General features: G+C 37.8%; 2 protein-coding genes across 2 annotated transcripts; one reads left to right on the forward strand and one right to left on the reverse strand.

Annotated features, from left to right (window-relative positions):
* Window positions 1–40,859: 40,859 nt before the first annotated feature.
* On the reverse strand, window positions 40,860–114,802 carry LOC140238540 (uncharacterized). The gene is made up of 29 exons (XM_072318443.1): window positions 114,583–114,802; window positions 113,648–113,828; window positions 112,502–112,608; window positions 111,659–111,865; window positions 110,571–110,674; window positions 108,381–108,485; window positions 107,483–107,587; window positions 106,614–106,740; window positions 106,036–106,199; window positions 104,318–104,472; window positions 102,483–102,639; window positions 101,612–101,763; window positions 100,302–100,428; window positions 94,745–94,954; window positions 94,379–94,557; window positions 92,668–92,747; window positions 92,070–92,253; window positions 91,112–91,244; window positions 90,318–90,431; window positions 89,249–89,643; window positions 88,292–88,353; window positions 83,296–83,397; window positions 82,680–82,832; window positions 49,024–49,638; window positions 47,193–47,428; window positions 46,667–46,783; window positions 42,700–42,852; window positions 41,967–41,991; window positions 40,860–41,176 (listed from the first exon to the last, which is right to left on the reverse strand). The coding sequence occupies exons 1-29, from the start codon at window positions 114,800–114,802 to the stop codon at window positions 40,860–40,862; spliced, it is 4,986 nt and encodes a 1,661-aa protein (XP_072174544.1).
* Window positions 114,803–137,358: 22,556 nt separating this feature from the next.
* LOC140238541 (serine/threonine-protein kinase dst4-like) lies at window positions 137,359–140,918 on the forward strand. The gene is made up of 3 exons (XM_072318444.1): window positions 137,359–137,463; window positions 137,931–138,044; window positions 140,472–140,918. Exons 1-3 carry the CDS (start codon window positions 137,359–137,361, stop codon window positions 140,916–140,918), a joined length of 666 nt encoding a protein of 221 aa, XP_072174545.1.
* Window positions 140,919–144,179: the final 3,261 nt, after the last annotated feature.

The raw sequence follows: 144,179 nt of genomic DNA on the forward strand, positions 1-144,179 counted from the left end.
TATGGGAGGTGATTTTTTTTCAAACCATGCATTGACTTGACAACGTTTAAGCACCTTTACCTCATCTGATTTTGCTCCATTTCCTCTGAAACATAAATATGTTGTAGCTGAGACAATAAGCTGCAGTCATCATGCATTTTATATTTTCAAATCTCCTCATCAGGTCGACAATTTTGTAGTTAAAAACTGAAAATGAGAATGCAATCTGTACGGAATGATTCCCGATTGTTCTTTGCAACTGTATATTGGTCGAATCCACGCGGCCACTTGTGGGAAGTTGAATAGCGCCATCTCAGTCAGCACTGTCACGACAGTATTATCATACATTTAAGTTTCGCATAGAATCTCCAGGACAGCCATATGGCGTAATCGCTTAGCGCGCTGGGTGTTCATAACGCCATACCGGAAGGCGAGAAGTTCGACTCCCGCGGAAGTTTTCTCTTTTTTTTTTTTTTTTTCCGGCAATTCAGCTTTACTCCGATGTCATTTATCGTATTATTTTACCAAGTATACGTAACCCGTGAACACGGCTGCTCTATTTCCCTCGTTTTGTATTGGAGTTTGGAGATTGGGTTTGCTTCATTAATTTTGTCACACTTAATGTTGTAAATTGCCCCTTGTTACAGTGTCCCGCTTGCCACCTTTCGTTTGCTCTTTCCTTTTCTCTTCATTGGTTCTTGTAATATTGTAACAGGATAGGTAGGAACATGTACGTTTAGATAACTGTCAGGAATGGGAGCTGAATTGATTAACTCTAGTCCAGGTGTATGGCGTCTCGCTCATCTCTTTGAAATTCCAGGTTGTTATTGTTTGACCCAATAACGGAGTTGTAGACAGGTTTTATGTTGCTATAGAGGTATCTTGTGCCACATGAATGGAAGGCATCACTGTTTAGTAGTAGTAATGAACTTTTTCATGTTGTAAATGATATAAAGATATGAATTTCACATCCAATCTTCGGGACAGCCGTGTGGCTTTATAGTCGCTTAGCGCGCTGCATGGTCATTATGCACTACCTTAGGACGAGATGTTCGGGACCCGCAGGACGCTATTATTTTTTTTTTCTCTCTCTCTCTTTCTTTGTTTTTCTTTTGGCAGTTCAGCCTCATTCCGATGTCATTACCCCACGACACACAGTCACTCAAGTTCCCTTTTTTTTTTTTTGTCGGAGGCTGGAGGTTGGATTTGCTTCATTTATCATACGTAATGTTGTAAATTGCCCTTGATATACAGTGCCCCGCTTGCCACCTTTCGTTTTCTCTTTCCTTTTCTCTACGTTTGTTCCTGTTACACTGCACAAGACAGGTCGGAAAATAATTTACATAACTCAACTGGAGCAGGAATGGCAACTGAATAAATTAACTCTAGGACAGGTGTATGGCGTCTCGCTCGTCTCTTTGAAATTCCAGGTTGCTATTGTTTGACCCAATAACGGAATTGTAGACAGGTTTTATGCTGCTATAGAGGTATCTTGTGCCACATGAGTAGAAGGCATCACTGTTTAGTAGTAGTAATGAACTTTTTCATGTCCCTCCATGTCAATTATAGTGTGTTCAAAGGGGTTGTGTGTCTATCTGCCAAAGAAAAGGAAAACCTTATTTTCGCCATGGCTATTTCTCTATACGTAACCGTAGGTGATGAGTGTTGTTGGTATCTGAGCAGTGAATAACACAACATCAGGCTAAAATCCCCCTTTTATACGCGCTAAGCGTTCAATTTGATATATCTTTATTTATGTAGTCAATCACTGCTAATGGCGTTACAGAATTATGTTATAACACCTTTCACTGAAAGTTTATAAAGCAAAGTTTATGGACAAGGCAAGCAATTGTACATGAATAATACCAATGATTTCAGAGGGAAATTATGGTATACCTAAATGTAAGGGTATCATTGCTTTGGAATTGCTGAAACAATATCTTGGCACGAGGTCTTCCACCTCTAATAACTGATCCCTTTAAAGATGTGTCGGTCACGGGTGATCGTCATGATTCATCTTTCACGTAGAAGCTTCCGTTCCACACTCTTAGTTCGAGAAGACTTACCATCATACTTCAAATTGTGATTAAAGGTAAAGACTCAAAATCAGACAAGTTGACGTGTTATGTCTAAGGGAGGTGATTTTTTTTTTAAACCATGCATTGACTTGACAACGTTTCACCACCTTTATTTCAGCTGATTTTGATCCATTTCCTCTGAAACTTAAGTATGTGGTAGCTCAGACAATAAGCTGCAGTAATCATGCATTTTATTTTTTCAAATCTCCTCATCAGGTTGATAATTTTGCAGCTAAAAACTGAAAATGCGAATGGAATGTGGACGAAACGATTCCTGATTCATCTTTCACATACATAAGTTTACATTCCTCATATTTTCTCGTCGAGACGTATGGCCGAGAGGATAAAGGCGACGTCACAAGATACGTGAGGTTGCACACGTACGGGTTCGAACCCCATAAGAACACGAAACAAAATACTTACATCTTTTGCTTTTTTTCTTTTATGGAGTATTCACCTTCGTCCATGTAGAAATCACGTTTTCATGTAAACGTACACACACACACACACACACACACACAATATCCCTTTGTTTTGTGTTGGAGACCACATTGCTTTGACTGGCAACTTGGACTTGAAATTACAAATGTTAAAGTGAAGATGGCTCTTAAAAGACCGCATGGCCATGTTTGATTTTTTTTTTTTACAATATAAAGACCTATTGGTAAATATTCATTCACATATCCTTTCCAATCAACTTACTTGGACACGCCGACACCACACGAAATTTTCAATTGGTTGCATGACAGAAACAATTTCATCTGAATTATGTAGGACTGCATAAAGAATTGGACTTCACGAATATTTCTCAATATTATATTATACTTCAAGTCGCTACTTAACATTATTTTCGTTGTCGATCACTGAAAATGAGAATGGAATCTGGTCGAAACGATTCCCGATTTATCTTTGTAACTGTATATTGATCGAATCCACGCGGCCACTCGTGGGAAGTTGAACAGCGCTATCAGTCACTTGACGTATATCGCCAAAAAACTGAATATCAATGTAAATTTGTGTTGTGTATAGCATACATAGATAGATTTAAGTTTCGCACAGGATCTTCGGATCTTCCGTGTGGCAGAATCGCTTAGCACGCTGCGTGTTTATAATGCCCGACCGGAAGGAGAGAAGTTAATCGAGTCCCGCAGGACTTTTTCCTTTTATTTCTTTTTTCTTTTCTTTTTTTCAGCAGTTCAGCTTCACTCTGATGTCATGAACACAGCTACTCTATTTCCCTTGTTTTGTATTGGAGTTTGGAGGTTGGGTTTGCTTCATTAATTTTGTCACGCGTAATGTTGTAAATTGCCCCTTGAAACAGTGCCACGCTTGCTACCATTCTTTTTCTCTTTCCTTTTCTCTTCATTTAGATTTTGTTCTTGTTATACTGTAGCAGGATATTTAGGAACGTGTACGTTTACATAACTAACAGGAATGGGAACTGAATTAATTAACTCTAGTCCAGGTGTATGGCGTCTCGCTTATCTGTTTAGAATTCCAGGTTGTTATTGTTTGACAAAAACGGAGTTAAAGACAGGCAGGGAAGGAAGTGACTTGATATTGCTTCATATTATATGAGGAATTTCGGGCAATACCTTTCCAATTAGTGTAGTGATTTTGACAGGGTTCTCTGTCGTTTATTTTCGTCATGGCTGTTTCACTAGTTTAGCCATAGGTGATATGTGTTGTTGGCATCTGGGAGAATAGAACAGATCAGTACCAAACTGGAATAGCCCTATAAGCATTCAATTTGTTGCATTATCTTTCTTCTTTAAAGTCAATCACTACTGATCGAATTACACCATATAATATGGCACGTTTCACTGGTAGTTTAGGAAAAGGGAGCTAATTCAATGCAAGATACAATGATATGTGCTACCATTGATTTTAGAGACGTCATTGTGGTGTGGTGCTGGTGGTGGTAAGGGAATCATTGCTTTTAAATTAATGAGACAATCCTTGGAACTTTGCATCAAGAATATAATGCATGTTCGTGCGGCGTTTTTTTTTTTTTAATCCTGACGTGGACATTATTTTTCTTTATCTTGTTTTTAATTCAAGAATGTTATATCTGAATATGTTCGATTTAGTTACGGTTTCAATGCATCTTGTTTACCATCTTCTCTGACATTAAATTGATGGTTTTTAAATTTGACATTGTCTGTCTATTTGTCTGTTTATGCTCATAAAACACTGCTATAACAACTAAAACATTTGTTTCACTTGTCACACGCAATGCTATGGATTGCAGTTGTGCATGCAGTTTTCCTTTTGCCACCTCTCGTTTTTCTCTCCCCTTTTCCCTCACTTTGGTTTTGTTATACTGCAGATGGGAATGATTACAATAACATAACCCAACTTGAAGTAGGAATGAGAACTGAATAAATTAACTCTAGGCCAGGTGTATATAGCGTCTCGCTCATCTCTTTGAAATTTCAGGTTGTCATTGTTCTATCAACGGAGTTGAAGACAGGCTTTATGTTGCTATAGAGGTATCTAGCTCCACATGAATGGAATGCATACGCTGTTTAGTATTAGTAATGAACTTTTTCATGTCCATCCCTGCCAAGAAAAGTGTGTTTGACGGGGTTCTGTGTCATTGTGCCTATGAGAAAGCAAAGTTTTATTTTCGCCATGGCTGTTTCTCTATGCGTAGCCGTGAGTGATGGGTGTAGTTGGCATCTAGCTGGGCAGTAAAGAACCGAGTATCATGCTATAATACCCCCCCCCCCCGTTAGGTTCTAAGCGTTCAATGTGATATATCTTTCTTCTTCATTATGTCAATCACTGCTGATGGAATTACAGAATTATGCTATGACACGTTTCACTCAAAGCTTAAAAAGTAATGGTGCATGAGTCCTATAGACCATTTATTTTAGACGAGAAATTATGATATACCTATAGTAAGGTGTCATTGATTAGGAATTAATGACACGATTAAGCATTTTCATAATCCTTATCCTTCACTCTAACCTCCGTGAAAATATCATATTTGAATTCAACCAATAAGATGGTAAAAAATGCATGCATTCATGTTTTATCAATATACAATGTATGGACTTTCCAAACATTCAACAGCGATTATCTCAAAATGAACATTGTGTGGGTTAGCACTATATTGCATCGACCCCTTCAATTGTCTATCAAGTTCATGTCGATGTTTTCTAATTTGATGACGTCATCATACTAGAAGTTGTGATTAAAGGCAAGATATCAAAATCAGCGAAGATTACTAATCGCTGCCTCATGTTCCTGTGTTTGATCGTCCAGTCAATACCAAACTGACGACATACGTTGAATATGTTATACTTTGAACAATTGTCTATCAAGTCCATGTCGATGTTTTCTAATTTGATGACGTCATCATACTAGAAGTTGTGATTAAAGGCAAGATATCAAAATCAGCGAAGATTATGTGTTATGTCTATGGGGGGATTTTTTTTTTTTAACCATGCATAGACGATAACGCTCAAGCACTTTTACCTCACTTGATTTTGCTTCATTTCCTCTGAAACTTAAGTATGTTGTAGCTGAGACAATAAGCTGCAGTAATCATACATTTTATTTTTTTTTCAAATCTTCTCATCAGGTTGACAATTTTGCAGCTTAAAACTGAAAATGAGAATGGAAGGTGGACGAAACGATTCCTGATTCATCTTTCACATACATAAGTTTACGTTCCTCATATTTTCTCGTCGAGACGTATGGCCGAGTGGTTAAAGGCGACGTCTCAGAGACGTGAGGTTGCACACATTCATTCATTCATTCATTTTCATTTTCATTTCATTTATTTCATTCCTTCTTTCTTTTTCGTCAAACATAACACGAAATGTATCAGAAGATATAACATAGGCATGTATTCGACTTTACATGGTAGATAATGGTTAACAAATACGAAATTATACATGCATACCGGCAAAATACAAAGTTATGTTTGGAGGATAAAAAAAAAAGAAAGAACTGAGAGGTTCACTGAAAAGCATGCTTGTAAATTGTGAACCACTCAAAAGGATTCTTGTGAATACATTAAACTTTTTTTTTTTTTTTTTTTTTTTTTTTTACAAAGACAGGAGAGAACAAGACAGTAGAAACACAACGACATTACATGACTTTACAGTAGGGTATACCATGACACATGCGGGTTCGAACCCCACAAGATCACGAAACAAAATACTTAGCCATTTTACTTTTTTTTTTTCTTCAGTGGTGCATTACATATTCGTCCATGTAGAAATCACGTTCGTATAGAAACGCACCTATACACACACACACACAATATCCCTCTTTCTTGTGTTGGAGACCACATTGCTTCGATTGCTGCAAAATTTTGCAGGCTGACTTTATCAAACCGATTATAGTATAAGTAATGACGACTACGGAGGTGTTGTACTTACCACAATTGTCTTTCAAGACCATGTCATTGTTTTGTACTTTGATGACGTCATCACACTGAAAATTGTGATTAGAGGTAAAGACGCAAAATCGGACAAGTTTACGTGTTATGTCTATGGGAGGTGATTTTTCTTTTAAACCATGCATTGACTTGACAACGTTTAAGCACCTTTATCTCAGCTGATTTTGCTTCGTTTCCTCTGAAACTAAAGTATGTTGTAGCTGAGACAATAAGCTGCAGTAATCATGCATTTTATTCTTTGAAATCTCCTCATCAGGTTGACAATTTTGCAGTTTAAAACTGAAAATGAGAATGGAATGTGGACGAAACGATTCCTGATTCATCTTTCACACACATAAGTTTACGTTCGTCATATTTTCTCGTCGAGACGTATGGCCGAGTGATTAAAGGCGACGTCTCAGAGAAGTGAGGTTGCATACGTGCGGGTTCGAACCCCACAAGATCACGAAACAAAATACTTTGCTATTTTACTTTTTTTTCTTCAATGGTGTATTACATATTCGTCCATGTAGAAGTCAAGTTCGTATATAAACGCACCTATACACACACACACACACACACACACACACACACAATATCCCTCTTTTTTGTGTTGGAGACCACATTGCTTCGACTGCTGCAAACTTTTGCAGGCTGACTTTGTCAAACCGATCATAGTATGTAATGACGACGACGGAGGTGTTGTACTTTGAAAAATTGTCTTTCAAGACCATGTCAATAAGCCAGTTCGGGGTTAGCTCATGGGCACATGGGTACAAATGACCTTTCTTCTTTCTCAGTTGATTAGGCACTCCACTAGTTTCAAGCGACAGAAGGCATGAGCTTGCCCAACGTAACAATTTATGGAATTCATCAGTCATGTTCAAACAAAGGATGAACTTGCATAGACCAGGTGACCAGAATGATCCTTCCATTGACATTTTGGAAAGCATCCATTTCATTATTTTGCATTGAATGTATTAACAATCTCTTTCTATTGATATTGTCAGACATCGCTTTTGCTGTCATGTGGATGTGCTGGCAAGCACCACTTATAGGGATCAGTTGAATAATCATTACATTACAGATGCTTATCTCAGTGAATTTAAAAACCACCATGCTCTGCTGGTACAGATGACCTTTTTCTGCTCATGCTCAAAGTGGAACCCCGAACTGGCTTATTGTTTCGTACTTTGATGACGTCATCACACTGAAAATTGTGATTAAAGGCAAGGTATCAAAACCAGCCGATTATAGGTTTTATGTCTACGGCACGTATTTTTCCCAAGTCGCCAGAAATGGCATAGCGACATCAGTCGTTACAAGGCCGCATTTCCGTCTAGCAATGCAATACATGTTCACGCGGCCCCGTTTGTTGAGTGGGCATTGACTTTTTCCCCCTGTAATATCTATACATTTTTTTTGCCTAACCATTTCCGTGGATGTCCCGTGGCCGAGTGGTTAGAGAAACGGATTTGCATGCACGCTGAATAATTTCAAGGTGCCTATATCACATTCTTTTCTTTGTCGATCACGGATGACCGACATCTGATGACCCCAAGCGTATCACCTAACTCGTCCTTAGTGTGACGAGTTTCATATCTCGTTTTTTATTCTTCTTTCTTTCTGCCACATTTTGTGTCGTCAATATCTCAACAATGACATCACGGAATGACATGACATTTTCAGTCAACATGTCTCATAACAATATCTAGCCACAATAAGGTTTTCATGACAGTAACATATCTATGACGTCATCTAGGCGCCATTTTGTGATTTTCGGACCTTGTCACATGATCAATCATAACTTCATAACTAGATGTCATTTCTGTATCATTTTCGCTGGACATAAAGTTCAGGTCACGCTCTATCTTACTTTCTAACGCTAGTTACCCAGGTCATCATTAGGCGCGCGAAAGCGCGCGTCAAAATTTTAAAAGGCTCAAAACGACTTCCCAATGGGAAATCTCGAAGTTTCAGACAATTATAAGCGTTTCAAACATTTTCTCGCGTGCGCGTCCGTCCGCGCAATTTCGCGCGCAGAGCGCTTAAGAAACATGGAAATGCAATTTTTTTGACTGATTTGGATTCCTGATACTTTGAGTAACAGTATCCATTGATTTCCGATCGATTTCGACCCATAACAAAGGAATGCACAGGCGTCAAAGTTGAAATTCCGCACGCGCGTCTTTCTGCAAATATAGTGAAAAAACATGTCTTTGTTTATTTCGTCATAGCTCTTTAAATCGTCCGTTGACCCTATATTTCTATTGCATATTACAAAAGCATATGAATTGTAAATAACATTCCAAGTATCAATATTGCCAGAGAAACGCGATGACGTCATCAAATCGTCATTTTATATAACAAAAGTGGAATTGATTTTTTTGAGGTACTGTTTCTGACATTCATTTGCTCGTATCTCTGTTGTTTAAGCTCAATATTATCCCAAATTCAGATATGTTGTACTTTGAACATTTGCCTCTCAAGTCCATGTGATGGTTTTGATATATGATGACGTCATCATACTAGAAATTGTGATTAAAGGTAAAGACTCAAAATCAGACAAGTTTACGTGTTATGTCTATGGGAGGTGATTTTTTTTCAAACCATGCATTGACTTGACAACGTTTAAGCACCTTTACCTCATCTGATTTTGCTCCATTTCCTCTGAAACATAAATATGTTGTAGCTGAGACAATAAGCTGCAGTCATCATGCATTTTATATTTTCAAATCTCCTCATCAGGTCGACAATTTTGTAGTTAAAAACTGAAAATGAGAATGCAATCTGTACGGAATGATTCCCGATTGTTCTTTGCAACTGTATATTGGTCGAATCCACGCGGCCACTTGTGGGAAGTTGAATAGCGCCATCTCAGTCAGCACTGTCACGACAGTATTATCATACATTTAAGTTTCGCATAGAATCTCCAGGACAGCCATATGGCGTAATCGCTTAGCGCGCTGGGTGTTCATAACGCCATACCGGAAGGGGAGAAGTTCGACTCCCGCGGAAGTTTTCTCTTTTTTTTTTTTTTTTTTTTTTCCGGCAATTCAGCTTTACTCCGATGTCATTTATCGTATTATTTTACCAAGTATACGTAACCCGTGAACACGGCTGCTCTATTTCCCTCGTTTTGTATTGGAGTTTGGAGATTGGGTTTGCTTCATTAATTTTGTCACACTTAATGTTGTAAATTGCCCCTTGTTACAGTGTCCCGCTTGCCACCTTTCGTTTGCTCTTTCCTTTTCTCTTCATTGGTTCTTGTAATATTGTAACAGGATAGGTAGGAACATGTACGTTTAGATAACTGGCAGGAATGGGAGCTGAATTGATTAACTCTAGTCCAGGTGTATGGCGTCTCGCTCATCTCTTTGAAATTCCAGGTTGTTATTGTTTGACCCAATAACGGAGTTGTAGACAGGTTTTATGTTGCTATAGAGGTATCTTGTGCCACATGAATGGAAGGCATCACTGTTTAGTAGTAGTAATGAACTTTTTCATGTTGTAAATGATATAAAGATATGAATTTCACATCCAATCTTCGGGACAGCCGTGTGGCTTTATAGTCGCTTAGCGCGCTGCATGGTCATTATGCACTACCTTAGGACGAGATGTTCGGGACCCGCAGGACGCTATTATTTTTTTTTCTCTCTCTCTCTTTCTTTGTTTTTCTTTTGGCAGTTCAGCCTCATTCCGATGTCATTACCCCACGACACACAGTCACTCAAGTTCCCCCCCTTTTTTTTTTGTCGGAGGCTGGAGGTTGGATTTGCTTCATTTATCATACGTAATGTTGTAAATTGCCCTTGATATACAGTGCCCCGCTTGCCACCTTTCGTTTTCTCTTTCCTTTTCTCTACGTTTGTTCCTGTTACACTGCACAAGACAGGTCGGAAAATAATTTACATAACTCAACTGGAGCAGGAATGGCAACTGAATAAATTAACTCTAGGACAGGTGTATGGCGTCTCACTCGTCTCTTTGAAATTCCAGGTTGCTATTGTTTGACCCAATAACGGAATTGTAGACAGGTTTTATGCTGCTATAGAGGTATCTTGTGCCACATGAGTAGAAGGCATCACTGTTTAGTAGTAGTAATGAACTTTTTCATGTCCCTCCATGTCAATTATAGTGTGTTCAAAGGGGTTGTGTGTCTATCTGCCAAAGAAAAGGAAAACCTTATTTTCGCCATGGCTATTTCTCTATACGTAACCGTAGGTGATGAGTGTTGTTGGTATCTGAGCAGTGAATAACACAACATCAGGCTAAAATCCCCCTTTTATACGCGCTAAGCGTTCAATTTGATATATCTTTATTTATGTAGTCAATCACTGCTAATGGCGTTACAGAATTATGTTATAACACCTTTCACTGAAAGTTTATAAAGCAAAGTTTATGGACAAGGCAAGCAATTGTACATGAATAATACCAATGATTTCAGAGGGAAATTATGGTATACCTAAATGTAAGGGTATCATTGCTTTGGAATTGCTGAAACAATATCTTGGCACGAGGTCTTCCACCTCTAATAACTGATCCCTTTAAAGATGTGTCGGTCACGGGTGATCGTCATGATTCATCTTTCACGTAGAAGCTTCCGTCCCACACTCTTAGTTCGAGAAGACTTACCATCATACTTCAAATTGTGATTAAAGGTAAAGACTCAAAATCAGACAAGTTGACGTGTTATGTCTAAGGGAGGTGATTTTTTTTTTTAAACCATGCATTGACTTGACAACGTTTCACCACCTTTATTTCAGCTGATTTTGCTCCATTTCCTCTGAAACTTAAGTATGTGGTAGCTCAGACAATAAGCTGCAGTAATCATGCATTTTATTTTTTCAAATCTCCTCATCAGGTTGATAATTTTGCAGCTAAAAACTGAAAATGCGAATGGAATGTGGACGAAACGATTCCTGATTCATCTTTCACATACATAAGTTTACATTCCTCATATTTTCTCGTCGAGACGTATGGCCGTGAGGATAAAGGCGACGTCACAAGATACGTGAGGTTGCACACGTACGGGTTCGAACCCCATAAGAACACGAAACAAAATACTTACATCTTTTGCTTTTTTTTCTTTTATGGAGTATTCACCTTCGTCCATGTAGAAATCACGTTTTCATGTAAACGTACACACACACACACACACACACACACACACACACACACAATATCCCTTTGTTTTGTGTTGGAGACCACATTGCTTTGACTGGCAACTTGGACTTGAAATTACAAATGTTAAAGTGAAGATGGCTCTTAAAAGACCGCATGGCCATGTTTGATTTTTTTTTTTTACAATATAAAGACCTATTGGTAAATATTCATTCACATATCCTTTCCAATCAACTTACTTGGACACGCCGACACCACACGAAATTTTCAATTGGTTGCATGACAGAAACAATTTCATCTGAATTATGTAGGACTGCATAAAGAATTGGACTTCACGAATATTTCTCAATATTATATTATACTTCAAGTCGCTACTTAACATTATTTTCGTTGTCGATCACTGAAAATGAGAATGGAATCTGGTCGAAACGATTCCCGATTTATCTTTGTAACTGTATATTGATCGAATCCACGCGGCCACTCGTGGGAAGTTGAACAGCGCTATCAGTCACTTGACGTATATCGCCAAAAAACTGAATATCAATGTAAATTTGTGTTGTGTATAGCATACATAGATAGATTTAAGTTTCGCACAGGATCTTCGGATCTTCCGTGTGGCAGAATCGCTTAGCACGCTGCGTGTTTATAATGCCCGACCGGAAGGAGAGAAGTTAATCGAGTCCCGCAGGACTTTTTCCTTTTATTTCTTTTTTCTTTTCTTTTTTTCAGCAGTTCAGCTTCACTCTGATGTCATGAACACAGCTACTCTATTTCCCTTGTTTTGTATTGGAGTTTGGAGGTTGGGTTTGCTTCATTAATTTTGTCACGGGTAATGTTGTAAATTGCCCCTTGAAACAGTGCCACGCTTGCTACCATTCTTTTTCTCTTTCCTTTTCTCTTCATTTAGATTTTGTTCTTGTTATACTGTAGCAGGATATTTAGGAACGTGTACGTTTACATAACTAACAGGAATGGGAACTGAATTAATTAACTCTAGTCCAGGTGTATGGCGTCTCGCTTATCTGTTTAGAATTCCAGGTTGTTATTGTTTGACAAAAACGGAGTTAAAGACAGGCAGGGAAGGAAGTGACTTGATATTGCTTCATATTATATGAGGAATTTCGGGCAATACCTTTCCAATTAGTGTAGTGATTTTGACAGGGTTCTCTGTCGTTTATTTTCGTCATGGCTGTTTCACTAGTTTAACCATAGGTGATATGTGTTGTTGGCATCTGGGAGAATAGAACAGATCAGTACCAAACTGGAATAGCCCTATAAGCAATGTGGTAAGCATTCAATTTGTTGCATTATCTTTCTTCTTTAAAGTCAATCACTACTGATCGAATTACACCATATAATATGGCACGTTTCACTGGTAGTTTAGGAAAAGGGAGCTAATTCAATGCAAGATACAATGATATGTGCTACCATTGATTTTAGAGACGTCATTGTGGTGTGGTGCTGGTGGTGGTAAGGGAATCATTGCTTTTAAATTAATGAGACAATCCTTGGAACTTTGCATCAAGAATATAATGCATGTTCGTGCGGCGTTTTTTTTTTTTAATCCTGACGTGGACATTATTTTTCTTTATCTTGTTTTTAATTCAAGAATGTTATATCTGAATATGTTCGATTTAGTTACAGTTTCAATGCATCTTGTTTACCATCTTCTCTGACATTAAATTGATGGTTTTTAAATTTGACATTGTCTGTCTATTTGTCTGTTTATGCTCATAAAACACTGCTATAACAACTAAAACATTTGTTTCACTTGTCACACGCAATGCTATGGATTGCAGTTGTGCATGCAGTTTTCCTTTTGCCACCTCTCGTTTTTCTCTCCCCTTTTCCCTCACTTTGGTTTTGTTATACTGCAGATGGGAATGATTACAATAACATAACCCAACTTGAAGTAGGAATGAGAACTGAATAAATTAACTCTAGGCCAGGTGTATATAGCGTCTCGCTCATCTCTTTGAAATTTCAGGTTGTCATTGTTCTATCAACGGAGTTGAAGACAGGCTTTATGTTGCTATAGAGGTATCTAGCTCCACATGAATGGAATGCATACGCTGTTTAGTATTAGTAATGAACTTTTTCATGTCCATCCCTGCCAAGAAAAGTGTGTTTGACGGGGTTCTGTGTCATTGTGCCTATGAGAAAGCAAAGTTTTATTTTCGCCATGGCTGTTTCTCTATGCGTAGCCGTGAGTGATGGATGTTGTTGGCATCTAGCTGGGCAGTAAAAAACCGAGTATCATGCTATAATACCCCCCCCCCCCCCCCGTTAGGTTCTAAGCGTTCAATGTGATATATATTTCTTCTTCATTATGTCAATCACTGCTGATGGAATTACAGAATTATGCTATGACACGTTTCACTCAAAGCTTAAAAAGCAAAGTTTATGCACTATACAAGTAATGGTGCATTAATCCTATAGACCATTGATTTTAGATGAGAAATTATGATATGCCTATAGTAGGGATGTCATTGATTGGGAATTAATGACACGATTAAGCATTTTCATAATCCTTATCCTTCACTCTAACCTCCGTGAAAATATCATATTTGAATTCAACCAATAAGATGGTAAAAAATGCGTGCATTCATGTTTTATCAATATACAATGTATGGACTTTCCAAACATTCAACAGCGATTATCTCAAAATGAACATTGTGTGGGTTAGCACTATATTGCATCGACCCCTTCAATTGTCTACAGTATCAAGTTCATGTCGATGTTTTCTAATTTGATGACGTCATCATACTAGAAGTTGTGATTAAAGGCAAGATATCAAAATCAGCGAAGATTACTAATCGCTGCCTCATGTTCCTGTGTTTGATCGTCCAGTCAATACCAAACTGACGACATACGTTGAATATGTTATACTTTGAACAATTGTCTGTCAAGTCCATGTCGATGTTTTCTAATTTGATGACGTCATCATACTAGAAGTTGTGATTAAAGGCAAGATATCAAAATCAGCGAAGATTATGTGTTATGTCTATGGGGGGATTTTTTTTTTAACCATGCATAGACGATAACGCTCAAGCACTTTTACCTCACTTGATTTTGCTTCATTTCCTCTGAAACTTAAGTATGTTGTAGCTGAGACAATAAGCTGCAGTAATCATACATTTTATTTTTTTTTCAAATCTTCTCATCAGGTTGACAATTTTGCAGCTTAAAACTGAAAATGAGAATGGAAGGTGGACGAAACGATTCCTGATTCATCTTTCACATACATAAGTTTACGTTCCTCATATTTTCTCGTCGAGACGTATGGCCGAGTGGTTAAAGGCGACGTCTCAGAGACGTGAGGTTGCACACATTCATTCATTCATTCATTTTCATTTTCATTTCATTTATTTCATTCCTTCTTTCTTTTTCGTCAAACATAACACGAAATGCATCAGAAGATATAACATAGGCATGTATTCGACTTTACATGGTAGATAATGGTTAACAAATACGAAATTATACATGCATACCGGCAAAATACAAAGTTATGTTTGGAGGATAAAAAAAAAAGAAAGAACTGAGAGGTTCACTGAAAAGCATGCTTGTAAATTGTGAACCACTCAAAGGATTCTTGTGAATACATTAAACTTTTTTTTTTTTTTTTTTTTTTTTTTTTTTTTTTTTACAAAGACAGGAGAGAACAAGACAGTAGAAACACAACGACATTACATGACTTTACAGTAGGGTATACCATGACACATGCGGGTTCGAACCCCACAAGATCACGAAACAAAATACTTAGCCATTTTACTTTTTTTTTTCTTCAGTGGTGTATTACATATTCGTCCATGTAGAAATCACGTTCGTATAGAAACGCACCTATACACACACACACACAATATCCCTCTTTCTTGTGTTGGAGACCACATTGCTTCGATTGCTGCAAAATTTTGCAGGCTGACTTTATCAAACCGATTATAGTATAAGTAATGACGACTACGGAGGTGTTGTACTTTGAACAATTGTCTTTCAAGACCATGTCGTTGTTTTGTACTTTGATGACGTCATCACACTGAAAATTGTGATTAGAGGTAAAGACGCAAAATCGGACAAGTTTACGTGTTATGTCTATGGGAGGTGATTTTTCTTTTAAACCATGCATTGACTTGACAACGTTTAAGCACCTTTATCTCAGCTGATTTTGCTTCGTTTCCTCTGAAACTAAAGTATGTTGTAGCTGAGACAATAAGCTGCAGTAATCATGCATTTTATTCTTTGAAATCTCCTCATCAGGTTGACAATTTTGCAGTTTAAAACTGAAAATGAGAATGGAATGTGGACGAAACGATTCCTGATTCATCTTTCACACACATAAGTTTACGTTCGTCATATTTTCTCGTCGAGACGTATGGCCGAGTGATTAAAGGCGACGTCTCAGAGAAGTGAGGTTGCATACGTGCGGGTTCGAACCCCACAAGATCACGAAACAAAATACTTTGCTATTTTACTTTTTTTTCTTCAATGGTGTATTACATATTCGTCCATGTAGAAGTCAAGTTCGTATATAAACGCACCTATACACACACACACACACACACACACACACACTATCCCTCTTTTTTGTGTTGGAGACCACATTGCTTCGACTGCTGCAAACTTTTGCAGGCTGACTTTGTCAAACCGATCATAGTATGTAATGACGACGACGGAGGTGTTGTACTTTGAAAAATTGTCTTTCAAGACCATGTCAATAAGCCAGTTCGGGGTTAGCTCATGGGCACATGGGTACAAATGACCTTTCTTCTTTCTCAGTTGATTAGGCACTCCACTAGTTTCAAGCGACAGAAGGCATGAGCTTGCCCAATTTATGGAATTCATCAGTCATGTTCAAACAAAGGATGAACTTGCATAGACCAGGTGACCAGAATGATCCTTCCATTGACATTTTGGAAAGCATCCATTTCATTATTTTGCATTGAATGTATTAACAATCTCTTTCTATTGATATTGTCAGACACCGCTTTTGCTGTCATGTGGATGTGCTGGCAAGCACCACTTATAGGGATCAGTTGAATAATCATTACATTACAGATGCTTATCTCAGTGAATTTAAAAACCACCATGCTCTGCTGGTACAGATGACCTTTTTCTGCTCATGCTCAAAGTGGAACCCCGAACTGGCTTATTGTTTCGTACTTTGATGACGTCATCACACTGAAAATTGTGATTAAAGGCAAGGTATCAAAACCAGCCGATTATAGGTTTTATGTCTACGGCACGTATTTTTCCCAAGTCGCCAGAAATGGCATAGCGACATCAGTCGTTACAAGGCCGCATTTCCGTCTAGCAATGCAATACATGTTCACGCGGCCCCGTTTGTTGAGTGGGCATTGACTTTTTCCCCCTGTAATATCTATACATTTTTTTTTTGCCTAACCATTTCCGTGGATGTCCCGTGGCCGAGTGGTTAGAGAAACGGATTTGCATGCACGCTGAATAATTTCAAGGTGCCTATATCACATTCTTTTCTTTGTCGATCACGGATGACCGACATCTGATGACCCCAAGCGTATCACCTAACTCGTCCTTAGTGTGACGAGTTTCATATCTCGTTTCTTATTCTTCTTTCTTTCTGGCCTATTTTGTGTCGTCAATATCTCAAGAATGACATTACGGAGTAACATGACATTTTCAGTCAACATGTCTCATGACAATATCTAGCCACAATAAGGTTTTCATGACAGTAACGTATCTATGACGTCATCTAGGCGCCATTTTGTGATTTTCGGACCATGTTACATGATCGATCATAACTTCATAACTAAAGGTCCTTTCTGTATCAGTTTTTGTGGACATAAAGTTCAGGTCACGCTCTATCTTTCTTTCTCAGATGCTAATTACCTAGGACGTCATCTAGGACGCGTAAGCGCGCGTCAAACATTTAAAAGGCTCAAAACAACTTTCCAATGGGAAATCTCGAAGTTTCAGACAATTTTAAGCGTTTCAAACAATTTTGCGCGTGCGCGTCCGTCCGCGCATTTTCGCGCGCACAGCGCGTCAGTAACATGAAAATGCACATTTTTTGACTGATCTGGATTCCTGATACTTTGAGTAACAATATCCATTGATTTCTGATAGATTTTGACAAATAACAAAGCAATGCACTGGCGTCAAAGTTGAAATTTCGCGTGCGCATCTATGTGCAAATATAGTGAAAAAACATGTCTTTGTTTATTTCGCCATAGCTCTTTAAAACGTCAGGTGACCCTATGTTTTTATTGCATATTACAAAAGCATATGAATTGAAAATAACGTTTCAAGTATCATTATTTCCATAATTAAAATATGACGTCATCATATCGTCATCTGAAATCAAAAAAGTGGAATTAATTTTTTTAAGGTACTGTTTCTGACATTCATTTGCTCGTATCTCTGTTGTTTAAGCTCAATATTATCCCAAATTCAGATATGTTGTACTTTGAACATTTGCCTTTTAAGTCCATGTCATGCTTTTGATATTTGATGACGTCATCATACCTTAAATTGTGATTAAAGGTAAAGACGCAAAATCGGACAAGTTTACGTGTATTGTCTATGGGAGGTGATTTTTTTTAAAAGCATCAATTGACTTAACAACGTTTAAGCACCTTTATCTCAGCTGATTTTGCTTCATTTCCTCTGAAACTTTAATATGTTGTAGCTGAGACAATAAGCTGCAGTAATCATGCATTTTATTCTTTGAAATCTCCTCATCAGATTGACAATTTTGCAGTTTAAAACTGAAAATGAAAATGGAATGTGGACAAAACGATTCCCCATGTATCTTTCACATACATAAGTTTACGTTCGTCATATCTTCTCGTCGAGACGTATGGCCGAGTGGTTAAAGGCGCCGTCTCAGAGACGTGAGATTGCGGGTTCGAACCCCACAAGATCACGAAACATTTTTTTTTTTATTTTACTTTTTTTCTTCAATTTTGTATTTCATATTCGTCCATGTAGAAATCACGTTCGTATATAAACGCACCTATACACACACACAGACACACACACACGCCATATCCCTCTTTTTTGTGTGTTGGAGACCACATTGCTTCGACTGCAGCAACATTTTGCAGGTTGACTTTGTCAAACCGATCATAGTATGTAATGACGACGACTGAGGTGTTGTACTTTGAACAATTGTCTTTCAAGACGATGTCATTGTTTTGTAATTTGATGACGTCATTACACTGAAAATTGTGATTAAAGGCAAGGTATCAAAACCAGCCGATTATAGGTTTTATGTCTGCGGGACGTATTTTTCCCAAGTTGCCAGAAATGGCATAGTGACCTCAGTCGTTACAGGGCCGCTTCTCCGTCTAGCAATGCAATAGATGTTCACCAGGCCACGTTAGTTGAGTGGGCATTGACTTTCCCCCTGTTATATCTATACATTGTTTTTTTTTTTTGTCTTACCATTTCCGTGGATGACCCGTGGCCGAGTGGTTACAGAAACGGTTTCGCATGCACGCTCAATATAAGTTCAAGGTGCCTATATCACATTCTTTTCTTTGTCGATCACAGATGACCGTCATCTGATGACCACAAGCGTATCACCTAACTCGTCCTCAATGTGACGAGTTTTCATGTCTCGTTTTTTTTTATTCTTCTTTCTTTCTGGACAATTTTGTGTCGTCAATATCTCAAGAATGACATTACGAAATAACATGACATTTTCAGTCAACATGTCTCATGACAAAATCTAGCCACAATAAGGTTTTCATTACAGTAACATATCTATGACGTCATCTAGGCGCCATTTTGTGATTTTCGGACCTTGTCACAGGATCGATCATAACTTCATAACTAGATGTCATTTCTGTATCATTTTCGGTGGACATGAAGTTCAGGTCACGCTCTATCTTACTTTTTAACGCTAGTTACACAGGTCATCATTACGCGCGCGTAAGCGCGCGTCAAAATTTTAAAAGGCTCAAAACGACTTCCCAATGGGAAATCTCGAAGTTTCAGACAATTTTAAGCGTTTCAAACATTTTCTCGCGTGCGCGTCCGTCCGCGCAATTTCGCGCGCAGAGCCGGTAAGCAACATGAAAATGCATTTTTTTTTGACTGATTTGGATTCCTGATACTTTGAGTAACAATATCCATTGATTTCCGATCGATTTCGACCTATAACAAAGGAATGCACTGGCGTCAAAGTTGAATTTCCGCGTGCGCGTCTTTCTGCAAATATAGTGAAAAAATATGTCTTTGTTTATTTCGCCATAGCTCTTTAAATCGTCCGTCGACCCTATATTTCTATTGCATATTACAAAAGTATATGAATTGTAAATAACATTCCAAGTATCAATATTGCCAGGAAAACGCGATGACGTCATCATATCGTCATTTTAAATAAAAAAAGTGGAATTGATTTTTTTGAGGTACTGTTTCTGACATTCATTTGCTCGTATCTCTGTTGTTTAAGCTCAATATTATCCCAAATTCAGATATGTTGTACTTTGAACATTTGCCTCTCAAGTCCACGTGATGGTTTTGAAATATGATGACGTCATCATACTAGAAATTGTGATTAAAGGTAAAGACTCAAAATTGGACAGGTTTACGTGTTATGTCTATGGGAGGTGATTTTTTTTAGAACCATGCATTCACTTGACAACGTTTAAGCACCTTTACCTCAGCTGATTTTGCTTCATTTCCTCTGAAACTTAAGTATGTTGTAGCTCAGACAATAAGCTGCAGTCATCATGCATTTTATATTTTCAAATCTCCTCATCAGGTCGACAATTTTGTAGTTAAAGACTGAAAATGAGAACGGAATCTGTACGGAACGATTCCCGATTGTTCTTTGCAACTGTATATTGGTCGAATCCACGCGGCCACTTGTGGGAAGTTGAATAGCGCCATCTCAATCAGCAGTGTCACGATAGTATTATCATATATTTAAGTTTCTCATGGGATCTTCAGGATAGCCGTGTGGCGTAATCGCTTAGCGCGCTGGGTGTTAATAACTCCATACCCGGACGGCGAGAAGTTCGACTCCCGCAGGAGTTTTCTCTTTCTTTCTTTTTTTTTTTTTCGGCAGTTCAGCTTTACTCCGATGTCATTTATCGTATTATTTTATCAAGTATACGTAACCCGTGAGCACGGCTGCTCTATTTCCCTTGTTTTGTATTGGAGATTTGGAGATTGGGTTTGCTTCATTAATTTTGTCACACTTAATGTTGTAAATTGCCCCTTGTTACAGTGTCCCGCTTGCCACCTTTCGTTTGCTCGTTCCTTTTCTCTTCATTGGTTCTTGTTATATTGTAACAGGATAGGTAGGAACATGTACGTTTAGATAACTGGCAGGAATGGGAGCTGATATGATTAACTCTAGTCCAGGTGTATGGCGTCTCGCTCATCTCTTTGAAATTCCAGGTTGTTATTGTTTGACCCAATATCGGAGTTGTATACAGGTATTATGTTGCTATAGAGGTATCTTGTGCCACATGAATGGAAGGCATCACTGTTTAGTAGTAGTAATGAACTTTTTCATGTTGTAAATGATATAAAGATATGAATTTCACATCCAATCTTCGGGACAGCCGTGTGGCCTTATAGTCGCTTAGCGCGCTGCATGGTCATTATGTACTACCTTAGGACGAGATGTTCGGGACCAGCAGGACGCTATTATTTTTTTTTCTCTCTCTTTCTTTGTTTTTCTTTTGGCAGTTCAGCTTCATTCCGATGTCATTACCCCACGACACACAGTCACTCAAGTTCCTTTTTTTTTGTCGGAGGCTGGAGGTTGGATTTGCTTCATTTATCATACGTAATGTTGTAAATTGCCCTTGGTATACAGTGCCCCGCTTGCCACCTTTCGTTTTCTCTTTCCTTTTCTCTACGTTTGTTCCTGTTATACACTGCACAAGACAGGTCGGAAAATAATTTACATAACTCAACTGGAGCAGGAATGGCAACTGAATAAATCAACTCTAGGCCAGGTGTATGGCGTCTCGCTCGTCTCTTTGAAATTCCAGGTTGTTATTGTTTGACCCAATAAAGGAATTGTAGACAGGTTTTATGTTGCTATAGAGGTATTTTGTGCCACATGAGTAGAAGGCATCACTGTTTAGTAGTAGTAATGAACTTTTTCATGTCCCTCCATGTCAATTATAGTGTGTTCAAAGGGGTTGTGTGTCTATCTGCCGAACAAAAGGAAAACCTTATTTTCGTCATTGCTATTTCTCTATACGTAACCGTAGGTGATGAGTGTTGTTGGTATCTGAGCAGTGAATAACACAGCATCAGGCTAAAATCCCCCCTAGTTATACGCGCTAAGCGTTCAATTTGATATATCTTTATTTATGTAGTCAATCCCTGCTAATGGAGTTACAGAATTATGTTATGACACCTTTCACTGAAAGTTTGTAAAGCAAAGTTTATGGACAAGGCAAGCAATTGTACATGAATAATACCAATGATTTCAGAGGGAAATTATGGTATACCTAAATATAAGGGTATCATTGCCTTGGAATTGCTGAGACAATAATTATCTTGGCACGAGGGCTTCCACTTCTGATAACTGATCCCTTTGAAGATGTGTCGGTCACGGGTGATCATCGTGATTCATCTTTCACGTAGAAGCTTCCGTTCCACACTCTTAGTTCGAGAAGACTTACCATCATACTTCAAATTATGATTAAAGGTAAAGACTCAAAATCAGACAAGTTGACGTGTTATGTCTATGGGAGGTGATTTTTTTTTAAAACCATGCATTGACTTGACAACGTTTAAGCACCTTTATTTCAGCTGATTTTGCTCCATTTCCTCTGAAACTTAAGTATGTGGTAGCTCAGACAATAAGCTGCAGTAATCATGCATTTTATTTTTTTCAAATCTCCTCATCAGGTTGATAATTTTGCAGCTAAAAACTGAAAATGAGAATGGAATGTGGACCAAACGATTCCTGAATCATCTTTCACATAGTAAGCTTACGTTCCTCACATTTTCTCGTCAAGACGTACATGGCCGAGAGGATAAAGGCGACGTCACAAGAGACGTGAGGTTGCATACGTACGGGTTCGAACCCCATAAGAGCACGAAACAATTAAAATGCTTACATCTTTTGCTTTTTTTCTTTTATGGAGTATTCACCTTCGTCCATGTAGAAATCACGTTTTCATGTAAACGTACACACACACACAGGTACACACACACACACACACACACATACAATATCCCTTTGTTTTGTGCTGGAGACCACATTGCTTTGACTGTCAACTTGGACTTGAAATTACAAATGTTAAAGTGAAGATGACTCTTAAAAGACCGCATGGCCATGTTTGATTTTCTTTTACAATATAAAGACCTATTGGTAAATACTCATTCACATATCCTTTCCAATCAACTTACTTGGACACGCCGACACCACACGAAATTTTCAATTGGTTGCATGACAGAAACAATTCCATCTGAATTATGTAGGACTGTATAAAGAATTGGACTTCACGAATATTTCTCAATATTACTTCAAGTCGCTACATAACATTATTTTCGTTGTCGATCACTGAAAATGAGAATGGAATCTGGTCGAAACGATTCCCGATTTATCTTTGCAACTGTATAATGATCGAATCTACGCGGCCACTCGTGGGAAGTTGAATAGCGCTATCAGTCACTTGACGTATATCGCCAAAAAACTGAATATCAATGTAAATTTGTGTTGTGTATAGCATCCATAGATAGATTTAAGTTTCGCAGAAGATCTTCGGATCTTCCTTGAGGCAGAATCGCTTAGCACGCTGCGTGTTTATAATGCCCGACCGGAAGGAGAGAAGTTAATCGAGTCCCGCAGGACTTTTTCCTTTTATTTCTTTTTTCTTTTTTTTCTGCAGTTCAGCTTCACTCTGATGTCATGAACACAGCTACTCTATTTCCCTTGTTTTGTATTGGAGTTTGGAGGTTGGGTTTGCTTCTTTAATTTTGTCACACGTTATGTTGTAAATTGCCCCTTGAAACAGTACCCCGCTGGCCACCATTCGTTTTCTCTTTCCTTTTCTCTTCATTTGTTCTTGTTATACTGTAGTAGGATATTTAGGAATGTGTACGTTTACATAACTAACAGGAATGGGAACTGAATTAATTAACTCTAGTCCAGGACAGGTGCATGGCGTCTCGCTTTGTATCTCTTTGGAATTCCAGGTTGTCGGTTATTGTTTGACCAAATAACGGAGTTAAAGACAGGCAGGGAAGGAAGTGACTTGATATTGCTTCATAATGAGGAATTTCGGGCAACACCTTTCCAAGTGTAGTGATTATGACGGGGTTCTCTGTCGTTTATTTTCGTCATGGCTGTTTCACTAGTTTAGCCATAGGTGATATTATGTTGTTGGCATCTGGGAGAATAGAACAGATGAGTACCAAACTGGAATAGCCCTATAAGCAATGTGGTAAGCGTTCAATTTTTTGCATTATCTTTCTTCTTTAAAGTCAATCACTACTGATCGAAATACACAATATAATATGACACGTTCCATTGGTAGTTAAGGAAAAGGGAGTTAATGCACGATGCAATGATAAATGTGCTACCATTGATTTTAGAGACGTCATTGTGGTGTGGTACTGGTGATGGTAAGGGAACCATAGATTGCTTTTAAAGTAATGAGACAATCATTGGACCTTTGCATCAAGACCGTATTCCCATCTAGAATATAATGCATGTTCGTGCGGCGTTTTTTTTTTTTTTTTAATCCTGACGTGGACATTTTCTTTTTCTTGTTTTTAATTTAAGAATGTTATATCTAAATTTGTTTCTTTCCCCTAACATGTTTTTTGGTTGAATATAAAGTTGGACGTTCCGTGACCGAGCAGCGATTTAGTTACAGTTTCAATGCATCTTGTTTACCATCTTCTCTGACATTAAATTGATGGTTTTTATATTTGACATTGTCTGTCTATTTGCCTGTTTATGCTCATAAAACACTGCTATAACAACTAATACATTTGCTTCACATGTCACACGCAATGATATGGATTGCAGTTGTGCATGCAGTTTTACTTCCGCCACCTTTCGTTTTTCTCTCCCCTTTTCCCTCACTTTGGTTTTGTTATACTGCAGATGGGAATGATTACAATAACATAACCCAACTTGAAGTAGGAATGAGAACTGAATATAGATTAACTCTAGGCCAGGTGTATATAGCGTCTCGCTCATCTCTTTGAAATTTCAGGTTGTCATTGTTCGATCAACGGAGTTGAAGACAGGCTTTATGTTGCTATAGAGGTATCTCGCGCCACATGAATGGAATGCATACGCTGTTTAGTATTAGTAATGAATTTTTTCATGTCCATCCCTGCCAATAAAAGTGAAGTGTGTTTGACGGGGTTCTGTGTCATTCTGCCTATGAGAAAGCAAAGTTTTATTTTCGCCATGGCTGTTTCTCTATGCGTGGCCGTGGGTGATGGGTGTTGTTGGCATCTGGGCAGAAAAGAACCGAGTATCATGCTATAATACCCCCCCCCCCCCGTTAGGTTCTAAGCGTTCAATACGGTGATATATCTCTCTTCTTTATTATGTCAATCACTGCTGATGGAATTACAGAATTATGTTATGACACGTTTCACTCAAAGCTTAAAAAACAAAGTTTATGCACGATACAAGTAATGGTGCATGAGTCCTATAGGCCATTGATTTTAGATGAGAAATTATGATATGCCTATAGTAGTGGTGTCATTGATTAGGAATTAATGACACGATTAAGCACTCCTTCCACTTCTAACTGTCCCCTTTGAATGTGTGTCGATCACGTGAGATCGTCATAAATTATCATTCACGTAATAAGCTTACGTTCAAAGTGTACTCTTAGTTGGAGGAGACCTATAGTTACATGGTTAAAGGCGATGTCTCTTTCGCTGGAGCCGTACGTTTGGCCCGTTTTTCTTTTGCCCTTTTCTCTTTAATTGAGGCATCACTTTCGTCCAGGATAAATCACATTCTCATGTAAACAGACTCACTTGCTCAATATCCCTTGTTTTGTATCGGAGGCTTCATTGGTTTTACTGCTGGTAAATCTCACAGGCTTGTATATAGCTGTAAGAGCTCTCTGAAAGAATCATTATGATAGCAAGATTAGAGGGAGTCATAATGGTCAAAGGTCATGTTTTAAAAGGCCACTGTTAAAGCCAAGATGGTTATAAACACTTAATTGTCATGTTTTAGTTGTACGTGTCGAGGATCACTTGGACCCCGTTTACAGTGCGAGGCTCGTCCGCGGCTCGGCCGCGCCGAGCCCACCTTCATTTCGGTGTAAATGCGCAAAAGGCCCAATGCGGGGCCAAAATTGGCCTCGCATTAGGCCACGCTCTGGAGGTGGTCTCGGCCGCGGCCGAGCCGCGGTCGCGCCCGGCCTTTTTCTCAGTGTATTAAACGCAAACTGGGCTAAATGCGCGGCCAATTTTAGTCTGGTTTCCAAACCCTAGCCTGTACTATTTCGCTATTCAGGATATTAACCACTTCAACGTCGAAAACTAGTATAGTTTAAGGTAGTTTTGTCCTGCAAAGGATTTTCTCCTTCGGCAAAGGCCTTTGCCCGAACGGCGACTTTGTCGCCACGGAATTCAGTTGGCAAAGGATCTGAAAACCAGACAATACCAAATTGCGTTTGTTTACAAGTAGAGCGCCACTACGACAAAATATTGAAAGGTTTGAATCAAAAGCGCGGCCGAGCCCGGCAGTGTAAACGGACTAACTTGCGGGGTTCGGCCTCGCAATTGAGGTTGGCCGCGGCCGCGGCAAATGTGATCTGAATAATGTAGGCCTAAAAAAGTTCAACTAAGTATCTCATTATAACTTCAAGGTGCTATATTACATTCTTTTCTTTGTCGATCACGGATGACCGACATCTGATGACCCCCAGCGTATCACCTAACTCGTCTTCAGTGTGACGAGTTTCATATCTCGTTTTTCTTTCTTTCTACTACATTCTGTGCAATAGATGAAGAACAACAATGGTTATCAATCCCATATTTTGCACATGTTTAGTTCATGTCACGTACATTATTTCATAAAATAACAACTTCTTGATCGGACACCATCTTGGGTATGTAAATTAGGGTCAAAGGTCATAAATGTTTCATCCTGTATCTTGGTGAATACATGTCCTATCTTTACCATATTTTGCACACGTAAAGACCATGTTACAAGGATCATTTCACAAAATAACCACTTTTTGCTCAGATGCCATCTTGGCTGTGCAAAGTGGGGTCAAAGGTCATATGTACTTCTTCCTGTATCTTCGTTATGACGTGTTATCTGTATGGGAGGGAATTTTTCTAGATGTGAAAATTGACATGATTGTCTTTATCGACGACTAGCTCACTTACCCTTCGGTGAATTTCTTCCAGATTTTAGTATGTTGTAGCCAATTTAATACTCTTTAAGTTTTGTTCATCAAAATTTTAATCGGATGATGTCTTCACCTCGTGAAAATGGATATAATGTAACCTTGTCAAATTTAACCAGTTTACGTGTTATCTCTATGGGAGGGAATTTTTCTGGAAATGAAAATTGACATGACGGTCTTTATCGAGCACTAGCTCACTTACTCCTCGGTGAATTTCTCCCAGATTTTAATATGTTGTAGCTGAGACTTTGGGCTATCGTCGGTATTCGCTCCATCTTTTCATACGACGCCGAGATCACGTCAAAAAACTTGGTTGAAATCAAACTTATCTTCGATGTATTGAGATATTTCTTTCTTTCTGCAACTTTCTTTGCAATAACTCTAGAAAAACAGCCCCTATCACCCCCATATTTTGCACATGTTTAGTTTATGTCACGTACATTATTTCATAAAATAACAACTACTTGATCAGACACCATCTTGGGTATGTAAATTAGGGTCAAAGGTCATAAATGTTTCAACCTGTATCTTGGTGAATACATGTCCTATCTTTCCAATATTTTGCACACGCAAAGACCATGTTACAAGAATCATTTCACAAAATAACCACTTTTTGCTCAGATGCCATCTTGGCTGTGCAAAGTTGGGTCAATGGTGAAATGTACTTCATTCTGTATCTTCGTTATAGTTTATACCAGGGAGGTACCTCCCTGGTTTATACCGAATTTGGTACCAAAGATGGTAGACCTGACTCTCTTTTGTAAATGAGAATCCAAATATCACACGGCCAATGTCTCTAAACACAGATGAAACCTATATGATCATGCCTATTGCGATCAGGACTCGAATCATTGATTAAAAAAAAAAAAATCGGATCACCTAATTTGTCAGTCTTGACAAATTCCGAGTCTAGTTCATTTTCTTATTGTTTTCTTAAAGAAAAAAAAATCACCAAAAGTGTGCACCAGGGGGGCATTTCATGAAGCATTTTGCTCTTAGCCAATCAGATGCAAGGATTTCGATAACTTGTAACAGTTTGTCAGAAAAATATCCGACCAAAACGCTTCATGAAATGCCCCCCAGATCGCTGAATTTCAGGTCTGAAAATGCAAAATCTTCCTCGTGTGGGAGAGGGATACACCCCCCGCCCCCCCCCCCACACACCCTCCCCCCGTTCGGTCGCTCCGCTCCCTCTCACAGATATTTCAAAAACAAAAAAAATGTAAATATTTTTAAGGTCTGATTTTCCGCCGAAAGTCATCTGACAAGCAAAAAAAAAAGCAACAACAACAACAAAAATTCTTCATATTTTGCTGCCACTTTCCTCCCACTTTATATTTCACGCAAAAGCGTGGAACATCCGATCCTTGTAAAGTGTGTGTGTGTGTGGGGGGGGGGGGGGACCAAGCTCCCCCCCCCCCCCCTGCGCCGGTCCGGTTAATGGCTTGTAATCGTGGTGACGGTGACTATCGCCGATCACCCCCCCCCCCCACTCCTCAGTACGGATTTACGCCGTTGTTGAAGGCTCATGGATAATTCAAAGGGTGCACCTTCGCATTCTGTGTGTGCGGGCAGCGTGCACTCTCAGCTGTAGAATGATTTTAGTAGACTTTTGGCCAAAAAGCTTTCCTTATGTTCCTCCATTATTTTTAGCCTTCATTGGTCCGTTAGGCTTTAAAGATATCATAGAGATCGAAGGTTTGTTTTTGCAACTTAATTCATGTATCTTTTTGTGTGAAATTTGTTGTTTGTTCTTATTGTTCTATGGAAGAGCACATACGCATGAATGACAACTTGTTCAGTTTTGCAATTTTTACTTTTGTGCCCTGGAAGAGAAAAACAATGGTGTTCACTCATGCGTTAAGTTTTTTTTTTTTGTTGTTGTTGACCTACCAGGTTGATAGCCAATTAAATTACCTTCAACATGGTATATAATACATTGGCTTTCAGCCAAATATTCTATGAGAAATCTAAACTTGAAAAGGCGTTTACTTTCTTTTTTTGCTGAGTGTATATTGAAGAGTTCAATATATATATATATATATATATATACACACTCAGCAAAAAAAAGTAAGTCCCCCCCCCCTAACATTTTTGGATATATCTCAAAAAGCATTTTACGGATTTTCATAATTCAAACGGGAATGGATAGGGAATTTTACTACTCATAACATGAATGGCATATCATTGCCACCAGATATTATTGGTATAAAAAAAAAAATGTCAAAATGCATGGGAAAAAAGTTGCACTTCAGGCTAAATGAAGCATATTGTATACATTTCCTATGTGGGTTAGCAAATGACCTTTTTAAATTGTGTAATTCTCAGGAATTTCTTCAGGTGCAATGTGCTTCCCTATTAAACAGATGTTATGCATATTTTTCAAACAATAGGCCTTTTCAATATTAAAATGTTGGTAGAAGCCATGTGATTTGTAATTCTAATGGGGTTGATCACATTAATGTATGTGTCTATGGCCATTTTGCATCATGCACTCAAGTTGTAGATCAGTTTGTTGAGGAAAATGACATCCAACGTATGGAGTAGCCTGCAAGATCCCCTGACTGTAATCCAGTAGAGAATGATGTGGGATATTATTAAGAGGAAAGCGAGCAAGAAGGTGAAAGATGACACTTCACTGCAAGAATTTCAGCGCATCTTGCAGACAGCATGGGCCAACATTGAGCAGCGCCAAGTACAAACTTTAGATAACAGTGTGAGGAAGAGACCGGCTGTTCATTGAAGCGGATGGTGGACATATCAAATATGAAATACTTCATTGTATGCTCACGAAAAGAAAGAGATAGAGAAATATACAATAAGCCATGCTTAAATGTTCAGAATCATGAGTGATTGTTTGATTACCTGTATAAAAGTCATTGCAAATCACTAAAGTGCAGTTTTGTTTCCATGCATTTTGACATAAAATGCATTTTTTTTCACACGAAAAATGATATCTTGTGGCAATGATTTTCCACTCATTTTATGAGTAATAACATTCCTTATCCATTTTCGTTTGAATTATAAAAATCGGTTAAATACTTTTTGAGATATATCCAAAATGCTAGGGGGAACTTACTTTTTTTGTTGAGTGTATATATATATATATATATATATATATATATATATATATATTATACAACACCTCAGAATGATGTCGAATTGTGATTGGCCAAGAACATGTCACATGACATTCAATAGAAAATACCTATCAAACTCATTGAGAGTGACAGCCATACAATAGGCCCCTGGCATGGGCCTATTGCACGGCTCGAAGGTACTATAGCACGGCTTCGCGGGGGGCTACTAATGCATGGCCGCTCACAGAGTTCTGTGGCTCACAGCAGCAAAGCGCCAGCAAACTACATTGTACGTGCTGGCCGGCTGCGCTGCGCTGCCGGGAGACCAGACCAGTACTGCAACGTTAACGTGTACGCGCAGCTACTTTACCTAGCTAGTAAGTGTATGCATGTATTGCGGCCTTTATACCTACTGCTGTGTTTTTACTTTTGACTCTGATCTGTTACGTGGACCACAGTAATCCAAAAATCAAGACTTCATTTCAAGTTGAGAAACCGTAATTTGATTATTTTTCTGTGTTTTTATACAAAATCATTTTCGGAAATAGACAAAGTCTAGACCTACTAGCACTACTAGATCTACCGACATCTCAGATCGGCCTAACAGTCAGGCCTAACTCGATCTAACGTTAGCGTAGAATGGGTATAGACCCTGCGGAGTTTGTGATTCCTGTGACTGTGTGGTCGAATCATGACGAGTGTTTAAAAGCAGTACACAGGGTGGTACAATTCTCGGCCTAATTGTTACATTTATTTTTGGGCCTTCCTGAGTTGGCGGTCACTAATTTAGTACTGTGATTGTGGACAAGGTGTTGTATAAAACGAATATGATTTTGTTCGTGCATTGGGGCACGTAATACCGCACTCGGCGCGAGATTCGCCACTGGTCTAACGCGGCGCTACGCGCCTTGTTGAATAGACCAGTGGCTTATCTCGCGCCTCGTGCGATATTCGTGCCCTATGCACTCACAACTCATAAATTATTCGTATAATATTGAACTCAATATATAGACTTCGTTCAATATATATTATATTGAACCTCATATTGAATCGCATAAAGATCCTCAGTAAAATTCTCCTAACGAGTTTGAATAGATTTTCTGCGGACATTCTATTTTCATTCCACACAATAAGATCATCATCACAACTTACTTCTTGCATACAAGGAGGGGTTGATTAAGGAATTCCGTAAAAAAAAAAAGGGGGGGGGGGGCTTTATGAAATTAAAGGAGGGGGGGCGCACGCGCCCACTCCATTTTTTCATATTTCTTTTGTTTTAACGGAAATATGGGGGATCGGTGCGCCCCGCCTGGATCCGCCACTGGCATTTACTTGTTCGGTCACAATATTGTCACTGAGGTCAGTATATATCTTGAACTATATATATACTGAGTTCAATATTAAATACATATTGTCAATATAATTATATACCATATTGAGTTCTCTGTATTGCCACTGAGTTCACTTTTATTCATAAAATAATGTTGTATAAATTATGTTGTATAAGGATCCTTACAGAGCAGACTGGAAACTTGGAATGATAATGTTTATTGACGTAAGTGCTGTCGGTCAGCTACAAACAATGGTATTTTGACAAATCATAATTATGTGTGCAAACCTCCGTTCCATGAATTCGAGTAGGCTCTGCAAATTGCAAGTCGCCAATCATAACTCTATGCAAATGTAGGAATAAGCGTAACCCTAGCAGCGCCTAGGTTTTGAGTGTATTCAATCCGTTTTAATAGTAAATTCTGGTTATCTATTTCCTTTTATTAAGACGAGTACTTGGCTTTAGGCAAAGTCAAACATTGGGAATAGGCGGGAACACCAGGCCGGAGAGTGGGGGCTGATGCCTTTGTTCAAAATATCGGGAATAGACATACATGCCTTCTTCTTCCCGATGAAAAATGAAATTTCCAGAAACCGTGTTCATTGTTCCATTCATTCTGAATACGATAAAAAGGAGCACATACCAAACATGGCAATGAAAACTAGAACTATCACTCAACGTGATTAATACCCCCACTAGCACTGAGGGAGTTAGCTCAACCAGCAATAACTTTGTATGCTTTTTATTGAAAAAAATTGAAACCATGGCAATGTATTATTCAACATTGAACAAATATCTATCTTGCTCACTGATAGTCACATGTGCCATACTCAAGTCAAGTGCTCAAAACCTGATGGAGTAAGATAAGTAAAGTGGTAATTTCTATGATTTACATTTAAAAGTGTTGTTACCATGGCAACACAGTGTTTGACATAACAACGAGTGAAAGTTTGCACAACTACATATCACAGCTGTCACACGTGCCTAATTTCAAGTCAAATGCTCAAAAGCTGAGGGAGTTAGCTGAATTCATATCATTGCATAATTTTCCTTTAAAATACGCAGTTACTATGGCAACACATTTTTCAACAATAACGAAAGATAAACTTTCGACATCTAGGTTATACCAAGATTACATGTGCATAATTTGAAGCCAAATACTAAAAAACTGAAAGAGTTAGCTGAACCACAATGTTTGTATGATTTTCATACGAAATGTACCATTACCATGGCAACACATTGGTCAACAATGACGAAAGATGAAGTTTGCACATCTTCGTGCTATAACGGTCATATGTGCCAAAGTTCAAGCCAAGTGCTCAAAGACTGAGGGAATTAACTGAATCCAAAGTATTTTTGTATGATTTTCAATCAAACTATGCTGTTACCATGGCAACACATTGTTCAACAATGACGAAAGATGAAGTTTGCCCATCTACGTACCATAGCCGTTACATGTGCCAAATTTCAAGCCATATGCTCAAAGACTGAGGGGGTTAACTGAATCCAAAATATTGTTGTCTTCTTCTTAGTGAAAAAAATGCTGTTACCATGACAACACATAATTCAACAAATTTCAAGTAAAGTGCTCAAAGAGCAACATTTTGTAAGATTTCTTATAAATTTGCCGTTGCCATGGCAATGCATTATGCAATACTAACGAAAAATGTGTCATGCACATCTTTATTTGATAGTGTTCCCACATGCCAAATTTGATGTCAATTGCTCAAAAAATAAGAGAGTAGTTCGATCCACAAGTTTTTTAATGAAAATATGCCGTTGCCATGGCAACACATTATGCGATACTAACAAAAAAGGTGTTTTGCCCATCTACCTTTGATATTGGTCACATATGCCAAATTTCGGGTCAATTGCTCAGTAAGTGAGACAGTGGTTCGATGCACAACATTTTACAAGATTTTTTTAATTTGCTGTTGCCATGGCAACGCATTATACAATACTAACGAAAAAGGTTGTATTGCACATCTTCCTTTGATAGTGGGCACACATGCCAAATTTAGGGTTAATTGCTCAAAAAATGAGTGAGTAGTTGGATCCATAATTTTTTGTGAAAATACGCTGTTACCATGGCAACGTATTATGCGATACCAACAAAAAAGGTGTCTTGGACATCTACCTTTGATAGCAGTCACGCCTGCCAAATTTGGGGTCAATTGCTCAAAAAAATGAGAGAGTAGTTCGATCCACAACATTTTACAAGATTTGTTAAAAATATGCCGTTAACATGGCAACGTATTATACGATACTAACAAAAAACGTGTCTTGCACATCTACCTTAGTGGTCACACATGCCAAATTTGGGGTCAATTGCTCGAAAAATGAGTGAGGTGTTCCATCCACAAGATTTTGCAACGGACCGACTGACCGACCGACCGACCACCCGACCTCAGAGTGATTCCTGTATACCCCCCCCCCCCACACACACACACACACGTGCGGGAGGGGGTATAATAACGGCAAGAGCGAGTAACACTGATATATATAATGTATACGACATACTTTTCGTAAAAGCACAGTTAAAGTGTGCAAACCAAACATGATTGTGTACACGAGAAGATGACAACAAAATCCAGTGTTGGGTAGAGTTTTCTGGTGGTAAACCTCCTGCCACCATTTGAAGTTGCGTTGATGTTCTTTATTCAACCGTCATTTGACTGCTTATTTACCTCATGTTTGCTTCATGTTTTGCCAATGAGAAAATACCATTTTTTGAAAATGAAAAACTAAATATTTACAAGCAAACGTTACTTCTAAACATAATGTGGCAAAAGACACGAAAAGTACTATATTCTGTACATGTTTCAGCAGTGATTTCTGATGGAGACTATTCCATAAACACGTAATGGATTATATTGCATGCACATACCGATTTCACAGTTGTTCTCTCATCTTCCCTGTATAATCACATTTGAAAATCGCATTCTAGTAATATAAGAAAAACTGTAAATAGTGATTGACGTGCCTTTATGAGCAATACATTGAAGATATAAACCACAAGATGTAAGATGCATACTAAACACATACATATCCCTTCCGTCTTAATATCAAGAAACTTATTAAACAAACCTTGAATATTGTTCTCATTGAAATTGACTATGGTTTCACTTCAATTTTTTCTTCCTGCCAATCACATTGCTGTAAACCAGTATTCTTTACTCACGACAAAAACGTCCACAAATTGCATGCCCGCCTTGGATTATTTGTTGAAAATACAACTGTTACACTTCATCTAGAACTTTTGTAAACGTATGCCATCGATTTCTTCATTGCTTACATTTCGTATTCATTGACTAAAATAACACATTACAAAGAAACATGACATGACACTTGATTATATGAAATAAAATATGAAAATAAATTCTACAATTCTAGTTTTATTCGTCATATTTCTCTTATACCTGTATCACCTTCATGAAATATGACACGACAGGGAAGTTTGATTAATCATCTATAACATGACACCTCGCTTGCTATAATTTGGTGTTCCTGGAACGAGTCAAACATGCAGATGCGTAAGGGGACAGATCAAAAGTGAAAAGTCGCAACAATCCTGCTATTATTATGTACTCTTTCGGTGAAAAATGACCACTCGAATAAGCGATGTTTAAATATGAACACTTTCAAAATCTACCATTTTCTAAACATTGGATGATTGTTGAGCAACCTTTATGCTTAAATTCAATTTGGGGTGCTACTGCAGTTTAAAATTTATGGATGAAGCCTAGAACCTTTAATGATAACCTTCCAATGCATTCTTTTCAAGCACATACATTTTCACTGAAGACAAAACTAAAAGGGATTACAGTGTAGGGCCTATAACATTTGACAGAGCACGTTGCTCCATTCCACATTTGACCTTTCCTCATACTCAGTCATAGTTTGTATTCCAGGAATGCAAACTGTAAACAAGTGAAATGTGTTACGGGAAAGAAAATTAGTCAGGCTTTCTCATGATGACGCATTTGAACGAAATGATGTAGTTTTAATTATGTGATACACCCAACTGGAATTGCAGCACTTTATTGAGGAGTTAAAAAGAAAAGTTATCGGCGTCTATGTTGGCATACCCTTCATTTCATTTTCAATTCGTTTCATTTCATTTATTTCATTCTCGTTTTTCTTTCAACAAAACATAACACAAAGTAAGTAAAAAATTCAATCATGAGCATATATACATTACAAAGTGTAACAATCAATGGTAATCACCAAACTGATAAAGATAATTATGTACACATACTGGAATTACAAAGTTATGTTGTATACTATACAATATAATTTTGTTATATTACAAAGTTATGCCCTCGATACAAAATTATCGTATCATGTATTTTCCAAGATTCATGTGATATCTACTTTGTAATTGAAAGGATAATTGAAAGGATTCTGTAGGGCCTACCAGTGTACATGCAAAAAGCCACCACATATATTTCGATAGTTTTGTCATTATAGATAAGAAAGCATTTATGAATTTCAATGGATAATTACCTAGGTACTATCTAAATTTATCTCCACTCTCCCTTGCGATGGTAATGACACCAAAAAAAAAAAGCAGCAAGCCCACATGAATAACACAATAGAAGAACGAGTACAAAAGACAAATAAAAGTTCATGCATTTATAAGATGGAGAATAGAACGTATACCAGGGCCCCGTTTAATAAAACTTGTTATCAGTGACAAGTTGTCATAGTTGTTGCAAGCTACTGAAATCCTTGCATCTGATTGGTTAACAGCAAATTCGTCACGAGGAATGTGGCAGTTGTCACTGATAACAAGTTTTATGAAACGGGTCCCAGAATGCATGGAAACCATAATATTATGGAAACTCTATCTCAGAGGGATAGTTCTCAGCTTGCAAAATGTCTTCACAGTGTGAGAATACTTTAAACATTTAGCAATGGTTGTGTCAAAAGTTTGCAATGTTCTTCTAAGGAGGTTACGCTACCCTACCATTTGGATCACATTGTATCTCCACACAGCTATAGAACAGATATCAAACGAATATAGAAGAGTCACACAAAGACATGGATCAGAAATAATGTACCGCGGAGAAAGAAAAATGAGTGAATAAACAAAAATAAATTGACAAAATAGAATACGTTGGCAATGCTTTTCCCGCATGACACTTTTGCGTACAGCATGCACTGTAATACTCTTGACTTTATTTTAAGTTGAAGCAAAGATCCGAAGAAAGTCAAATTTGAAATTTAGTTGAATGAGAAAGTCGCTATGGGACTTGCCTGCCTCCACTATAGCGCATTTTCTCCATATACACTGTATTGTAGTACACGTCTACAGAATATCTTGTCGATGTGAGGAAGTGGTTTCACACCATTGGCAAATAATTACTATGTGGCAATACACCAGTTTTCATGCCATTACTTTGAGTCATTTTGAAAATTATTATTATAATAGTTAATATTGTGAAAAAAAGTTAACGTGCAACATTTTCTCTTGGCCTTCCTTGCTGGAAAGAACAGTGTCCCACAATGTGAAACAGAATGTGAACACACTGCAAACACAGTATGAAATCTCTTGACACTGTTAAATTCGAGCATTTAGACATTTAAACACATTTTTAATCATTACTGGCACAGGTTGAATCATTAATTCACTGTGTCGAACTGAACATTACTATTTGTGAACCTACCCTGTGAAAATCACACCAGAGGGTGGAATTTATACTTCACAAGTGCTGTTAAATTCGAGCGTTTTTACAGGTTCGACTATGTGAACATTGTGTGAATACACTGGGACATTCTCCGGCAGGGATTCTAATGCATTATACCAAATTTGATTGAGCGTATACACACTCATTATCAAAGATACATTAAGCTGTATAGAAAATACGGCATTCGTATGGCGTAGCATTCTAACCTGACCATTACAATTTTGACCCTTGACCTTTGACCTAATGACGTAAGACTTCCTACAAGAATCATTGTCAGGCACTACATACTATTATACATGTACTGAGTTCCACGAATATACCCTGAGCCATTTGCGAGATATGAAGAAAACAGTTAAATTTATAATTAGATCTCGACTATGGGTGAGCGCCCAACAAGGTTCCTCCCCTCAGACACGCATAGGGTAAGTTTCATTGGATACAGTTCGACCTCCATTATCCGGCCATGTGGGGACCGGCATTCATACCGGATAAGCGAATTGGCCGGATATGGGAGACACAATGTATATAGCTGCCGTCCAAGCTGTCGTCGCAGTGCACTGGCAGCTAGCGTACCCCGCAACGGTGGTGTAATCTATGCTAGCCTGCACAAAATTGTAGTCGTGACAGATCATGACTGCTTACTGTTACTATAATAATGTGGTGTGAATTTATGTTAGTTCTGTCGGGAATATTGTAGGTAAATCGTGTGAGTTTTGTAGAAATTTTGATTGAGTTTAAAGTCACTGTTTTTTTGCGTGAACGCGTCCGGATAATAGAGATTTCCGGATAAAAGGAGGCCGGATAATCGAGGTCGAACTGTACTTCAAAAGGTGCTTCAGGTTCATCCGCTCTCAGCAAAGTCAATTACGGACAGAATGATGGAAAGACAGAAAGACGGACGGACAGAAGGACAACCCGAATACATAACGCCTCGGGCGACACCTAAGACAGAGACATTATAGAAGAATTCTTTACGGCATTTAACTTCTTTGTCCTGAATTGTATTTGAAGGCCTATCTATAATATTAGCAACAAAAAAAAAGTAAGCCTTTGAAAAAACACAGACACAAACACATTAACGACATACGATTATCGTTACTGATTTAAAAAAAAAATATGAATATCCAAGAGTGGCCGTTTGTCATTTTTCGACACCAGTGTTAAAAGAACCAAAAATAGTAATAATAAATAAATCCCGGCAACGGTTCAATTCAATGCACTTATTTCCATTCTTCTTTTTCCAAAAAAAAAAAAGCACATAGCACATACTAAATCTTGAATTACATCATAAACATAGAAATTCGACTTTGGAAAAGAAAAATGATACACATAAAAAAAGAATGGATACTGGCAAAAAAGTACAAAGTTATGCTTCAATTGACAAAAAAAAAAAAAGAACTGAGAGGTCCACTAAAAAGCAAGCTTGTGTGTTGTGAACCACTCAAAGAAAAAACAAATTTATGAATTACTTCTTTGCAAACACTTACCACAGATATAATTTACGACAGAACGGAACAAAACAGGAGCAACACAAAAACATGACACGTTGACTTGCATGATGGTGTTAATTTATAGAAATTTGTATAGTGATACTATTTTGTACGCTTACTGTACGTGCATGATTCTTCACGACAACCACGCTCTTTTCAGTATGAAGTGTTACTTCATATTGTAAATAAAGGACCACAGGGGAAAGAGCTTATTTTGTGAATATCGTTGAAAGGATGATCCTCTGTTTCTTCATATGTTATAATAATATTCTAATATCTTGTATAATTTCATCTGAAAAAGGAAATGAAATAAGCAAAATCCCTTGCAAAACGTTTCAGTCTCAGTGGCATCTTCATTGCAGAGCTTTCACTATTTCGATATGCGATGGTATTACACCTGTTTAGTGTATCATATTTACTCATAACAGTATCCATATAGATAAGTTATTTACCAATAACACCTTTCTCTTTCGCTGTTAAGAGCATAGAAACTACTAAGTTAAGTTTTCCTGTGTCGAAACGAATGACACTACTTAATGTTCCCCCCCAAAAAAAAAAATCAACTTAAATCTAAAGGAAAATATATATAAGACATAATGCAATCACACTTCCAGACTGATTGTACTTATAGGGGTTAAATGTCACAACAAATAAAATGCAAACATTCATTTTCCAGAAAATTGTCGCCCGCTGATAATACAATTGTATAGAGAAAATTACTCTGATTACTTTTGTTTACAAAAGTAAAATACGATAAAAATGCAAGGTGAATAAAACTCGTAGCCTCTCAGCAAAGAGGATAATTGCAGTTTTACGCTAAAGGAAGAAAAATCGCATACCTCCATCACATTTGGCAGTTCACAAGGAAAGTCTACAGTGAAAAAAAAAACAAAAAAACAAATAGAAAATATATTCAAATTTTCTAAAACTACCCGCATTAAGCATGTTCTCGTGCATACGTATATTATTTACGCACATACTTTTTAAATGTGGTCAAATAATTTTTGTACCAAACAGTATGTCCCCCCCCAAAAAAAAATTACAGCGGGGCCCTCCGCAATGATATCTTTAAAAATAGTGAATCAATCTAAATACAAATTCAGGGTATGAAACTACAACTCATTGCCCACATCTTACAGAAAACCCCATTCGATTTGCTTCAGTGGTCAAAGAGAAATGACGAATTTTGTAGAGGATGTCGGGAATCTCTTCTGTCCAAATTCTGTCTATTATTCATACACAAGAGCGTGGAATTGCTAAAATTGGAAGAATCAGACTCATGACATGCTTTACAACAATCCACATTTCTCTGTGACCGATTAATCAAATTGAATGGGGTTTTCTGCAAAATAGAGCTGAGGTGTTATATTTCAAGACCCTGAAGTAGCACTATGACAGGTCGATCATATTGGGTGTTATCAATTCGAAAATCTAATTGTAATTTTTGGGGCGACTTACTGCAGTATGTCCCAAAAAAATTACAATCAGATTTTCGCATTGATAACACCCAATATGATTAATTCTTTTAAATGCTACTTCAGAGTCTTAAAATGTAACATTTTAGCTCTATTTTGCAGAAAACCCCATTCAATTTGGTTAAGCGGTCACAGAGAAATGTAGATTGTTGTAAAGCATGTCATGAGTCTGATTCTTCCAATTTTAGCAATTCAATGCTCTTGTGTGTGAATGATAGACAGAATTTGGAAGGAAGAGATTCCCGACATCCTCTACAAAATTCCGTATTTCTCTTTGACCACTGAAGCAAATCGAATGTTTTTTTTTTTTTTTTTTTTTTTTTTTTTTTTTGGTAAGATGTGGGCAATGAGTTACAGTTTCATACCCAGAATTTGTATTCAGATTGATGCAATATTTTTAAAGATATCATTGCGGAGGGCCCCGTTGTAATTTTCTTTGGGACATACTGTATAAGCATGTCAGTCGTCCATAATACAGTGTCATGTTATTTACTACAGTAAGAATTTCAAACAACCGCTGGACTTGAAAAAAAGAAAACAAGAAAGAAAAAATAACAAGTCGACATTAACAAGAAGTTTAAAATGAAATGTACCTATTGACTTGGAAATATCATGCATCGTAGACTAGAATCACTGCCATTCGGTTTCTGTGAGGTAGGGGTTAAATGATTAGACTTGTTAATACAGTTATTCTCTTCACAATGGAATATTAACACTATTAAGTGCCTATATAAAATGTCCTTGACGCTGCTCATTAAAGTCACACCTTACAGTAAAACTGTGGTTGAGGCGTTATGATTTACAAGTCACTGTCTGCCGCGCACGAGCTAAGAAGCCCATCAAATAAGGCTGGGATTAATCAGGACAATACTATTTTTGCTCTAATAGGTCAACACAGTCTTTTCTTTCCATCCGATTCAAAATGTCTTTCAATTGTGCCAGTGATGTCAGCTTCCCTTCTTTCTCGGCAGCGTCAATCAGTTGGATGACGCGTTCTGAACTGCTAGAGAGGCATGTAATTTTGTGGTCCATTCCCAGATAGGCTGCTAAATTTCGCCAATCAGAACACGCCGTAAGCTCCTGGGCCAAAAGCTCGTTGAGCCTCTTGCGGAGATTGAAACCAACGACTTGGTTATTGTGTTCCCGTGGTGGCGCTTTCTGACAATGGGTTTGTTGAAAACCTTTTTCTGCTGTGGAAAGAAATAAACCTATGTTGGGGTTTGTAATTATTTCAAAAGCAATAGCAATTTCCTGGTAAAATACTCTAGACACTCTAAAATACCACGTTTCATCTACTATGGCTACATGTGAATGTCTCATTCACATAAATATTATGATTAGAAAAATAAAAGGTGATGGCTGACGTTATTAAAGATTTTACTTGTCATTAGCAAACACCAAACACTACTTAAAGCTGACTCGTGGCAACTTTCAGTAAGAACTGTGAGAGAGAAAAGGTAAGAGATAAGTATCGACAATATCACACACAAAATGCAATAGGAATGATTGCTCTTAACAATTCCTACCGGCTACAGGTCTCAATGATGTTATGATATACTGGTTGTAAAAACATGAACACTGGGTTAATTCCACTCTGTAAATCAAAGAATCAACAAATGTTTGGAAATATCGCGGGACCATTAAAAACTATGATCAAAAAGAAATTTGGCATTTCACTTGTGACATCGACAACTCTTCTTCAGTCTGGCATTGTTTAACCACATAGTTCACTCTGTCAGCAGGTTCGCTTGAAGTGGAACTGCACTTAACTCGTAAGAAAAATTTTGCTTGACAGCAAGTGATGATTTTGTCCTCACTCAAAAAAAAAAATATCGATCTACACGGAACAAAAAAACAAATTGAAGACAGAAAAAAAAGTATTCCATGTGATTTTAACAAAATAAAGATGTCAACATCCATAGATACAGTGTGTCTTTCAAAATAATGAGTATACATGTATAACACCGCAATACATACCTGAATCTCGTTTCTCCATGTTGAGCTGTGAAAATAAATCGGAGTGAAAAAAAAAAGAGAGAATACCTGCCGACTGTTCGTGCACACTTCAACCATTTCATATCTTTGTTAACCTTAAGTTTAGCACATTTTTCCATGCACACTTCATTTGTCCTGAGCAAGTTTATAAATAGTTTATAGTGTTCGACATGCATTTCGCGTTCTCCAGTCAACTTGCATATATATACATGGTACCTATACTATCGGTTTGTCATTGTTGGTACCATTCATATCGCATATGTCTCAGCATGTGTTACATACAAACGTGTAGTCAACAATTATCCTGCAGTTAGTAAGGTTGAAATCGTAAATGTGGGGGGGGGGGGACGCTGTGGCATAGAGGATAAGACTCCCGACTCCTGATCGGAAGACCCGAGCTCACATCCCGCCCAGTGCCTACGTCCTTGGACAAGATGTTTTCACCCACTATGTCCCTCTCGACCCAGATGTATAAATGGGTACCTGGCAATGCTAGGGTAATAATGATAGCAGGGCCTTCTGGTAGAGCAGTGACAACACTGAAGAGGCTACCCTGGGTAAACAAGACTTTATTATTATCATTATAAATGTCAAGTTTGTTACAATTTATCGTGAGTATTTCATATACATCTTGTATAACTTTTACCAGTCTGGAAAAAAACATGTAAACTAAAATCATCCGTAAGATAGTTAAGTTTACAAAACAAACTCTCACCCATACGTAACCAGGATCGAGTATAACCTCAACTTTCTCCTCACTGTTTTGCTGACCAGCCTTCATTTGAAAATGTTGTTGTTTAATGACGTCATATAGGATGAAATCACACGGATATTTGGACCTTCGCATCAGTGTGCCGATGGAAATTGTCTACAGGATAAGAATGGAGAAACACCCAAAACATTATTACATACACTTAGTTTTCTTTTTGCACGTTGAGTAAATTTGATGCAAATGTAATACAATCATATATATATATATATATATATATATATATACACAATCTATATTTATGTTGTAACTACAGCTTGGAGTTATTTTATTTAATTCATGTTATTCATTAGTCATAGTTTTATGTCGCCGTTGTAGGTACTCATTCTGTTTTATTTTCTTTCATATCATTTTGTATGTTAATTTTATATCACTTTGCAAAATCATATAATTGCATTTTTTTTAATCTGTGCATGGACATGCTGAAGAATACACCTGATTGAAACTTTTATTGTACAAAATAGAATACAAGTGTTGAAATGAAACAAAACGGAACTTACATTCTTTTAAGCATCATTAGCTGTTGATCAGATGTTTCAGTTAATTAATCCTAAAAGTACACAGAAAATCCATTTCACATATAGTCAGCATTTTCCCCAACCATACACTTTCAACCTTCATCCCAACTGTGACACACTCAATATATACATAAAGAGAGAAAAAGAGATAGGGAGGAGGTCTCGAATAGAAATAAACACTAAGAAGCGCAAAACAGGATAAAGTCATTTAATTAACTAGAAATGTCACTACGGCGACTGGTATGCCTCCGCCATAATGCATGGTTTTCCTATAGGTCTATAGTACAATGTCTTGACAATGTGTGATGACAGATTCACATAACTGGCAAAATATTAAAATGACAGGTTTGTCACAAATGTGTTGAAAGTAACAAACGCAAACAGAAGAAAACTGACCAGAAATGAATATGATATATTAGTGGAAAAAAATGAGCACAAAAAACGGGATTTCATCAGGATTCGAACCCGAGACCTACGGATTTCTAGCCCGGTGCTATACCGACTGAGCTACAGAAAACCCTAGTTCAGTGTTCGTCCCAGATAGAGCACCGGGCTAGCGATCCGGAGGTCTCGGCTTCGAATCCCGACGGAATCCCATTTTCTTTGCTCATTTTTCCACTAATGAATTATATCTATTTTTAGTCAGCTTTCTTATGTATACGTTTGTTACTTACTCAAAAACCTGCATCACTTCGGTAATCCCTCGCATTTATCCCCAAGTTGTATTATCCTTCGGGTTTGATGTCAAGTTTAAAGGGGATGTACAGTACTGGTTGAAGTGGGGATTCATGGTTTTAACATTCCTAAGTGAGATAATGAAAAACCTCTTATGAAATATGAAAGGGCATGTAATTTTAAGAAGGATTCAACGTTTATTTGATGAAAATTGGTTTTCAAATGGCTGAGATATCCAAAAAAGTGAAAATAATAAAATACTACATGCCCCAACTTTATTAAAGGACAAGTTCACCTTCATAAACATAAGGATTGAGAGAATGTAGCAATATTAGTAGAACAAATCATTGAAAGTTTGAGGAAAATCGGACAATCCGTTCAAAAGTTATGCATTTTTGAAGTTTTTGTGCAGTAACCGCTGGATGAGAAGACTACTGCAATGTGTGAATAACTTAGATGTCACATGCGTACAACAAAATACGGAAAATATAAAGAGAATTTCACAAAATTTCATCTTTTGAAAAAAGTACACATTCCCCCGACTCGTTATCGACAAATGTTATGGGTAATATTATTCCCCCTGCCTTTAGAAAGAGGCAAGTCAAGTGCTCTTTTATTATGCGAAAAAAGTGAAAATATGTTGAATTTTCTTTACATTTTCTTTATACTGTTGTACGCATATGACTCACAAGCTGTAGTAGTCTCCTCATCCAGCGGTTCCAACACAAAAATTTTAAAAATTCATAACTTTTGCATCGATTGTCCAATTTTCCTCAAACTTTCACTGATGTGTTCTACTAATATTGTTGCATTCTCTCAATCCTTATGTTTATGGAGGTGAACTTGTCCTTTAAGATCTCTTTGTTTCACCTTGTTTTTGGATATCTCGGCCACTTTAAAACCGATTTTCATCAAATAAACTTTTGATACCCCTTAGAATTGCATGCTCTGTGACATCTCATAGAGTGGTTTCTGAATATCTCGCAAAAAGTTAAAGGCTAAATCCTCACCTCGACCAGAATTGTACACACCCTTTAAGTGTGTACATGTGTGTCACGCACTAACAAACTGCTATGGCTTCTGACCATCCAAGCATTGAGAATTTAGGGTTTCTCGGACAAACACTGGTGAGCGAAAGGGCCGGGTTCGGCCGCACCCGGCCTTCATTTCACTGCAAACAAGCAAAAGGCCAAATGCGGTACCAAAATCGGCCGCGCATTTGGCCAAGCTCTGGAGGTAGTCTCGGTCGCGGCTCGGCACGGGCTCGGCCCGGCTTTTTCTCATTGTTAACGAAAACTGGGCCAAATACGGTACCAAACTGCGACCGGCGCACTCCCAGTAATAGTCGTTTGTTTACAAGAAGGGCACCACTACGAAAAAATATCAAAAAAAGAAAAGAAAAAAGGATTGAATTAAAAGCCCGGGCCGAGCCCTTCACCGTAAACGGGGTCTAAAGCTCAGTCGGTAAAGCATCAAGCTAGCAATCCGTAGGTCTCGGGTTCGAATCCCGATGGAATCCCATTTTCTTTGCTCATTTCTCCACTAATAAACATGTTGAATGTTCATTTTCTTTAAACTAGATTTAATTAAATGAATGGCTATATCTATTGTCTAAGAGTGCTGGTATTTGGGAGTTTGAGGGTTTCTACTTGACTTTTGACTGCTGTATATGTTAACGCATTGAGTAATTTTCAAGGTATGGATAAGAAGTATAAGTTCAGTTTTGAATGCTTTTGACTGCTGTATATGTTAACGCATTGAGTAATTTTTAAGGTATGGATAACAAGTGTGAGTTCAGTTTTGAATGCTTGATTTTAGCATTTTAATCCAGCCTTTGACCCTTGACCTTTGACCCTATGACTCTATTCTCAAGAGAATCACTGTCAAGGTAGAACATGCATAAATAGGCCCTATGTACTAAGTTTCATAATACATTGAGTCACTTTTGAGATAATGGAGGAAGAAGCGAAATTTAGCCCTTTCACATTACTTTTGACCTTTGGGCACTAATCTTCCCAGAAAATCTTTAGCGGGTATTAAATGTATATATTAGATTTCAAGAAAAAAATCTGTATGAATTGCATAAATATGAGGGGAAAAGTGAAATTTTGAGGAGTTGAAGTTGACCTTTGTCCCATGACCCCAAAATTCCCTAGATAATCACTGCCAGTCAGTAAATGCATAGTTATGTACATGTACTACGTTCCATGAAGACACCTTCAACCATTTGCAAGATATGGTGAAAGAAAGTGAAATTGTGATATTTTCACTTGACTTTTGAACTTTGACCTCATGACCCCAACCTCTCACCGGAGAATCTTTATTGTTCATGTATACACTAAGTTTCAAGAAAATACTTTCAGGTATTGCACAGATATGCGAAAAACTAGTGGAAATTTTGAGCATTTGACTTTGACCTTTTGTCCTTTGACCTGCAGCATATGCACCGAAAAATTGATAGCCACGGCTTCGCCCACTCACACATCAAGTTTCATTAGGACACCTCAGACGTTTTTTTTAGTTGTGCTGTCCACAAAATTGATTATGGACAGAAGGACGGACAGACTGACGGACAGCAACCCAAAAACATAATGCCTCCGGCGACACTTCATGGCGCAGTCATAAAAATTAAAATCGGGTAAAATGTTGATGTCCCTACGTTGCAAGTGTTCATGAAAATGGAAAAAAGAAAGAGAAAAAAAAAACATGATTCCCCTTACTTTGTCTTCCGCTCCGCTCCACTCAACTTTCATGTCAAGGTTTTGCTTTTGCAACCAGTAGTCCCGTTTTGTATGGGCTCTTGTGTTTCCGAGTGTGCTCTCGTCATTTTCTATTTCCTACAAAAAAAAAAAAAAAAAAAACCACAACAACATAATTTCAGTATCAAACAACTGCCTGTATTTTGTGTCAGTAGAAACGTTTCTACCCATGTATGGGACACGAAGGAAATACTTCATGTTACAAACGATAATTCATGCCCAAAGGAAAAAAAAAGTAATATGAGAAAGAGAGTTATATCCTGACACATTAATAGAGTTTAAGTCACACACACACACACACACACACTCACACACACACATACACACACATATACACACACCACTATAAAATTTATAACACAAGCAAATATTAGGGCAAACAGACAGACAATCAAAAAGAACCGGACATACGAAAAAAAAATCACAAGAATTATTTGCGATTAGAATGTTTTGCTTCATAATGCACAGAGTTTGTAAATGACAGTACCAGTGCAACACAGCGCAAGTTGTTATAGAGATACGACGTAATCTTCGCGTCGGGGCTGTTAGCGACTGGTCTTGATTGTGGTAGGTATGATGTAATGCCGATTTCCTTCCCTTCCACGCCCTCACCGGTTACAGTGACCTTGTACCGTGTGAAGTGACCAAGATGGAGAACGAAGACATTGTCGCGTACGACACATCGTGGCAATCCGTTGGCAGCACACGGCTTTTTGCTGAATTCTACAAATCAAAGACAGGAGAGTGTTAATTTCTTATCATAATTATCTACACCTTCCACTTTGATAAAGAGAAGTTTCATTCTAAGAACAACAACAAACATATGCAATTTGTACGTTTCTTAAGTGTTTCTTGCAGTCATCTTACTGCAAACAAATGCCATATAATTTCTATACATTGTTCACCAAAAACCAAAGAAAGAATTTAAGACACATCTATTAGGAAGATTTGAAATGACGAAAGAGTTAATGCTGTTGCTTCATCTGCTCCCTCTTGTCCAAGACAAATTCCAGGACCTGGAGTTGTGTTTAGGAATGGAAGAATCAAGCGTACTCTTTTCCTCATGAACAACTTGAAGAAAACTGATACTGAATTGCATTATTTGTCTATCATGGTGACCCGATACAACAAAAGGATCCTAAGTCGCTGCCGGCTGAGCCGAGAAAATCGAGGTTGAATTTGCATCATCAAAATTGGTCACAACAAGCGGAATTCTGTTTTTGGCACAATTTTGTAGTCTAATGTTTTGTCTATCATCAGCCAAAATTTCAAAGCTAAATGATCAAAGAAAATGCAAGAAATCGTTGTTTTTCTGGGCCATGATTTTCCGACTTTCAACGGAACAGAAAACGTGTCCGAAGATTTGGATTTAGCGCCGCAGCTAGAGTCCGCCCCTAGCAACGAGGGGGTGATCTTATTGGTCAGTGAGTGGCATCCTGATTACTGATTGGTCGTGCGTAGACCGCTGGCGCTAAGCTTGAATGAACATCGTGGAGGTCGCTAGGAGCATGCCTTCTATTGTCAAGCGGTGAAAACTGTCTCGCCTCCCCTTGATCATGATAGCGTCGGAAGGAGATTTGAAGGCGTTTTTCTCGAGACTCTGATTTCCTTAACCACTTGACATGCATTAATACAATCATCGATATCTCCGCGACCGAGTACTTTCATAAGTTGTGCTATATAGTAAATTAAAGTAGAAGAGTTAGGGAATAATGTCATGCCATTTTCAGAAAATGTCCTCCCCCGACTTTCGGATCCTTTTGTTGTAGCGAAAACTGTAGAGAACTGTTCTCTCGATGGTTACCGAACGTCGTAAACCAATCGGCGATCAATCGCTGGTACATGGTGTCATTCTATCATCGAGGAACTGCTGATTATTATGGCTGATCATTTTATGATTCGTCATCAGTTTTTGGCAACGGGTTTGTGACGGAGAGAAACATTTTCTCCAATCATTACTGTGTCAATATTTGCGGTTTTATTGCTGCCGGGGATCGGCACGTGGTTTTCGCTTACAATGTATAAGATTTCCATTTAAGACTAAAGAATGTGTTGGTTTTTTTTTTACTTTTGGATAAAAAAGAGAAAGTAAATAAATAAAATAAAACAAAAAAGCAAAGAAAGGAACACAACCTTTTGCACGTTTTTAGTAGGTAATTGCCATATCAAATTATAATATACGGACATCATAATAACTTTAACAGACGAAAAAATTCCAGAATTAAAAGAGCAGACCTATATTGCTTAGTTTTAGGCTATATCAGGCTACCACATTGTATATATGACGGAACGTCTGAATTAAGCGACAGATACAGTACCTTTTGACTGCTTTTCATCTTCACAAACGTAGAGATGACCTTGCGCTTTCCCAATGTCGCTGATGATAGCGCAATGTGGGATAGTCAGTGTCACCTGCTTCTGAAACTCCAGACCTGACGGTAGACACTCCACGAGCGGTCCAGCGTCAAGTTCATCCTCTCCCAGCGGCAGAACCTCATCGTCTCCAAAGACCAAAGACACCGTAATTTTCTCCGTTTTCTGGCGCGGCAGTGCTCCCTCCGGAATCTCAAGGACGACGTCCAAACCTTCAAGCTCGATAGTCCCGCCCGAGTATCCGATGACCTCAGTGCGAGTAGACTGTAATGTACTCTGCGGATGGAAGTTAGACTCCTTGGACGGCGTCTCAGCAGGTTCAGTTCGATCGACATTTTTCGTAGGTGATTTCGAAGATTCGTTGCCGTCTTTGGTATCGGAGGGTGCAGTAGGGTTGATGTTCTCCACACCTTGCGACGGGTTCACACTCTGCTGGTCATTTTTATTCTTCCCTTGAGTACGACCGTCAGACGAACTACGCTTCTGTGGTGTTTTGTCTGCTGCTGTCTCATGAGGATCTTGATTCGATTTGTTAGAGGTCTTCTCTGAAGTCTTTTCGCCTGTCAAACGAATATAAATTTTATTTTTATAGGATATTACCTTTATTATACACATTATATGTAAGATCTAAATAGATCCTTGCCATTTTGATTGGTTGTTTGATATCGATTAATTGTCCCATTTAACTACATGTATTAAGTCATTATTCGCGCAGTCGTGCCTCCCCTTAAGCGGGGTTCCCACTATCAAGATTGGCGCCACGATTGAAATCGTGGTCTTAATCGTGAAGCAATCGTGGTAATCTTATTTGATCGTATCAGATTGTAGCAGATCTCGAGGTCAATCGTGGCAAGCGCATTAATCGTAGAAAATTTTGGACGATTTAAAAATTAACACGATTAATTTTTAATCTTGATCATCGCATCAGATTGTCTTGGATCGTATCAAAACGCATGCAAATCTTATCTGATTGTGCTCCGTAAGCGTGTTGATCGGGATAGACGTTTTCACTTTCCTTCTGCTTATTTTTTTTTTATATTTGTCCTTATTTTACTCTCAAATCGTATATATTTTGTATTCCGCGAGGTTGAATAAGGGAAGGGTAGCACAATGAACTATAACATAACAACACCACTGAAACATCAACCAGAAGCAGAATGTTTCACATACCCCACAAATTAACTTTTGTGACTTTTGAAGAGTGACCATTGTCGTGGATGTAAGGTCACTCGTGCATGACTATAAAGATCATTGTTTTTATTTCTCTTCTTTCTCTAAAACAACAACATAAATATCACTGTCATTATTTTTCATTAAAAAAGTTAGTCGAGAAGTGTAGCAATACCCCTGCGAAATACTTTTGCTTGAGACCTTTTTGGTTACAAATTGACATTATTTTAAGGAAGCTACCTGTCTGTTGTGTGTGTATGTCGGTTTTGTTAAACACTGTGAAATAAAACAATGAATCAAGCCCAGCCAACCAAACTTTCAATACCCCATGAGATAATGATATTTTGAAATAAAAGCATTATGATTATGCGAATATGTAATCAAACACACAAGCCATGTTTTCAGTTTGGCCAACTTTCTGAAATTGAGCGCATATAGCACATATAATTTATTATGTTAGCATTCAAAAAGATCCCATCCTATTTTTTTTTTAGCTTCAATTTCATATTTTCTTCACGTGTTTCAAAGGAAGGTGAAAATATTTATTTTGTCTTGATCTTTTTTATTTTCTTTTTTTTTGTGAGCATGTAAATTCAATAATCTATTAATTTCTTTAGGTTAAATTAGAGGATGGACTATCTTAGGTTGTGTCTGGCCCATGTGATGCTTTCTCTTTGATGACAATGTAATCGTTATTCACAATACTGCAAAGGTCACGTTGTCAACATCCTCAATCTGTCAACCCTTGCCATCATAGGTGGTTGTGGATAGTAAGCCTAATCACTCTGCAGAAGTTAAGGAAACAATGAAATCCATTGTTAGTCGGACTATCTATTCCCATACGGGTCCAATCGCACCTTAAATGGGGGTCGCTTTTGATCCCGATCGTGGAAGATATCGTGTCTATCTCAGCAGCCCGCATTGGTTCGAGGAATTCATATTGGAACGTATCAGAACGTACAGTTGTAGCTGCACCCACCAAATCGGGGATCCCGATTGTAATGATTGTGGTAGATCGGAACCAATCATGGACTCAATCAGGACAATCCTATCGGATCGTATGTAAACGGCAGACTAGTCGTGACAGATCGTATTGCTTGAAATAGACCAATCGCGACCATTCGTATTCAAGCGAACCAAGACGTACACTGTATTGCCTCGCATAACCTCGTATCCAAACGTGAAATTTTAGACGAGTTCATCGAAATTTCCACTATCAGTTACGAATGCCAGATCGTACGATAGTGGGAACCCCGCTTATCGTGCAATCTTGGATCTATGGGATTTAATGTTCCATTGCACGCACGCCGAGAGCCAACCACACGACTACATAAAACGCTTGCGTTTGCAGTCTGCATGCGATCACGCATATATTGACGGACAGCGTGCGTGCTAGCGTCTAGTCCTCAGCACTCTCATGATCTCAGACCTCAAGACATTCTCTCTTGTTTCTATAATCATCAAACATCACATGACGAAGAACTATTTTTAGGAGTTATGATATATTATGATGAAGAATAATGAATTTCATTCGTGCAACAGAAGAAATATTTCATCACAGTGAAATTATAATTTTTTTTTTATTTCCACATCTCAATAAAAAAAAAATAAAAAAATAAAAAAAATAAACATTTCACTGTGATGAAATATTTCTTCTGTTGCACGAATGAAATTCATTAAACGAGGTGCAGCGGATTTTAATTCATTTTTTACCTCATTGATTATGCTGTTCATTGAACTCATTAACATTTATTAATTTCTTCGCATTGCGCTCGAGTAGAACAGACGTGTTTTTTTTTTCCGAGAGCACGCTGTAGCACGCTGTAGATTGGACAATTTTGAACAATGCCGTATGAGCTGAGAAGCGGGAACATGACACAAGAGACCCGGCCAGCGTCCCACAAGTTAAGGTTTATGGAGACCCAGACTGAGCAAGCAGCCTCGGAGTTCGAAAGTTTTGTCAGGAAGGGCATTTCAGATATTCGTGAAATGCTTACGGGTTTTGAGGAGGCTCTAGAATTTCAGAGTAGACGCACTACTGTATTAGAACAGAAAGTTGAGCCACTGGAGAAGAAAAGTGAGCAATTTGGACAGTCGCATGCAGTGGCGTACCGTGGGTCAAGACATTTGGGGGGGGGGGCACCTCATGGCAGCAACATCAGAATTGCATAACGGTACAATTAAAAGCGAGCGAGCGGAGCGAGCGAGCTTGAAAATTTGGACATTTTACAGTCCCCAAACTGCCGTTTGTAGCTATATTATATATATATATTTTTTTTTTCTTTTTTCTTTGGAAATTAAGGTAGTTGCACCGGGCGCAACTGCTGGCAATTACTGACAGCAACATCAGGAGAATGGCATAACGATTAAATGCGAGCGAGCGAAGCGAGCGAGCTTGAAAATTTTGACATTTTACAGTCCCCAAAATCCTTCCTTAATTGCCGTTTGTAGCTATATTTTTTCGCTTTGGAAATTAAGGGGAGGGGGTGCACCAGGCGCAACTGCTGGCAATTACTGACAGCAACATCAGGAGAATGGCATAACGATTAAATGCGAGCGAGCTTGAAAATTTTGACATTTTACAGTCCCAAAACTGCCGTTTGTAGCTATATTTTTTCGCTTTGGAAATTCAGGGGGGGGGGGGCGCACCGGGCGCAACTGCTGGCAATTACTGGCAGTAACATCAGGAGAATGGCACACAACGGTTAAAATGCGAGCGAGCGAAGCGAGCGAGCTTGAAAATTTTGACATTTTACAGTCCCAAAACTGCCGTTTGTAGCTATATTTTTTCGCTTTGAAATTAAGGGGAGGGGGCGCACCGGGCGCAACTGCTGGCAATTACTGACAGCACCATCAGGAGAATGGCATAACGATTAAATGCGAGCGACCGAAGCGAGCGAGCTTGAAAATTTTGACATTTTACAGTCCCCAAATTGCCGTTTGTAGCTCTGTTTTTTCGCTTTGGAAATATGGGGAGGGGGCGCACCAAGCGCAACTGCTGGCAATTACTGACAGCAACATCAGGAGAATGGCATAACGATTGAATGCGAGCGAGCTTGAAAATTTTGACATTTTACAGTCCCAAAACTGCCGTTTGTAGCTACATTTTTTCGCTTTGGAAATTCAGGGGGGGGGGGGGCGCACCGGGCGCAACTGCTGGCAATTACTGGCAGTAACATGAGGAGAATGGCATATAACGCTTAAATGCGAGCGAGCGAAGCGAGCGAGCTTGAAAATGTTGACATTTTACAGTCCAAAAATTGTCGTTTGTAGCTACATTGTCGCTTTGGAGGGAGGGGGCGCCCAGTGCACCCCCTGGATCCGCCAGTGGTAGTCAAGGGTGTCGGTTTATGTTCATGATTGGGGAGGTATGACCAGCGAGGGGGCGTCGAAGTGACCAAGCGGGAGAAGGATGTCCAAAATCTGCACTTTATATAGAGCATCCCCTAATTGTTTGTGTTTGTGAGTGTGTGTGTTTCATATATATGGAAAAGTTAGGAAGTAGCCAAGGTCAAGTCTTATTATTGGCAATGCAAGGCATTTTGATATAGACTAGTATGTAAAGCAACACTGCAAAATCAATGATCTAGCTTTGATAGCAAATGTGTACAACCTACATCACATTGCGCAACATTGCAGCGACTCTTTTTGCCGTTCCGATGTTCTGACTACACTGCGCACATCCTGCTTATATTCAAAATGCCAACCACAAATCAAGCTGAATCACAATCTTTTGTCGTCTCCGGGCTTTTTGAACAATGTTTCACTATATATACCTCTTTAATTATGGTTAAAAGAAATCTTAGAAAAATATCTTTTTTCTTGATCAACCTTTCATGTCGATTTCAAAAGCAGCGTACTAACCCTTGAATTACCATTTTGGTAGTGTTTTTTTTTTCTTTTTTCCCCTTTCTTTTTTCTTTTTTTTTTACCAGCGGATTGGGGGGTGGGGGGCAACGGCGTAAATCCGTACTGAGGAGTGGGGGGGTTGACTGGCGATAGTCACCATCACCACGATTACAAGCCCATAACCGGACAGGCGCAGCCCTGGGGGGGGGGGGGGGGGGAAGCTTGCCCCCCCCCCCCCCACACACACACACACTTTACAGGGATCAAATGTCCCACTCTTTTCCATGCAAAGTGGGAGGGAAGTGGCAGCAAAAATATGACGACTTTTTGTTCTTGTTTATGTTTTTTTGTTTTTCCTTGTCAGTCAGACCTTAAAAGTATGAAGACTTTTTTATTGTTGTTTCTCTTGTCTTTTGATGTTCTTTCTTCTTGACTGACAGGCGATTTTGCCCCCCCCCCCCCCTTTCAAAAACGTAGCGCAGCCCTGAATAATACCCAAATAAATTCAATAAAATGCTAATAAGGATATCCATTTCTTGAATAACGTAGTAGATAGTTTCCTGTAGCTATTAATAAATTGTATTCTTCAATTTTCTTGATTTAAGTCAGTAAAGCAATCATCACAGAGGCATCGTTCCGTTTTAATGATGGGGGTAGGGGAAGGACTTTGAGTTTGAATATCTGTGTGAGGGAGCGGAGCGGCCTAGCGGGGGGAGGGTGTGGGAGGGGGGTATCCCCCTCCCACACGAAGAAAATTTGGCATTTTCAGACCTCAAATTCAGCGATCTGGTGCACACTTTTGGTGAAATTTTGGATTTTTTCCTATAAAAAACAAGTAAGAAAAAGAAATATTCATAGATAATTGAATGACTACATCGTGGTATTTCAGCTCTTGCTCCGCCTGTGCGACATCACTGTGAAGGCCTAAATAGTGGGGCCTATCACCGGCGTAGCCAGGATTTGATCTTAGGGGGAGCGATAAGATGCGAAGGAGCGATGCGAGGAGGGGGGAGGGTGTGGGAGGGGGGTTTCCCCCTCCCACAGTGAGAACTTTTTGCATAATGATGTTGTAAATGATACAATTTGATTCATTTTCTTTTTTTTGCGTGTTCTATCGACTTGAAACAGTCCAACATGTTTAAGGTAGCAGTACATTTTATGAAGATTATTATTGAACAATTTTGCCTGTAAAATGGTATCATTTAGAGAAACTTCTTGTCGTAATTCTTACACTGAAGACCATGAACGCGATCATGAATTTTGACATTGTACAGTCCAAAAGCGGCCGTTTGTAGCTATTTTTTTTTTTTTTTTTTTTCGCTTTGGAAATTAAGGGGGCGCACCGGGCGCATTTGCTGGCAATTTAATACTGGCAGCAACATCAGGAGAATGACATAACGATTAAATGCGAGCGAGCGAAGCGAGCGAGCTTGAAAATTGTGACACTTTACAGTCCCAAAACTGCCGTTTGTAGCTACATTTTTTCGCTTTGAAAATTAAGGGGGGGGGGCACCGGGCGCAACTCCTGGCAATTACCCGGCAGCAACATCAGGAGAATAGCATAGCGATTAAATGCGAGCGAGCGAAGCAAGCGAGCTTGAAAATTTTTACATTGTACAGTCCCAAAACGGCAGTTTGTAGCTATATTTTTTCGCCTAAAGGAAATTAAGGGGGGGGGGGGGTGGGGGCGCACCGGGCGCAACTGCTGACAATTACTTGCAGCAACATCAGGAGAATGACCTAACGATTAAATGCGAGCGAGCTTGAAAATTTTGACATTTCACAGTCCAAAAACTGCCTTTTGTAGCTATATCTTTTTCGCTTTGAAAAATAAGGGGGGGGGCGCACCGAGTGCAACTGCTGGTAATTACCCGGCAGCAACATCAGGAGAATGGCATGACGATTAAGTGCGAGCGAGCGAAGCGAGTGAGCCTGAAAATTTTGACATTTTACAATCCAAAAACTGCCGTTTGTAGCTGTACTTTTTTCGCTTAGGAAATTAAGGGGGTGGGGGCGCACCGGGCGCAACTGCTGGCAATTACTGGTAGCAACATCAGGAGAATGACTTAACGATTAAATGCGAGCAGGGAGGTGTTTCTCTTCCCACCTCCCTGATGCGAGCGAGCTTGAAAATTTTGACATCTTACAGTCCCCAAACTGCCGTTTGTAGCTATATTTTTTTTCGCTTTGAAAAAATAAGGGGGGGGGGGGGCGCACCGGGCGCAACTGCTGGCAATTACCCGGCAGCAACATCAGGAGAATGGCATGACGATTCAATGCGAGCGTGCGAAGCGAGCGAGCTTGAAAATTTTGACATTTTACAGTCCAAAAAACTGCCGTTTGGTTAATAGGTCTGAACCATTAATCTAAAGCAATGTTCATTAGATTAAAGGAGGTACTTGCATAAATTATGGCAAAATATGGGAATCGACATCCGTTCCTTTTGTTTTTTTCTGGAGGCAAACGAGGTGTACTAACTGAGCAAATATGAGCCAATATGGAGAGGGTAAATGCGTTGCAATTCCTACGACTGAAACTCGTACAAGGATGTTAACGAACTCGTTTGTTATCTAGATCTTAATTGGGTATCTTATGCGGAGCTCGACGTGAGTCGTATCGCGCTCGGCATGGTGCACTCGTTCACGCCTACGTCCATGGCCCTACAGACTGTGTTGCATCAAGGAGGTGGGAAGAGCACCTCCCTGGTTGAATGCAGCTGGTTGCCTGTAGTGTGGCTACGATAGTAGTTCAACGACATCCGAAGCATGCATTACGGTCGATATTGCTTTACATGCATTCAGTGGCGTATCTAGGGAAAACGGCGCCCGGGGCAAGCGAGAAAATTGCGCCCTTAATTTCTGAAAAAGTGTTTAACCCCAAACCCATCCCGGTAGGGACTTTAAAGAAAGTCCATATGATATGCTTTTTCAAGAACTTAAAAGGGGTCATTTTGAAGGTGATTTAAATGTAATGAATTTTGATAAATTTTGGCGAGCGAGCGCAGCGAGCGAGCCGAAAATTTTTGTATTTCAGCTTACAAAAATGGAATTCTTGTCATTTTTTGCTTATTAAATCTTACAATTCTAATCAAGATATAGTGACGGCCTTATAGATAACGATTTATACCAACAAGCTGAGGACTTTAAAAAATACCCTAAATTAGTACGCGCGAGTGAGCCGAAATTTGTATAGGCCTATTTCCGCATTATCATCACGTTTTGTTCTTATCTCTTTTTTTTTTTCTTTGATAAATTTTGGCGAGCGAGCGCAGCGAGCGAGCCGAAAATTTTCGTATTTCATCTTACAAAACATGGAACTCTTGTCATTTTTTGCTTATTACATCTTACAATTTTAATCAAGATATAGTGACGGCCTTATAGATAACGATTTATACCAACAAACCGAGGACTTGGAAAAAATATTCCAAGTTAGTACGAGCGAGTGAGCCGAAATTTGTATATTTTCCGCGTCATCATTACGTTTTGTTCTTATCTTGTTTAATTTGGGTTTTTTTGCGCCCCCCCCTATGTTCGAAACCAATTGGCGATCGCTTCAGAACGAAAGAAATTGCAGCCGCTTCTTCGTGACATATTTTGCCTGCTAAATATAAAATGACAGGTGTGAACACAATAGACATTGTCATTTTGTCCGCGTCATCATCACGTTTTGTTCTTACCTTCTTTTTTTATATAAATTTTGGCGAGCGAGCGCAGCGAGCGAGCCGAAAATTTTTGTATTTCAGTTTACAGAACATGGAATTCTTGTGTGAACGCAATGAAAATTGTCATTTTGTCCGCGTCATCATCATGTTTTGTTTTTATCTTCTTTGATTTGGTTTTCTGTCCACCCCCCCCCCCCCCACCATTCCCCCCCCCCCCCCTTTCCGGGCGAGTTTGTTCTTCTTCTTCTGTTATTTTTTTTTTCTTCTTCTTCGTTTTTTTTTTTTTTTTTTTTTTGCGCCCCCAAGGAGTGGCGCCCGGGGCACGTGCCCCCCTTGCCCCCCCTCCCCCCAGATACGCCACTGCATGCATTGGTATGCGAGAGAAGTACACGAGCGCTGCTAGCCCTGTCCAGCAGTATATGCTCTCGTCACGAGGCGGGCGTGCGAACGTCATGGCTCATGCATTACAGATGTAGCCTATAACCTAGGTGGGGATGCAGCTGGTCTGATGCGACGAGACTACGAACAGTGGATGCGCGCGAATACACCGCCTATGAGCCAGTTGTTTGTCGTTGTTTTATTATTTTTTTTTAATCGGTGGCAGTCTTCTTATACGAAAAAAAAAACAACAAAAAACTGCCACCGATCGTGGCGCCTAGCGGACGCGGTAGATGCGTCCACTGTTCGTAGTCTCGCCGCATCAGATGTATCGCTTGGCAAAGACAATTATCTCGCTGCATCATACGTTTAGCTTAACAGCAAATTACAAAAACAATAACTGCATTCTCCGCCTAGATTATAGGCTATGCAATAATCCATCATGCTGAAATCAATATCACCACATTTCTTTTTGTTTGTTTGTTTTTTTTTTTTGTTCCTACATCTTTTTCTTGGGAGAATTTCAGGGGGGGATATTTGTACAGGCCATCCCCCCCTCCTTCAAAAGTGGGGGGGATATATCCCCCCCATCCCCCCCGGGATTTACGCCCATGGTGGGGGGGGGGGGGCATGTGCCCCCCCCCCATGCCCCCCCGTAGTTACGCCACTGGTCGCATGCAATCTTTTGAACAGCGTGTTCGAATTCGCAGAGAACAAACTGGAACGTTTTTCCCGCCGCAACAAATTTCGAATTGTCGGAGTACCACAGCTGCCGAATGAAAACCCCATGCAAGTAACTACAAATTTGCTCAAAGATTTTTTTTTTTTTTTTGGACTGGTCGACCCGAAAATTGAGCGTGCCCACCGAGATGGACCTCAGCTGAAGAACCTCCCACGTCATCTTCTTGTGAAGATGCTCTCAAGACAAGCGGTACATCGTTTCCCAACAGAGAGGTAAGTTAGAGAAGGAGAAATTCTACATAATAGACGACTTAACGAAGAAAGACCGAGAAGAGAAGAGAAAGTGGAAGAAAGAGGTACAGCAAGCCTTTCAGGCGGGAATACGCTATCACTTTTCCGCTGGGAGACGGCGGGATGGCCGTGGCATTCCTGCCGCTTTTTACGCAGCCGCTACTGGCCCGGGCAATACAACCAGCCACCCGCTAGACACTCGGGATGACACTCCCCATCGCTCTGACGCGCTTCTCCTCGGCCAGTAGCTCCGGGTACAGAGTCAGCGAAGGCCGTTCACCGCATATTGATCTTGCACACAGCCCTACAGTGACCTACCCACACAGCGATGACACCCCTCCGCCCCTCACCCGTATTGTCACTGCCATGGTTCATACCCACCCTGAGTAGTTGTAATGTCCACAGGAACTACTACCGCTAGCTGGGTATCATTCGTCTATGCATCGTTAATGTGCCCGGTCGCTCGGTGGTAAGAACGCCGTTACATCAGTCTTCGGAGACGCAGCTACGGCGAAAGGAGCGGTAAATCGTATCGTGACCACTGTTTATTTCATCCGCAGCCACTGTAGCTGGGTATCATTCGTTTTTGGATCCTTTTGCCCGGTCGCTCGGTGTAAAAAACGTCGCTATATCAGTCTTTGGACACTCAACTACGCGGACCGGCATATCGCACTGTGACTATCGTTCACTTCATTTGCAGCCGCTAGCTGGGTATTTTGTCTGTGAATCCTCACACCGGTGGCTCGGGGTTACGTTCGTTACTATTTCAGTCCTAGACACGCAGCTACGGCCAAGATCGGCTTACCGCACTGTGAGTTTGTACTCGTGCATTTACATCCTTATGTTCTGCCATATTCTAAGCACCTAAACAGCAGCTCCATATTCACGCGAGTCAATATGTGATACTGTTTCAGTTTTTATGCCGAAATTGTTTTTGCTCTAAACGTCTTTTTCTATGTTTTCTTGTAGGAGTCGTGCTTAGCAGTGTCTCTTTAGGAATCGGAGTCTGATTCGTGTTTCTTATAGCAGCCATGTTCTGGAAATGTTTTTTGTTTTTTCTAAAAGCAAGCCTGATTTTATATTTTCATGTTAAAAGGGATGGAGGAAAGAACAAATACATATGTCGTATTATCTCTACATTTTCAATGCAAGTTGATGTGTGCGGTACTGAGCTCTCATATATTGTATTAGATGTGTTTCGGGATCAGTTTAAACGTACAAAGTCTGTTTTTAATGCGGTCGTGTTTTTTGAGGAAAAGAACCTACTGTTATCTATGAATTCATTTGGTATATATTAGGGAGCTTTAGATTTTAGACGCGCAGACGTTCAAAGGAAAAAAAAAAAAACATGTTCTGAGCGTGCGCAGTAGCGCGCGTAAAGTCAATCTATTTTCGAAAGCTTGCGTCGCCTGAGTTTTTCACTACGCGTACTGGGCTATTTTCACGTCCGCACAGTTTGCGACGTAGAGAGCTTCTCCATGTAGTAGGCCAGCCAAGACGATTTTTTTTTTTACTTTGGACGGCAAAATTTGTTAATGCTAAGTTTTCCAGCTGAAAGTCTTGCAAAAATACTCAAGTTTAGCGTACGGCCGGATGTCAAGCGCGTTTTTGCCGAAAAATGCCTTTTTTAGCACAAAATTTGAAAGAATGTCAAAAATCACGATTTTTATTTTTTTACCGAAATAAGTAATGGTTGATAAGTACCTTTCAAACTAGAAATGTGTTATCTTCCATTTCAAGTTTAGAACCTGACTAATATGCATTTGAATGTAGAATTTTTACACGCACATATATGGCGCAATGAAACATAAAAACTTGATTTACTCCAAATTGTACTTTGTAAAATCTACCAATATTTCAAAGTTTCTTTAAACTACCTAAATCAAGTTATTCAAAAGTTTTTATTTTTCCGAAATATGATATATATTCTGATATCTTATGCAGCCAAGAAATTACAAGATAAAGCGAAAGATTAACTCGTTTTATGTTATCCTAAATGGGACGATGTATTTTTACCGGACGCGCATTTTGAATGAAAAATCGAATGTATAGCGTAAACCCATATATATTGTACATGGTATAGTGCGTGTAGGTATTTGTCTTACCTAATTGGTGAAGTCAATGGATAGGTTGGATAGCTGACTGCAAAACCATTTGTGGCACCTTGATATGACTGAAATGTGCTTCTCTCCCCCCCCCCAAAAAAAAAAAAAAATAAAATAAAATCAGTAGTGTTGTTACCATGGCAACTGATCATCATTAGGTCACTCCCTGAAAATTTCAAATATTCATAATTGTAAAACATACGAAAGTGTTGAAACATTTTGTGTTTGTGTGAAAAATGTATCAATCTAACTAATCTATGTTTAACAATGAAACCTAAGAGTTATATATAAATTGTTTACTATGTTCGGAAATGGTTGTCATGGAAACCGTGATAACAAATCACGTGTTACTGGGAAAAATTACGATACCAAATCTCCCATCCTGCATACTCACTCCTTCCCCCGAGAATGCTTTGGAATTCATAATGCTATATAGTTTGCATTCTCAGGCCCTGAAACGGAGCCCTGCAAGGGATAGGCACAAAATCACTTTTACTTTTGTAATGTTCTAAGGCGAGGTGTTTGCATTTTATTTTGATTTATTCTCCCGCAGAAGACTTATACTGAATGTTTCTTTTATGATGGTTGATTGTTTACATGAACGTTGTTTGGAACGCACACTTAGTCGGCGACATAAAAATGTTATGTATCCCGGATTTGTGTGAAAAAGTAAGGCAAATATCACCCTCAAAAGAGAAAACAAGAAGTAAAAAGGAAGTAGACGTGAAATGCGTACAATGCAATAACAGCCTCATTTCCCCTTCCCATCATTAAGTCGGTTATATCATCGAGTCTATATTGCAAATTATATTAATCCTTGGCCAAGTTCTATGTCCTTGGAGCAGACATGTAACAACTTGTTTGTTTGCAATTCGATTTTTTTTCTATATTATCACAAATTTGTGGAAAAAAAAAATCATTTCAGTTATCACCAACACTCTAAATTCCCAGTCAACCAACAAAACGTACTACACAATGTGCACACGCCCGCAACCGTCTCAAACAGCGTTCACGAATGAAATACAGTAAACAGTAAACGAGGCAATTTCTTTTTTTTAAAGCAATGATTTGCCATTAGCGTACATTTACTAGAATAGCAGCACTTGACATCTATGTTGCTGGTTACCAAAATGCTGATTAGAATACCATACACAGTAAGAACATGCTTGAATCCTGCAAAATATATATAATTATTTCTCTTCTACAGTATTTCGTTTTGAAAGGTAAAGAACCTCAGTCTCCATTTGTGGACATCTAAAAACAAACAAAAAATTTATCTGAAAGCAATCTTCTTAAATGATTAAAAACATTAGAAAAGAATGAGTCCTCAGTGAAAATGTCTTTCATGAACAAATCTCTGTGACATACATCCAAAGAGTTTGAAAAACGATACAAACAGCGCTGACTACATTAACTGCATTGATAGCCTCAATTTTTTTTTTTTTTGTGACATATACTATAATGTGTCCAGCATCACAAACGTTACACCAGTTAGAAAAACAAAATGTTCTCTTTAAGCAATATTTCAATTTCTCTATCTTTTTAACAATTTGTGGTTACATATCCTAGCTAATTATGACTGTAAGCTGTTGCATTGAACTTTCGTCAATGTACAACTAAATTAGAATGGTGACTCCCACATTTTTAAAAATCTACTTTTAGTCTGATATTATTTTTGTGTTCTGCAGACCAGTGTGATAAGATATCTGTACTGAATACTCGTCTCTCAGTGTAAAAAAAAAAAAAAAAAAAAAAAAAAAAAATCACCTCTCCAAAATGCATGGGTGTTTCCCTCTAATACTTTCCCTTACTCCAAGTACCAGAATACATTGCTGGGGCCCTGGATAGCTAACATATATTACAGTATTACCAACATCATGACAATTATGGCACATGTGAAAGAAACCGTGACCTGGCAAAACATACATCTTGACCAGTACATTTTCTTTTCACTACTTCTTGTAGTTGGCGTTTGGATTGAAACATTTTACTTATGTTCGTTCCTTTAAGCTACATGCTATTCTTTTGTATCTTAAACTTGAAAAGAAAAAAACATGCTCTATGCTATTTCCCTTCAGATTCACCAACTGTTACTTTGTGAAATTTTCTCATTTTAAGCACTTCAACGTGCAGTTTTCTTTTTTTTTTTCTGACTAACATGTCACATATTTTCCTCCATCTGATGAAGAAAGGCAAAGTTCACTTCCCTTTTGTTGCCCCCCCCCCATAAAAACAAAACAAAAAAGACATTCCAATCCGACAGGATTAAAATGTTGGCGTTTGGGCTTCAAAGGAAATAACAGGATCAATTTCCATGAACTACTAGTATGCGGCTTGTAACTCTGAGTCTCAACACACAAAGGCATGGTATAGTTTTGGTTGAGATGGAGATTCAGACTTTAACTTTTTGCAAGGAAATAAAAACAACTTATGAAATATGAAAGAGCATCAAATTCTTAGAGTAATTTGAAGTTTGTTTGATTAAAGTTCTTGGTTTTGAAACGGCCGAGAAATTTTTTTAAAAAGTGACACAGAATGATAATAATTAGAAGTGGGTGCCACCTTTATTAGGACCTCTTTGTTTTTGTACATCTCAGCCTTTTCAAAACCAATTTTTAACAAATAGATTTGGAATTCCTCTTGGTATTGTTTACTCTTTAATATTTCATAACAGGGTTCTCATTACTTTACAAAATCTCCATCTCAGCCCCCATCTCAACCAAAAGTAGACCATCCCTCATCCCTTTAATGCTGCCATCAAAATTGGAAGTAGATCTACATCAAATCATATTGTAAATGCTCTTTGCCAAGTAGCGTTGTGCACATTTTGATATCAGGCCTTGTTTTACTTCATCACTAAGGAAAAAAAGAAAGAAAAAGAGATTAGATAAGAAGCATTTAATCTGGATTAGTAGAAATTTCTAATATATACACCTGTCTTTTATATATTCAACTTCTATAATAGTCCTGAAAGCACATTGTGATTATATTTAAGAAGTTTAGATGGATGCATTCCACATGTAAGTTCAGGTTCTGATGACATCCTTCATACGGAATCTGGATGCGGACCGGATAGCCTGGCAGGGTTGTTTCTGGAGAGAGACAGAGAGAGAGAGAGAGAGAAAGAATGGTATATCTGTCTTTACTTGATGAGGAAAGTGACATGGGCATTTTAATCTTTGGTGAAGACACAGTGACATATACGCTAATACAGTGAAACCCCTTTATAACGAGGTCCGTGGGACCGGCGATATTACCTCGTTATAACCGGTACCTCGTTATAACCGTACGCATCAAAAACAAAGAAAAACATAAGCACGGAATCATACCCGTCAATCAAATTTATAAGAACATCCTTTGCGTTGTTATTACACAATTACGGATGGTTATTATTGAGACAATAAAGGGAAATTATTTGTAAATTGATACATAAAAAAGACGGAAAAGTGGGGGTTGAAATGCGTTAATTCTTTATTTTTCTTCCAAAAATCTCTTCTCATAATAGTTCACATTAAGTTTTTGAGAAGTAGGCCTACTCGGCAAGATCATATTATTCGTGATTCTTTCTACACCTATCTCTTCCTCTTGTATCGAACCATTCTGAAAGAATGTTTGTTTTTTTTTTCGTTTGTGAAATACAGTGAACATCGTAAAATGACAATGAACAAAATCATATTGTATAGAATACGTTTGTTAAGTTTTTCTAAACACCAGCGCAAGATGAGTAACATACATGCGTTGTTTATCGTAACTTACGAGGTATGTTACGCTGTTGGTGCCCAACGGGAATGCGATGATTTCATGAATCATTTCCGCTGTAATCCTATACAATGTATGATCGTTGCGTCCGAAGGGATTTAAAAAAATTCGTCCTTTATTTTCTTCCAAAAATCTTTTCGCGTTTTGTACACCCGTTCTTGAAAAATACGCGACAAGGTTGAATTTGGAATGTTGTGATCATTTTGCGCAAATCTGTACCTCATAGACCATTCTGAAAGAAAGAAATTCTTCATTGTGAAATGCAGTTTTAAATGATAATGAACAAACGCAGATCCATTCAAACTGTTAAATGCGTTTGTTTCTTTTTCTGAACACCAACTCAATTAAGTAGATGAACATGCGCTATTCAACTATTTTTACGCTACTGTCACTCGGCGGGATTGCGATGATTTCATTAATTATTTCGGTTTTAATCATATACACTCATATCTATGTAACATTAATATTCAACTATTTTTACGCTACTATCACTCGGCGGGATTGCGATGATTTCATTAATTATTTCGGTTTTAATCATACACACTCATATCTATATAATCATTTGTTACATGATAATGAACAATCCCAGATCTATTCAAACTGTTAAATGTGTTTGTTTCTTATTCCAAACAAGGACTCAAGTAGATTAACATGCGCTGTTCAATTATCAGTACGTGATTTTTTTACACTATACTGTCACTCGGCGGGATTGCGATTTCGGCTTTAATCATACACACTCATTTTTATATAATCATTTGTTACATGATAATGAACAAACGCAGATCTATTCAAACTGTTAAATGCGTTTGTTTCTTTTTCTGAACACCAACTCAATTAAGTAGATTAACATGCGATATTCAACTATTTTTACGCTACTGTCGCCCGGCGGGATCGCTATGATTTCATTAATTATTTCGGCTTTAATCATTATACATTCATAATAGTTACTTGCCAGCAAAACAACTGGAAGTCGGAACTAAAAATGGAAAGGGTATAATGATGAGTTGCACACGCATTTCAATATTATTGTCCATTTTGGCCACGAGCGTCGCTACATGAACATGATGAAAAGTTTTTGAATGCGTTATATTTTTTTTTTCTCTCGTTGCGCTGTGGTCTGACCTATCACGCACGCGTATCTCGCGAAAAACAAAATCGAATGATTTTATTCAATAACTTAGTAGGAACATCGGAAGGTATTTCTGTGTCTTATCGCGTGGTTAAGAAGAAAACATGAGCTACTCTGCAAAACGGGAAAGAGACATGGACAGCGTGAATTTGGTTTTCAATGTTCCGTTTGTCGCGTGTTTGAAAGCGGCAAGTCAGGAAATGGAACCTCGCAAAAAAGAAAATGGAATGATTATGATATGTTATGTGGTTTAACATGGAAATAACGGTAGGCCCTACTCGGTTATTCGTCACTGATAATGGATGGTAAAGAAGGATAACGGTGGGACTGAAACATGTTTGTTTCCGAGTCTTCATGCTTCAGATAGTACATGTAGATATCGAGACGGGACGGGCACTTGTGCAGTGCGTTACTGCGTTCTACACATACGTAAAACGAAGATCGTAAAAGTGAAATCGCTTTTCAATGTATCGTTCGTGGCAGGTCAAGAAATGGAACCTCGTTATATCCGATCAAATTGCTTATGTTTTTCTTTATCATGATGCACCGAAAATGTCCTCGTTATAACCGGAATCTCGTTATAACCGAACTCGTTATAACCGGTTCGTTCTGCCATAGGTTTACACGCAAAGGAAAACGGGACCGACGCGATCACCTCGTTATAAGCGGTTCCTCGTTATAACCGAACACGTTATAACGGGGTTTCACTGTAAAGACATACGGTTACTTGATTTCCTCTATATGTAGTGTTTCCTTGAAACTGTAAAGTATATTATTTTATACAGTAGATCCTAATTGTAGCAGTTTAACCATGAGTACACGATGAAATATAAAATGTAGGAAACTTTCATGATCCAAATATCCAACTCTTTCCATTAAGTTTTTTATTCCATTCAGAAGAATTTCAAGGTAGTGCTTGCCTGATTCTGCAACTGGATACATTCAACACTTTCGTGCATATAATGTTCCCGTGACCTTTCACATCAATACCCTCATAACTAATCTAAGTCAAATTGCTGACAGGTTATGGTAACTTTGCCATCCGAAGGTAAATATAATGTCATGGTAGCAATGCTCTACAGTCAATAAAAATCAGGGTTTCCCTGTAGTTCACAATCAGCAGCAAAATCACAACAATAACTAAAATGCTACTTGTACAAGGCTCAGCAGGTAATCATCTCTTCTGTATAAAACCAAAGTTGAAGATGATCTGCTGAGTAAATGTTAAGTTATTGCAAGATGAGAATAGGACAGATGTGCGTGTGAATGGATGACTGCAACAACATAAAAACTCCTGCAACCATCTTTGATAGAGGCTAAAAAAAAATAATAATCAGCGTTAATTCATGTAAATCTTCGTTGTTGGAGTGATTGACTACAAGCATATGCAGTACTGCATTCATTTAGCAAAACATGCGTTAATTTTCTGCCCAACGAACGATCGACAGTCAAAAATTTGGTCAAGATGTCAAAGGCTTGACAAAATATTCCAACATATTTGGGGTTTACATTTTACATGTATTATTGCTTACCTCCCATATTTCCTTTCGAAATAGAGTACAGGATGCACAGATTAGAAGTTGGTAGTCAGGACATCTGTCTCTTTCTTGTTTTTCTCTCTCTCTTGTCCTTAGTTGGCTGTGGTTTGCAGGGTCCATTTTTTTCCACTTTGTGCTAATTCTGGTCGAAAATATAATTAACAAAAACTTAAATAAGTTATCATTTTTATGAGTGAAACAGGATAATCATACTGCAACAAAAAACAAACACATTCATCATGAATTAGAATTAATCATCACGATCTCATGAATCCCTTAGTATGAGATTTTGGATCTTCAGGTCACTGTCAACATTAATTTGTCTTACATGTAATACATTAATCATGTCATTGTTATTATCATCTTTGATGCTCTAAAGCCATCTTACTGAAAATGAATTATGTAGGATGGAAGTCATCTTGACACCTGTAATTCCTGTACACAAATATTTGATTGTATCATGCTCTCATTTGTATGTGGATTAGGATATGATTTCCTTGCATAAATCGGTTTGTATTCATGAGATGATATTCCTAATTTCAAATCGTTGACACTTACTTCTGAGCTTGAAAGGGCATTCACATCGCAGTCAAGACATCTTTCTATCTCCCCCTCACTCTAGTGGATGTGATCTCAAACTCAGCATGTCCATTTGTTGCTGACACCTTGATAAAAATAAAGAACAATAAATCACAGTATATCACCCTTACGTCATACTTAACGCAACATAATAACAATGGAAAGTTAATTGATCTGTGACTACAGACGTATTTTCATCTGTGCACACATTAAACACTTGTGCCAATTGACATGGTTGAGAAATATTTCATTACATATAATATCTTACTTGATTACATTTATGTTTGATTTTCATATGATCTCATCTTCAGTAGATAGAACACCGTTCTTTCATATGTTCCTCTACAATAGAACATGCAATGAATTTACAAGAAAACAAGAATACACATTTGATCATAGATTTGCTCCCCTTCTTATATAAATGGAGATACACGTGTATAAGATTATTCTCCTCTCTTTGTTTGCAAAGTACTTGTACACTGCATTGTAATGCAACTGTCAAAGTGAAAACATGCTTGTTACAATTTATTCAAATGGAATAGGAATATTTGATACTCAATGTATTTAGATTTGGCATTTATTTTCAACTGGGCACTGAAGTGATACATTTGATAATCAAACACTTAGTAAGTTAGTATTTAAAAGATATTTCAAATTAGACCGCTATTTAAGACATTTACCGTTTCTTACCTTCTGGTTGTTCTGCACTTTGTTGCAGGTAGAAAGAGCTCAGTCTTTACAATTAGATTTTGGCAAGTCAGGATAGGCCTATGTCTCTCTCTTTGGTGAAGTTTGAAGACAAGACTCAGTCTGTCCACTTGTTGGTACATCTAGCTGAAAACAGAAATCAACATGACTCAAATAATTTTTTTTCATCTTTAAAGCAGAGCATTATAAGCTAACAGTGAACAAAAATAAAATCAATTTGAAATTTGATTGTTTTGAAAAGGCATCTTGACATTGACATAATTTTCTTTATTCCCCATGCAAATCAATTATAACTAAAAATATATCTCTTTTATTTAGATGATATTTTTTTTAGCTTTTTAAAAAGTTAAAAAAGAAGAAGATATTTAGTTTTCAGTGAGTCGGTATAAATGATCCATTAAAAATGTAATATTTACATTTTTTTCAAATGAACCTTTATTCTTTGAGACATTAACATAAGAACTTGGTACTTATGAGTAAAGACATGTCTAAATAGTTCCTCTTGACTAGATCTATTTGTAAACTAGAAGAGTACATGTAAATGATTCACAGATTAGGAGGGGTTGGCAGTCAGGACTGAACACTTTCTCTCTCTCTTTCTCTTTCGGGCATATTCGAATGGCAAGATCACTTGGTTGTAGACTAGCTTTTATATAAAACACCTAGGCCTAAATCCTAGACTCTTTTTCTGAACCCACAGGTCTACAAATACCAGGAGGAGTGGAATCAACCTTAGACCTCTGCTCTATCGAGACTAGTATTAGTCTAGCTAATTCACGTTAGAGCTAATGTTAGGATCTTCTAATGTTAGATCTAACATGAACTTTTTGATCAAAGTTAGCCTACATATATAGTATAATTATTATGCATGGATTTTAGAACCTCTAGATGCCTAAACTTAGGTCTAGCTAGGCCTAGTAAGCTGGGTCTTTACAACCAAACTGCCTAGATATGAGTAGTAGGTTACTAGAAACCTCTAACGTTAGGTAGAATCAGTGGCCCAGATCTTGACTAAGGTTTATAGACCTAGATCCTAATTCCAGACGCCAGCTATTTATGCTTCAGAACCCGGCCCTAGATTTTATATTGTAAGTCTAGTATATTAGACTCTAAACGTTGGTAGATCTACATCTACATCTTCTGTATAGACTACAGCCCCTTGCCCTGGACCTGGCTCTAGCCCTACAAATACATCTAACCAGCGCAGTAACGTTAGTAGTAGTGGGCCTGTACTGTCCACATTAAACAACTGCTAATGTGCTAACGTTAGGTGTTAAGTTCATTGTGATTATACTATCATAGGGCCTAGCCCGATTGAATTGTTTTGGCATAATAACAGGCGTAGCCGTACATTCTAACACTAAACACTAACGTTCGTCGTTAGAGTATACAAACACTACCCCTACTAGCTAGAATGTCTAACACTAACGTTTAATAGTATTAACAGTTAGAGAGAGTGTAACCGTTAGATAGATTAGACCTAACAGTAGACGAAGATTCAGTCCAACTGCATGTGATGAGGCCATAGATTACAAACCTAGATCGAACGAACAAGACACCTAAATCTAGACGTAGACCTAATGTTTGTTACTAGTTAGGCCTCTTTTCGCACCGTGTCAAGACGTGCTTTACGGAATAATCGGTGTTCCACTAACAAGCACTGCCGGCACTGTCGGGTGGCGGCCCGGGGGTTGGTAGGCATGCCCACGGGATCGGTGCGAAACAGTCACATCGGCCTAACGTTACATTCTACTAGCGCTTGAACCTTGATATTAACCAAGTCTTAGATCAAAGTTGTATATCTAACTGTTAGATCAAAACAGATTTTTAAGTTCCGTTATGCAGTGCAATAAAGAACTATGTATTTATTTACTAAGTTACTTACATTCGAAGGAAATAGTCCCTTTTCCAGTCACCACGTTTCCAACTCAACGACCGAAACATGCAGCTCTCGCGCGAGAGATTTCACCTGTAGCTAGCTCGTAGAGGTAGACGTACGCACACGTATTAAGTATTCGCGCGCACACAAGCTGCGCGGGGCTACTGGAAAATGCTCGAAAATGCTTTTTCTGAGTTCCTGCAAGTTCAGAGTTTTGATTAAAAGTAAAGATTTCTTCAAGAAAACTAGAAATAATATTGACACATTCAATTAAAGAAGCACTTGTAGTTTTATAAAACATTAAATTAATTTTGGAAGATCATCTAATTAGGTTGGAAAAGCAAACTTTGCAGAACGTTAATTAATCTGTGAATATTATTTCGAGCAAACAACACCCAAATATTTGAGAGCCCCATATATGGCTGTACAAAATGACTTTTTAAATTGCTAAGGAAACACATTTAAATTGCAATTTCATTAAAAGGGACAATTGAAACTCATGATCTTTCAAATATCAATTGAATGCAAGCAAAAAATAAAAATCGTGATTTTTGACATGCTTCTGAATTTTGTGCTAAAAATGACATTTTTCGGCAAAAACGCGCGTGACATCCGGCCGTACGCTATTCCTTAATATTTTTGCAAGACTTTCAGCATGAGAACGGAGCATTAACAAAAAATGCCGTCGAATCCTTATCTAGAGCCTTTTTTGAGGTTTGGCTGGTCTACTAATGCACTGATCATATGGGGGCGCGATTTTATTTTTTTATACGTTGCGTCCAAACGTCCGCGCGTCAAAATCTAAAGCTCCCTATTCATTGAACGTCAGAGGTCTTCGTGACAGATTTAAACGCTTAGAAATGTTTAACTGGTTACGTAGTAAAAACCCAAATATATATTTTTTTTTATTCAAGAATCTCATTCCTCCCCTCAAGATGAGAGTATATGGGCGAAAGATTGGGGACATGGTGCAATTTATTTTTCTCATGGTGCCTCAAACAGTAGAGGAGTTTGTATATTGTTTAAAGACGCCTCGCTGGTTACAATTAATAAACATTATTGTGATAATAATGGAAGACTTCTTATTTTGGACGCTTTGCTTGATAATCAAAAAATTACGCTTGTCAACGTTTACGGTCCAAATATTGATGACTCTTTTGTTCTTTTTTTATGTTTTGGAGAAACTGTCTGAATTTGACTGTGAGTCAATTGTTTGGAGAGGTGATTTCAATTGTGTTTTAGATGTTGACCTAGATAAGAGAGGAGGCAGAGCAATTACTCATTATAATAGCGTTGCTTGTATAAATGAAATAATGGAAGAATATAATCTTATTGATGTATGGAGATTTAGCAATCCTAAAACACGTACATATACTTGGCATTCGAGAAATATCTTTTGTCGTTTATACTTTTTCTTATATCATGTAATGTAGTTGTTCAAATTGACAAATGTGAGATCTCACCTGGTTTTAAAACAGATCATTCAGCAATATCTCTTAATTTTTCTGTAGGAAATGAAATCAGAGGACGTGGTTTTCGGAAATTTAATACATCTCTTTTACAAGATGAAACATATGATGAACAGATTCGTAAATTGTATTAAAGAAACTAAAACTTTATATTTTGAAATTTTAGACACAAATACTTTTGGGGATTTTTTGAAATGTCAAACGAGATCTTTGACTCTTAGATACTCTATTAAGAAAGCAAAACAGAATAAAATATATGAAAATGATTTGCTTGAGAAAATAGGTAATTTAGAATCTTTAATCCTAGAATTTTTAATCCTTGTGATTCTCTGGCCCAACAGATAAAATGTTATAGAGATGATTTAAATGTTTTGTATGAAAAGAAAACTCAGGGTGTCATTATTAGATCCAGAGCAAACTGGGTCGAGAATGGCGAAAAGAACACTCGATATTTTTTGAATTTGGAGAAAAGGAATCAGAGACAAAAACTTATTACCAAACTTTACAATGATAATGGTGAACTTGTTTCATCGACAAAAGATATTTTAAACACTGTCAAAGATTATTATAAAGTGATTTACACGTCGTGTAATCCTCCTACTGTAGAGTTTGAACATTTGTTACCTAAAGACACTCAGGAAATTAAATTGTCCGAAAACTTAAAAGAAAAATGTGAAGGTTTGATCACACTCAATGAATGTCTACACAGTCTTAAAACTATGAAGAATAATAAAACTCCGGGAACTGACGGCTTCCCGTGTGATTTGTATAAATTCTTTTTTACAGATCTTGGAGAAATGTTACTTAATAGTTTCAATTTTTCTTTTACTTCAGGCAAATTATCCGTGGACCAATGGAGGGCAATCATTAATCTTATTCCCCCCAAAAAAATCAGGATTTACTTTTTTTGAAGAATTGACGGCCCATATCTATTTTGAATACTGATTACAAGCTTTTGGCAAAATGTCTTGCCCAAAGGAAAGTGTTGTCTGATATAATAAGTTGTGATCAAACCGGTTTTATGAAGGGGCGATTCATTGGTGAAAATATCAGACTGTCATTAGACATGATTGACTGTGAAGCTACTGGTTTTATGCTGTTAGCAGATATAGAAAAGGCATTTCATAAACTGAAATGGTCATATATCTTTCAAGCTTTAAGATACTTTAACTTTGGAGATGATTTGATCTCCTGGGTGCAAATTTTGTATACTGATATTCATTCTTGTGTTGTACATAATGGTCATGCCTCTGAGTTCTTTAATCTTACGCGAGGTGTGCGCCAAGGATGCCCCCTTAGCCCGTTACTGTTTATAATCTGTAATGAAATAATGAGTTTATGGATTAAGAGATGATAATGTTAAAGGGATTATAATTAATGATGTTGAAATAAAGATAAGTATGTATGCTGATGATACAACATTTTATGTTGAAGACACAAACTCTCTTGCCAGAATTATGTATATCATAAATCAACTGAAAATATATTCTGGCTTGTGTATTAACCGCAACAAATCAGATGTTATTGCTTTAGGATATTACAAAGCCCATCCTCCAGATGTATCTTTTTTGGGTTTCACATATTCACCAGTGCCTTATCGCCTCTTGGGTATACGTTTTACTACAAACCCAAATGACTTATTTGAACTCAATTTTAAGCCTAAAATGGAATTACTGAAAAGAATTCTTAGAGTTTGGGCTCCTAGAAATACAACCCCAATAGGTAAGATTACTCTTATTAAATCTCTCGGTATATCTCCATTAGTATTTTTATTCTCTGTTCTTCCAAAGCCTCCAGATGATTTCATAAAAGAAATGGAGTCTGTTATATATTCATTATGGAGCAAGAAGCCAGATAAGATCAAACGTAAAATTATTATTGGAGATTATAGTGAGGGAGGACTACGAATAATACACATTCAGTCAATGATTGTTGGTCTCAAAACCGCATGGGTAAAACGCTTTTTAAACCCTAATAGTAGGGGTAGCTGGAAATGCTTCTTTGATGTATCAATTAAAGATCTCGGCGGAGACCTATTTTGGATTTGTAATCTCGATTGCGAGGATATGATTAATCAGGTCGGAAATGTATTCATACGAGAAATTCTTGTCTGTTGGAGTAATTTAGTTTTTTTCTCAGAACCCTCCTGAAAGATATACATTGTATTCATAATCAGGTTATATGGAATAATTCTTCCATTAGAATTAATGGAAAAGTTGTTATTAAGCATAATTGGATAAATAAAGGTATTATGAGAATTTATCATATTTTGAATGAACAGGGTAATTTTCTTTCATTTTCACAATTTAGAAATTAACATGAAATTCAATGCAATTTTTTGGATTTTTTCCATCATATCTGCAATTCCTCTTAACTGGAAAAATTCAAGATAAAAATTATCAAGAAGAACTGATTCTTGATATTAAGAAAGCTCCTAAAGTATGTAGATTTATTCATAGAATATGCGTAGATAAATTTCGTGAAGTTCCAAAATCACAAGAAAAATGGAATTCAATTCTGATGGAACCAGTCACTGACTGGAAAAAAAAAAATCTATCTCATTCCTTTTAAAAGTTCATTGTCGACAAAATTGCGTTATTTTCAGTTTAAGATTCTACACAACATCCTTGGGGTGAATAAACTGCTAAAACAAATTGGTTTGTCAGATTCTGATTTATGTACCTTTTGTTTAAATACAACCGAGACAATTACACATTTGTTCTGGGAGTGCCCTTATACTCAACGTTTTTTGAGAGAGTTCCAAAGACAAGTTTTGAAAGACGAAGTTATTCTTACATTTAACGATTTCATATTCGGAATCTCAAGTGGTCCTTTCAATACATTGAATTCTGTTTTTTTATATGCCAAATATTACATATTCGCCACAAGATGTAAGAACGGTACATTATCTTTGGCGTTATTTCAAAAAGCTTTGAAACATTGTTACGAAATTGAAGAAATTATATATCTAAAACAAGGTAAAATCACTGTTTTTTTTAGATAAATGGAGACATGTTTAACTTATTTGAACTGTCTGATGTTGTTTCGTTAATAGGATTTATAGTGTATTTCATGTTTTTTGATGATCCAAGGATGGGGCTGATGCAACACTTTCATTTGGTTCGTAGTCAAATATATGGAGGTATTTTCTCTCGGAAACTGGTAACATTCAATTTTGTTTGTAGAAAATAATTCCATACTTGGAATCCACCTTGAATACATTTAGTTGTTGCAACGTCAGGTGGATATTGACGTGTTTACGGGTTGCCTGGAGCAACCTTTGCTGGGGAGGTATGCATGAAAATAGTTAAAAGGTCTATGTACCCGCGAGTTTGTTCGAACGTTGTTATGATGTAAGTTAATTTATGCATGCTTTCGGCAGGGTATGTTCGTGGCAACCCGGTGGCTTTCTAGGAGCCTACCTGGGCGTGGCGTGTGTAATGTAAATGTATACCCTGTACATACTTTCGGGCAGGGTGCATCCTTGGCGTTCCAATGGCTTGCCGGGAGTCCGCTGGAGGCTAGTCTAGCGGGCGACGTATTTTTAGCCTGAATCAGTCCTTGATTGGCAGTCAATAGAGGGCGCGACGATGTGGAAGTCAAGTTGACTAAAAATACGTCTAGCAAGAAACCTCCGAATAGAGGCGTGGAACAGGGCGTGGCATGACAGTTGCCAGTCTTCAATATCCAGGTTTCGTTGGCTGAGCACCAATGTCAATCAAACCATGTTGCAGAACCCAAAGGAGTTCTAGTCTACTCTCCTAGGAATAATGCATATTGTCTTTCAGTGAAAACACAATTTCCCTGTCTCTTTCACACTATCATAGTATTTTGCCATTCTTTCCCATTCATTTTGATGTGTATAACATCTTACCTTACTTCAAATAAGAGAATGATAGCAGTAAATGACCACATGCATTTGAAAATTCATGAGGGTTCTGCACATGGAACTACTCCAAAATTACTGCCGAATGCAAACCTCTCACTGTTGTTGTAAAGTCTACGAGATATTCACTGTCATTGTCAGTTTTGAAAGTGTGATTTATGAATTTTTCCCATTGGCATTTCTTTATTCTAAAATACTTTATATTATCTTCATATCAAATCTATTAAGATAGTTGCTCAACATCAATTAAATCTACCATCGAGATAGCTAATCACTATTGCCAAGCACATCTACATTAAACAGGCATTTCGTGGGTGATCACACTGTCATGGGAAAATCCGTCCGTGGTACATTTTCTGTGAAAGGAGAAAGAAAGGACCTGCCACACAAAAGGATTCCTGCAAAGCCAAAGTGCCAGGGAAATATGGTGCATTCTTTGCAATCATGAAATTACGAGACGCCAGTCTCACAGAAGACTTGTAAGTACTGATTAACATTTTCAACTCAAATGTAGATAAGGACATCTCTCCTTGCAATTCGAAATGCATGCCTATGTAGAAAATGTGAAGCTGAAAAATGAAATAACATTAACGAGCTAACCTATGTGGATGGTGTACACACACACAGCACACACACACAATGGGCAGAAACACGATATGTTACGAAACTAGAGCACAACGCACAAAATCCATGACCACGTCAAAAGCGCCAGAAAAGACCCATGTGGCTCAAATGAAGTGTCTGATACCATTTTCAAGAGAAACATCTCGTTTAGAAGAAACCCATGAATTGTTTATTACATATATTATACAAATTAGTTTAGATCTGTCTGAGATAAACACTGTCTGCCTTTTATGCCAAGATTCTAGAATTGTGAATTAAGAATTGTGTTCCTTGATGTCCTTTCCGAAGTTGTTCGAAGGATCGTTGATCCGAAGACAAAATAGGGTTCGTAATTCTGATGATGAAGTAAACTAAGCTGTCTGTAGTGAAAAAATGTGGCGATATAACAAAGTAGTAGGATTTTATGCAGTGAAAATTGAACAAAAACATGTACAATTCCCCCCCCCCCACACACACACACGCATACACACACGCACACGTACTTAAAAACATACAAACACTACCGATACATACACTCACTGGCGAACCGGAATACGATCGTAATTTGTAAATTGTATTATTAATAAAAAAAAAAAAATAGGTATTTTTTTCCCTCTCCTCTGTATACTCATAATCAGGACGAGCCATATGTGACGAAGAAACAATAATTGCACTAAGAGGCCACTTAAAACAAAACAAAACAAAACAAAACAAAACACACACACACACACACACGCACACACACACACACACACACACATTGAAATGCCGCTATGACGACTGGTATGTTTCCGCCATAATGCATGGTTCACCTTGTAGGTTTATAGTACAATGTCTTGACGTGTGATGACAGTTTCACATAATACTTATCAGAAAAATATTAAAATGACAGGTTTGTCACAAACGTGCTGAAAGCTCACTTTCGTTAAAGTAGATTTAATTGGGTGAATGACTATATTGTCTAAAAGTGCGTGTATTTGAAGATTTGAGGATTTTTACTTAACTTTTGACCCTTTCATAAGTTAAGGGAAGAAGTGAAATTTAGTACTTTCACTAGACCTTGAACCTTTTGACCTTTGACCTCATGGCAAGGTACTTCCAAAAGAATCTCTTTGGGTAATACTTGCATACATTAAGTTTAAAGAAAAATTCTGCAAGCATCGCATCTAGATAAGAAGAAAATAGTGAAATTTGGAGTATTTGACCTTGACCTTTGATCCATGACCCATGCATTCCCTATATAATCACTGCCAGTCAGTGCATGCATATGTACTAAGTTCCATGAAGATATTTCGAACTATTTGTGAGATATGTGAGATTTGTGAGATAGTAACACTTATTTGATTTGATCTTTCTTCGTTTTAATCGGATCCCCCAGTTATAGTATGGTCTAAAAAATATCTGTACTTATGATTCCCCTGATCTGATTTTATCACGGGACCTGCGGCTCTATATAAGCTTGCTTTCCCGCATCCCCCATATTTTTCGCATTATATTCTCAGTTTAACTCGCATATTCATATACCGATCTTATGTATACCAAGACAAACTTTGAACATTCCGGTGAAGTTCTATTTTGTACTGTGTTCTGTATAAATTTCGTATCAATTTACTTTATATTGTGATATATGTGAGAAATATGAAAATAAATTGAAATGAATGAAATGAAATATGGAAAGTAAAATTCAACATTTTCACTTGAACTTTGACCTTTGACCTCACGACACAAAACTCTCTCTGGAGAATCTTCATTTGGTATAGTTCATGTATACACAAAGTTTCAAGAAATACCTTCAGGCATTGCGTAGATATGGGGGAAATAGTGAAATTTTGGACATTTGACCTTTTTGACCTATTGACTTTGAGCATGTGTGCCCAAAAGTTGACAGTTCATAGGCATAACGTCACCAACTCGTACATATACATGGCTGCCAAGTTTCATTAAAGGCATAATTTACCATTTGCAGATGAAAAAATAACCTAGCATTAGTGCTTAAAATAGTTCTAGAATGTGAGTTAGGGATAGAAACAACGACAGTAAAAATTTGAATCAGTAAAATCGAAGTTTTAGTACTGTTAAATATACGAAACGTGAACAGTAGTTATAGAAATGTTTCCAGACTTTAGGAGAAATTTTCCGAAGAATAATGTTTCCCAGAATATGGCGAAATAAAGGATTATTGTCATACCTCCAAGGATGTACGGTTTTGAATAGGTAATAATAAGAAATAATCTCCATTCGATAAATCATTTCATCAACGCTCAGAATTGACAGTTCCCATTGGGTAGCAGAAGGTCTTGCAGCTTTAGACTTTCGAGAGCAGGCCGGCAAGGATGACGAAAGCAGTTTCGCCCTTTATATTGGTGCACTAACATTTATATCAGATTTCCACTCTTCCTAATGAGCGATGATAACAAATAACCTCGAATTAACATGAAATTTATGTTACGGATCTGACGTCACCGTTTTCACCTTTTTCGTGTCTCATGCATTTGATTCCTCTCACCCATAACACAAGTCTCTTGGTGGAAACTTCGTGATATCGCTCATTGAGAACGTGCAATAATTAACTGGTATGCAAGTTATATTACTTGAGCATTGTTCTAGACCAAATCAATGTCGTAAAAGTATACTTTTGGGATCTTACCCTGTTTGAACTCAAACCCTGCACATAAGGCTGACAAAATCAGTTTCATCCAGAATATTGCTGTAATAAAGGGTCTATAGACCATTTCGATATTCCGAAAATGAAATAAGGCTCATAATTCCTAAAGTTTGTTGATGGCCTGAAAATGAAATTGCGTTCGTTTTCCCGAAGGTTCGTTAATACGAAAATGAAACAAGGTCCTGTTTTCCAGTGATTCATTAATTCAACATGTAATAAGGTTTGTTAATCCCAGCATGAATCAAGCTTCGTCAATCCAACAATGAAGGTTCGTTAATCCGAACACTATTTCTATTCGTGGAGAAGCTGGTACTGTCGAGAAGAGGGATGGTCATCGTTTCTGTAGATTAGTTATAATGTTGGAAAGGGGTGATAATGATCAAGGGTGCACACAGTATTCTTTCAGAGTGTATCATCAGTACACGCATGCATGACCTTTTTTTTTTTTTTTTTTTTTTTTTTTTGGGGGGGGGGGGGAGCCCTAAGGTGGCCTCTTGTAATATTTGTTCTACGTCATGCATGGCCCATCATAATGATGCCATAGATGACTATGGGAGCATACGGCGGAGAGGGAGAAATTGTTCATGTTTCCATGAAAAATGCAATTTGCAAATTGTACGATTGCATTCCAGTTCGCCAGTGAGTGTATTGGGGAGTTTGTGTATTTTCCACATTCCTCTCTCTCTCTCTCTCTCTCTCTGTGTTCTCGTTCAATTTTCATTGCGTAATAGGCCTATCATACCTTTTGTTACGTTCAAATTAATTCAAGGTTTTATTTCATTTTTTCGAAAAGAAAAAAAAAACATTTCACTTTTTTTGCTAACTGAAAATAAGGTTGCATAATCAAAAACAAAGTAAATTGAGAAATATAATTGTGGAACCTTGGAGTAACAATAACAACATATTACAGTCTTATGTCTCTAAAACAAGTTCACTTCATTTTCGGAATTTGAACTTTATTTCGTTGTCGAATTACCGATCCATCGAATACTTTCGACAAAGAAAATGAAAGAACACAGTATTAATAAAATCATGTCGAGAAAGATGGGAAAAGTTTATTTCTGACAGATCTAAACAAAAATGTCTCTGCGTAATCAACGATAGCTTTCCTCTAAACGAGATATTTCTGGTGAAAAAGGTGCCAAACGCTTCAGTTGAGCTACACGGATCTTGACGGGTGCTTTGGACTCACTTTCCCAACATGTCGTTTTTTGTGCATCATCCACAAACTTGTTGGTGTTACTCAATTTAGCTTCATGTTTTTCTGCATAAGCATGCATTCCGAATTGACAAAAAGAGATGTCCTCATCTCCATAATTATTTGTGTAGAGAATGTCAATCAGCATCGACTTCCCTTCACAAGTACACCTGTACCGCCATCTCAGACTGGCGTCTCGTAATTACGGATTGCAAAGAATGCAGTATGTTTCCCCGGGCCTTTGGCTTTGCAGGAATCCTTTTGTGTCGTAGATCTTCTCTTTTACCTTTCACAGGAAATGTACCACGGACGGATTTTCCTATGACAGTGTGATCACCCACGAAATGTCTGTTTAATGTAGATGGTGCTTGTCAATAGAGATTGTTATCTTGGCGGCATACTTAATTGATATTTGTCAAATATCTTAGTAGATTTAATATGAAAATATAAAGTACTTTAAAGTGAAAATCATACCAAAACATAACATTGGGAAAATTCATAAATTACATTTTCAAAACCGACAATGACAGTGAATATCTCCTAGACTTTACAACAACAGTGAGAGGTTTGCATTCGGCAGTAATTTTGGAGTAGTTTCCATGTGCAGAACCCTCATGAATTTTCAAATGCATGTGGTCATTGACTGCTATCATTCTCTTATTTGAAGTAAGGTAAGATGTTATACACATCAAAATGAATGGGAAAGAATGGCAAAATACTATGATAGTGTGAAAGAGACAGGGAAATTCTATTTTCACTGAAAGACAATATGTATTATACCTAGGAGAGTAGACTAGAATTCCTTTGGGTTCTGCAATGTGTTTTGATTGACATTGGTGCTCAGCCAATGAAACTTCGATATTGAAGACTGGCAACTGTCGTGCCACGCCCGCTTCCACGCCTCTATTCGGAGGTTTCTTGCTAGACGTATTTTTAGTCAACTTGACTTCCACATCGTCGCGCCCTCTATTGACTGCCAATCAAGGACTGATTCAGGCTAAAAATACGTCGCCCGCTAGACTAGCTGGAGGCCTGCCTGAGCGTGGGGACGGCGGGTGAATGTGGTTTGCTAATTTCTAGATTTTCTGTCCATGGGGCCTATTAGTATGTACGAATTTCCTTTTGTTAGCTGTACATTGCAATGTGGCTGTGTGTAGTCAATTGCAATGGTCCTGTGGAAGTTGTTTAATGTGCACTCGTCGTCGCTATGTCGGGCGGGCCTGGGCGGGCTTTCGGACTGCCAAGAGTTATTTTATCCTATTTTCGATATGGAATTGAATAATTATGATAATGAATAATACTTTTCTCTGCACTACGGAGGGGGGGGGGGGGGGTGTCATAATCAGATGCTTTTGGAGGTGTCTGCCAAACCATTTTTGGTTGGGTATGTACAGTCATGTTTTGCATTTTAATAGAGGGTATTCTCGCATGTACGACCCTTTATAGTATGTTTGTCAGTAAGGAATTATTTAAATATTTGAGAAAAAAAAACATAGAAAACACAGATAAGTGTTTAAATTGTTTGTACCAAAGAAATGATTTTGTGTTGAAGTAATAACTTTGTGATTCATTTATCCTCTATAAATTATGTTGCTTCGAGAAATCAATAAATTCTATCATTTGAAAAAAAAAAACATTTATTAATTGTAAAAACATATATTTCAGAATTATTATGTTTGAATGTAATTTACGGCCTATATGATTTTATATTATTAATTGTCATTATGCATATTTTGTGCATGTATATCAGTTTTGATTCTCATGTAAAGCCATGAAAGAGGTTTGTGCTCCTGATGTTATGATATATAGAACATAAGAAATAATATGATTATATATAATTATACATAATATACAGATGTAGATATTTTTATCATATTCAATCTTGCATGTGTGCATTACATATTGATTTCTTTTTTAGCATGAGTAATAATGTACTAGGTATCTGTGGTGACATTTGTTGTTAATACGATATCATTATCATTCTTGTAGACATGTGTTCTATAATCATAGTATCAAATTCCTCCCTTCTCTCGTTTATCGCTTCATCACTAACCTTCTCCGGAGAGTACTTCGATGGAAATGCCGGATGAATACGATGAATAGGATGACCCTTTTGAAATAGTGGTGCGCGTGCTTGATGGCTGCTTGATATCATCAGCACTTCCGAGCTCTTTTGTACTACCGATGCTGGAGCCAGCGGAATGTTCTCCATAATCAAAAGAAGTCAGTGTAAAGAGTTTTAATCCGGTTATTCAAGCAAATGGTAAAGCTCTAGGCAGCGGAAAATCCTGTTTGACAGCAATATTCAAACAGCACTGTTTAATGATAGTGTAATAAGCAATGTCGAATATACTGTAATATCAATTGTCCAGTTGTGATGTCAAGCAATGCAAATATCACCATGATATTTTCGTAACATACAGTAAGTATTTACAACTATCGCTAAGCCTAATATGAGTCGTTTATACCGCTAAAAAAAAGAAAATATCGGAGCGTCCTGAATTTTATTTGGAACGTTTTGAAAGGAAAGAAATCACAAAGGAGGTGTTTTCTTATACAGATGGAAGTAGTCAGTTTACGCGTTTTACATCAAGTCAGAATGACTTCATTTGTGTCAGACATCGCTTAGACATTATAAAAAGACATTCTTTTCTCTTTGCTTTACATACCACTGAAGGTCTCTTCCTGAGACTTTTCCAAACCGCCGGTTATTTTTCCGCTTTTAATTGACTTTCCACCTGAGAAGCATTCTGAATCACTAGATCCATCGCCTGAACAGAACAAGAGAAAATTCAGTGTGTGAAATTAACGAATCTTTAAATAAACGCTATTATAATCCTGATATTTTAACCCTTTGTCAAGATACTGATTTCCCGTAGCCTATGATAACAAGAGACCCGCGGGTCTAGCACTCACCTGAGTATCGCAAGTTCACCTTTCACGCAGTCACTAATCTAAATTATTCACAACTCTACTAAAATTTGACCAGGCATTCTCAAGTAGAAGATGAAAATGTACAATAAGGGCCCAATTGTTAAGATTCCTTAAGTTGGGGGGATTGGGGCCCCCTGGGCCCTCTGGGTGTGGCATGGTGCCCATTTTGATAAACTGAGATCCTGACCCCCTAAGAAAGCTACCTGCCAAGTTCGACGAAAATCCATCATGAGGTTTTCAGGAAGAACATGAAAATGTACAATTCAGGCCCCCATTTACACCTTCCCACCCCCACCCCCTGCTCCCAAGAGAGGCCCCCTGGATCTGCTATGAACAAACTTAAAACTACAGTCATTAATGTACTCACTCATAGTATTATCCTAGCTCATGATTTTAGAGAAGATGTTTAAAGATTCCTTCATTTTGGGGGGTTTGGGCCCCCTGAAGGCCCCCTGGGTGGGGCATGGTGCCCATTTTAACAAATTGAGATCCTAACCCCCTAGGAATGCTACCTGCCAAGTTTGGTGAAAATGGGTCAAGGGGATCTCAAGAAGAAGATGGAAATGTACAATTTAGGCCCATTAGGACCCCTCCCCACCCCCCTCCCCTGGGTCCCAAGGGGGGCACCACAAATTCTGCCATGAACCAACTTGAAACTACAGTCATCAATGTACTAACTCATAGTATTAACTTAGCTCTATCACTTCTGGTTCTAGAGAAGATTTTTACAGATTCCTTCATTTTTTTTTTGGGGGGGGGGAGGGGTTTGGCCCCCCCCCCCCCGAGGGCTCCCTGGGTGGGGCATGGTGCCCATTTTAACAAATTGAGATCATACCCCCTAGGGATGCTACCTGCCAAGTTTGGTGAAAATGGGTCAAGGGGTTCTCACGAAGAAGATGAAAATGTACAATTTAGGCTCCATTAGGACCCCTCCCCACCCCGCTCCCCTGGGTCCCAAGGGGGGCATCCCTGATTCTGCCATGAACAAACGTGAAACTACAGTCATCAATGTACTAACTCATAGTTTTAACTTAGCTCTATCACTTCTGGTTCTAGAGAAGAAGATTTTTACAGATTCCTTCATTTTTGGGGGTTTGGGCCCCATGGGGGCCCCCCTGGTGGGGCATGGTGCCCATTTTAACAAATTGAGATCCTAACCCCCTTAGGGATGCTACCTGCCAAGTTTGGTGAAAATCGGTCTTGGGGTTTTCTAGAAGAAGATGAAAATGTAAAAAGTTTACGCACGACGCACAACGCACGACGGACGACGCACGACGGACGCCGGACGAAGGGCGATCGCAATAGCTCACTTGAGCCTTTGGCTCAGGTGAGCTAAAAAAACTATTGCATACGAATCCCCCTATCAAAAACAAACAAAGGACCAAACAATCAATCATACCACTATAATATATCTGCTTCGGATTCCTCGGAATTTGTAGTTATCGCTTTCTTGTATCCTCCACCTCTCCTTTGTGTTCACACTATAACTTCAGAGGCAAAGGATATCGGTCACTCTGAAGTTCATTTTTAGTTCCTAAAAGCCCCCTCACACCTGAGTGAATGTAGGGGGACGAAGGGGGACGATTGGGAAAAACGCACGAAATGCGCGCGAATTCAACGATTTCAAATAAGATTGCCTTCAAATCATCCGATTATAAACTAAAGTCAAATATGATTAACGAACGGTAAGCGAAGGATAAATATTTCATGCGTAGGATAACGATTTTTAGGTTCACTTCTTTGAGTAAATTCCGGCCGAAGGCGAGCGAAGGGTTGATATGACCCGATAAGACGAACGAACAATGAGCAATGGTTTGATATGGCGTGCGATTGGAAACGAAGACGAAAGAACAGATCAGGCGTTCTCGTACGTGTGAGTGCGCTCCTCGGGGAGTATAAAAGCGATCAGATCCGTCCAGATTTCAGTGCGGCCAGAGAAATCATTCACGCAACATTCACATTTAAAGGACGACAAAGATAAACGGTAAAATCAGCCGAAAGATTCCAGTATTGTTGGCACTGTAAACATTAATGTTTTTTTCGCAAAAAATGTGCGAGTACGTGGAAGGTGATAGTCATCACGATGACGACTTGGGTAGATATGAAGAGAGTTATTTCTTATGAACATATGTGCAAAAATGTCAGGAAGCTCATCAATTGAAAATTTATACATAAAAATACCAACATTATCATGAAACAAATCAATCAATTTCAGATTTTTGCTTCTACACAAAATATCATTTGTGTGAAATAAATATCCAATATTATTAATTATTCTTAAAGCACGCTTTTGAAGAAGAAAAAGGGTATCAAGCAAAAACTGAGATGAATTGCACCAATTGCTATCATTTTAGCAAAAAAGAAATAAATATTGAAACAGTAACAATGGAGGTGAGGTGGTAACAAATCTGACGTACCCCTAAATTGACTCGACCTACCCCCTTTCCCCTATTGTATCATACCTACCACCAACATCGCACCAGATAAATTTGTAGTCACAGTCCACTATACCCAACAGGATTATACTAAAAAAGCCCTTGTATAGTTGCAGCATAGCGAGCCGGACAGAGGAGGCTTTCTGATGGCCACTCATGCTTGCCATCAATAGCTGCCACACAGTGGGGAAAATTTCATCGCTTGTAGAATCCACCTGCAAGTTGTTTCCATCCATCAGGGGTTGAAGGGGCTGTCATGACTTCATCTGCATACTCGTCACATATGGCCTGACGCACTTCCCTGGCCACTACAGATACGGTGTTTTCAGGCACCCTCCACCCATACTGCATGTCGGAGTACTTGGTGCCAGACACAAGATGACGGAGAGTAGCTGCCAACTTGAGGACCTTCTTCCAGCGGCTCCCTGTACTAGGTGTACTGCCTCCTGATTCTTCCTCTGACCCTCTCCCGGATTTCATCGTAGAGTTCAGGGGGCATGCAGAGAAATTTCTTGAAAGTCGAAGGGTCTTCTCTTCGGAGCTCAACCAACAGCTTGTCGTAGATTCCAAAAGCCCTTCTTCTGGCAGGGTTCAGCCACATCCTTAAATCTCCAGATACAACGTCGTCTGAAGCCTCGTCTCCATCTGAATCGGCCTCTGATGAACTGGTGTAGGTTCAGCTGCTGATGTATAATATCATTCTGAGCCATTGCCAGTAAATACTGGACTCTGAGGCGGGCTGCATTTTCCATTTTTCTGAAGAAACTTTGAAACTTTCAGGTGGAATGTTTATATAATATTATGAGTAGCGTGGTGAGTGGCTGGTCACAGGGAGCAGCTCAGCATTCGCCAATTATTTCGTTAGGTCATTCGCTCGTATTCGTATCACTTCGCAATCCATAGTTTGTCATAGTATCTCTTAGACTTGCCTTCGTGTATGCATCGCCTTTCAAATTTAGTAAAAGTCAATCTTAGTTTCCCTTCGCATAGAAGATGGCAAGCGAAAATACGTTTCTATGCGCAAGTCATAATTATTTAGTCATCGTGTTGCTTCGTTTAGGGTTCTTTCGAGATCGGTCCACCTTGGCAAAAGCGCGATGAGGGACTAAGCGTGACAATAGCACACGAACGATAAACGAACGATCACCGCAGACTAAATAAGAGATGCAAATGACAGACGATTTTTCAATTCGTCGGGAAATTTTAAACATGTTCAAAATTCCCGTGCGAATTTGAATGATCGCAACTGTTAGTTCAGAAGGTGTACGAACCCAAACACGAAGGGTAAATATGACTTACTATCAATTACCATTGAAAACGATTTTTCCAAAAATGCCTTTCGCCAGCCATCGCAAGTCATATTTCAGGCAATTCGCTCAGGTGTGAGGGGGCCTTAAGATCTGAGCTGACGAATGTAGCACACATTGTGCGATAAAAATCACATAGTAGAATAAACTGATTAGTTCCAGAGTTTATTATTTACAGCATAAGGTAAACAAAATTTTACAATAAAACCAAGAGCAAATTAATGCCAATTGAGCACAGTTACTTTGTTGTAACGCATTGCACTTTTAACCAGACGGTTTTTGATGTGAACTGTTCAATTCCACCTGTGAATGTTACACCCTTTCCGACCCCTGCCTTCACTGCAATACTGAAACTGAAAATTATCCCACTACACTTCGCTATTCTAAGTAGAACATTCAACAGAATCAGTTAGCTGCCCCTTCAGAATGACTTGCTCAGAGAAAATATTCAACGTTAAACAGCATATGGGCGTTGATAGGATCACAGTTACAATCAACCACGAAGATATGATCAAAACTTATGATAGAAAAGAAAATGTTGTTTCGCTTAATCAATCTTTGAATATTGGAAAGGATTAATGTTAAGTCATATTTTGTTCTGCTTGCATTAATGTTCAAATTAAAGATAAATTATTTGATTTGACATGATTTCATTTGATCAATGCTGCACTGATCTTACACTTAAGAATCGAGACATTCATTTTCTTATTTCACTAGAAACTGTAGTGATATAAATAAAATATATTGAGTTACATTGAGTTAAAACTAGAAAATATAAGATGTATACAGTTAGATCCCTAAAACAAAAAGAAAAAAAATCGAAGTATAACTGAGTTAAAATAAAATAACAAGGACAACATAAAGATATGTTGCGGGCGCTGTAAACATGTTACTTGAAGCGAGGATTGACTATTGTTTTCTTGCACATGAGAAGCCCATCTGACTTAAACAACTTAGATAATGATAACTTTTTTAAAATTTTTACTCACTTGTTTTCGTTCCAATTTGCTTCACTGCACCCCCGTCGTCTGGCTCAACGGTGATCGTTTTCCTGCAAATGGCGGTTATTAAACATTTTGTACTCAGACTGACTACATGTGAAGGCTCCAGATGAATACGATAGGAATACTGTACCACAAAAAAAAAAAAATACATTCAACACAGAACAAATGACATAAGAATTATTTCTCATCCCAAGCCCCACATAATTCTGTTCTCCAGGAATATTTCTTCTTTGTTTTTAAATCTAACATAATTATGCTATACACATGATCTGCAATAACTGAAATGAATGTTGCCAGCTCAGCGGTCCTTAATGGTTTTGAACAAATTCACGTTTGTTTGTTTGTTTTTTCTTCACTTTTTGATATAAACGTATTTATGTCGAGCCACTGATAGTTGTGAATTTGAGGGGAGAATATAAAATGTCATCAGCAAGAAAGCTACGTGGATGGAGGACCCCATCAAAGAAAAGAAAGGGTACACAATAGGTCAGTTAATGTCCAGCATTACAAGTGTGCTTTAGTGGCACTCCATCCGAGGTGAACTGTATTTTAAAAAAAAAAAGAAAAAAAAAACTAAATAGATATGTCATTGTGGAAACTGGTATGCCTCGGTCATATCGCATTATTCTCCCACGGGTCTCTAGTCTTGATGTTTAAAAGTTTGATGGGAAAACCTGATATCGAATTTTAACAATTTGATCTGTATTTGAATTCAATTTATATAATTTTGATTTGGAAGTTTGTTTACATCTCTCGTGGTTTGGCATACTTTGGGAGGTCTACGCAAGACGGTTGATGAATAATTGCAGTAGTTTAATCGAACCTTTGGCTATTTGAGCTAAAACGTCGTTATACATGTTAATATACCTTGTAACTTCTTCTGACAGACAGGATAAAGTAGTGAGCGAGAAACTAGTAACACTTACTTTTCTGCAGCCTTACCTCAAATCTTCAAATTGGTCCAAGAGTTCGCCTGTCTCTGGTCGTTTCTTTGGATCCTTTTCGAAGCATGGTTCAAGAATTGGCTTGATGTCTTTTTGGGCAAGCTCTAGAATATTTGGAGATAATTTCTCCTCCTTCACAAATCGTTCCAGCAACTTACGGTCGTCGAACTGGTTCTCCCACAAATCTTTCTCAACAAACATCTCCAAAAGGGTGCAGGCCAGTGACCAGACGTCTTGCTTCTGGCTCTTCGGATCCCTGGGAGACACCACAAATTCCGGGGGAAGATACTTGTACGTGCCTTTCAGAGATAAAGCTGAAAAATGTGTCCTGCTCGCTCGCTTTATCGATGCCAATCCGAGGTCACAAAGAAAAGGCTGGCGAGATCTATTGAGCTAATGAATTAACAAACAACAAAATAAAAAATAAATACAATTCTCCGGCGTTTTCTTTCAGAAAGATAAGATGATATCGTCACAATGTCCACAAACAAATCAATGTTGAAAGTCTTCGCACAAAATGACATTCACGCGTATAATTTCAAACTTGTATCGTTAACAATCCTATTGGTCATTTGCTGTTGGAGTGATCCCTGTTGTTACTGCGTGCCGTTTGGGTGCAACACTTTTTTTAATGATATACTTTCTATGAATTTCATTCAATATCAGGTCCTTTTTCGCAATAATACCAATTCGAACAAAACTACGCACTTGTTCTTCACACCTGTGCTGCTGAATCACATTCTCTTCTCTTTTTTTTTTTTTACATACAATGCAATAATTGTATTGCCATGTATTCAAAAGTGATATGAAACTCTGCATAAATCTCAGAAAAAGCTACATTGATCAACACACACCCTCACACGCACACACACACGCACACACACACAACCTAATCATAATAAGTAAATGTCAAGAGATCAAATGTACTTCTATTGATCTTGTGGTCATACACACCATATAAGACATACACAAACAAACAGACATACCACGCACAACAGGTAAATAACATAAAAACGACAATAGAGGTAATCATGACAGACATAACTGTAAAGACAGCACTTTCTTACCATGATGTTCCCAGGTTTGATATCTAAATGAAGAATCCCTTGCGAGTGAAGGAATACGAGTGCTTGAAGGAGTGACGTACTGATCTTGATTTTATCGCCATACGTCAGAGGAGGCTGATGATAACATGAACAAAAATTAGTTGTGTTTGATGAACTTGCTGCCTGAATATGTGGCGGCCAATGTGGGTATACACGTGGGACTGATGAAATTTCGCATAACTCTATATACTTGTAGAGCCTTGACAGCATTCGCGGAAAAAACAAAAATCTTACTGAAGGTGTAACAAAAGCCCAGTTCAACTCTGTTATCATGCATGTTTGCAGGTTAAGATAATGACTTCCTGCAGTTATTTTTTCTGTTAAAATCACTTTCATCTTTCTTTCTTCCTTTTCCTTTTTGTTTTAAAGATTGTGTAATCACTTGGTACTCTAGGTGTATTAATTAGTGCCATGCATTATTTCATTTCGTTTATCTCAATGATAAGGATGTTACCGATGTTTTCAGTCCAAATCATTTATAAATCCAAATAGAATTAAAATTACTACCATAACCCGATGCGTCATATGATCCTCTACACTCATACTGTTTTAAGAACAAATAACAAAACAAACACAAGGAAATACATGAATATATGTGGGTAGGTTTTGTAACCTATAGATATATCAATTCCAAATTCAAGGGAATGACACAATTTCTGCTCTTGTTTATGAGGGTCAAATAATTATCCACCCAATTGCTGCCAGACAGTCCATTATAGCTAAAATGAAAAACGCAAAGCAAAACAAAACGGTACCTGTAGGCATTGCTTGAAGATGATTTCACGAAGATTGAAACCGTCGATGAATTGCATGACGATGTCGACGTGGGACATTTCTTCATCATAACACACACCGTACAGTCGGACAATGTTCTCATGAGTAGCTTTCCTGAAATATCATAATAAAGCAAAAGAAAAATAAATTGTAATGCGCAAACTGTACAAAAAAATGATGTCACACCAAAGGAATCGAAGTAACAAAGAAAATTGAGACCAGAAAAAAATCATAGAATCACACAATAGCCCATACACTAACACTTATATACATCATTACATCAAAAACTCAAACTGAGGAAGGGGGTGCGGTGAAGGTACTGCTACGAATTGAGTACATCATTTGGAATTTCAAAGTTGTGCCTAAATGCGAGTATAACTTCATGTTTTTCCTCTACCCTGTGAGGGAAGAGATCCTATGCAAGTTGGCTCGCCGAAATGCTCTGAAATGCAGGGCAATTTAAGTCCAAACATGTATGTGAAGTCAGCGAATTCAGACATGGTATAAATTCAGAATTCAGTAAAGTCATGTTTGTAGAAAATATTACTAAAGTTTATGAAAAATCCTACATACCACTGTAAAGTATTGACTTTTTCAGGTCTTGTCAGATCTTTGTAATGGTGGATTTTATTTTACAGTTTCTGTACATGATTCCTGGGATATGATTTTACAAATGTGACTCCAAATAAATTGTTATCTTCTCTCATGCCATGGCTGCACCAAAACTTTCAAAATTCAAAGCTCTTTAATTGAATGCCAATGTCCAAGTTTTCTTGAAGCTTCCTTTTTGCGTTCTACTACAAATAATAGTTCTGCAAGCAATGAATGTATAGTTGTAAAAATCGTCTGTGTTTATTTATGTGTCATTGCCCGGTGATTGAGTGTCTAGCTAAATATAATATGTAAACATGTATGGTTAGTGTTACCAATTACACTTACGCCATGGTTTCAACTTCATGTTTGATTTCTTGCAGTTTGGATGTCTTGGTAGAAATCTCTTTGATGGCAACTTTCTGCCTTGACCATGTGCCTTCGAAAACCTTTCCGAATCCTCCCTTGCCGACGATTGACTCCCGTTTGGTGAAATCCTTTTTGTTGATAAGCCGCACGCCCGGCGCGAAACCTTCAATTAACACAGTATATTATGTGCATGTATATTCAGGTATTTGCATGCCACAGACAAAATAGTTTTGCAGCTTAATGAACGCTTTTAATCATGTGACAGACTCTTTTTCTTTCCTGAATATAACTTCAGGTAGGCCGTACGCAACATAGGTCATTATTCTTAATCAAAGCATATTCCTTACAAAGAATACAAGTATTAATATAGAAACGTTGTTGAACATCGGATTCCGGCCAGGGTTTATACGAGGTATAGTAATACAAGTCTTGATTTAAACCTTAAACACAAATAACGAATTTGAATTTTTGACAACAAAAACAACAACAACAAAAGCAGTAAAAATCCTCGTTGAATCAAACAGCACATTCCCCACCCCTTATCTAACCCGGAAACCGTTCAATATCAGTCAGTTACCTCCACTTAGCGTCGTTGGCCTTTGTTTCTCTTCTGGTACCTCATCCTCTGGAACCATGGAGAGCTTTTGGCCTCTTCCCCTTAGAGCAGACAGAGAAATAATTCAGAAAATTAAACTTAAAAAATGCGAGATTTTGGAGGCTGGAACAATTAAGACAGTGCTGGGTTAGAGCCCCCCCCCCCCCCCCCCCCACCATCACGGCTCTTAATATTAAAGTATTATGCGATATCATTGCCACCGAATTTGGTATATTCTTTTTTTTTCTATATTATATATGTGAATGCTTTTGCATTTAAAAAAATCTATAGTCTTATTTCAGTTTAAAATCCCTCTTCGAGGTTACTAAAATCAAGAAGAAAGTTTTTATTGTCATACTGTGTTATCTCACGTTCGCAATATATGATATACTTATGCAAGCTGCATCATAGCAACAGTATTACATAATTAAGTAGGTTGCCTACTCGTTATGTAGGCATCTTAAATGTTTTGGAATATCTATTACAGATCTTGTCAAGGAATGATCCAAAGGAAACTTGAATGAAAAAAAAAATGATAAACGAGTTCCACTTATACCAAAACATAACATAACATAATTATGCATCTCAATAATTCATTCAAATCATATGCATGATCAGGTCATTCGATGCAAGTTAGTTTATTTGTATCTACAATGTGAAATTACCAGTGTCTATTGTTTCATACAGCTAAAAAGGAGCATGTGCATGCATTTCTATCTATTGCATTATTTCCTCATGGACTTCTCTGTTTTCCAATCTAATGTATTTCATTGTTTTATGATCTGGAATCATTATTTGTATTCGCAAATAATATTCACTTTAACGAATCGCATGAAAATAAAGTTTTAAAACAGTATCTGTAACATATTCCAGTCCCCTTTGACTTTACACACAAACAAGTGCGAAATATCAACTCTTTCTTGATATGCCGTATGCAAACGTGACGCCAGTCTGTAATTGTACATGCGGGGCATGCAAACTTGGTATGAAAATTTGCACGAAAATCTTTTAAAAAGTCATGAAACGACGGCGCGAAATCTTCAAGCGTTACAAAATAATCGCAGATTATGTCGCCGGGGGGGGGGGGGGGGGGTACCCTCGTCTTTCTAGGGTTGTATGCCCAATGGGTATTGTTACAACATGTACGGACAAGTATGATCAAAGGGACTGCATAGTACTGGTTGAGGTGAGATGCAGGTTTATAACAGTTTTTGGTGAGATAATGAGTAACCTCTTGTAGAATATGACAGAGCATGCAATTTCAAAGATTCAATGTTTATTTGACAGAAAAAAAAAATGGTCTTTAAATGGCCGAGATATAAAAAAAACAGTCATTTTGATACAATTGACAGGACACAACTTTTATTACGATCTCTTTGTTTTACCTTGCTTTTAGATATCTCTGTCATTTCAAAACCGACTTTCATCAGGTAAACTTCTTATTCCCCTTCGAATTGTATGCTCTTTAACATTTGATAGAGTGGTTTCTAAATATCTCACAAAACGTTTCAAGCTGAATCCTCACCTCAACTAGTACTGTACAGTCCCTTTAACATCTTTCCGTCAATCATAGAATAGCACACAGCGTAAGCTAAAAAATGCACACACGCACATAACTGCACACGGTAAATGAACACACATCTATACACAAAAAAGTGTACCTACACTTGTGTGATCGTAAAAAATATCTTACCTTTTAGTGTCTTCAGCCAGTTTCTTGACAAACTCGCGCACTTTCCTATTTGAGATGTACTCCAGAGGTGTTTTTCCCTTCTTGTTTTTCGTCGTAATGTCCGCTCCCTTCATGATGAGCAGGCATATCATGGCAATAGCAGGCCCTGTTACCCCAGATGAACGATGCTTGGCGCAAATCTGATTACGGATATTGCATGTAGTATTGATAACAACTATTACGGAACAATTACGACACAGCAACGGGAATTAAAAAACAGAACAACAACAACAAACTTGAAAACAGTTTGCCAAGCGCTACTAAGAATAATACTATCATATCCGATAATAGTTTTTTTTTTTTTTTTTTTTTTCAATTTCATCTTACCCTTTCCAGCGTGGGAGACGAATCCATGTTGTCGTTGTCACGGTACGCCCTCGCGGCCAGATGCAGGTACGTGTCACCGTCGTTCTCTTGAATATTGACGTCGGTTCCTTCTGCGAGCAGCAACTCAACACACGCCGTCTTGCCTCCGCTGAGGCTGGCTGCCGTTGCCGTTTGACCGTTACGGTTTTTGGCGTCGATCTCACAGTTGCCCTGATATTTAGGGGAAAAATGAACAAGATGAACAGATTAACAATGATAAATAATGATTTTGTAGAGGAAAAGAAACATAGCCAAACGTAAAGGCATGTAATTACGAGTATAATGACGTAAATCAGTCAGGTACATACGTGCCCTGTAATTTTACTTACCAAACACACAAAAAAATAAACTGTACGAATGTTACAATGCGCACATTGCTGTCAAAATGAGACTTACCAAAAAACCTAAAATCTGATATCGGACGTAATTGTATTTGTCTGGTAATCATTCCAAAAATTATTTGGGCTGATTTATGAAGGCAATAGATTCCTTAAGAAATAGTATTTACACATACCATTCCGCTGTATTATTATTATTTCTATTCTTTTTATTCGGCAATTCAACATACAATACAAGCGGACATACATTAGAATACAAACAGAAAATTGTATTGCATGTTATAAAATGGGTTCAAGAATGTAGCCAATAGGAAGCGCTGAAATGAGACACACCTCCTTCCTTTACTTCAGTACAATTGCACTGCCTGTAATCCTATGGTAGATTGCCGATCGTCTGTGCGCGCGGCGGCTCCTTTGATGAATTGCATGCATACGCGTACGCGCTGTCAATCCTGTAAACAACTTCTAGTTCTTGCTGCCGGCCGGCCGGCCTGTCTTCCCTTGTGCATAACATATGTGGCGTACGTACGTATACTGTACTATACGTACACTTTGTACAGTACAGTAGACCAAGCGGTATGGGACCGGACGCGTACATGGAGTCACTTTGAAGAGCAAATCCAACGATTTAGCAGGTTAATTCTCCCGCCGTTTTCAGAGTATGTTGTCTAGTAGGCCTATATGAGGAGTCTATATCAAGTCTTTAAGGTAAAGGGTGCATATTCTATGTAAAATAAGTAAGTTTTCATGCGGGTGTCCGGAAACCCAACCCCCCATTATACTTATACTGTATGTGCGGGACTTCCGCGAGTGCGACGTGCGTAAAAGTTTGGGACGAACATCTTCGGACGTCTTGACCCACAAAGGTACGTGAAAAACGCTGAAAAATGATGTTAGTTTTCGAATTTTCGACCCATTTTATAAAACAAATGATGCACAGGATTATTTTGTGGCGTTAGTGTAGGCGTAGCTCACTCTCGGGTATTTACAATGTAGTGCAACATGCACTCGGCTTCGCCTCGTGCATGTTTCACAATTGAAGGGGTCGGTGCATTATAGTGTTAACCCACACTTTCGTGAAAAATGAGTTACATGCATTTACACCATCCTGAACCACTGCTCTATGATCCCTAAAAATGTCATCTTGAAATTTAAGCAATAAATGGGTTTTTAATGCAGGCATCTTTTTGCCCCGAAAATTAATCACATCTTATAGGCAGGAATATAATGCTACGCCACACTTTTCAAGATGGCGACCTCCATGGTAGCAGACAGAAGGGTGTCATATAAATATCTAAATCTGAACAGTGAGGAAACTTTTTCATCTACAAAAATGAGTGATTCTGATTCATAACATAACTTGTACTCTTCTGCCAGTCATGAAAATGGAGATGAGATAAACATTAATGAAATTTAAAGCATTTAATTAGTATTTTATGTTAATTTTTGCACTGTTGGGGTTAGCACTATTTTCATGCTAATTCTGCTGATCATGACATTTTTCGCCAGTTTTTTTTTTTTTTTGTTGAACTTATCAGTAAAAAACCACAATCACTGGTTTTAGGAGTATTTTAGCATTATGCATTATGACCTATTAGAAAATTAATCAACATTCATGGTCTGTCCCAGCACCTTAAAGTTTCATTAGTGGGTTAGCACTTTTTTCATGCTGACATTTCGCTTCAAAAGGAAAGCTTCCTCAAAATTATTCAGTAGTTAAATAACTGATGAAATATATTCAAAATATAAATCTTTATTTGTTATGTGTTTTCTTTTCATCAAAATGGCTTATTGTAATAAGTGTATTGTCTCTAAATTTATGATTTTTTTCCCGATGTAAGTGTGATCTGAAAACGTTCATATGGGTAAAAAAAAAAAAAAAAAAAAAAAAAAATATATATATATATATATATATCATGGCTCGACACTAACTTTTTTGTTTGGTGGCCCGATGGGGCCACCAAAATCCTAAATTTCAAATTTTTGGTGGCCCGAGAGAAAAATTTGGTGTCCCCCCCAAAAAAATAAAAACAACAAACAAACAATGAAAAACATTAAAAGTCCTTTTTTTTATGAGTCAAACATTTAAGTTTATGATAGTAAGAATTAGAAGTTGGACATATCTACTCATAAATAAACTTCAACAAACTTGCAACACTAACTCTCAGGCACTCATTCAGTCCTTTTCATCCATCCTTTAAACAAATTTAACTGCTAATTTCCGGCGCAAAAAGTTACGAATTTATTGACATACTTTTCAAAAAATTTTGGTGGCCCGAGGCGGGCCACCAAATTTGCCCTTTTTTGAAATCTGGTGGCCCGACTTTCATTTTTGGTGGCCCCGGGCCACCGGGCCACCGTTAGTGTCGAGCCCTGTAATAATATATATACATATATATATATACGGATAACTGAATGTTTGGACATGTGCCTTATCTGTTAGTAATTCTTACAGAGTTAGATCACTAGTGAAACAGCATTTGAAATTGTCATTAATTAATATGTAACTTCTTTTGAATAAAATGCAATTTTCCTATGCTTTCACAGCCATATTTAGGGGATAAGCCATATACAATTAAAATGGATGAAAACAAAATGCATTTTTGATATCGATTAATTTACCTCAAATTTTCAACAAAAAAAAAAATCCTGCCGCTGTCAATACAGCTGTGCTTCCCTGTAGTTTCTTACATTACCGAGACACGATACTTACATGTTGAACATGCTTTGAAAGGATGTTACATTTATGATACAACTGCAAACATTATTTTTCAAATCTAACGCTGCAAAATTCATAGTTCCACGTTGTTGATACCTCTATACGGTTTCTCAATTTAAATCAATAAACGTTGAAAGCAATCAAAGCAGAATTTAAAGCATCAATGCTGATAGTATAGTGTTTTTTTTACGTAATTCAATTGTGAGTCAATAGCTCCTTGTTTTCCGCTACTGCATTTACCCTTTAAACTCAGTATTTATCATGCATTTTTATGAAGAAGTCTCCATGTTGGAAAGAAAATGTATTTGCTGTATTCTGTTACAAATTTCAGAGTTATTTTTTTTCACAGGGTTGTTTTCAAGATTAATTTGCAAAAAAGGAAAGTTTCCTTCAAATTAATTCGGAGATTCGATTGATAAAACTATTGAAAGCATATAGATTTTTCACTTTTTCGTGTGCTTTTTTGTCACAGTAACAGCTTTGACATGAGAACATTTTTTTCTTGTTCCTAAATGATCTTCATGATCCAAATGTAGTCTGAAAACGTGCATATGGGGTAAAATGTATGTGTACACTCTAAAAACACAAATGTTAAATTAGCATTTAAAAGGGCCGAGGAGTGACAACATTTTGAAAGTGTTGGTTTTCCTGCTAGATTCAACATTTAAAATGTTATTTTAAAAGTTGGATGCAACACTTCAAAAAATGCTGTCACTCCTCGGCCCTTTTAAATGTTGATTCAACATTTGCGTTTTTAGAGTGTATAAACACACCAACTTGGTATAATACGTAGACTATTTTGGTCTTATTCGGCACATTGTATTTCAGCATGTATGGTCTGTCCGAATATACGAAATCTATAAGTGTTCAAACTTCGAAAGAAATTTTTTCCCAATTTTTGAAAATGTTTTTTTTTCATGGATTGTTGGCCATTAAGAGTTAGTCATTCGTTTTGTGATATGAACTTTCCTGCATAATTTCACACAGCCTGCATTTACCAACGAACATGGAGGAGGATTTATTGAGGCATGCACAGTCATAATTATCATGCAACACTATTTTTTTGGTAAATTCGTTGTCATACAAAGAAGGATTTTACAGTACTATCGGTGATTTTGATACCCTAAACAAGAAAACCAATCTATCTATTAAAACAAGGCCTTAATGTATACTTTATGGTATTTTATGCCCTTTAACAAAAGACATGATAATCCCTAGAATAATGTTGATATGTACCATTTTACTTTATTTTCTCTGATCTAGATACTCTAAATTTAAAATGCGTTATATGCATAATGCTGAAGAAGGGACTCTTTCCCTGCTTTTAGGTACACGGAAGATGTAAAAACCTCAATGAGATATAACCCTCCCCCCCCCCCCCCCAGCAAATCCAGATGTCTTTATGCGTATTACGTGATTCTGTGCGCGTGTGTGCGTCTGAAATATATGCAAAGTTTGTCTTCACAATTCACACAGATTATACAATACAGACAGTTAAAAACAAGTATATCTTATTTTGACTTCACGTCACGAAGGAGGGAAACTCAAATATTACATTAATTTTCCATTTTTAGCGAAGAGATATTGATATTTTGTGAGTTTTCAAAAAATAAAGAGTATTTGTATACAAGACGGATTTGGCTGCATTAAAGTGCTAAGCCACAAATTCAAAATGTGACTTGAAAAATCCTCTTGAATCCACCAAAATATCAGTGTAGTAAATTTCCCCAAGACACTATTCAATCTTGAGTATGTAAAGGTTCATATACGAAAAAATTGGCCGATTTTTTCAAACTTTCAAAAGCGATTATCTCAAAATGAACATTGTGTGGGTTAATAGCACTATAATGCACCGACCCCTTCAATTGATACCCTCGAGTGCACTACGCCTACACTAACGCACTCTATCCTGTGCATCATTTGTATAATAATCATAAAGATTGTGGTGATTCCCGGTGCATGTCCGCTGGTTGCCTGGGGAGGAAAAGGCAAACTCTATTAATCGACGAGGCTCGAAGCCTTCCTCCCCGACCAGTGCATGCTCACAGAATCATGATTCCTTACAGTTTCATCTATTTTGTTGCACTATATTTTGTAAATAATTTCTCAGTATTAGTTATTTTATTTATTTTTTTTTGCTGGTTTATAATTACACGCAAAACTATACACACTCTGGGGAGCACATACATACACACATGCACACATACGCACAAACTTACACATAATTATACTTTTTATATAAGTTGTAACATTTAAAAAAAATTATAATGGCTAGTACAGAACTATTCAACAATACTGTTGTGCGATGTATAACTCAACGGCAAGTGGACTCTGCATTTCTTATAGTATGCTTTGTTTGTTTGTCTCTAATTTCAAAAGGGGAAAGGGATACGAAAATATCTTTCATTTCATTTCGTCTGTTCACTGTGTTTTATTATTTTCTTTTCTTCATCGTACTCACGACAGAAAGAAGCGCCTCAGCCACCGCACGATGATTGTTTACGCAGGCGATGTGAAGAGCCACGTGTCCGTCGCTGAATTGCTCGTTCACCATATCTGGGTATTTCCTGACAAGAGCCCAGGCTGATCTGAATGCACAAAGAGATATGTGCACGTAAAGGGATGGATAGTTTTGGTTCGGATGGAGATGCAGATTTCCAACTTTTGTGCGTGTGTATTTTTGGGATAATGAGAACATGCAATTCATAGAGGAATTAATAGTTTATTTGATAAAAATTGGTCTTGAAATGGCTGAGATATCCCAAAAAGCAATCCTTATAAAATTAGAATCTCTCTGTTTTACCTTATTTTTGGATATCTCAGTCATTTCAAAACTGATTTTCATGAAATACAATGTCAATTCCCCTTAGAATCATTTGCTTTTAAACATTTAGTAGAGTGGTTTCTAAATATCTTTCAAAACAGTCGAAGTTAAATCCTTACCTCAACCAATACTATGCAGTCCCTTTAACAAACGCTGGTGTGTCAACCATGCAATATTGAAAGCTCATCAGTGGAAATATAAAACTTGACAAACATTCCAGTTTACTTTTCATTTTCTTACTTTCCCCTCCTTCGTCGCTGTCTCTTCATCTAATTCATAATTATTCCCAATCTCATAGATTCATTCAATTAAAATATATTATAATTATATATAAATGTATATACACATCAGCGAAAGTGCGATCTCGTTGCATTATGCTCCACATGTTACGTTTGAATTACTCACATACGTATAAATAGAGGCATTAACCCACTAAGGACATTTTGTCCAACAGCCTTTATAAAATAAATTAATATTGTATCGACATTGCAGTATTACATTTTGAATGAGGCAAAGGCACAACTCTCTGATCATTTTTCCCACTAAACTGAATAAAATAATGCAAGAATATACATGGCAAATTTCAAACGAATTCATACCAAAATTTGAAATCAATTGCGGTGTACGCTGACTTGCTCAAAATTGAACATCATATCCGAAAGGTTTAAACTCCTTCGACTCCTCCTGAAAACAAACTGCAAGGCATTTTTTACAGGTATTTTCCCGAAAATATCTACAATAGACAACTACAAGACGTTGCTAGAATCCAGGTTTGCAGTTGGACGGACATATCACTAGAGACAGCATTGATCACGTGAACGTTTATCTCTCCCTTTTGGTTTCTCATTTTTTTTCTTGACAATACATTTCCTCCATGGGCTTTGATAATGGACGCCTTCATTTACTGATTTTACTTGTTTATTGGTTTGCTTATTTCTCATCATCACCTCTTCTCCCCGTGGTACGCAGCGTAGTGCAGGAGGTTAAATCCCTTCTTGCTCTTCAGACGAGGGTCAAACTTCGCGCTGGCCATTAGCATTTCGAAGAAATCAGAGTCTTTCCTCACGGCCCTGTGAAGGGGGGTTTCTCCGTTAGCATCCTGTGGCAATGGAATAATGTTAAACACAACGGATAGATTATATGATAAAAAACAAACATAGCATTACAGAGCTCGATCCTTCCCGGGCAGCATATATATAGATAGATAGATATGTATGTATTTATATATATATACACTTGTATATATATATTGAAACAAGGAAGGAAAAACTGACCAGAAACAATTGTAATAATAAATAGCGAAAATTTTGAGCAAAGAAAATGGGTTTTCATATTATATATATATATATATATATATATATTTATATTCTTTTTTTTTTACGAAACAATGGAACAAACAGGTTAGTAGTCGCTTTCCTATTGGTAATTCATAATGTCTTTGAAATAACATCTTACGTCAATTGAAATTCACTCTCAAGTAAAAATGTCTTCTAGACAGTGTGAGAATGGAGCATGAATTGAAGACATAAAAAGCTTACCATAAAGAGCTTTTATTTCATCTCAGACATTATGTTTTTTAATGTACTTGGAAGACTTCACGTATTCATAGAGTTATGCATTGCTTTGCGGTACACTATTCAATATTAAGTGTAATACTACTACACATACATTTTAAGCAGCAAATATTCCCTTTCACAATTCTAAAAGGACAAGTTTCTTCATATCTCTCTGTGCAACATCTTACAAACAGCCGACTCTGAACCGATAGAAGATACACATTTGGTATTGATAATTACGATAGTAATGCAGTAATATTACCAGAATGTCAAACCGCGGATTGAAATCTAGCAGGGCAGCAATGCATGCTTTGTTGTCATTTCCAATCGCTACATGAAGGGCAGTGGCGTTATGTTTGGTCACAGCGTCGACATCAGCACCATGCTCCAGCATGTATCTCATGACAACGCCTGCCTCTCTGAGAAACCAAAAATAACAACAATAATAATAATAATAATAATAATAATAATAATAATAATAATAATAATAATAATAATGTACAAATACTCTGCCTTAAGAGTTTTTGGTTAAAACTCTTGGGAAAGGTGACTCCAAAGGAAATATTCATCGAGGGGCGCATCCCCGAAGTGAATCGTTCTTTTGGAGACACCGACGCCTTTAACTAAAAAACAAACAAACACGCAAACTAACAAACAAACACACAAACTCGAAATTACGCAAAGTATAAATTGTTTTATAATTTGATCAAAAACTTAAAAAAAAGAAGGGGAAATGGAAAAAAAATAAAAGAAAGCAAGAAGTCGTATAGTGGATGCAATTTTGTGAAGGGATCTTACATTGACCATGAGAAATTATGTTAAGTAAAGTTGGTTATCAGTCATGTCATGTCAACATCGGTAGCAACTGCATTACTCCGTCGAAAACAGCCCGTAATTTAGGTGTCATATTTGATCAGGAAATGTCATTTCGAAGTCATGTAAATCATATTCACGGAATGTTCGATATCAGCTGCGTAATTTAAGTTTCATAAGGAAATATTTGTCTAAATCTGCAGCTGAGATACTTATTCATGCTTTTATTTCTTCTCAGTTGGATTTTTCGAATTCATTGTTGTGTAATCTTCCAAAAAAAAAGATGTCACAAAACTTCAACGGTTGCAAAATTCTGCTGCCCGATTGTTAACTTTTACTTATAAGTTTGATTCCATGTCACCTCCGTTCCTTACAATGGTTACCTGTAGAAAAAAAAGGATTATTTTCAAGATTCTGTTATTAGTACATCATTCAGTTCATTCTTTTTCCCCCATATACATAAGTAATTCTGTTCATAACTACAATCCGACACGAAGGCTACGTTCATCATCAGATACATTCTTACTCCAAACACCCAGAGTAAAACATGGGTATGGTGATCGTGCTTTTTCCGTTATGGGACCAACATTGTGGAATCGGTTACCTCTTCAGTTAAGGGAACTGTCATCTACAGAGCTAGTCATTCAAATCCAAACTTGAAACTTATCTGTTCCATTCATACTGAGGACTGTAATTGCTGTATGTCATTAATATTGGATCAATATTGTATTTTTAATTGGTATATGTTGTATTCTTTATTTGGTGTTTATTTGTTTTTGTTTACCATTTTCTTCTTTGTTGAAATGTTTGAATATGTATATGCATGTAAATATATGATATCTTTTCTTTTTTGACGCGCCATGAGCACTGAAAAGTGGACCTGTGCGCTATACAAGTAGCCACTATTATTATTATTATTATTTTTATTATTATTATTATTATTAGAAGGAGCGCAGACAGTGATGTTTGTTCTACATTTCACAGAGCAAAGCAATGCGCAAGGCCATCGTTGTTTTTTATGACGTCACAATTGTTTTGTTAAACATTGAGATTTTTCAGAGTGACTGTACGAGCAGTGCGCAAGTTGCCTGTAGGAAACTTGTGTGTGTCTTTCCAGTGGACATGTTTTACTTTGAGTTATGCTCATGGACTTATAATGACTCGTGAACCTTTTCTCAATATCTAGCTTGTCAGCCGTAAAACTCGTGGTTATTAAGCTCTTCGGATTGACCCCTGAGGTCGGAAAGCTGGAATTTTGATTTTTCTCCCGTTGACTAGACTCACGCCTCTGCCGCATAGTGAAGTGGAACTGCGTTCTGCTTGGTGTCCCCGACATTGAGGTCTGCTTGGCCTTCCTCTACGAGCACCCGAACGACGTCAAGTTGACCCTTGGCTGCAGCCGAGTGGATGGCCATTCGTCCCCCTCGACGAGTATTGACCTTGGGAGAGACAAAAAAAAAAAAAAAACCCACGTTCGTATGATTCTTCCTCTCATTTTCCTCCATTTACCACTTTTTCTTCCCCTCCTCCTTTCTTTCTTTCTAATAAATTTTTCAGTGATGGAAAAGGTGCTGTTATTACTGCATATTTTGACATTGCTTGTCGATGTTGTCAAGGTACACTCAGACTATATAATTTCGTTAAGGGATATCTTTTCAGGAGTCTTCTTAAAGGTGTTTTTTTTTTCTTTTTGGAACATTAGAATTAGCAACGGAAGCGCTGGGACACAGAGCAACACATTGTAAGTTTACTAGCAAGACTTGGGGGGAATTACAGCAATTAAGGTCGAAAATTGTCAGCGATTAACCCTAAATAGGCCGAAGGGCCCCCTCCCCCCTCCTGACGTTCCGCGCGATGTATCGCTACGCGAAAAGCTATCGCTGCGACGTTTCATGACTTTTTTCTTTCGAGTCTCCCCCATCTTTTGACACCAAATTTGCGATGCCCGGGCGCGCGGTTCCGAAGTGGCGCATAAATATGTACGTGCATGTAAGACTAAAAATTGCTCAAAATCGTGAATTTGTGTACATTTCAATGCAAACTGTGCTTAGAGGTAAATCTCATAAAAGCATGATTATTTGGGGGTTTTATTGATTAAAATCAATTAATAACATATTATTTTCTTGTTCGGAACAATGTCGCAGACAAGTTTCAAAAAACAAGGAAATACATAAGAAATAGAAAACAATAAAAAATTAAGAAATGTTTTCTGATGGAACAATTTGTTGTCCTTATATTGGCTCAAGACACTAAAAAGAATATTTACACAAAAAATGTGCCCATTTTGAGCTTTATTTAGTGATTTATACCAAATTGTCTGATTTCATGAATCATGATGCACAAATTAGCATAATTTAGCATAAATGATACTTTTAAAAATATTAACTTTATGGTACTTTAGATTACATCATAGGCAGTGTGTGTGCCAATTTTCGTCGCGATCGCGCTTTCGACGGCCGAGATCTGGAGGGGGGGGGGGGGAGGCCTGGGAGGCCGGCTCTATGATTTACCTGATCCGGTACATGTTTTAAATTGTTCCACTATTTACATAGGCTTGCGATGTATTTCAACATCTCGTAAGTCCCTGCTATACTTTTCTTTTTCTCTCGTCACGACCAAATTGCTGTTTTATTGTTGAAAAGAAAAAAATAATCGCGTTATCTTTGCCGATAAAAGGCAAGAATGGAAAAGGGCAACATACGAAGATTGGTACACAGAAGGGAATAAAAAGACAAACTACAATTGTAGTACAGACTGCTTTTGCCGTTCATTTTGCTACCTATAGTGGTCGCACAGAAACGCCTGAAAACAATAATGAGAATCCTAAAATCGCATTTCTCTTTTTTTTTTTCATTAAGTTTTGCAGGGTTTTACCAAGTTATCCAGAGTTGGGTCGGAAGTTTTTTACATCATCTATGGCGATCGCCACGACTTGCTACAACTAGTCGTGATTCATTGTAACCACTCAGTTTACTGGGAGAAATGATGGTGAAGCAACAAACCAGCTCCCTGTGGGACTCCACAATCTGCCGAACTGTCTCGACATCGCCCTCGTCGACGGCATGAAAGAGGTCTGCATGCTTCTTGGCGGCATCTCCACTTCCCACTACGTCATCGCCTTCCTCGTCGGAATCCTCCGAGATCTCTTCCACCTCCTCTTCGGATTCTACAGGACAAAAGTTTTATAAGTGGCAGTCTTATTACATTCGTCTTCGACCCATCGAAGGGCTGATACTATAATAATAGTATATTCAATATTCCCGTGACAATATTATTGTCACGGAAAATATTGTCACGGGATGTGCAATCACAATTACCAATACTGTAGTCAGTCACATTGCCATACATAACCATAATCGTGTTAGCACAAGCATAGTGATAAATTCGTAATAATTATATCTTCTATCCGTTCAATTTGCCCTTCAAGGACCCTAAAGTGAGAAATGTCACACACACACACACACACACACCCGAAGGCACTCACTTTTGGTTACAACCAAGTAAAACACAAAATAACAAAAATCAAATCTGACATCAGTCACACAAGTGAGTGATGTGACGATGATAATGCATTACTTACCAGAGTGAGCCTTGCCAATCAAACGACAGAGACTACAAGGATTGAAAGTCCATTTGTGGCTGCCGAAAGCAACTCTAACGTCACCATCCTTGTCCACTCGAACCACCGTACCCTTCTTTCCAACCACCTGACATAACGGAGAACACGTGGGGATGGGGGCACGAATAGTTAAAAAAGGTGATTGGATGTCTTTATCAGTGTGTAAATGGTTGCCTTTGTTGGGGTGATACGTTTCAGGGTGCATTTAAAGCATTCTATTCCTTGTCAGGTTATCTTATATATAAAAAAGGGAAAGAGCATCAAGATAAATGTAGCATATGGCTATCATGTATTTCCTTGCAGTTGAACAAAAAAAAAAATGGCCATTTTATAAAAAGTCTTATCAGAGACTTTTTGCTCATAAGACACACTAATATGAGAGACTTCATGAAATGGATTTCACTTCTCTTTGAAAGCCTCTCATAGCTGAATAATAAGAGCAACTTAGGCCATTTTGAAATTTATGTAAAGACTTTTATGTGTGGACTTCACGAAACGGACCCAACAATTCCAGGCACTATTCCTTCCTTAAGCATTTAACTAAGTTGTGAACGTCGTCACTGTCAAGGGGAAGACAGCTGGAATCACGTATTAAGTTTTCAGGTTTTACTGTAATACTGTGGCTTCCGGCCATTTCGGCAGACTAACGAATGTCGCGGGCTATTCTGTATGGCTGCTAGCGGTACGAAAATAATTCTAACAAATGAAGAAAGAATTCTGGTGTTTGATAATTAAATCACTACGAAAGGGTAGACTTTTTTCGGATTTTTTTTTATTTTTTTAATTTTTAGCTTCAAGTTTCCAAATCAAATTAATTAGTGTTTTCTGACCTTTGACATAGAGCTGTTCCAACCCCCATGATGTTCTTGAAGTCGTTTTGCCTTTTTCCTATCGTTGCATACCCGTACCTCATCGTCTTTTTTCAACACCGGCACCTGTCGACAAATGTTGATAGTGACACATGATTGGTTGATTGTTTGAGATAATACTAAATTGTAAATGCATAAAACATCATAAGACTCATCTTCTAACGACAATCCGCTACATACTCTACATTTCTATTCATTGTGAATAACCTTTAACATTTTGTGTGCTTTCAGTGCCAGCTGACACACATCCACACATAAACACACCCACGCGCGCGCGCGCGCGCACACACACACACACACATACAAACGCATAGCATTATCCACATTATTCAAAGTCCCTGGCGCAGAAAGAGAGGAAATGTTTCTAATGATCGCATTATGTATGCGATAAAGATATATATATATTTTTTTTTTTTTTTTGGGGGGGGGGATAAAAAAAAATCGCTGAAGGGCATGATTTTTTTTTCGTTTTCTTGTCAAATTCAAACAAACAGTTCCAAGTAAATTTCAGTGAATATTAGCTTAAAGAACACAGAAGCAACTTGGATGCCATACTAAATACTCATACACATTGTATATCCTCATTGTACCATCAATTTGTTCGATACGAAATAAAACAACTTGACAACTTGAAATTCACTGTATGAGCAAGAACTGGCTAGAAACTACATTAGTTATTGGTTAAAAGTTCAAAGTGGAAACAAAACATCATGTAATTACACCCCCCCCCCCCCCCGGTGATTTTGGGTGTAAATCCTTAATCAGATATGAATTGCACAGCGAATGTAGCTTAAAAGGAAATGCATTTAAAGAAGTTGAACAGTGTGTTTGCTTTTTATGTCATTGTATATTTTGTTACCTTCTCGAGTGCCATAGGGTTGACGACCATTTTCACTCCGGATTTGAACTTCACCTTCACGCCTTCATTTGTGATTTTCAGTACTCTTGCGAAATGTGATATCATCTGTAAAAAATGTATCAAAAAGACAATTAGCATTCTGGAAATATTATCTACGAAAAAATACATTTTATGTTACACTTTTACCAGCGTCACATTTGAATTATCTTAACTTTACACCTTTTAGACCAGTGAACACCTGAAGAGGCCTCCCCAGTGTAACACCGGTCAAAGTGCAAAGGTGAACCTATTTTTCTTAGAGTGTAAAAATGGCACAAGTAAAAAAGACGACAGTTTTTACAAGCCGCCGATACACGAACACTGATGTGGTGTCCTAAACACTTTATTATTGCGTTACAAATTTTTCACGAAAGGCAATTGTCATTCTGGCCAAAACAATCTTCACTCATGGAATTCAACTGTATACGATATACCAGTATGTGAAGGGATCTTACATTGGCCATGAGAAGGAGCGCAGACAGTGATGTCTGTTACATTTCATCGTTGTTTTTCTACACACAAAAAATTACCCGAGTCAGTTGACTCATTTTAGGTCAAATCTACTGAGTCATTGCTGTTGTGACACACCTTTTAAGTTCTTCTGAGTAAAAAGACTCGTTTTACCGAATCTAACGAGTAAAATGACGCACACCGAATTACAATAATGAGCCACAAAATCGATTGCATCATCTCTATTTGACTCAGAAACTGTTATAAATGAGTCAACCGACTCATTTTATGTGACATGCGAGTCCAGTGAGACGATTATAATCGATCATGTAATAACTTCAAGCAAAAGAATTAACTATTTTTCAAAAAATATTTTCTGAAATTTCTGATTTTGTCGCGGATGGTAAATTGCATAATTTTTAAATATTTATAATTTCATATAATTTATGAAATATTCAGCTCTGTTATCAGAACAGAAGTCTTGAATAATGGATAGAAAATATATTTCAAAACAGTAGCCACATACTAAAATACAATTTTACGACATGGGTATATATTAGAAGCATTGTCTCGTGGTGTGTAGTTAGGTGTTAGGAATAAGTTAAGAGTAGGTTAGGAATAGCTAGTTACGAGTAGGATTATAGGCTACCACAAGATATAGGATCTGATTCCTATACTCCGTCTACGGTCGTGCTGCATGCGTAGGTCAGCGACTGGATCAGCATGCTGAACAAGAGACGTTTCAATCGTTTTGCGTTTCGATTCTCGCACAGCGAGTCGCTTGACTCAGCATACTGAGTCACTTGACTCATTTAGTGACTTTACTGAGTAAAAAGACTCAATATTTGGCAAAAGTGTGTCACCACACGGACAAACTGAAGACTCACGCAAATGAGTCATTTGACTCAGCTGTTTCACTACTGGGTCAAGTGACTCAGTAAGCGTGAGTAAAAAGATTCAATATTTGGCAAAAGTGTGTCGCCTCACGGACAAACTGAAGACTCACGCAAATGAGTCATTTGACTCAGATTTGTCTGTGTGTGTGTGTGTATGACGTCACAATTGTTATGTTAGAAATTGAAATATTTCACAGAGTGACCGTACGAGCAATGCGCAAGTTGCCTGTAGGAAATTTGTGTGCAGCTCATTGGGATGTATTACATGTGTACTTGTAGTGTCTTGCCAGTGGACATGTTTTACTCGGTGTTATGCTCATGGACTTATAATGACTCGTGAACCTTTTCTCAATATCTAGCTTGTCGGCCGTAAAACGATATACATTTCGTTTACAAGCATGATGTAATTCCATGGGAATGATTTCTTTCCATGAGTAAAACAAAAGTCGAGTTGCGTTAGGTAGAACTACTAGGTGCCATACATTTAAGATATTGCAAAGCAAAACATTTTATCTATCACTGAGGAAAAGTCATAGGTAGGCGTATACATACTTACTTGTGAGTTTAAAATACGGGGGTCTGATCAGACACATTGAACGCAATTAAACTTACTGAAGCTGCAGAAACATTGTGGTATTGATTGTTTTTATCCTCTGCAACGTGTTTCGACCAATTTCTCACCAATAGTGCGTAGTGCCCTGTATCAGATAGTACGGGGCATCAAAACAGCTTATGGTAATCAAAATGTTTAACTTATATTGTCAAGTGTAAGAAATTACAAGTGCCAATTTTCCGAAATCCTCACCGAATTATCTTTGTCGAGACCCAGTTCGTCTTGGAGGTAGTCGAATGTTTCCTTGTCGGTCGTTATACACACCTTGTCGTCCACGGAGATACCTTCTTCATATCCTATGAAAACATGCATGGACGTCACACAATGGAAATTATATCAATGACATGAATAGTGAATGCCTTCATACTAATAGCAACGAGGTGATAGAGACTTTCACGTCTTCTCATGCAGTATCATGATTATAATGAAAACAATGAACATCATGGTTTTATTGTAACCATGATAATAAACCACGCGAACACGTATATATATGTTAATCAATGATTATCATGATCATGATGATTATAATTATTTATTTTTTTAATGAGTTTGTCAATATTGCAATGATAATCACAACGATCTTACATGTTTGAAAAGAAAGTATGTTTGGCACTTCCTTCACCTGGTCTTTCCCATTATGTATTTAGTTCCTCACATACATTGTATTTTCCTTTTTAATTATAAACAGTCACAAAGACGACAGCAAAGCTCAACAACATAATGACATTATAAGGGTGAAGAGAAAATCGCCATCGAAATTCCACATGCTGCCAAGCAAGAGAGTCATAGGAACAAGAAACATGAGGTAACAAGGAAAACTGGCAATGATCCACGCGTAACGTATCATGCTTGTATTTTTTACAACTTTTGCTGGATGAAAAAAAAAAGACAAATTGAATTGAACTGCAATTGAATCGAAACTGCACTAAACTGAAATCGAATCGATTCAAAGAAATTCGATGATAAAAAGAGAAATCAAAACAATAAACAAACTTAAATTAATGCCGCGCATCATCATCTTACCTTTTTTTTTCTTAGTTCTCCTTCTCTTCCCCGTTTGTGGTGGGGTGGATTATAGAATGCTTTTGATTTGGTTAGGGTTTTTTTTTTTGTCTTGTCTTTTTTTTTGTCTTTTTTTTTTGCTGCTCTATCACCTCGTTTCCGCACATTTATGTGTATGAATGTGTGTGTGTGTGTGTGTGTGTGCGCGCGCATAAATGCATGTAACTTGGATTATTGCCAATGAGTATGAATATAACATAACCGACGCATTAACTCACCAACAATTGGAAGATGTCCTACGTGATATTTCCCGCCTGGTACTGGAGTTGATAGGCATTTGAGATCGACGAAACCATGGTAACCGACACGCACTACTGGGATTTCCGCAAAGGATGCCTTCGAACTCCATATGACGGTGGCAGCCGAACGAGCTACATCATTCATTTCCGTGATGTCCTTGATACGCCCGCGACCGTCGTTCCCACCTTTTTGTATTTAAGACAGTTTTTCAAGACACAAAAGGGAGAAAATGAGAGAAAACTGGCACAGACATGCAAAAACATACAAATAGTCAATCAAATAAACAAACAGATGGATCACAACACGTGAGTAACAAAGATTCATTTCTTTCACATGTCTTTTCTTTGAAGAAAACTATCTCCCATTACAGGTACAGGTAGGTTCTATGTATTATGAACAATAATTTCATGATATAAGGATGATATTCTAAGGTTGATTATACTGTAAGACACGTGTAGTTCCTGAGTTTTTAATATCTTGTGAAATAGACATACACGTATAAATATGACACAATCGTCGAATACTCGTATACATCAAAGCCTCTACCTTACTCTGCAGCCGTGTACTGCTGACACTTTCGCATTCCTGGTAAATGTTGAAATTCTTCCGGTTACTAGTATATAAAATACTCAATACACCCCATGTAATCACTTGGTTGAACTTTCCTATGACCCCCATGGGTTCTTGCGATATGATTCGAGTGTGATCCTTGAGTAATTCAAGCACTTCTCTATTTGTTTGTTTATTCGTGTGAGTGTGTTTATTTGTTTCTTTGTTTGTTTGTTGGTTTGCTTGTAGTTGCTCTGACTCTTTGGACGTACCATCTTGATCTCCGTATTTCCAGTCGGGTCCTCGTGCCACCTCCGCCTTAGGGAAGAAACCAAAGACATCCTGCTGTTCGCAACCTTGTCGAATAGGCATTTGTACGCTGGAAGGTAATCATTTCTACATTGTAATAAAACATTATGATAATATATGCCACACACACACACACAACACACACACAATTAATATTAATAACAGTAACAATTGTGACACAAATAATGTTAGTACTTGATTCGACATTCTAGAGCTGGAAATAATGATGGCATCTTCTAACCAAGGATCAATGGCTTTTGAAAATAAAGGTTTACCCAGAGCCAAAATATTTTTACATCAACAAGATTATATTTTTCTTTTTATGATTTTTTTCTATTGAATATGCTGTAATATGATTTTCATGCCGAAATCAATGTTAAGATTCCCCCTAATGCTTGAAAAGTTGAGCAAATTTTCCAATCAACTAGAATTGTTTACACATCAGCGTATAAAACCTGTAAGCCTGGTATTATTCCCGGCAGAATTTACAGTATTGTCATTTAATCGTGGCAGGACGGACGCTCGAACTATTCACCTCTTCCTGCGCTGTCCGTAAGCAGGTATAAGAACATTATAAACGTACCATGGGTTTGATAATCAAATTTCATTACCAAATACCGGGTAATACCTGTCTACGAAGAAATGCATATGTCTCTTCTCTAATGTTAATAGTCCTACCCCATTCTAAGAGCAAGCAAAATATCTATCATTCTTTCGATTCATTAGCCGAATATCATCCCACAGGATATATTGTGTGGAAAAATAACAATTTAAGTATAAACCGAATTATACACACACAAAAAAAGGAACGAGATCCAAAAAGATGCGCACAGTTGCTTTCAAAGTTCGATAACCTGATACCTCTATCAATTTTCAATATCCTTGTTCAATGACTGCGTTGCCTTTTGATCCCATTAATCATAATGATAATGCTGACAGTCATCACGAAAAACACGTAGAGCAAATTGATTAAGATATTTTATATTGCATAATATAACAACAAAACTACATTGTATATGCCAGTATAGACTTTGTGCCTTTACGTATTATAAATGTGTTATCTATTACTTTGTGCGCAAAGAAACTCCGAAAAGTAACGGCAATCTCACCCTGTTGCTTCAGCACTCGTGTATCTCCAGAACGCATGATTGGTTTCGTGCTCTCCCGCCAGGTAGCACGGGGTGCAAAGGTCATAATTGGGGCAGTCCATACACTTCCATCGAACTCCGGCGAGTCCTCCCTTGGTGTGGTAAGAGCATTCATTGCACTCGATACCCTTGTGTTTTGTCCCTGCCAGGCAGAAGAGAACCTTCTTGAACCACAGGTTATGATGATGATGATGATAATAACAAATATTATCATTTCTATTGTTATTACCGCTATTGCTATTGTTGTTATCTATGTTGTGTCAAATCCACTCTGTAGAGCGCTCAACGAGAAAACATATTGTTGAGTACTTTGGTCCAAGGGGAACCCCCAAAGAAAACAAGAAAACGTTCACAGTCCGAACAATAATGATAATGATAATGATGATAATAATAATACCTGCTGAGCAAAGTGGTACACCATGAACTGCCGTCAAGCACTGGTCTATAGTGCGTTCACCCTTAGAAAAGACGATGACCCTCTACTGGTGCATTTATCATGAGCATTAATATAAGAGATGATAATTATATAGGCAAAGGTTTTCCTGAGGACGTATTTTTTTCCCTGAAGACTTTGAATAAATACGACCATCGTATTATTCCTATAAGTATTTCCAGTGTCAGTACTAAGCATTAATAGTGCGTCGTATTTATTATAGCTGGTAATGTGTTACCATTTACCATTATTATCATCAATATCACTGCTAAATACGAGGCACTGCGAACAGGCCATCTTGTCGTCATTGCAGTAATGCTGTATACAGTTCAAAATAATAAGCACGTTGAAATGAAATGAAATGAAATGAAAGACAGTCACCAAAAGAAATATTGATGTTCTACGTATTAACGAGATTGTTGAATGATCTTCGAGGAACGCAGTGAGTACTTTTTACGCTTACCGGCAGGCGCGTTGTCCCAAAGCAGAAGATCGTACGCGTTGTCGGCTCCGATTCGGTAACGACCGCGGTAGCCGCAATCCCACTGGACGACGACCAGTCCGGTCTGGTTTCCACCAGGTACATCTTTGATTGTTCCCAGGTGACCTTTGCCCCCATCTTGGTCCTCGTACTTCCAGTCCGGACCCCGGACCACCCTCCATCCCTTGGCAACAGAAGCCATCTGAACTTGGGTGGCTGTTTCCTAGTTTGTTGGGATGGGGAATGGAAGACTTTAGTATCGTAAGAAAATGAACAGAAATTCTCTTGTAAGATTTCTTTCCCCTGCAAACTATGAAAGGCAAAAATTTACTTAAATTAATCCGGTTCAAGTACTAGTTGTGAATTAGAAGAACGCCGTGAATTAAATTATTATAGGGACCTAGATCGTAATTATGCCGTATTTTATCCAAATGTATAGTGCAGTGCATTTACCCCCTCCCCCCCCCCCCAAAAAAAAAAGATATATATATATAGTATACCTACATTTTTCAGTAACGAAGCCGTCGAAAATTAATTCAACTTAATATACACACAACGCACACTTAACCATAATGCAATGAGTATAACCTTATGAAAAGTTCCTTTCCTTTAATACAAGAAAGAATAACGGTCATAAGCTTTTTTATAAATGTTGTAATCAGATCTATTATCTCTCTTCATTTTTCAGAAAGTTTGTGAATTCATGCCCGCAATGCATTAAGGCACGTATTGTACACAGTTATGGGGAGATAATGTTACACTTGTATTTCAATTTGGAGCAAATGATCTTGGTGTGACCCCATCCTTGCATCTGCTCTGTTGATAACAACAAACGTAGCGTTATGGCCATTACTTTTTCCCACATACTGTCAATACGATGTGTAAAATCCTTACCGAAATGTGTGTGTGTGTGTGTGTGTGTGTGTGTACGTGTGTGTGTGTTTGCTTTACTCGTGATTCCCCTCTTATTGTGAGGTTATAGGAATTTCAAAATTCTTTAAAGCAAACCATTGCAAAAGTGATTTCATGCAAAGTTGCCAATTTAGGGCCTATTGAAATCTGTAATGTGGCCATCCCAATTTGACTCTCAAGACGTTATATAAACTTTACAGTTATTGTAGAGGGTTGCAAGGTCGCGTCACTGACAATAAAAGCCACACTCACACACCTGAAGTTTTATCCGAAAATTACACTATGCAGCGATCCAAATAGGAATTACATCGCTCTCTGCATGTGATCAATGCCAAATCCTGTTAATTGGAGCATGTAAATAGTCCCCTATTATAGTATACATGTATTATAAACTTCTACGAAATGCCATTGTGTGTGCTAGCAAAAACCTTTTTTTTTTAAATTCCGGGGGAATTCCACACGATTTTCATATTTTTTCATCGTGACAAGTAAGCGGTAGTGCTGTGTGAAGATTTATGGACATTTTATTGTGTTTCTTGAGCAGATATACTGCTCAAATACTCAGAAAAACACGACAAATCACACTGAACAAGGATGATGACACGGGAGGTTCACGCATTTTAGAAATGTTGCAATATAATTCCACTTCCACACACGTCACTTCACAACTTCTCCTGAGTAGAGTTTATGCAATTAAGCTTTCCTTTGTTCTGCTTTTAATAATGAGCACCCATCAGCATTCTAAAGAAAATAAGTTCGACTTTGTGTCTTCAAGTGTGACACAATATTGCAGCACTTTGCAAGTGCAATTTTGCACATTTCTGATCAGAAAGGCGCAAAGTTGCATCTTTAAACCAATTTTTCTTAAAGTGTCTCATGGATTCTTTATAATACGCTAAGTTGATATCTGTCATCATTTTTGTTCAATGTGATTTGTTTCGAATTTTGAAACCAGTGTATTTCCTTCTCCAAGTAGATAAAATTCAAAATTTGTAACTGTACCCGGTAATGGCCAATCTATTAATGCTCAAGTGACTCAAAAGTCTGAAAATCATCCCGAGTTTGATTATGATTTGATTATTATTAAATTTCTGAATTTCTTTTCCATACATAAATGAAATACAAAGTCACTTGAACGAATTAATTGAGCACAGTATAATTTGAATCTGACAGTTAAAACAAATGAATTATTAACTTGAATATCAATTTTTGACATATTATTTTATGCATACATTTATGCACACAAAGGTTCCCATTTACCTGTTGTTCAAAGACAAATATTAAGCAACTTTTGATGTACAGAAATTCAGGAGACCATCATCACAAGCAAACGCTTGGCGAGGACATTCAACGGCTTTCGAAATGATTGTGAAACAATGATTGTCTTTTTTTAAACATGATTACTCTTGCATGAAGATAATTTTTATTTGAAAAGTGTTTCCTAGACAATGTGATCATTTTATAAAAATGAATCACACTGTATTACAAATATATTATAACACTGCATTTGTTTTCTTACCGAAATATAGTAGGATAAACAGGTACATAATCAAGTAGACCGTACTTATCTTTAAGTATTCCATGATTACCACACCACCCTATACATAATAAAATAGGCGGGATAAAGGAGCATTCTTTTGAATAAGATAATAAGATGTTTGAGAGATGAGTTCAGTTCTTTATGCGTTTGCTGCATTTCTTTATGTGAAAAAAAGTCGCAAAATATGCAAAAAGCTTTACAACTTAGGGGCAACTGACACTGTATACATATCTCCTTGTTTTAAAACAAATAACTGATATTGTACTGTTAAGATACTCCAAGTTCACTTCAGATTTGTTATCATGAATAGACACTTTGCAAAGGCAAATCGTTTTATGATCTGATTATTGGGTCCAGCACAAATGTACTTAGTCAATTCATCATGGGTTACACACTTAACTCTCGCCTTGTCCAAACGTCCCCTGAACAAAACCTACATGTATGTCTATAAAATGTAATATTAACTGCATATAAAGTAAATAAAATTTCCCTTATATTTTCACTGGCAATGTCAGTGAACTGTCTGAAACGTCACTGACATTATAAACATGTTCACGCCGAGAAATCAATAATTTTCAGAAGGTGCAATAAAAGGACTTTCTTACGCAAATTCATCCAGTTTCTTCTGGATTATAATGAGCTCGACCTCCTAGCTTATGATAACTGAAATACTCCCATTATACTCCCAATAATTGCATCACTTCATTCAGTTTGTGTCACAAAAGTGTTACTATAATTGCTATGTTGACTGAATAACATGGTAATCAGTATCAAGTTTATTTCTAAATAACTTCTTTTGCTCATTTAAGAAATATAAAGCAATTAAGGCTGCAGTGCATGTTTTTTTTTTGTATGTGTGTGTGTGTGTGTGTTATGTGTGTGAGTTTTCCGATGTATAGATCGCTGTTTTGTGGAACTGCACACTTAGCACGCTAAACAAACATTCAACATGTAATTCATGTGCAGTCACATCACATGCGTATAGATTATCATTATGTGTGCATCTTTTATACAAGAATGTGACTGACTGCTTGGCCGTCTGCATGCTACACTGACTAATCCGTCGGTGTGTTGCTGTATAGTAATTATGATGTGTATAGGAACACCTTTAAATGATAGTATGCCATAACGCTACTGAGGCTCCAAGCTACTAGCTAGACATTTCCTGTGCACTAACGGCAGGAAAATTGAGCGGAAAGGAAAGAAAAGCAACCTTTGACTAAAACTAGACATACAACAAAACCAAATCCTCTTTCTGTACAATTCGATTACTTTACACTCTTATCCCTCACGGAAGTGATTATAACCATGCTGTTATTTCATTCTAACGAATATTGTTGCATGAATAATAATAATTATAATATGACATTTTCAATATCAAATAGCAAGAAAAGAATTTAAAGAACTATTCTGTTCCTGTTCTTGTCATTACCATTATATAAATGCAAGTAAGAGATCGGAAATATTGCGATCTTACAAATTTCATTTGTAGAGAGGGAGACAAGTGAAGTAAACTACACGTCATCCATATCTTATTACTATTTAATATTTACAATGCATAGGCCTAGTGTATTAATCAAAGCGGTGGAAAAATGGCGATTTGACTTAAATTTTCGTGATTATCATGATAGGCCTGGTACTTCCAAAAATAAGTGATTGCCATTTTCATTATCATCAGCTTTATGTCCAACCATTAGTACGATCACTATCGATATGACTCTGTGGTATAGGGCATGTTCTCAATTTGGTAATGGTACAGACAGATGTTTTGAAATAAATAAAAAACAGAGTGAACATTTGCAGCAAGCAGCAAAGTGTGTGTGTGTTTTGTTGTTGTTGTTTACCCCAAGACTGCGCATATCACAAACCAAAACTTATACAGCAGTGCACACTCCTCGCCACACCGCCTCCTCTTGCACTTTCTGTGTTTGTCTGGTTGGTTTCTGTTCAGATCGAGAGGCATTTGAATAGAAAGACAAATAAAAGATTTCCAAAGAAAATGAAACGATCTTTCTCTCAATCTATAAACGATTCCTATTCTATGTTGGTGGGTTACCCCACATAAACAAAAACAAAAAACACAAACACAAACACAGCCGTACAATATGTGCCAAATAGCAACAGGGAAGAGTTTGATAATGCTTTTTACAACAATAATAAATTACAGTATAAACTGCAGTGTTTATAAATTATAGGCCTACATGGAGACATCAATGACCAATCAAATGAATGTTTCGACTCATCACCATGACAACTACATTTACAGTTTGAAATCATTGTGGGCTGAACTAGCTCCTAAGTCACGAAATAGACACCAGCAGACTTGTGGGGCTTCCCTCTTGTTACATGAGGGGTACAACTTATATGAACATAATATGTATATAATTATAATTATATCATAATTCTATTCTCGATAATGAGTACTTTCACATAATCATTATTATCTTTATACAATATGTAAAGATCAAGAATGGTGATCATGATATAAATATAATATATAAATAATTATCAATTCTATACGTATGGTATGTGTGCAATAATGTTAGTTAAGGCCTTTATAACACTGTGTTAAACCTTCGGATTTTCATTTACCTTGAATATGGATCATTCTTTATTAGTTTTCACAGCAAGGCATTCTGCATCGAGGTCTACACACAATTCATGTACACGTTTATAAAAAAAAAAAAAAAAAAAAAAAAAAAAAGACAGTGAACTTACCCCGCCTGTCCGTTCACGTTCGCACGGCTCTTTAGACGGCTTGCACCCCTTGTCTAACTAGCAATATCTTTTGCACCTTGTTCCAACAACCTTCAGTGAGCCGTATCGTGACAACCATTGCTGGCGTACGTTCATACAGATGTACCCTCCATTATGTCCATCGACGGATTCGCTATCGATAATCAGTGAGTTCCGCGTTATCGAAGCAAAATACATGTAAATGATACATCAAAATATCGCAGCACATGCAGTACATGTACTAGTTAGTATACATCATGGCTTACAGGTCAACATTGTCGATATGCGATCTTCTTCTGGTGTTACGTGTGTGTACTAGTATTCACTTAGCAGAAGCTACCTGGAGAGAGAGCGCGGTAGCACGGGGATTTCCAACGGGGAATCCCCCAACTCATGGCGCATTGCAACACGCAGCATTTGCATTCGCTGTGTGTTTACAACAGTGCTGTGTGTCGCGATTTGTGTCGAGACCTTGTGTGTCGCGATTTGTTTGGTGTGTACCACCTCCCTGGACGCATTCTTGGCTGCGGTTGACTTGAACTGGCTTTGTCATAACAGAGGGCAATTCTATGACATGTACCTATGGGCCGTTATCATGAAAAACAGACTGGTGATTTCTTGCGTGAGACGAAATTAGCTTTTATCCGTATACATAAAAACAAGTCAAAGCTTTTATTATAGCAAGCACAAGCAATTGCGTATTGATGTCATGTTTGCAGTGGCAGATCCAGAGGGGGCGCACCTTATGCGCGCCTTCTCTTTCCTTTTTGCTAAAACAAGGAAATAAAGAGAAAAATGGGGGGGGGGGACGCATTCCTTTTAATTTTGTAAAGGCGCCTTCCCTTTAGTGAGTTCCTGGATCCGCGACCCTGATTTGCGTATGGATATTTTGCTAGCATCATTATTTTGCATTCACAAAAGAAAGCCAAAACTTTTGCAGGAGTATTAGTAGAAATCTATGACGATAACTTTCTCCTGAGATGTATACGAAACTTTTGTTTTCGTTCAAAGAAGAAAATGTCAAGTGGTCAGCACGCGAAATGTGATTAATGAAAAACAGGTATGATATCTGACATCTGTGGGGAGCAAAACCAAGGAGGCTTCTCTCGCTGTGCGACCTGGCAGATCCGGGGTACCATAGGCTTCGCGCCTTGAAACTCTAACATAACATGTTGTTCACATAATCCCAGTCCTTCAAAATCTGTGGCCCGTTGCACAAAACTTACCACTGAATTTCAATGGTAACTTTTAAAATTAGGCGTCACACCCAATCAGCATCAAGTATTATACAATTTACCGCTAATTTGAAGACTTACCGCTAGAAAGGAGCGGTAAGTCCAGCGGTAAGGGTTTTATGCAACAGGGCCCTGCACTGACTTCCTAAAAAGTATCGCATTCAAGATACGATCCTCCTCATCATTTTCAAAGCTTACACGGAACAGCTCCGCACTACACCTCAGAACTCTCGTAACCCCATAGCAGTGCATACAAACCTCCTGGATATCTCCGATCCTTATATGCTCAAAAACGGCACGCGTTGCGTACTGCAACAAGGCTGTGGTTACTATAATAGTTAAAACTATTAGGCCTACGTGTTGTAGTGTACCCAGGGAGGTGGAAGTACTGTGTGTACCTTACCATCTGTACAAAGTCTTATGGAGAGAAGGTTTTTTTTTTTTTTTTTTTTTTTCGTTAGCCGCACCTACATTTTCGAATTCTCTGCCATACCCACTGAGAAGTCAGATGCCAACTGACAATTTCAAACGAGATGAAAACTATATTTTGTATAATAGAGCATAGCTATGTACGTTTATTGCATTTGAATTAGAACTTTTATTAATGTAATTATGTCAGTTGTATTGGCAAGTTTGACCCATTCTGTACGTATAAGAAGGTAATATATTGCATTTGTACACTGTAATTTTTGTTATTTATTTTCTATTATGTTATCATTAATGGTTGTAAAGCGCATTGAAATTATTTCAAGTAAAAAATGCGCTGTAAATATAAGAATTTGCTATCATTATTATTAATATCATTATTATTATTACATGTATTATTCATTATTTAGGCAGCAGTCAGGGTAGTCATGCATTCTATGGTAATCAGCCAGTAGACCTGTGTGTGCGCGCGTGTGTGTTTGTGTGCGTGTGTGTGTGTCTGTCTGTGTGTCTATTTTGAGAGTCTTTTTAAAGTTTTGCTATATATGTCAGGAAATGTTTACACACACACACACACACACACACACCCTTTAATACATCATTAACCCATCTTTGTTCTTATGTTCACACACTTGTGACGTCCCTTTCGTTGAAATCGTAAGAAATTGCTTGTGTATAGATAGGGCAAGAAAAACTTACATGGAAGTTATCATTTTGTAGACCTACAAGCAAAATGTAATAGATGCATTGGATTAAAGCAGTATTGCTTGAGCATGTTCTGTTGCTTGACAAATTAGCGCTTGTGCTTAAAGAAAGTATTGCTTGCAAGCATTTGAATATTAATACGGCTCAATGTTTTGATCGTGTCTGTTCGCATTCGCGTTTATTGAGGTCCATTAAGCCAAGTGCGCTTGCTGATCCTTGTGTTATTTCTTTTCTCTTTCCTTTTTTTGCAGGCTCTGTAGATTTACATTCATAAGAACCAGGTGATGCTACCCGTAAATGCAAAAATAACATCCTACAATAGTACCACGGTCTCATTACTTTATCGTCAACATTGTATTTTCTGCACTCTGTTTACATCTAGAATGGGTGTGGGTGGGTCCTTGTTTGTCCCGAAATGGTGCAACTGTCAGGGACTTCCCACTGATCTCAATATTTATAGATCAGTGGAATTTCCACGAGTCATGTGATGGAGATCCGTGATGTGTGTTGCCACTGCATAGTTACGGTGAGGTGGAGCGGATACTATTCGAAGTTGTGCAGATGATTGAAGTCAGACTGTAACACGTACAATGCCGCAGTTGTCCTCGTATCGCTTAATTTTGTTATCCAGTCAAAAGTAATACTTGTGTTGCAGGTCCAAGAAAAAGAGGTTTCGGTTTTTCATCCTCTTTCACTTGAAAGTTAAGTAACTTGCGGCAATGGACTTCAGCTGATATTCAGTGCTATCGCCAAGAATCGGTTTCTTTCGGGCAGAAAACCATGGCGGCTGCGGGAGTTGGTTCCCGCGTGGTACGCGGCCCGTCCTGGGACTACGGTGATGACGACGGGGGTGAAGGCGTCGTAGGCACCGTAGTGGAGATCGGGAAAGGCTGCTATGAAGGTTGGGCGGTGGTCCAGTGGGACTACGGATCTCGTGCATACCACCGTATCGGGCGCGACGACAATGAGCATGATCTCCTTTTGCTAGACAGTGCCTGTTCAGGTATATTTATGAGTGTTTATCATTCGAAAAAAAAAGTCTTGAATTCTACTTTTATAACTAATACCAATTAAGCGATGAAGAGTTTTCGTTGTATGTTTTACGTTTTGTTTGTTGGTTTGTCTGTTTGTTAATGTATGTATGTTTGTTGTTTGTTTGTTTTTGTGTCCTGTTATTTGAGAGAGAAAACACTGAATTATATACGACTATGGCATATCATAATTGAAATCGGAGCACCACATTATTATTATACAACTGAATATATTCGGAAAAGTCGACTTCTCGTGTGACGCATGATTGCTAGGGGTACTCACGTTGTACTTAGCTCTTTTTATTCGCCCGAATTTCATGAAACATTCCTTTTATGCAAACTATGAATACTTGCATTTATAATGAAGGCGGTACAGGAAGTTTTTCGATAGAACGGAAAGTACATGTAGGTCCTCCTGCATGAGTTTTCTCTGTTTTCTAGAAAAAAAAAAACAACATAGAAAATGTTAGACTTAATATCAAATGAATGTAAAAACAATATAACATTTTACTTGAAAGAAAATAAAGAGATATATCGATAAAAAATCTAACACTATTGAACTCAAGTTCAACGGATTGTTTACTATTCCATTCTATAGGTGTCTATCATCGCGGCATAGGGTGTAATGGGAAGTGTACACCTAGTCAGGTTGGCTACCTTGCTGGAATCCGATGGAAGTGCGCACAGTGCCGTGATTTCAACCTCTGCACCGAGTGCTACATGAACGACGAACACGTCGCCGACGGTCATACGTTCGTTCGCATCAACACGGAGGGTTCACCCCCGTAAGTAAATTCGCGAGGACAGCGAGGCTGATTTCAGCTTGTGTTGCCATACCCTCTGCTGTCGGAGGGAATGCATACCGTAATCATTGTTCCGTAAAAAATCTCCGGTATAGAAATAGGCACTCTTGGCGCAACGAAATCATGCCAGAGAAATTGTAACAAAAGCTTTGGAGGCAACCAAAACGGAAAGAGCAATGTATGTGGATTGAGTGAAAGCAGCGACATTATCGAAACATTATCAGTATTTGATACTAAAATCTTTCATCGGCTGGGGATGATGATAAATTAAATGATTGAGCTTCAACCAAAGTTGAATTGTAGAGGTCAAGCTTTCGTCCTACTCCTGAGGACTTTCTCAAGCCTTATGCAGTGAAGTGTTGTCTTGCTGCCGTTGTCTGTCTTTGTTAATCACTGGACCGTAGATTGGTGAAAGGGTATAGCCCGAGTCTCTGTTGAGACTTTATTATCAGTAAAAGTTGAGGAAAATCGGACAATCAATGCCAAAGCCATGAATTTCTATTGGTGTTGTAATGACTGGGTAAGGAGACTATTTAAGTTTATGACATCATGTGTGAACAATATAAAGAATAATATAATATATATAAAGGGAATTCAACACACTCTCACTTTTCTACCTTTAATAATGAAAGAGCACTTGACTAACCTTTTTCAGAAGGCAAAAGGAATGATATTACCCTTAACCATGTTAACTTACATATGTCATCGCAGTAACATCGTAACTTCATGGAATGTGTAATTTAGACGTTACTTTTCGTGGAATTCTTCTTTTATTTTCTTTATTGTTGTCACACATGACTTCATGAACTCTGGTATTATCCTTTCCAGTCATTACAACACCAAAACTTTAAAATGTATAACTTATGCATCGATTGTCTAATTTTTTCAAACTTTCACTGATGTATTATATTGATGATTTCACTCAATCCACATTGCTCTTTGGGTTTTGTTTTCCTTTCAGTAGTAAAATAGATTTAACGACTTTTCAAACGGAGGCTTTGTATTGTTTTTGCTTTATTTCTCTTTGAACTTATGAAAAATAAAAAATGGAATTATGTAATACTGTGGTGCGACTCCCTTTGGGCACTTGGGGTGTGTTTCGTCGTCGAGATTTGGGGCGCAGTCAACAATACAAAAATACAAATAATGACCGAGAGATGATGTTGATTACTTACGTCTGTGGGCGAGCTGTTGGGTAAAATCCGATGTCCCAAAGGTGACTAAGCAATCGTTCTAAGTTATCAGGTCATAAAATGTATGATCGTGGAGGGAAGATGAAATTTTCAAGGGGATGTAAGCCATGGGGAGGTGTATGTAGTAGTATGTACTGAGTGAGTTGTAGAGAAACAAAGAAACACGAGGTTGTGGTACTTAAGATTTCTGCTTCAACAATGAAAAATAACAAAAATAATCACAGCTAGCTTATGACGAAATTCACAGAATGTTGTAATGTCGTCACTGTTATATACATTCTTGAGATATATACGAGTACGGAGTTTATAAGCTTGTCTGTAGAAACCCCATTCCATATTTACCGTCATGCTCACTGCTCACAGCTATACATACACATTCTAAATTGAACCCTGAAACAATCAATGAATTCCTACAAAACAAAGACATCCTTATAATGATGCTTTTTTTTTCAATTCCTCTGTTTAGACTTTAGATTTGATTAGTTTTTTCTCAAATTGCTGAGTTTTCTGAAGGTGGTAGGGAATAAGCAAGAGAGTAGAGCCAACTTTATACTTTTGAAATATTTTCGAATTTATTCCTTGCTTATAGCTGGTGTGTAAAATTTTTACCATATTGAAGTACAATTATAGGATTGTTTTTTTCCCATATCATAATTTATTCAAGATCATTCCCTTTGTGTGCTACATTTATTTCCTGTCCATAGGTTTGTGTGTAAAATTTGTGCACATTTGACTCATTTGCACATAAACACTCTTAAAAAAAAAAAAAAAAAAAAAAACTGGATCCGTTGGGGTCACACACCGTTCCGGGTCAAATATGACTTGGAATTTGGTCATGAAGACCCCGAATGGGGTCACCTTGACCCAATTCATGACTCTGAATGGGTCATATCTGATCCCATTCCTTGTCTTTCTGACCCGGATCGGTGTGTGACCTCAACGGGCCCAGTTCTGACTCGGATGTTTCGAGAGTGAAGGGTTTGAAAAAAAAAAAATAGGTCAAGTGGCTCAACACTCCCGCAGTGTAAGGAGTTGAGACACTCGCAGGAGAGTTGAACCAGCTTTGGAAGACAGGTGTGTCACTTTTTGGGGAGTTAAACGGCGTTGTATACAGATAGGCCTACATGAATTTCAAACATGGGCCTAAAAGTAGCCAAAATGTTTTCCTATACAAAATTGGTTTCAAGTATAGGAGCATCTGGAAATTCAAGGAGTTCAAACACTCATCAGGTATACTATTAAACACCCCTCATCTATAAGAACCACTCGTATGTATTAACATGAAGCTTTGCTTATTATATAAATTATAATCAGCAATGGGATTTCTTTTCTTTTCTTTCTTTTACTCATCACTTTCCCATGTCTCAGACAAGATAATCGCTTTCGTATAAAAAGGCAAAGAAAAAAAAAAAACGAGTTGCGGATTGGAACTTCAAAATCAATTACGATAAATAAGGAGGCACCTTTATTTTACAAACATAACGAAGAAACTTTAATGTAAGGCATATTTTTATAATACATGGATTAAAAAAATTGTGCTTTTGCATCAAATGCATCATCAAAGGTATACATGCACAATGATTCATGCCATGGGGATTTGTGGATATTTTCTTTGGAGACCACGTAATTTACATTCTTTCAGTTGACCTTTCCAAAGTCGAAACGAATGTTCAAATCATGCAAACCCTAGACGTGATGCAACATGTGTTTCTGGACCATCAAGTTAATCCTGCTACTTCTTATCGTTTGCTTGTAGAGGGTGCTGATATTCTGGGAAGGAATTGGTATGAGCAGACTGTGTGGAATCCAGATACTTATTGCTCAACGATATCCTGCACCTCCCCTATAAAACGTTCCTAAATTATAGTTGAGTAGAGGCTTAGGAAAGATTGAAAGAACAGATATTTAAGGAAACCAAAACCTTAACAGAAATGTGGATTGCACCAACATTAGTGAAACACATCAATGAAAGTTTGAGGAAAATCGGACAATTCATGCATAAGTTATGAATTTTAAAAGTTTTGGTGTTGGATGAGGAGACTACCAGAGGTTATGGTGTCATAAGTGGACAACAATATGAATAAAATATCATGGGAATTCCACAATTTTTTTCATGCAAATTATACATTCCATAAACTTGATACTGGCATGTCATTTTGACGTTTGTATTACCTATGTATATTGTTTGGAAATGAAAATAAAACATGAATGAATGACAGAATGAATCAATTAATCAATTAGATATGTTAAGGTTAGAATTATTTCCCATTTCTTCTGAAAGCGGTTAATCAAGTGCTCTTTCGTTATGCAGCAAAGTGAATTTTTGTGGAATTCCATTTATATTTTCTCTCAGAGTCTTTAAAACTCTGCGAATGCCAGCAAAATGACAAACACAGTTTCACATCTATGCCCAGTATGGATTAAACTATTCTAAGTTAAGGTTCCTGACGAGGAACTTAATTCTTGAGATTTCACTCGTGCAAAAAAAAAGAATAAAATAATAAAGAATAATAGTAATAATACATGTAATAAAATCCATCATTACTGATGCATGATTTTGTTTTCATTTTTCAAGATTTGCTTGTCTTCTATCAATGTTGAAGCATACACTTCTTTCTACTTTGTACCTTCCTCGCAGGGTGCAGATTCCCTCACGTAGAAATGCAACTAAGATACCAATGAGGGGGCTGTTCCAAGGTGCAACGGTCAAGAGGAGTCGGTTCTGGCAACGAGAGAAGGAAGATGGTGAGGAGACTCATAACATTACGCTATAATCTGAAAGCAGCATTTCTCTTTGTTTGGGGAATCCCCTTAACCTCATACGTGAGTGTATTCCGATTTATATCTTGATATATATGGGTTTTTTTTTATGTTTTGATATGTTTTTATTTTCTTGAATTAGAAAAAACATAACGGCACAAAAAAAAATTTTATATCTTTTTATGATACACTGAAAATAATTACGCCATTAGGGCTTATAAAATCATATACAAAAGCAAAACAGATAGTAAATTTATTGAAATATTGTATATTTTAAGGAAAACAGAAATTACGCAGTCGTCTTTCATGGTTAGATATGCTTACATGGCATATTGCATGTAAGTCCATGTTCACTCCCTTCCCCCCCCCCCTAAAAAACACAATCACATATTCCAATTATTGATAACACCAAATATTATTAAACTATCTAAATGGTACTTCAGGGTCTTAAAATATAACATCTTAGGTCAATTTTCCAGGAAATTCCATTCAAATTGGTTAAGCGTCACAGATAAATGTGTATTGTTGTAAAGCATATCATGAGTCTGATTCTTTAACGTTTAGCACTTCGATGATCTTGCGTATGTATGTGAACACAATAGACAGAACTTGGAGGAAATAAATTCCTGACGTACTCTACAAAATTGCTCATTTCTTTTTGACCACGGAAGCAAATCGAATGGGGTTTTCTGTAAGATACGGGTAATGAGTTATAATTTCGTACCCTGAGTTTGTATTTGGATTGATTCACTATTTTACAAGTTAAAATTATTCAAAAGTTACTCAGGAGTATGTTGTGGCAAGAACGTGTTGGACAAGAGTGAACATATTCCTTAATTTTAAAACACAATAGTCAGCAAGAAAGAAGGCAGTGTGTTCTTTACAACAACAACAACAAAAAAATAAAATAAGCATGGATACTGGAGCTTCTGGAAGAGTATTGATGCACGTCACGAATTCCACATCCGATTCATACAGCCCCCGATATACAGCCCATGAGTTCGGCACTGAGCACATCAGGCCCATGAGACCAACACATTGAAGCCCCGTGTCGTAACATACATTATTTTATTAACATATGTTTTGTATTACTTTGAATGTTTGACGTATATGTATCACTCATAGGCCTCTTTAGGCCGGCCGTCCGTGTGACGGGTGTGATAAAGAATAAACTTAACTAAACTAAACTAAACTAAACTATACTAAACTAAACTAAACTAAACTACATTGCTGTAATGTCAAACTCGTGGGCTGTTTTTACATAGAGTCCAACTCATGGGCCTTATTAGCCTGGACGGTGTCAAACTCTTGGGTCGTGGGTGTCGGTCTCGTAGGATGAGCCCTGGATATGGGGGGGGGGGGGGTCGATAATAATTGTTTGAGCTTAATACGCCGAATGTGTACAAATTCTGACTACTTTTATTCTGTATACAAAACATAAAGTGTGAATTTACTTGATTTTAACTGCAAACTTTCTAGACAATTTTACAGTAATTATATAATAGGAGAGAATTATATGCAGGAAATTGCTCCATTAACCGAATGACGGGATGGGTAAGTCACGAGACTTCCGTTTATTATTATTATCCTTATTATTATTATTATTATTATTATTATTATTATTATTATTATTATTATTATTATTTTGTTTAAGTTACACTTCCGTTTATTTCCAGTGTTCTGGGTCTGCATTTTGTTATAACTCTACGGGAAATTATAGGTTATGGAGACATCGTCTGTGTCACTGGTTTTGGTGACGATAGAGTGGCTGAGGTTAGATGGAGGCAAAACAAGGGGACGTTCAAGTGTCGAATTGGCGGGAAACACATCCCGGAGTTGACTTGCACCGCGAATGTTCTTAACCGCCATTACTACAAGGACCACCTGCCGGTTTTCGGTACGTTTATGCCACTGATTTTGCGTGTATTCTAAAGAAGTATCATCACTTCGTGTATACTCGATTTTGATATTGAAATTACCCGATTCTTAATTATCATTATGTATGTCTCTTCATTTAAATTATGCAGTATCTGTAGCCTACGTATATATCAGAAAAGTTGCAAAAGGAATAATTGCATAATGCCATCAAGTACAACTCTTAGCACATGACACACATTAGTAAAAACAAAGACAAAAACAAAAACCCTGTTTTACAGTCAAAGATTCATGGCACAAAATAAATGTTAGGCCCCAAATCAGTTTTGAATGTTAACATAAACTAACATAAACTATTAACATCAAAAAGAAAGCAAACAGGTAAATACCTAAGAAGCTTGAGTTAGAATACGTATTCACAAATCAAGCCAAAATGGATAAAGGGTTGAAATGATCACTGGTCATGATCTATATACAATGATAATGAATAAACTAGTGATAATAACATGACAAATTTATAATAGCAGGGGCCTCGGGTAGAAAAGTGTCAATACTGCCTAAGCTCCCAGCATGAAGTTGACCATATTGTTATTGTTAGTATTGTTATTGTTATAAACATTACTGTTATTATCATTATTGCTATTTGGATTGTAATTGATTTGACAAAGTAGGAAATTGTACGTTCACAAAACGAAATATCTGGTTTCTTATGCTGGAAATTCGGGATATCTGGGCACTTATCATTATTAACTTATTATCCTTTTGACATTATCCCTCCGTCAGAATAACGATAATGTGATAATGGTAACAATACCACTATAAGCATGTAAAGCATCCAAAGGAAAAAAAAAAGACTTCATCTTCTCATACGTCTAGTAGAACAGAGAAATAAAAACAAACTATTTCCCCCAAACTGATCTCTCGATAAGGTATTCGTAAAGTTAATTGTACAGAAAACAATCTCATATACTTTTAGATGCTTAGGTATACCCAAGTCTCTGTATAAAGTACCTGAACCCAATATCTGCCACAGGCCGTAAACACTAGAAAGGGAAAATAGTTCAGCATGTTTTTGTACTTGTCTCGACTTTCAGGAGAAGATGGAGTCACGCAAGAAGATAACAAAAGATCGACACAAACGAAATTCAATTCCGGAGATCGGGTTGCGATGACGGCCTCACACAACACATTGTTTAACATGGGTTTGTCCACAGAAATATTTGAACACATAAAAGAGGTAAGAACACTAATTTCTGAAGCAGCGAAGTCTTGCAACTGATTGATAAAGTGCCCTATACATCGACGTTACTAAGCACTGAAGTGATCATTGTTTTAGCAGTACCCCTGGCAAAAGAAACTATGGGCATTATTGTGTACATACTTGAGCAAGATTCGAACTTACAACCTCCTTATCACGGGACACGATTTCCTTTAAACCAATTTCGTTCTATCGTTGTTTAATGGCAGTTATTTACATCACTATTTATATGATTATTTCCAGTAAAGTCCTCTAAGCTTGCAAACACACGCACACACAAACGCACGCCGCGATAACTGGAACAGTCTTCTGTAAACCTCTCGAGGAGACTCGCTCTCAATAGATCCGTCTGCTTATACAAACAAGTAAAAAATATGAACACATCAAAGATTTTTGAGAAGGCGCATACGCCAATATAACACAATCCCAAACTATTTATCGAAATCATACGGCGATATGTTAAATCTGGGTGCAATCAATCGTCAAAAATCGAAAAAAAAAATGGACACAACAGAATTCATCCAAAAAAAAAAAGTACGTATAGGCAAGCTTGAAATTGGACACGTTTTCCTGAGCTAATGATATGGGTACACACACGTTGAGCAATTTCCTAAAGTAGGTAATATCTAAAAGTCTCCCATTCACCCGCGCACAGACAGAATCTAACTTTCCGTTGTAACAAACAATTGAAAAAAAAATGTCCTCTTCAACGATCATTTCATTCTGTCTTAAAATGATAAAGCCTTCAATGAAAACTTTTAGGGGAATGGGGGGGGGGGGAGGGAGGAGGACTAAACTACAGACCCAAACAGTGATTTTTGTGTTTGTTTGTTTGTTTGTTTGTATGTTTTTGTCCCACATTCTGTGAGGAATTGGTGTGATGACGTAATCAGTTGCATCATATTTGCAAAAGGGTTCACAAAAGTGCTCACAGTCAATGTTGTTTTTATTAGATGAAAACATAGTTAACTTTAAAAAATCCTGAAACATTTTTTTGAGAAATAATTTCCGCTATTGATAAATCTTCGATCACTATCGGTCTGACTTCATTGCGTTACGGTCAACTTGAATACAGCTTGGTATTGCACTTAATGTTTGCAGAATGAAGGTGGTGAGTAAGATGATCTCTCATGTTATTATTATATGACACCTATTGATATTGTATCTACATAATGCTTTGAATTTAATGACACGTATAGAAACGTAAAATCCAGCCTGAATTTATATTTCATGGATACCATTTTTTTTTCGGAAATCCGTGATGTAGATCACAGGAAAAATTGGCTTCTTGCAAAAAACGACCGAATCCGATGCTCACGTGGTGTACCAAAACGGACAAGTGAAGATTCTTCCTGCAGCCATCTTGGAAAAGGTAGGCAAGGCTAGGATAGCCTTCTTTCCGTATGCGATCTGCGTGAATTCTCTGATTTATTATGCAAAGTGTTGACACTTGAGCCTTATAATCTTTATTACAACAGCATCAGTATCGTAGCAGGGCCATGTTTGGAATAATAATGGTCAATTAGTGCTCATAATGCATCTTCTCATCGACCTTTCAGTAAAGAGTAGGTAGATCCTGAAGAAGACCAATCAGTAAAACCATCGAGAACAAAAAAAAAATCAATCAATCAATAGATAAATATGTATAAGAAAGCTTACTATAAATTGAGAACAGTGATATTAATGAAACAATACTGATTACACTATTGTTCTAGGGGCATTTCAATAAACCTATGCACTTCACACTATCATTATACTGGAAAATGGGCAATTCCGCGGTAACGGATTACAAATCAGAGAATTTGGCTCAAATTCTTTCCCCCTGTACACTGGATTGATTACTTTGCCTTCTCTTGATACACTTAAAAGATGCAGAGGTGCTCACACTATCACCCCAAGTACAAATTTGTTAAATGTTCTCTCTTGGTTGGTTACAAAGGAGGTCTATGTGTGATGGTAACGGAATTATCAGAAAATTGAGTCACAACTTCAATCTTGACTTTGGGAGTAGTTTCTCTGAAATTTATAACACAATCATGTAGGTTGTTGTCTGATTTCATCATTGATCGTGTCAACTTCAATTTAGTTGGATGTTTTTTTTTTTCAAATATTTAATCACATTTTCTTAGTAACAGGCTTTTCCCCTGTAAAGTCAGCGGTAACGGAATTACACAAATGGTAACGGAATTACGCCTTCTGAAATACACTGGAAATAATACAAATTCTTGGTATTCATGTAATCTGAAATGTCTTGATAAAAATTGTTTATGCCTTCGACTAAAATATAAGCACTTAATAACAAGTACTCTCTTGCCTTTAACCTAAAACTGCTACAAGTTTGTATGTGTGTGTTCTTATAAGGAGACTTCAAGCACAAGTAGTCTTGTCAAGCATGTACCCTGATGTCAGGACTCACTGTCAGAGGCATCCAGCTATGCTGAGTCATGTCAGTGTATATAATATTAAATTTCAACTTTCACTCCTTTACTGCCAATCACTAACAATATTAAGCTTGAGGGTGAATAAATGCCCTGAAGCTGTTTCATGAACACTTCAAAGACATATTGACATGGAAGTAGGTTATGTCATTCTTTTCCATCAGATGTGCGTGTAATTCCGTTACCATGTAATTCCGTTACCACAATTACAGCAGAACTAAAGGAGATATTTCACAAAACGGTTTGTGAGTTTTTAGTGAGTCACATGTAGAGAAAAAAATTGTAAGGGGAGAAATAATCAGTGATCAGTTTGTTCAGGAGATTTTTTTTTTTTTTTATAGTAACGGAATTGAATTTGTCAGTAGATTTGGAAAATTTCTCAAAAAGATATCACAATGAAAGTGACTGAATGCTTCATAAAACGGGATTGTTGAAGCAAATACGAAAAATGTGGAAGTATGGATAAAGTAGAGGGATATATAAGTTGTTTCATTTTTAATTTTCGTTTGATATTGTAAAATTTAAGATAAATACAATAAAAAGTCGTCCAACACTCTTAAAACATCCGAGTCAGAACTGACTCGGAACTGGGTCCGTTGGGGTCACACACCATTCCGGGTCAGAAATGACAAGGAATGAGGTCTGATGTGACCCTTTCAGAGTCATGAATTGGGTCAGGGTGACCCCATTCGGGGTATCCATGACCAAAGTCCAAGTCATTTTTGACCCAGAACGGTGTGTGACCCCAACGGACCCAGTTCCGGGTCAGTTCTGACTCGGATGTTTTAAGAGTGAACGTTGAAAGTATGTACAACAAAAACAAGGAAAGTTATTGGAAAAGGTTTGTTGTTGTTGTTTTTTTTGTTTCTGTAAATACAACAATCGGTCTGTATGGGAAACTTAAATTTCTGAGCATTTACTTTACTTTGAATTTTGCTGTTTTTGCCCCTCCCATACGGAATTGCCCAACTGTATAGGGTTATGTATTTAATAAATGTGAATATTACATTTCCAAACAAGAATAGTATTGTGTGTGCACATTAAACATGACAAATGTTCGTAATCAATACTTTGTACTGTGCAGGTGCCGGATATCAAACAAGGAGACAATGTTCGCTTGAAGACAGACAAGGCACAACTCAAGAGATTACTTCCGGGTCACGGCGGCTGGAATGTTGACATGGAAAAGGTAGTCTGGTTATAAGCGTATGACGTGTATTGTTTCATATTTTTTTTTTATTTGTAAATGTATATGTGTATATTCATCATATATAATTATACTTGTAGTTCATCCAGTATAGAACAGATGACGAAGTAAGGTGGTAATGCATTTCAGTTCAACAGTGCTTTTAATTCAGACCAAATTTTCGACGAATACATTCGTCTTCCTCAAGGTCGACAATCAGTTTCGACCCTGAAGAAGACGAATGTATTCGTCAAAAATTTGGTCTGAATAAATAGCACTATTGGACTGAAATGCCTTACCAACCTACTTCGTCATCTTATATATATATATATATATATATATATATATATATATGAATATATATATACATATATATATATATAAATATTCATATATGGATACATATACATATATAATATAAAATTATATAGATATATGGATATATACATATATTTTTTCTCGGTGTCTCTCCTATCTGAATATATATCTATACGTTTATCTCTCAATTCATTCACCTAACCATAAATCATATCTTTTTATACTAAAAACCCCTTCAAACCTCTACTCCCCAAGGACCTTGGCAAATCTGCCAAGGTGATGAAGGTCGATACAGACGGGAATGTAATTGTGAGGACGAAGCAGCGACGATGGAACTTCCATCCATGTTGTCTCGACGTCATCCAGAAGAGCACCTACACCAAGGGTGACAGTGATAACGATGATGATGCTTCGACTCTCAAAGGTATGATATCATAACCCTGCTTCTACTGTGCTCATCACGTAGATCATAATTTTATTAATGTTTATATCTGTTAACACCACATGCACCAATATTTACGAGAGTATTACATAGAAGGGAGGGGTCCCACTATTTTCTCTTTCTGTGACATAATATGTCATTATGTGACATAATATGTCATTATATTATACAGCTGCCGATTTTTTGAGTATGTGTTCTTCTAAAATTATTATGTAGTGTGCCCTTGTTTTTGTTGTGGTGATGGAGGGCGGGGGGCTAACCTTCATAATTATTATTTCCTTTGAATCGTTATGTACTTTAACCCACAAAGCTACATACTTTCTGATACACTGTACTAAAGACTAATTGTGTGCATCCTAGCTATCTCATAACACACATAAACTAATTATGCTCCTGATGTATGCCTTGTGCTCATACCTATTTTCATTCTCTTTCTCTTTCTTACTTGCTTTATGTACTTGCATAGTTATAATGATTTCATATTTCTGTATGCTTTCATACAGTTGCATGATGGTAAATAATTGAGTCGACCAAAATAATATGCTCATTATAAAGATGTAGGCCTATACTGTACCCCTGATGTTCAGAAGTCATCGAAACATAATGATAAATATCGAACTACTCCAACTTGTTCCTCTTTAGGTCTGGGTGGGGACACCCTTCTCTCACAAAAGAGATTGCGTTGAAGAAAAAGACGGGCGACTGAAACGATTTAAACACACATGTATAGGAGTATGAACACTTGCGGTTGTATAACGCAAATGACGTAATCATTATTTTATAGTAGACCGCCGCAATGTATAGTGATATTCAATTAACAAGACAATCATGCACACTTCATTCTTGCTAGAACTTTAATTGATTGAGTTCGGTGAAGGAGGCAACAAGTTTGGTGCAATGAACTCAGTCCAGCAAACAGCTTTCATGATTTAGGATTATGCAGTATACAGGAATGTTGGGGGGAAACTGTCATTTTAGGGAAGACTTCTCTTTTGTAATTCAGACTTCGAGGGCGTGCATCACGTTGAACCGGGAGAGATCCGACTGGAAGAGATCCTCGGAGAAGGAGCCTTCGGAAAGGTTCACCGCGCTGTGTGGAGGGAGACACCAGTGGCAGTGAAAGTTTTGTCGACCGAGAAGAACGAGATACATCATATCGAAAGGGAGATTTCGGTGCACATGTGAGAGAGTTGAAATTTGTTTTGTGTTGTTGTTGTTAGCTTTAAAGGGAAAGTCCACACATGTTGCGTTGACATAAATGAGCAGAGTACGTGATGGTTTCAAAAATGGGAGGAGTGGTGGGGGTACCCACTGCTTGGGGTTTCTATGAATTCATATAGGAAATCAGAATTCATGGACTTTCCAGTGGTCATCACTGATCACTCTAAGTAATTGTTTAGTACTATTCACCTTATATCTACTATATCTGCTGTATCAGCCCGAGTGATGAAGAACAAACTGTATAATGATGGAGAATCATGAACAGTATAAGTACCCAGTCTTCTGGGCAACTTCGATCTATCATGATTACATTTCTTACAATGTTATATCCTTTTGCTCCTAAAGCCTTGGTCAATCTACAGGAAACAACAACAGCAACAATAATCGTGTACGGGTGTTGATTGCAAAGATACTGACTAAGAGATTATGAGAGATAAAGGGTTGAACCAATAAAACATACATAAACAGAATGAGGATTTAGATAAATAAAAAAAATAAAAGAAAGCGAGAAACGCCTGGCATCTGACGTGTAATTACATGGGGGAAAGACGACAAAAGCATTCGTATAGCACCGCCCATAGTGAATGGCCCATGAATAAAATTGCAATCGTAGCCATAATCACTAATTAACCATTGTCTCATGATTTACAGACGAGCTCAACACCCTAATATCGTCCGCATGATGGCACTCTCGTACAAGGACAAAGAGACACTCTTAGTGATGCAGCTCGTTGAGGGCAGCAACTTGAAGGACCTGCTTTTCAGCGACAACCACCGGCACAAAGTATGCAAAATATTCATTACCTTGGTTACTTGATTATATTGGGTATATTTCTGAAAGATTGACTCAGCCTGAAGATGGCAAATGGCATCACCATTGGGAAGTTTGTATCACTTTCCGAATATATACCGTAGGGGACAGTAGAAAGACGAACACCAGTAAACACAGTTTAAAAAAAAACAAAAAAAAACAAAAAAAAAAAACGTGTATGCCGTAAAGATGTGAATGATATAAAGGAGTGATTATATGTGGGCAGACACGCAGTACATAAAGCATTCTAAACAACGTGAAGTCAACAAAGCTCAGTGATGTTTCATTAAATCAGAAGCTTTGATATTCTGGCATGTATAGTTGATAGTGACGAAGATACAGACATTGGGTAAAGACTGACCGTTTATATAAAATGTATGTTGTGATCCTCTCTCGTTTAATAGCCTCCCCATCCTATCTTCTTTGCTTCTTTCTTCCAGATGTCACTCTCCAAAGCTGAAAAGGTCCAGATAAGTCTTGGAATTCTTCAGGCAATTCGGTACCTTCACGAATCAAAGATACTCCACCTCGATATCAAGCCATCCAATATCATAGTAAGAGGCGCTACAACAAATTCCCTTGACTAATGTTTAATAAAGTGCACGATGCAATAGGTATTGTCATTTCCCATGCACCCTGCCCAACCCCTCAGTAATGTTCTATGATGATCTCAGTGTTTGACATTAACTACCTACCTCTTCATTTTTTTTTTCTTGTTTGTTGCAATCTGCTAACAAATCACAAATTGCAGGAACGTGTCCACAGTGTTACCATAATATGCACAACGTGCAACATCTTCTTCGTCTTCTTCTTCCATTGATGATATCCTTCAGGGTCTGAAGATTAATTACACTGCAACGTGACGTGATGCGCAATTATCAATTAAACTACCAATTAAACTGTGAGCACAGATGGGCTCTCGACGCACACATTTACAATGATATGCAATTAAAAAATTCGAAAAAAAAGACTTTTTGGGAGGCATCATGTGATGGGAAGCCAGCTGGATCCTCTGTGTGCGTTACATTCCCTGCTTGTGCGTAGAAAGAAGGAGGAAGCCAGAACCTGAGAAGTAGAGCCTAGAAAGTCCACAATGTGCGGCCTGCTGACTGAAGACAATGGTGTAAGATGGTCATCCCATTTTATGCCAACCAGGTCAAAGCGGATCTTGTACAGCATTGCCAAACGGATCTGTGATGCCTGCATTGAAGTGTGGGCCACTCAAGTTTCCTCAACATTGTTGAAACACTTGCTATTGGGTTGTAGTTGCCAGTCACATACCTGGCACTGTTTCGTTGAAAATGTTCAATCCTATTGATGTTTCCTTGATTATGTTGGGATCCCATGAAGCAGCTGCATACTCTGCAATTGGTCTGACATAACATTATGTCTTGCCGATCATTTCCTTGATGTCCTTAGAGCAATGATTGGAGTTGCGCTGGAAAAAAAAATGCACGAGTAGAGTTTGCTCTCTTGCTTGTGATGTCTGTGTTGAAGCTGAGCTTGTTGTCAACACGAAGGCCCATATATTTGGCAGATGAAATTTCCTCCAGGGCCCCATTTCATAAAAGATGCTATGATGTCAACTCTTGCTGGAATGGCAATTACCCTTAGCAACAGCCAATAAGGAAGCTGGATTCTTCTTACCATGACAATTGCTTTTCCCAGTTGCTATCATAATTATTAACTTGAAGTGGGGACAAGGAGGGCTCCATGGATATAGTATGGGAAGGAAAAGGGTTTGCGCTTTTCGGTGACTGTAATCACCTGGTATTTTGCCGGATTAAATTGTATGCGCTAGGTATGCTCCAACTTTTGTAGGGAATCCAGATCACCTTGAAGTAAGGCAGCATCATCTAAAAAATACTCTTGTACATGTATAATACACAATCATCTGCGAAAAGGTAGGTTTTGGAGGTCTTGATACAGTCTGACAAGTAACAGCAGGGGACCAAGGACACAGCCTTGAGGACTCCAGATTCCACATCAGCCTGAGATCTGACTTTTCCATCGACAAGGACTTGCTTTGAGCGGCCGCTAAGGACTTCTTCTACCCACTTCTGTGTGTGGCCCCGAATTCCATAATGCTGCATATTATGAAGGATTACCGTGCGGGATATCTTGTGGAAGGCTTTGGCCAAGTCTAGAAGGATATAAGGCCTGTTTGGCCCTTGCTTGTCCAGGTGAGTGTTTATGGCACTTATAACAACATGTTCCAATAGTTTACACAGTATGTTGGTCAGTGATGTCGGTCTATATTTAGCTGATGATGACCTGATACCCTGTTGTCTTTCATGAAGATGGAACATACACGTATTCTCGGTCGAGTGACGCCTGATACAGGAGGGTAAAGACTGGGGCTATTTCGTCAGCACTTTCCTTCAGGAGCTTCATAGTAGGACACCATCTTGTCCTGATCAAAGCTTTGGATGGCTTTAGGTTCTTAAAGTACTCGACAATTCCATTGGTATTGATGGAGTTGTCATTCATAGCCGGGTGAGGGGGATGGTCCCAGAACAGGTGAGGTTGATGTAGAGTCGCGAGTACAGACTGAAGCAAACTGGCGATTCAGTAGGTCAGCTTTAGTCTTGGGATTAGTGAACAGTTTTGGACCATCTTTCAGCGGAGCAACACCTGTTTGGTCACAGCGTTTTGCTTTGATGATGGCATCAAGCCTTTTACTCACACCGGGTTCGCTACGGATGATGTCATTAAGGTATTTGCTGAAAGCCTTACGACAAGATGTCTGAGCTTGCTTCTTTAGTATTCTGTACCTTTTTCCAGTCCCGTTCTTGCTGAGTTCTTTTCTTGCCTTGGTGTATGATCTTCTTTTCCTACGAAAACATTTTAGCAGGTTCTATGTATGTTCATAAGCAACAATATTCATTATAAACTCACCTTTCCAATCAAAATTACAATATTAGAAAATTTGTTTTCAGTACCTACTATATTTCCTTTGATTTCCTGTAACGCCCTGACAGGTGGAGAAACTGGGCAAGAAGGCATACCTCTGCGATCTCGGGTTTGCACACATGGAATCTCTCAACTCCCCCAAGGCTTCTAGTCTGAGCGTGCGGGGCACAAGGTACTACATGCCGCCAGAGTGTCTCAAAGCCAGCCGACGGGGGCGGGACCCAGGGGAAAGCGTGATGACCTCCGCAAGTGATATTTGGTCTCTAGGGTGCACCCTCCTCGAATTGCTCACGGAGAAACCGTTGTGGGGTATCGCACCGCATAGCTACCTCCTAACGGACCATCTCAATGGTTTCTATAACCAACCTCCAGTTCTGAGAAGAGCTGATTCAGACATCAAACGCATCATGAGGCCATGCCTCCGGGAAGAACCGAACGAGAGACCGTCGGCCGCTGAACTCATGAATCGATTCCAAGAGCTTCCCATGCGTATATGTCTCTCTGGAAACGAGTGAAGTGCTCCTAACCGACTGAGAAAAAGAAAGGCCATTAATTTCGTACTAATGTGCCCATGAGCTTACTCCGAACTGGCATATTGCTTGAAATCCAAACAAAAGCTTGCCAAGCAAACGATCAAACTCAAGCAATTGGACTCCATAACATGCATAACCTTTTGCTTGTTCTTAAATATCTTGCTTGCAAAGCACTTATTGCTTGCGATTACGACAAAATGAAAGCCACGCTTGTGCGAACACAAAAACATATTAGGCGGGTTCTCATTGAAGTATTTGAAGGGCATGTGGGTAAACATTTGAACATTTGACATGTGTGGAAACATTAAACATGAAACATTCCCAGATATACCAGAAATGACACTCATTCACACACATCATACACCACAAACATTCTGGCTGATTCCTTGATTGCATGCTTGAATAGCCTGGATCTGCCAGGTTGCACGTCGATTGAGGCTATGCTCTCCACAGACGCCAATCATCCTAAATTCGTTTCTCATCACATTTTGTGTGCTAACCTCTGGACATTCCCCCGCTCACGCTGAAACGAAAAATTTCCCGCAACATTTCAGGAGAAACGTCTTTTTTACGTAAACTACTCCGGCACAACTTGGCCTTTCATTTACGAAAATGAGTATGATGCTTAAAGGGGATGGCTAGTAACCGACCAGTGGGAATCAGTAGGAATGTTGAGGGATGATTGTTCCAATCCTTGTGGGATTCATTTAAGAGTACATTATATATCTACTGTTGTGTGAAAATTATTTGCTTCAGAACGGTCTCATATTCAAGTAATGTGCAGATTAACGTCCCGTCACTGACCAGGCACGCTAACCTGGAAACATTAAACTGGACATTACTTGAATATGAGACCATTCTGAAGCAAATAATTTTCACACAACAATAGATATATAATGTACTCTTAAATGAATCCCACAAGGATTGGAACAATCATCCCCCAGCATTCCCACTGATCAGTTACTAGCCATCCCCTTTAAAAGCGATCGTCCCGGTTTACGCAATAGCCTCAAAAGCTCAATCTCGTTTTAAAGTGCTGGAAAAAACATAAGCAATTGCTAGAAAGAGCAGGCAAAAAGTCCTTTTCATGGATATGTTTTTAGGCAAGTGCTTGGTCTCTATAGATATTGCTCGCAGGCAGCAAGCAAATGCTTATGCGTACAGATTCAAGCAAAAGGCTAGCACAAGCAATTGCTTTTTTTTTTTATGCGTATGGCTCAATGTAGATGTTGCTATATATGTCTCTTGGAGATGTGACCACGGAGGTCCATAATGAAAATGTCAAACTGCCGAATACTTGTGTCAGGTACAATGTGCAGTACAACTCACACGAATGTACAACTTGTTTTTGTTTTTGTTTTGATTGATTGTTTGTTTAGTTTGTTGTTGCAGAACTCAGTGGTCACATTCAGTGGTGCTATTCAAACATATACACAGTATAAGTACAAGGAGGAGTGATTTTTTTTTTTTTTTTTTTTTTTGTATGCGCAGGTTAGGCCGCAGCATTGAAAATATCAGGGATTAGACGACTGTTATTTACTACAGAAAAATAGTCAAAAAAGCGAGTTTGTTTTTACCTCAGCCTCAGCAATGTTAGACATAAACCTAGGAAATGATATCTTATTCGAAGAAGTCTATATAGAATGTACACCTGTAATCAATTTTTATATCCACAACTTACGAAGATTTACTTTCTGTTCATTGTAATAATTTCCAATGTGGAAAAATGCGGAAAATGTGCAAATGTGGAAAATGTGGAATATGTGGAAAAATAATAGAATAATTGTAAAAGTGTATCCATTTTGAAAAGGATGTGGCGTAAGGAAGGGAAATTAAATCATTAATGATTCGTTAGGTGAAAAAAGGTAAATGTAACATCATTCACTGCTTTTGAGAGGAAATAAAATGTGGATACTAACTTTTTGATTATTTCAATTATGCCAAACGGTATAAGGAAACAGGCTGTGATAGAGGTATAAGTTTGATGGAAAGTGTTGTCAAACAACTATACCTGATGCCTTAAGGTTGATTATCAAACAATGTAAAGGATGTTCACACATTTATGAAGTATTGCAGAACGAGTATTAAATCAATTTTAAGGATATTGAAGATGGCAGCAAATAATACAACTCGAGGAGGAAAAAAAAATGATAATCTTTTTTCATTGGTCCCGTATTGATATGAGTACACCGGATGTTCATTCACGGTGGCTTCAGATCAAAATACTCAATAAAATTATTATGCAAATGTCATGCTCAGTACAATTGTTTTGATTGAAAAATAACAATGTTCGTTTCGTAATGTGTATGTCGAAACTTAAAAACATCTTTTGAGTAGGTGTCAATAGGTTGTTATATTATGGGCTGATGTAAGAGAATGGGTTAATGTTCATGCGGGCTTAGATTATTTACGACGGAAAATGAAATAGTGGTGTCTTTTCTTGCTGTTTATACTCGGCATTGAATTGTATCACTACGCGTGTAAGAAATGATATTTATGATTGTAAAATAACAATGATACCTCGTTTTCGTTTATGTAAAGATAGCATTAGGTAATAGTATAACATGAAAAAAAAAGTTAGTACTGTACAAGAAATAATCACAAGCTGCATGTGTTTAAAAAGAGTAGTGTATGCATGTTTAAACTCCTGTTTTGTTTTGTTTTTGTTTTTGTTTTATGCGTACGTTACGATGGTCGGAGCCAGTCGGTATTTCACTGGCAATCTTTCAAAATTCCCTGCTTGAAAAAGTATGATGTATTGTTGCGTTTCGATGAATATCAGTACATGTTTGATGTAGATATATCCCAATGGGAGAACAATATACGCAGTCTGACGTCTGACATCACATCCATGTGAAAATGATACCGGAACGTATACTCATTATGCAATATTATTAAGATATCCAATAATTATGGTGCCGTAATCACATCTCCCTTATCGTCAGAAGAATCGTGTATACATGACCGGTTGTATCATTGCTGTGTAAAATGTGAGTGGGAGGATGGGCTGTCAACGTACTGTTTGGGACTACGGGCAAATATAGGTGGGTCTGGTTTTGCTGTTTCACATTCCTTTTTTTGTGATTTGATACTCGCATTTGAATAATTGTGAAAAGAAAACAGAGGACAGTGAAACCATGTGGTCAGAAAGAAAGTATACATGTAACAAATAATGTTACGTTGTCTTCGCATTGTCGAAAGGATCATTCCAACATCGGATAAGTGGGTTTCCTCTTGTTTTAT

The sequence above is a fragment of the Diadema setosum genome, chromosome 15, assembly GCF_964275005.1.
Source record: "Diadema setosum chromosome 15, eeDiaSeto1, whole genome shotgun sequence".
NCBI lineage: Eukaryota > Metazoa > Echinodermata > Echinoidea > Diadematoida > Diadematidae > Diadema > Diadema setosum.

Bases quoted from the DNA above. Each gene is read 5' to 3' on its own strand.
- LOC140238540 (XM_072318443.1), bottom strand. From the start codon at position 114,802: ATGGCTTCTGTTGCCAAGGGATGGAGGGTGGTCCGGGGTCCGGACTGG. The intron at 106,741-107,482 runs GTCAGAAAACAC...CCGTTATGTCAG, and splicing joins GGAACAGCTCTATGTCAAAG to GTGGTTGGAAAGAAGGGTAC. The intron at 42,853-46,666 runs GTAAGGGGAATC...CTTATCCTGTAG, and splicing joins GGAGCGGAGCGGAAGACAAA to ACAATTTCCATCGGCACACT.
- LOC140238541 (XM_072318444.1), top strand. From the start codon at position 137,359: ATGATGGCACTCTCGTACAAGGACAAAGAGACACTCTTAGTGATGCAG. The intron at 137,464-137,930 runs GTATGCAAAATA...TCTTTCTTCCAG, and splicing joins GCGACAACCACCGGCACAAA to ATGTCACTCTCCAAAGCTGA. The intron at 138,045-140,471 runs GTAAGAGGCGCT...ACGCCCTGACAG, and splicing joins TCAAGCCATCCAATATCATA to GTGGAGAAACTGGGCAAGAA.